This window comes from Cylas formicarius, unplaced genomic scaffold (genome assembly GCF_029955315.1).
Source record: "Cylas formicarius isolate icCylForm1 unplaced genomic scaffold, icCylForm1.1 PGA_scaffold_1__22_contigs__length_36826433, whole genome shotgun sequence".
Lineage (NCBI taxonomy): Eukaryota > Metazoa > Arthropoda > Insecta > Coleoptera > Brentidae > Cylas > Cylas formicarius.
Window position 1 is genome coordinate 6,582,295 of NW_026844264.1, and position 144,179 is coordinate 6,726,473.

Sequence of the window (144,179 nt, forward strand, 5' to 3'; positions counted from 1 at the left end):
GTCGCCAAGGCGTTTTCCAAAATTCTCAAGGACGGACGGCACCCTCAAAACTTGCAAACGGATCTCGGTAAAGAATTTTACAACGACACGTTTCTGAAACTTGTGGATAAGCATAAAATTAACCACTATAGTACGTATAGCATAAAAAAGGCCTCAATTGTCGAACGGGTGATACGTACCCTCAAAGAGAAATTGTTTCGACATTTTTCTTTACGCGGGACGTACAAATGGATCGATGTGCTCGCCTCTATCGTTGATGAATACAATAACACAAAACATAGAACGACGGGTACGAAACCCATCGATGTGAGTAAGAGCAACGAAAAGAGAATTTTGAAAACCGCGTATAGTAGCATAAAAATATTCGGTCCTCGTAAACTTAAAGTCGGCGACATCGTTAGAATCAGCAAAGTCAAGCACGTTTTCAACAAAGGTTATACACCGAATTGGACCACGGAATTGTTTAAAATTGTTAAAGTACGGGTTACTAACCCCGTAACGTATTTGCTTCAAGATATGCAGGGTAAACCCATAATGGGCGGATTTTATGAAGAAGAATTGCAGAAGACAGTTAACCCGGACTTATATCTCGTCGAAAAGGTGTTGCGCAGACGAGGCAATATGGTTCTCGTGCGCTGGTTGGGATTGGATAAGTCGCACGATTCGTGGGTAGACAACGTAGACGTTTTGAAATAAATTTAGTCTCGATTTAGAAGTTCTGACATAAATACGTGTATATGATGGCTCAAGAGAAAATTGTGACATCCAACGAATTGTATAATTTATTGGAAAATTTCGAGTTGCAATTTCCTTCATCAGAAGTGCTCCCGTCCAGCTTCGTTCCTGTAGAGCAACAAACCAAAAAATCTGCGACCAAACGAAAACAAAGTGCGTCGGTCGTATCCCGCAAGAAGAAGAAGAAAACTACCACAAGTGAAGCGTTTGCAGCTCCAACGTCATCCGCTGATTGGCTCGAAGTGTTCACGGACGGTAGAGAAAAAAGTGTCATTTGTGAGGCATTCAATTTAAAAAGAAACTTGGCGTCTCAGTTGTCGGGATTAGAGTGCAATATCAACGAAATTGAAACACAAATTGCGCTTTTTAATACAGACTTGCAAGTGGCGCGGATGCAAGCTCAAGAGTGCAAAAGAAAACTAGAACAATTTAATAATTTAGCATTTAACGAAATTGTAAAATAGTAATAATGTATATAATAAATAAATTATACAATTACAAACTTCTGTGTAATTATTATGCGGTGTTGTGGTGGTGGTAAAAAAGAAAATAGCGTCTAAATATATACATGTTTATTCTTGTTGCAATACAATGGAATACAATCAATACATAAAAGTCTTATCTACAGTTACATATGTTATAATAAAACCACAGTATTAATAGTTCAATGGACTATCAGAAAAGCGTAACTTTTTTCCATATTTCCTCTCATCGTGAAGCATTAAATTACATTCATCTTCAGTTTCTACAGTGAACAAAACTTCTTCAAAGCAGCTTTGACACCAAAATTGTTTATCGTGATATACATCATTCAAATTATTTATATCCAGCTGTAAATGATAGTGATCCAATAAAAGTCTAAAATTTTTCTTTTTAAATTTTTTAACTAGTTGAAATATAAAGTGACAAGATTTACAAACTAAAATTTCCGAATATTTTATCCTGTAATAACTGACCCATAAACAGTAAGCGGATTCTCCGTCAAAATCAATGGTTGGAGTTGCCAAAATGCTATTTCTGTAAGACGATCCAAATCTCTTATTCAACAGAATGAATTCTAAATTTAATAAAGAATTGCCATCAGACTGGAGCGCTAATTGTTTAAGGTACTTCCATCTATATTTCGAATAATATTTAAATATTAGTATCGTTAGTTTCCAAGGCAAAGGTGACTCAAGCAAAAAATCAGCACTACACCTAATATTTTCGCAAATTGTTATAATACAAAGGCTTTCTAATGTAAGTTGTTTGACCATAATCTGTAACAAAAATATATTAAAAAATAATTACGGCACTTTATAATGTCCCCACGGAAGCGTTTCATATGAATTCGGCAAAAGATAACGTTTATCGTCTAAAGGACTCAAGGCAACTTTTGTTTGTTCGATGCTAAATACATTGTGAGTGTATGAACGAATGGTTCGTTGAGTGGCGTACTTTTCCCTAAAATTTGTTAAGCATTCTACGTAGTCATCAAATGAAATTTTATTTTTTACAATATTGTACTGAATACCCTTTGACTTTTTAACTACCGAACCCGTTAAAATTTTGAAAGTATACATTTTCGACCTTAACCCCGCATAATGACTAATGATGGTGCCATTAGTCTCATCCTTCATCAACCCCAAAACCTTTTTGTTGATTTGCGGTATATTATAGGGATTGTCATTAGGATAATCAGACGTGTCAAATTTTTGTTAAATCGGCCTTAATAACGCTTTCATATGCGTCATAACATTTGATATTATAAATGAAACTGTCCGTATCCATGTATTGAATTTTACATTTTTCGGGACCCAAATTTGGAAGCATGTAATTATAATGAAACTCGTACATGGTCGTTTTCGACAAATCCAATATGGACATTCCAATATAAAGTGGCTTATTAAAGCAAAGTTCCGATTTTTTTAATTCTATAAGCAACAAATTGTTATCAAGTATGGTTCTACTGTGAAATCTAGGACTAGAAATTAAATTTTTCGCACCGTAGCGACCATCCCACGCTTTAACAAATTTAACAATACGATGCTTGCGAATGTTTTCCATTGTTTTACCGTAAGCGGCATTATTAAACAATTTGTATAAATTTATACCAAATTTTGTCTTTGCTTGGGTTCTTAATTTATTATTATGATCGATATAACATTTCAACCAACGAGATTGGTTAAATTTTAATATTTTGTGAATTTTCTTTAGTACGAGACCGTTTTTGAGAGCCTGTTTTAAATTGCGATAGTGTATGACGTATTTTTCTTTATTATACAAAGTAGTCATTAGTTTTGGTAACTTTGAATTGGGGGGCACTCGATGTTCGGCACAAAATGGAAAATCTCTATGTGTGTCATGTAATTTCTGCGGGTATTCCAGGTCTACCTCTAGGATATATCCTTGGGAAGATTCATCTGGAATGTTCATGACAGTAAATGAATCAATCTCTTGATGAGACATCCAGTCGAATCCTCCGTAAGGAAGAGGCTCGCACATGGCCTTGCCATAGAGGTTATTGACGTCAAAGTACATGATATAGGAATCATCCCTGGATGAATCGTAGTTGGGCATATATTTATTGTTGGCCTCCGCATATCTACCAACACACACCGAAATTCCACCTCGTATAGCCCGCTCGATAATCATAATTTGGTCAATGTCGCACAACGAAGGATGATCCGTTACCCATTTCAAATTTATTAATGTTAATCTCTAAATAAATAATATTATTTAAAGCCCACCCGGAATCACGTTCCTGAAACTCTGACATTTGATTTAAAATTTTATCTTGCACATTTTCAACAAACCAATCATTCAATTCTGTTCCTAAATCAACTACAGCATTTCCGGTACTCAGATATTTAACATCAACTTCGCCTTGGACATCATTTTTTGCCTTAATAAATTCACCGCAAAATGTGGTATTTACTTTCAGCAATAAAAATTTCTTTAAAATTTGACTAATTTTTTGTTGAAATATTGGACGAGAATCGTTTAAAAATTGAATTAAATCTTTATGAAGTAAATTAATTATGACACCAGTCTGAACTCTTCCCTGGAAACACGACGCTACCGATTCCCATACAACCATTTCATTTGTGTTTGTCTCGCGGCTACTACTTTGTAATCCCAATCCAAAATGCTTATGTTGATAATTAAGAATAATTTTTCTAATAGCTTTCAGATGTTGAATTGTAGTTTGTAATTTTCTTTTTAACCCAATAGATAAATCCTTTTCGTTAGAAACGATTTGGTTGCAAGATTCAATATTTTTACTTAGTCTCCTAAGCCACACATCACTATCTCTAAGAGTGAACTTGTCGGAAATATGCTTTTTTAATTTTTGTAAGGTTAAAATTAAGATTTGCGCTCTATGAATGATCTGCTTTACGCGCATCGTGGTTTATTAAATATATAACAGTAAATAAGACTTACCCTGTATAATATGTTGATTAATTTTGAATTATTTTGAATTTCTTTAAAGAGTTGGGCTTTCCAATATCTTTGGATCCCTCGTAGACCAGTTTGTACTGCCCCGACGCAAAGTGTTCTAGTCTCGGACGGAAAGCTTCTGTCACGCGAGTAGGAAGAAATACTACGGAATTTTCTAATTGCAGCAACACGGAATTGCCAAATTTTGTATTAACAATTTTGGCTCTAGTAATTTTAAACGGAACGCCTATCGGCAATTCATGCAGTTTGACAATCGGCTGCTCAAAATCACCTTCTGCAAGACAGGTTTGATTCAGTTGACTTAAGTCCATCTATAAATTATTATTAATTATTTTATCTCAAAATAAAAAAAATAAAAAAAACTTACGCTTAAGATTGCTGCTATTCTATTTGCGGTTACGGGTTGAGAGTACTAAGATGATCTTTAAGACCTTTATAAAATAATAACAAATGTTAAAGAATTAAAATAAGACAATAAAAAAGGTACTTACTGCTTTTTTGTACGAACACCAAACCACTAAGTTAGCTTCCACGTTGCACGAATAATACCAAAAACAACTACTGACAAAACAGAGAAAAATGAGATGTATTTATACGGTGCGAGAATACTTTCTAAAAGTTAACAAACGAAGACACCTCCACATGCGTTGCAACAAATTTTTCCCATTACGTTAATCCCACGGAGCAAATATAAAGGGGGCAATTAATTATTATTCTCAACAAGCAAAACAACTCGACATTTAGACTCGGCGCGTTATGAAATTCCACATCCCATACGGAGATTGTAAAAAATGAAAGCAAGTTGGCCTTGATCTTTTGCGGCAACATACGTTCGTCCAACGTCCGAAGCGGTTGCGTTCCCGTGTGAAAGCGTGTTGACCTTGAGACTCCTACCTGCACGGTTGTCTGGCGACAACATCGCGTCTATTCAAATCGGCGTTGGTGCTTGTGGGTAGAAGACCTTTTCGACTTTTAATTCAACCATGGAAGGGAGTGCATGTGTATAAATACGTTGCATGTGTATTATAGACTATATTCAGTGCAATGAATACAGAAGTGCGATGTCCATTTCCCTACGACCCTACAACTGGTAAGTTTTATATTTTAATTACCTTTATACAGTGCGCGTCTTTTCTTGTGGGTTTCAGTTTGGGTTATCACTTTTTTGGTTAGTTTCTACCTGTTTTAAAATATGATACTCATCTTTTTTACGTTGCATAATAACCGATTTAAATTGAGTGTTTTTAATAGCTTTTAAATGACAGTGAATGGAAAAGGGAATTTTGGCTTTTAAAAAATAAACAATTTTTAAATTTGTTTCAAAAATGTTTTATTTTTTGTACTAAAAAATTGCAGTTTGCCTTTTTGACAATAATAATCGAATTAAATTGAGCGTTTTTAATATCTTTTAAATGACAGTGAATAGGGAATTTTGGCTTTTAAAAAATAAACAATTTTTAAAATTACTGAAAGTTTTGTTTCAAAAATGTGCGTTTTATGGGGAAAACGCGAAATATATACATATTTTTGTTTATTTTTTGTACTAAAAAATTGCAGTTTGCCCTTTTGACAATAATACACTTACATTTAAATGACAGTGAATTGAAACGTGAATTTTGGTATGCGCGTATAACTTAAAAAACAATTTTTAAAATTATTTGATAACCCCCCTTTTTGGAAGTTTTGTTTAAAAAAAAAAAATGTGTGTTTTATAGGAAACGCTACATATCATACTTTGTTTTGTTCTAGAAAAAATCGCGGTTTGTCCGTATGACAAGTCGCATATTATGTTGGCGCATCGCTTAGGGCGTCACATATTCAAATCACACAAAGAGTACCGGGGGTTAGAATTCCCGGTACGACATGAAACGACAAGGGAACATCACCAGCAGCAGGAGCAACCCGGTGGATCAAAAGAAACAAAGGAGCAGCAGGAGTACCCGGGTGGGTGGTCGACGGAGTGGGACGGCGAGGAGTGCACTTCGTATTTAGATTTCCTCCGGGAACGGGAAGAAGAACAACGCAAGGAACAGGAACAATGGGATGGTCGACTGAATCGACATAAAAAGAAGAAGAAACTCCTCGCCAGACCAATTTTATAAATAAAATAAAATAAAATGTATTAAAATTCAAGTTTATTTAATTATCCTCCCGATCCACCGCGTCACCGCGCCGCACCGTCACCGCCCTCTACCGGGGGGGCCTACGACGGTCGGAGCGCGCGACATCTAGCAGCGACGGGCGGAACCGGGGCAAAACAGGACGCTACACAAGCGCGCGACATCTAGCAGCGACGGGCGGAACCGGGGCAAAACAGGACGCTACACAAGCTGGGTGGGGGGCGGAGCGCACTCTGGTAGACAGGGGGGACACTAGGACGCCACGCGCGGGGGGCCCCCGCTGCGGGGGGGGGTTAGGAAATTGAGGTTATGTACGGTTTCTGTTGCTTATATCGGCACTATACATCTACTGGTTCAAATTTTGTACATTTGTACTTTACCTAATGTTTATGTACATCAGTGATTTGTATTCTTGATCGAGATCGAAAACGTCAATGTCGCTCTCAGAACTGTCGTCCGAATTTACGCTAATAAGAGAGCTCCAAAAGTGCACAGATATCCATATTTTTTTTCAAGAAACTGATAATTTACCTGTTACCACATCCCCAGATCTATTAAATGTTTACAATAGTAATATGGGAACAGACAAAGTATTATCTTGATCGTGAAAAGTAATCAAAGGCATTACTTCAAATGTGGTTGGAGAAGATGGAATCTCAATTCAAGATATAACAATCTGCTTGCCTTTTTCTTCTGGCGCATTAATAAACATCATCTATTCCTGCATTTTGGACGAAAAAGACAATCATTAAAACTATTTCCAAAGTCGCAGACCCTAAAGAGCTGCAAGATTTGCGACCTGTAAGCATACTGTCGGCAGTGTCTAAAATATTGGAAAAACATATAGGTAAGCAAATTACTGAGTTTTTAAAGAATAATATCTTATACCGGATTGCCAATCAGGATTTAAAAAACATTTTAGCACCACAAGAACACTAGTTGGCATAGTAAATAATGTCAGGTATAGTGAGGAACATGGAAATGGTACTTGTATAACTATACTGGATTTGACACTTTATTATTATTTGCAAAATTGAGATATTTTAGATTCTCAAGTAATTCCTTAAATCTTATGAAAGACATTCTAACAGGTAGATACGGTCGAGTTGTAATTACAAAAAGTACAACAACGAACTCTTTGGTACAAACTTCCGAATTTAAGTTGATTAAGCAAGGTCTTCCTCAAGGGTCAGTAATTTGACCAATTTTTTTTTCTTTATTCGCTCCGTGTATGATGCTTAGTAGCGCCGCCCACGGAAAAGGAATTACAGCACTCCAATTTTATCATTGTCTTTACGTGTTAATTTATAAATAAAACAATTAACAAAAAATTTTGAGATGGATAAGTAGTATAAAGTGATTTAAACGAAAGGTACGTGAAAATTATATATTAACAATTTTTTTCTGTAATTAAATCGTGTAACAAACAAATAATAATAGTTTTTTTATTGACGGCATAACCTGAAAATATGGCATCGGTAATATTGCAGACCGGGTTTGAAAATATCTTCATTCAATAATTTTCACTGCAGGTACGCTAGAAAAAGGAAAAAAATTGACTTTTTGTCATATTAAACACATTGAAGAATACGTTGGTGGCAATATTAACAATAAGTTAATTGCTAAATGCATTCGGCAAACGTCCGTCACTGAAACACCATATAATTTACAGATTACAGAAAAAAAATTGTCAAACTTTAAAAGTGGCTTTTTTACTTGATTTTTTAATTTTTTTAGCTGAATAGTAAAAGGGAGGTGGTACATGCTCAATGTACTTGCATTGCCAAAGAAACTGGCGAATGCAAACATATTGCGTCATTTATCCACCAATAAACAATGACCGGAGTGTGTCTAAAACGAGTGTTCAGCAAGAGGGCGGATTTCCATCAATTAATCATTTAACAAAAAAAAATATTCTCGAGGAGCTACGGTAAATGATCTTTTTCCTCAAAAAGTGCTTAAAAATCCTCCTCAGCCACTGCACTTGACTTTGGAAGACTTTGACGATATCGAATGCCCAATTAAAAAAAGGTTAAAAGTCGATCATATTAGTGAGGAAGAACAAATCTGTACGGTGGTCATGAATATATGTCTCGAAGAACGACAGGTACAACTAATATCAGAGTGTACGAAAAAGGTGATTGCTTGTCTTTTAAAGAGTGCTGGTCAGTGTATCACCATAGGAAAAGAAAAGTTGGCTCTGTCATCTGAGATAGCACAGTTTTACAGAGACCGGATACTATTAGACAGTGAAGAAGTTTTCACATTGTGTTTACAAACCACACAACAAAGCGAGACGGTAAAATGGTTTGAAGCAAGACGTGTACGCATAACGGCCAGCGCAAAAGCTCATAAGATAAAAACAATAACTCGCACTTCAGTTGAATCTTTACTACAGGATTTTCTGCATGCGAAAAGTTTAAATTATGGAATTCAAAATGAGGTAAAAGCTCGCGAAAATTACAAATTACTGCATGATGTTCACGTATTTCAAATTGGATTATTTGTGTCTCCCAAACAGGCCTGGTTAGGAGTCTCAGTAGATGGAATAGTAGTCAGTGACGGCATGATAACTAAAATAGTCGAAATAAAATGTCCAATATCATGCAAATCGAAACCAATATGGGATAAAGAAACGAAAAAAATTAATGTCGGCTATATTGAAACTGTAGCTACGGGAAAAGTCCAATTAAAAAAGAACCATATTTATTATGTTATATATTATATTATTTACGAAGGTTGAATTCATTTCTTCATGAAAATCAATCTGTACAGCAACATCTTTAAACCGCGGTTGCAGTGAGTCAATAATAACTTCACTACATTGCTGTATATCCATATGATCATTCAGGTTATCGGTATCCTTATTGTCGTTGAGGTCATCGTTACGTGTTCTTATATTAACAAGCTTAGTGTTGTCGATTTCGGAACCATTTGAATTTTGACTTCTCCGCATTGCTCTCGCTAATCTGTAATCGAGAAATCCTATATTTTTTAGTAAAATGAATATCTACGATTCAATTAATTTTTCATATCATCCTCTGTACAAACGTGGGTCTTTTACGTCCAGCCGTTTTGTATCTACTGATCTCGGTCCAAAAATTATGTACAAAATTACTGTTAACGTTACTAATTGTCAATCCGATATATCGATTATAATTTTACGAAACCAATAGAGAAACTTCTTGAAATGTACGTGGTTTTCTCAATAAATATTACATTAAGGACAAATGAAAAATTTTACAACCATCTAAACGGCAAATGTAAAGCAAAAAATATAGTTTTTTCTTGGAAAAAAAATTTTGTGATTTTTTTTTATGTTAATTACATGGCCGGGGCAAAACATACCCACGTTTATAAATCAAGGTTTAATAAATAGAAAAATTACCTGTTTGTGCATGTACTTGCTCTGATTTATTTATTTTTGGTTTTCCGTAATATTTTTCAGGAAATATTGTTGGGAGATATGCAGGGCTATTACGATTCTCCGACTTTTTACCTCCTACAAAATGTTGACTGCAAATACATGATTTTAAACTAGGTTCCCAAGAACTTCCGTCACAACTACAGAAAATTGAGTAATCATTTTTACAAATTTATAACCCACTTTACTCTCTTTTCGAGGTTATAGCCTTGCGTGGGGAATTTATAAAATTTTATGTTAAGTCTTCATTAACACAGCAGCCAGGAACACAACAAGTATTTCCTGATCGCCTCGTTCTAACCATTTTTTATTTATAATTAAAAACCGTTTAAAATTATTTATATTTTCACTTTAATCACACTACTCGTTAGCGTGGAGTGCAAAGATTCGACTGACGCTCACGAGGATCGCTGGCATCCAATTTTTCCTTGACCACGCCCCCCCACACAGACCCATATGTGTCAATGAATCAGAGCGTAACACATTCTAAACTTAAACAGTTTGCCGACGATTCTGGACTTCATTTGCCAATCAGTTCATTACAGAAGTTCATCAAAACGTATAACGCAGATCTTAACAACTTGAACTTATTTGCAACAAATCACAACCTAAAACTTAACCCTCAAAAATTTCATCATCATCAATAAGAACAAGGACATGCGAGAAAACATTAAATGAAGAATCTACATTGAGATTAAAAAGAATGTTCCAGTTGTAAATATAGCAAAAAATTCAGGTTTGACTTTTGTCAATTCTCTATCCTTTTCACATTAAAAAAAAGCCTGCTTTTTACAAAGCTTGTGGATTCGTCCTGCGTCGGTTTTTGCTGAGTAAAATGTGAGCCAGCTTCAGTCAAGCTCTGAAGAAGTCAACAGGATGATTGGCGAAACGTCTGCAATTTCGACTCAGCAAAAACCGACGCAGGAGGAATCCAGAAGCTTTGTAAAAAGTATTACAGTTGCCTGTGGAAGTTTTTTTGAAAAATTAAAGCCTGCTCTGCAACGCCTTAGTTCTTTCAATGTTTGATTACGCAGATGGGGCATATGGAGTTTGCCTGTCTGCAAACTAAAAGTTCAATACAAAAATTGCAAAACTCTTGTATGCGTTTTGCCTATAACATACCTTACCGTGGCCATATATCTCCTTTTTTGAATAATTTTAATATTTTAAACATGGGTAATAGACGGAAACTGCATAAGTTTATAAAATTACAAAATCCGGTAAACCGGCTTATTTAAATTCCATATTCCCAAAGAACAAGAAATCACCTAACTTACACTGTCCCTCGTGGCAGAGTGTCAGCATATCGGAGATCATTCAATTATGTGGCAATAAAGATATGAAATAATCTTACCAGTCTCACCAATCTAAATTACTTACAGATCAAAATTTACTTTCACAATAATTAATTAAATTTCAATAGCTATTTTTGTTTATCTTTGGTGTTATGTTTAAACTTCTATGACAACTTCACCGTCGATTTAGGTTTGGGTCTTCTCCGATTGTTTCCCTCCATTTGGGGCAAACTCCCGTTTAGCAGTTGCAAATTGAGCTTTAAAGGCAATATACTCACCACAACATCCTTTTTTTTCTCGTTATCTTAGAGATGAACCACATTTCGGTTTTTCCTGTGACAGGTATGAACATAATCACTCCAATTTTCTTCAGTTGAAATGCACAACAAATTGTGTATTGAAATCGGAGTTGTTCATTGCTACAAATCGCTTCAATTGAGTCCAAGTAAGTGTAAAACATCTGTTCTGTATTTCGCAGCTATTTCTTCAATTTTATATTTGTCATACTCATTTTTGTATGCGTGAACAACTTCCAGCAGCCCAAGTAGGAGTTGTCAAAGAAAAGGTTTTTTGCGAGCAACCAATCTTAATTTTGGGCCTTTTTTGAGAAGATGGGAAGCGTTATCTATAACAATTTTTTTTTGTCCAATATTAGGTAAATTAGGAGTTAGCGACTTTTTCGCATCTTGCATGAAGCAGAACGAAGACCTTTTGTTAAACCCTTTTAATGGTAAGAAATCGAACACCAAATAAAAGAACAATTTGATATTTTTGGTATTATAGGACATTTTAACAGACTTAATCATTTCAGTCATTAACATAATCCAATATGCATTACACACTAATAACTTTTCAAAGAAACTTCCTACTGAAACACTATATTTACAAAACTTCTGGATTCCTCTTGCGTCGGTTGTTGAATCGAACTTGTTTACTTTTCGTCAATCGTCTTGTTGGCTTGTTCAGAGCTTAACTTTAACTCAGTTTCAAACAAACAAATTCAAAACATTATTCTAATCTTTATATAAGTAGTTCATTTAATAAGTTTATTTTGTATGTATTTAAAATGATATTATCTACCTGCATGACACATCGATATCTTTGGACCGACTCTGGGACTGCTATGCGATTCGGGACAACGCTGTTTCGCTTTCTCCCCGCACTGTAGTCTGAGTGTCACTAGACGTCATACTTTGAAAAATCATAACCTAAATAGCACAAATTCTACATTTTAAGCCACCAAAAATCCAACTAAATCGACTGAACTCAACCAATCCAATCCAGACATACAAAACTTTTGGAATTTAATTATGGATTATTTGGAACATTCATATAAATTTATTATGAAATCCAAGGGTGACTTGTTCCATGTCTGTCCAACCAGCGTACAAAAACGTAATCGCCTTTTTTGCGCAATACCTTTTCTACCAAGTAATATTTGGACTGGACTAGTTTTCTGTAATTCTGCTTGGTAAAAACAAGCAATAACCGTTTTCCTTTGCATGTCTTCCAGTAAATAAGTTTCGGGGTCGGTTGCCTGCACTTTAACGATTTTAAATAACTCGGTTGCGCTGTCTCACTGCTCACTGCTTTGTCGATTGCCCGTCGAGTTAAACACCATTTTAAAGCGTTCATTATTTGTTGTCGCTCGCCCATTTATTTGGTCCAAACTCGTATTGTATTTGTTGGTCCATTGTGTATAATTGTTTTGTTGTGGCAAAAGTTTATTTCGCTCTTCTATTTTGGATAAATGTTTTTACAACTTATTAATTTATTAATAGTCATGACAGCGGCTATTGCTCAAATGATTTTCTAACTCCCAGTCGTGCATATTATATATTATTTGCCTCTCTTGTGCGCAGCACCAGTAGATGGCAATAAGTCTTAATCTATCGACAAGTTGGTTAACATTATCCCAATAGACATAATCTGTAGTTTTTTAGAAGCTTTCAAAATCAGCCCCGTTTGGCTTTTGTCACTCCTATAAGGCGGTGGCACAGACAAAAAATGCGTCGGCTAGTCGTGTCACCGGGTTTAATGTTTTTGTTATTTCTCGCACCTGTAAATAAGATGATCCAATTATAGTATATTTATATGATGCGTTTCCTTGCACTTGTTGCTTTCGAAAATCGAATTTTTCGAACGCATATGCGCTGGCAACGAAACTTATATCTCGGCAACGGTTGGTCCTGTAGGGGTCCTATATTGGTACAGATGGATTCAGCGTCGAAAAAAAAAGTTTTTTTTGTCTGTTCGTCCGTTGTCTGTTCGCTTCTCATTAATTTCTTATAATTTTCGAACGGTTTTGCACCCTGCCTTTAGTCGTGACAGACCGAGATGTTTATTTTCGACTGTTTTTTGGACATTGCTATGACACACGATAAATGTCCGAAATTTGAAGTTATCGACTTCAAATTTCCTTTTTAACTTGTTTATAAATGATATTGTTAGTGTAGTTTCGGACTCGCAGTGTCTTTTGTTTGCGGATGATTTGGAGAAATTATATTCAGGGTTGGACCGCGCGGGGATGCTCTGCTACTTCAGAGGAACGTGGATAGTGTTTGCGTAGGTTTTCTGTAAACACAATGACCCAATATTAGGTCTGATTTTATATTGATAAGAATATCTAAGAATTGTGATAGTTTTTTAAATTGGTCGGATTGTACTGTGGTGGTGATGTGCGTAGCGCCCTCTATTGCTAATTGTCAGAGACGAAGTCGGCGAAGGAGCGCGGAGTGGCAGATCCTTTTTAGGGGACGAACTGTGTTGACGTGCTATTGATTGTTTTGTTCGATTTCGATCTGCTGGACCAGAGTCGGTACGACCGGTCCATGCAATTTGCACTTCTCTCACGTATAGTAATACACTCCGTTAGTATAGTATAGTGTGTGTCTTGTTTTCGATGCTTCTGAATCCGGTGTGCTTCGGTAGAAACACATCCATCACAGAATGGACGGTTATTATTAGTTTCCAATTCAATGGTAAAAAGTATGTTAGGGTGTATAGAATTTAAATGTCTAAGAAAATCTACTAGGGTTTCTTGACCATGAGGTCAAATAACAAAAGTATCACCGACGTAGCGTTTCCATAATTTTGGGTTTAGATTAGAGGTGTCGAGAGCTTTCTTCTCAAAGGTTTCCATAAATATGTTCGCCATGGCTGGTGAAAGCTGTTCCAGACGTTTGTTCAAAAATTTGACCGTTATAAGAGAAATATGTTCCAGACAAGCATTTTTCGATTAAGGTGAGAAGGTTTGGTTCCAGATTCTTGGATTTTAAGATATCTGAAATGATGTTGAGAGTTTCAGGAATATGAACTTTGGTAAAGAGGGATTCTATGTCGAAACTAAGTAGAATATCTAATGTAATGCCTTTTAATTGTTCAATGAAGTGAAAGTGAAATAATAATAGTAATAAGGTGGAGGGGGCTAGGGGGCCGAGAAGTATTTTAAAACCCTATATATATATATATATATATATATATATATATATATATATATATATATATATATATATATATATATATATATATATATATATATTATAGACAAAAATTTAAAAGAAACTAAAAACTGTTCTTCTCGGGATTAAATTATTTTGCCGTAAATTAGAATACATGAAAAATATGGCTATTTTAATTTTTGTATTTACGGTTTTCGTCTATCGCACACGGTTCTCGAGATATTTGAAAATGTCCATGTGACAGTCGCTATATCTCACTCAATCTAGACGCGATAACGTCATTCTGTATTACGGCTTACTGCATAGTTTCAGAAAACAAGTATTTTCTCGAAAAATTCATAAACCAGGAAACGTGGAAGATCCAGGACTATAACTTACTTCGGGCATTTTTTGGATTATATATAGGGTGTGTCTATTATGGGCGAGGAAAAAATAAAAGATTCTGAAAATTTCCGTTTTCGTGCGTAAATTATTAGCCGTAAATAAAAAACTATAAAACATGGTATAATTTGGTTTCAACAGTATCGTAAATTGCGTCGGGAGCATTTCAGTTTTCAGTTATCATACAGAGATATTTGAAAAAGTATCATTTTAAATCGCTATTATCAGTACAAATTTTAATATTTATCAAAATTTGAGAACACACTTGAGAAAGTTCCATGGTGGTCCGCAGGAGCACGATAGAAAAACAATGCATCCCTCCAGGACAAGAAGACCCGAAGCGACTTCTTTAAAATAGGAAACTGCTACCGCGCACCGACGATTTTTCAAAAGCAAACTTGTTCATTAGGATCACTGTTATGGAGATAAAATTGTAACAAACTATGCTTAAATTGCTATTAGTTATATCTGCAAAACACCAAGTTTAACAAGTGACCAGTAATTGTGTGTTCTTTGATTAAATAAGTCTGCGAATTCTGCATCAAATTGCAAATTCTAGAAAAAAAAATATTGTAAAGGGTGACTGATAGAGCCACCTCGCTACCAAAATATAAACTTTTTAGGTGCTGACATCTCTCGTACACTAGTCAAACTAAAATCGTTTTTTTTTCTTTAATCCACCGACGAACGGCGGATATAGAGGTTTGGTATGGAAGAAATAAATACTCAAATATCTCTGACCCATACTAGTAATAACTTATGTGTACTATGTGTACTAGCTCTTAATAACAATACAATAAATTGACTCGGAGCATGACGCGAATTGTTTGATTAGGATTTACCCAAAGTAATATGAAATTTTGTTTTTGGTAAGTAACGATGGTGGTAGCGACCACAATGCCTGTTTTTGAAATTAATTATAAATAAAATATAAGACTATCAAATCCACTATAACGCAACATGTTGTGACTATATCGGTCTGAATTTAGTTTACAAATTGTTTAACCTTTGTTTCATCTTGTGGAATCCCCTTCAAATCCATCTGCTTTCCTTTGACTGACTTTTGTTTTCTTCCTATCCTGAACAAAAAAAATATCACCCCAAGTGGGTACCAGCAGAGCTGGAGAATTCCACCCCTCCTTGGACGGCCCCAGATTCTGGAGGGGAGAGATAATATTTCATTACCGCGAGGGACCAAGTCAAACGACGCACCAAAGAAAGATTCAAGTTCAAGTTCAAGTATGCGTTTCACAAAAAAATGTTGGGCTCGACTGCTAGGATCATTCGCCCATTGCCGACTTTCGTCGAGGAACTTCGCTTCTGGTCAACGACCACCACGTACAAAGAAAAATAACCAATAATTTGCTCAGCTAGCAAAAAAAGATTCTGACCGATACCAATAAAAAATCGGCTTCCCCCGCTTCCACCTCGGACCATCCGGGCCCATCCGGCCTCCATACCGGCGTGAACGGTTAAAACAACGGGGCCGGCGGAACTTTTACACTTAAAACAAACACCAAACACTGCCGAAACAGAGTCACATAAATTGAAGACCGATACCAAAGGTTTTTCGAACGAATTCAGCGGATTCTGCTAGGAGCGGACGGAGGTTAGACCGCCGCGTGCAATGCTCCACCACAGAATCCACCAAAGAAAGACTTAAACCCTCTCGAGAGTCGCTCTTCCTTATCAACGTCAAACCCAGAGCTCATAAGCGGTCCGAATTCCCCTGGCTAAGCGAAAACGTCTCAAGACCCCACCACAAAACACCAAACTACAGAATAAAGGTTCAAAGAGTTTTGCATTTGTTGGGACAGCAGGTGAAATTTTTAGTTAAGACAGCTTTGGAAAGTTCTAACACCAAGAAAGAAATAAGAGAAGCAGCTCCCAAAATTCAAAGACTAACTGAACAACTAATGTAGGAGGTAGTTCATAATCTGCTAGATAAGGCCAGCGAGCATATGCATGACTGCATTTCTGACGGACATAAACTGGACTTACCAAGAAAACAAACCAGCGAAATAGGCAACAAAACAGATGAGATAGAACGATACACATAATGAACGCAAACGGAAGAGCCGTCCTCCGGTACTAAACTAACCAAGTTGGACGTTGACAGAGTTGTGTCAATCGCGATTGATTCACGTCACGATTCACATTCAAGTTACGACCGAATTCCGCTTATTCGTAACGATTCGATCACCTTGTTCGATCTCGCTGCCGCCCTGACCGATCTGAAGGACGACCGATCGACTGACCGTACCAAAACAATACGAATACGATAATTTGTAGATTCAAATGCATTACTGAGACAGGCCACGGAAAAGGAATGGGAGTATTATTATAATTATAGAATTGAGTTGCGACATCGATCGGTAGATTTGCTGATGTGTTCAGATTGAATGAAATATATATTTCCACACAGGTATTTAATTTAGACAAATTAATGTGTTACTCGTACAACCCAATACTTAGCACATATTTTGATAAAATCATGATGCAATAAAAAGCACAACACAACAATAATTTAAATTTAAATGAATCTGAATCGGTCGTTCGGAGTGTTTGGATTCAGTGACTATTGCCGCTTATGTTGGCAACAATTGTAAGACGCATATTTTTTTTATATAATTTTTGTGCGTACTACGCAATAAGCAATCACTAAGAGAGCCAGATGTTTTCTTAAAACCGTATTTCTTGCCCCCCGCTCTGTCAAAATATCGATTAGTAGAAGGGCGTCATTTTAAAATAAACATGGTTTTGGGGTTCAGTAACACTTTAAGAAATAAATATATTGCCGTTATTTCTCGGTTAACCGTGCATTCGCATGATTCGGGCTATTGTTTGCATTATGTGAAATTGTGAAGACTTAAATTTGTGTGGTCTCACTACTACAGTGGTTGAATTTCATGATGGTTTTGTTTCATTGGCCAGAGTGCCAAAGTACCAAATAATAATTTATTGATCGCTTTCATTTGAAATTTTACAAATATACCCAAGGAATTTGGTTTTGAACTGTTTTAAGCGTTGTTGCTTTGTTGGTTTGCGTGGCTACTGTCGCCTGTCTCTTCCCTTCAGTATGTTATGACCTGTTGTGTATTTCACTGCCGCGTGTTGCTGCCCTTCAGTGCCGGTGTGGTTATTTGCGACAGGATACTTCGTGTGTCTCTGCCCTTAGTATCCATCGCACGATCGGAATAATCAGCACTAGTGACTGAAATAGGTACTATGTGTGTTCCGCCCTTAGTACCAACCCAAACTCATTTGCAGATTTTATGCCATGACAAAATATATCTGTTATTTGTGTTTTCTGGTGGTATTAAGTAATATTAAGTTTATTTTATTGATCTTAATAATCTTTTGTGCTCAGGATATTTTTTTAGTTTCAGATGCGAACCGTGTCACCTCGCTGATGGCCTGATCACCTTTCGTTTTGACCAAAATACTTAATGATTATTCATTAAAAATAAATAAATATCTATATTGTACATTTTCAAATTAAAATTTTATTGTCATGTTTACCCTCTCTCACACAATAAGTATTGTAATGAACGATTGATTGGGTTCTCGTGAAATGAACGATTGACATACACTACGTTGAGATCAGGCCTAAACAGCGAGGAACTAAACAATCTCTTGGCAGCTGGTTTTTAGTGATCCGAGCGAATCACAGAACTCTGCACTTGCTCCAAAATTGGTCGGTCGGTAGTACAGATTAGAGATCTGGCGGAAATGAACAAGCTAAAACCAGAAAATGTGATTTGCGCACAAGCAAGAAGCAAAATACTACAGAACGAAGAGGAGGACGGAGGAGACACATCTAGTAGGCATAGATCTAAAAAAAGACGAAGGCGAAGCGCTATTAGAGCTGTGCAGGGGAAAAAAGAAGGTCAAGGACGTGGCTATTAAAAAGGGGAGAACACAATTCTCATGCTTAATCTAGCGATGGGCCAAAGCATATGTCGCAGAATCGCAAAGTGTGCACTTAGAAACAGTGAGGTGTCATTACCCTTACCGAAGCTGTAGTCATCGAAAAAATCTGCAAAATCTTACGCAGAACTACTGAGGAGCGTAAAGAGTGAAATTAATAAAAAAAAACTGAGAAAATCACAAAAGACGGCAACCTAGTCCTAACGATAGGCTGCAGACATAGCGGACGCCCTAATAAAAACCATCAGTGAAAGCGAGGCGAATACCATTCTGCTCGTGAAGAACTTTGACGCTATTACTACCAGCGAGGAGACTGTTAATTAAATTGAGACGTACCTAACCGCCCATGCCAGAATCAGGTCCCTCAGACCATCATATAAAGAAACACAAGAAGCCACAGTGTTTCTCACGAAAGAAGTGGCAGAGTGGTAAAAGAGCTAAAATCGTATCGTGTTTCCGATGCTGGAATATGGGACACGTGGCGAAAAACTGTCGCGGCCCAGATAGATCGAAAACGTGCATCAAACTTCGGAAAGGAAAGCCCAGTATATAGGAAAGCAGCAACAAAAACTACAGCGTAAATTTCCCTCCCAAAATGCTAGAAGTAAACTTGGGCAGAAGATATGCCGCCCACGATATGCTTCATGTGATACGACAGAAGGAGGTGGACGAGGAAAACCTGTCCGACCACAACTACATCTTCTTCAATATTGATGAGATCAGTAAAGAGGTAAAAGCGTAGACCTCCGAATACAAAAGCACGCCGGCTGGAACATAGAGGAAGCAAAAATGGAAAACTTTTTGCGTGCTCTGGGAAAAAAATAGAAAGCTAACTTTACCAGGACATCATCGCGAACGCCAACAGCAACACCTTTAAAATCAGAAAGGACTCAGGCGAAAAAAGAAACCTTCGTACTGCTGGATACTGCACTAAGAAAAAAGTGACTGAACAAAAAACATATCATGACCAGAAAAAAAAATCACGTAACGCTAGTCAAGAGGGAAAAAACGATGCTATAAAGCGGTAGAAAGAAAAGGGAGCATCCGTTAAAAAGGCAATCCAGGAAGCCAGGAAAAAAGGGTTTGGGCTATAAGATAGCGACAAAAACATTTTGCCTGAGACGCCCCTGCTTTTTTTCCCCAGGAAGAAAAAATTAAGTGGTCCCCAATAGAGGTAAACCAAAACGATATTCCTCTCTTCAATTTTCACAATAGAGGAAATTAAAGAAGCATCCAACAAATTAAAAACAAGAAGAGCTCCTGGAGCAAATCGAATTCCAGCCGAGATTATAAGGAAGGTGCATTGGAGAATTTCCAAAAATATGGAAAAGAGCAAAGCTTGTGCTTTTGGAAAAACAACAGAAACAAGTAAGAAGTAAACCTTCATATCGAAGGATATTTTGAGTAATTAATTAAAGAAAGACTCGACAGTAGACACTTGACGTGAAAATGCGTTTAACTCTGTACCGCGGCAGGGAATAATAAAAGTACTTAGGAAAAAAGCATAGCTCTGTACCTGATGCGCATGGTGACATGTTACCTCAAAAACAGAGAGCATCGATTCTCAGTCCCTTTCTCTGGAATGCATGCTAATACGAGGTAGTAAAACTAGATATGCCACGAAATGTTAAAATTATCGGATATGCGGACCTCGCTATCACAGGAATGCTTGTAACGATAACAAATACAGATGTATTGTTAGTTGACAGAAGAGTTAGTCAAACCGAATCACTATCGACGTCATGGACATTTCAATAGAGACGGAACCGCGATAAAATACCTGGGCTGGGACGTCGGGCACAGCTGTAATGAAATTAAAGCCTAAACTTGATGAAATAACCTCAGCTAAACAAAGACTGCTAAGCAGCGTGATCCACTCAATTATGCTACTTACTGCAACTTCCTGGTCAGGTATATTCAGCAAAAAACATTAAAGACTGCTTGTTAGACTATCATCAGGACATGATCGACAAGTGAACTTTTTGATAATTGGCTAAAAAATTCTCCTTAAAATATCCCACTAGGCAGCCTAATAGTATATGATAATGCTAGTTAGCATAACACTTTAGCTAAAAAGTACCAACGATCTGCAGCAAAAAAGAAGTATTGCAAGAGTTTCAACATGACTTATTTTGAAGATATTTGTATAAAAAAATAACTAAGTTTTAAGAACAGTAATGTGCCCTTCAGATTACCACCTTATCACTGCAAATTTAATCGTATAGTAATAACCCAAAAGTCTCTGCCGATGTTGATGTAATTAAAACCCAGGGTGAATTAATACCAGACAGCAGTTGAAAGTTGGAGAGAATATGTTAATCAGGTACTTGAAGTGAAAAATGATTATACAATTTTACAATTAATTATATCCTTGCATGATAGGATAACACAAATTCAATACAGTGTCTTTTGTTTGCGGATGATTTGGAGAAATTATATTCAGGGTTGGACCGCGCGGGGATGCTCTGCTACTTCAGAGGAACGTGGATAGTGTTTGCGTAGGTTTTCTGTAAACACAATGACCCAATATTAGGTCTGATTTTATATTGATAAGAATATCTAAGAATTGTGATAGTTTTTTAAATTGGTCGGATTGTACTGTGGTGGTGATGTGCGTAGCGCCCTCTATTGCTAATTGTCAGAGACGAAGTCGGCGAAGGAGCGCGGAGTGGCAGATCCTTTTTAGGGGACGAACTGTGTTGACGTGCTATTGATTGTTTTGTTCGATTTCGATCTGCTGGACCAGAGTCGGTACGACCGGTCCATGCAATTTGCACTTCTCTCACGTATAGTAATACACTCCGTTAGTATAGTATAGTGTGTGTCTTGTTTTCGATGCTTCTGAATCCGGTGTGCTTCGGTAGAAACACATCCATCACAGAATGGACGGTTATTATTAGTTTCCAATTCAATGGTAAAAAGTATGTTAGGGTGTATAGAATTTAAATGTCTAAGAAAATCTACTAGGGTTTCTTGACCATGAGGTCAAATAACAAAAGTATCACCGACGTAGCGTTTCCATAATTTTGGGTTTAGATTAGAGGTGTCGAGAGCTTTCTTCTCAAAGGTTTCCATAAATATGTTCGCCATGGCTGGTGAAAGCTGTTCCAGACGTTTGTTCAAAAATTTGACCGTTATAAGAGAAATATGTTCCAGACAAGCATTTTTCGATTAAGGTGAGAAGGTTTGGTTCCAGATTCTTGGATTTTAAGATATCTGAAATGATGTTGAGAGTTTCAGGAATATGAACTTTGGTAAAGAGGGATTCTATGTCGAAACTAAGTAGAATATCTAATGTAATGCCTTTTAATTGTTCAATGAAGTGAAAGTGAAATAATAATAGTAATAAGGTGGAGGGGGCTAGGGGGCCGAGAAGTATTTTAAAACCCTATATATATATATATATATATATATATATATATATATATATATATATATATATATATATATATATATATATATATATATATATATATATATATATATATTTTATAGACAAAAATTTAAAAGAAACTAAAAACTGTTCTTCTCGGGATTAAATTATTTTGCCGTAAATTAGAATACATGAAAAATATGGCTATTTTAATTTTTGTATTTACGGTTTTCGTCTATCGCACACGGTTCTCGAGATATTTGAAAATGTCCATGTGACAGTCGCTATATCTCACTCAATCTAGACGCGATAACGTCATTCTGTATTACGGCTTACTGCATAGTTTCAGAAAACAAGTATTTTCTCGAAAAATTCATAAACCAGGAAACGTGGAAGATCCAGGACTATAACTTACTTCGGGCATTTTTTGGATTATATATAGGGTGTGTCTATTATGGGCGAGGAAAAAATAAAAGATTCTGAAAATTTCCGTTTTCGTGCGTAAATTATTAGCCGTAAATAAAAAACTATAAAACATGGTATAATTTGGTTTCAACAGTATCGTAAATTGCGTCGGGAGCATTTCAGTTTTCAGTTATCATACAGAGATATTTGAAAAAGTATCATTTTAAATCGCTATTATCAGTACAAATTTTAATATTTATCAAAATTTGAGAACACACTTGAGAAAGTTCCATGGTGGTCCGCAGGAGCACGATAGAAAAACAATGCATCCCTCCAGGACAAGAAGACCCGAAGCGACTTCTTTAAAATAGGAAACTGCTACCGCGCACCGACGATTTTTCAAAAGCAAACTTGTTCATTAGGATCACTGTTATGGAGATAAAATTGTAACAAACTATGCTTAAATTGCTATTAGTTATATCTGCAAAACACCAAGTTTAACAAGTGACCAGTAATTGTGTGTTCTTTGATTAAATAAGTCTGCGAATTCTGCATCAAATTGCAAATTCTAGAAAAAAAAATATTGTAAAGGGTGACTGATAGAGCCACCTCGCTACCAAAATATAAACTTTTTAGGTGCTGACATCTCTCGTACACTAGTCAAACTAAAATCGTTTTTTTTTCTTTAATCCACCGACGAACGGCGGATATAGAGGTTTGGTATGGAAGAAATAAATACTCAAATATCTCTGTGTGTACTAGCTCTTAATAACAATACAATAAATTGACTCGGAGCATGACGCGAATTGTTTGATTAGGATTTACCCAAAGTAATATGAAATTTTGTTTTTGGTAAGTAACGATGGTGGTAGCGACCACAATGCCTGTTTTTGAAATTAATTATAAATAAAATATAAGACTATCAAATCCACTATAACGCAACATGTTGTGACTATATCGGTCTGAATTTAGTTTACAAATTGTTTAACCTTTGTTTCATCTTGTGGAATCCCCTTCAAATCCATCTGCTTTCCTTTGACTGACTTTTGTTTTCTTCCTATCCTGAACAAAAAAAATATCACCCCAAGTGGGTACCAGCAGAGCTGGAGAATTCCACCCCTCCTTGGACGGCCCCAGATTCTGGAGGGGAGAGATAATATTTCATTACCGCGAGGGACCAAGTCAAACGACGCACCAAAGAAAGATTCAAGTTCAAGTTCAAGTATGCGTTTCACAAAAAAATGTTGGGCTCGACTGCTAGGATCATTCGCCCATTGCCGACTTTCGTCGAGGAACTTCGCTTCTGGTCAACGACCACCACGTACAAAGAAAAATAACCAATAATTTGCTCAGCTAGCAAAAAAAGATTCTGACCGATACCAATAAAAAATCGGCTTCCCCCGCTTCCACCTCGGACCATCCGGGCCCATCCGGCCTCCATACCGGCGTGAACGGTTAAAACAACGGGGCCGGCGGAACTTTTACACTTAAAACAAACACCAAACACTGCCGAAACAGAGTCACATAAATTGAAGACCGATACCAAAGGTTTTTCGAACGAATTCAGCGGATTCTGCTAGGAGCGGACGGAGGTTAGACCGCCGCGTGCAATGCTCCACCACAGAATCCACCAAAGAAAGACTTAAACCCTCTCGAGAGTCGCTCTTCCTTATCAACGTCAAACCCAGAGCTCATAAGCGGTCCGAATTCCCCTGGCTAAGCGAAAACGTCTCAAGACCCCACCACAAAACACCAAACTACAGAATAAAGGTTCAAAGAGTTTTGCATTTGTTGGGACAGCAGGTGAAATTTTTAGTTAAGACAGCTTTGGAAAGTTCTAACACCAAGAAAGAAATAAGAGAAGCAGCTCCCAAAATTCAAAGACTAACTGAACAACTAATGTAGGAGGTAGTTCATAATCTGCTAGATAAGGCCAGCGAGCATATGCATGACTGCATTTCTGACGGACATAAACTGGACTTACCAAGAAAACAAACCAGCGAAATAGGCAACAAAACAGATGAGATAGAACGATACACATAATGAACGCAAACGGAAGAGCCGTCCTCCGGTACTAAACTAACCAAGTTGGACGTTGACAGAGTTGTGTCAATCGCGATTGATTCACGTCACGATTCACATTCAAGTTACGACCGAATTCCGCTTATTCGTAACGATTCGATCACCTTGTTCGATCTCGCTGCCGCCCTGACCGATCTGAAGGACGACCGATCGACTGACCGTACCAAAACAATACGAATACGATAATTTGTAGATTCAAATGCATTACTGAGACAGGCCACGGAAAAGGAATGGGAGTATTATTATAATTATAGAATTGAGTTGCGACATCGATCGGTAGATTTGCTGATGTGTTCAGATTGAATGAAATATATATTTCCACACAGGTATTTAATTTAGACAAATTAATGTGTTACTCGTACAACCCAATACTTAGCACATATTTTGATAAAATCATGATGCAATAAAAAGCACAACACAACAATAATTTAAATTTAAATGAATCTGAATCGGTCGTTCGGAGTGTTTGGATTCAGTGACTATTGCCGCTTATGTTGGCAACAATTGTAAGACGCATATTTTTTTTATATAATTTTTGTGCGTACTACGCAATAAGCAATCACTAAGAGAGCCAGATGTTTTCTTAAAACCGTATTTCTTGCCCCCCGCTCTGTCAAAATATCGATTAGTAGAAGGGCGTCATTTTAAAATAAACATGGTTTTGGGGTTCAGTAACACTTTAAGAAATAAATATATTGCCGTTATTTCTCGGTTAACCGTGCATTCGCATGATTCGGGCTATTGTTTGCATTATGTGAAATTGTGAAGACTTAAATTTGTGTGGTCTCACTACTACAGTGGTTGAATTTCATGATGGTTTTGTTTCATTGGCCAGAGTGCCAAAGTACCAAATAATAATTTATTGATCGCTTTCATTTGAAATTTTACAAATATACCCAAGGAATTTGGTTTTGAACTGTTTTAAGCGTTGTTGCTTTGTTGGTTTGCGTGGCTACTGTCGCCTGTCTCTTCCCTTCAGTATGTTATGACCTGTTGTGTATTTCACTGCCGCGTGTTGCTGCCCTTCAGTGCCGGTGTGGTTATTTGCGACAGGATACTTCGTGTGTCTCTGCCCTTAGTATCCATCGCACGATCGGAATAATCAGCACTAGTGACTGAAATAGGTACTATGTGTGTTCCGCCCTTAGTACCAACCCAAACTCATTTGCAGATTTTATGCCATGACAAAATATATCTGTTATTTGTGTTTTCTGGTGGTATTAAGTAATATTAAGTTTATTTTATTGATCTTAATAATCTTTTGTGCTCAGGATATTTTTTTAGTTTCAGATGCGAACCGTGTCACCTCGCTGATGGCCTGATCACCTTTCGTTTTGACCAAAATACTTAATGATTATTCATTAAAAATAAATAAATATCTATATTGTACATTTTCAAATTAAAATTTTATTGTCATGTTTACCCTCTCTCACACAATAAGTATTGTAATGAACGATTGATTGGGTTCTCGTGAAATGAACGATTGACATACACTACGTTGAGATCAGGCCTAAACAGCGAGGAACTAAACAATCTCTTGGCAGCTGGTTTTTAGTGATCCGAGCGAATCACAGAACTCTGCACTTGCTCCAAAATTGGTCGGTCGGTAGTACAGATTAGAGATCTGGCGGAAATGAACAAGCTAAAACCAGAAAATGTGATTTGCGCACAAGCAAGAAGCAAAATACTACAGAACGAAGAGGAGGACGGAGGAGACACATCTAGTAGGCATAGATCTAAAAAAAGACGAAGGCGAAGCGCTATTAGAGCTGTGCAGGGGAAAAAAGAAGGTCAAGGACGTGGCTATTAAAAAGGGGAGAACACAATTCTCATGCTTAATCTAGCGATGGGCCAAAGCATATGTCGCAGAATCGCAAAGTGTGCACTTAGAAACAGTGAGGTGTCATTACCCTTACCGAAGCTGTAGTCATCGAAAAAATCTGCAAAATCTTACGCAGAACTACTGAGGAGCGTAAAGAGTGAAATTAATAAAAAAAAACTGAGAAAATCACAAAAGACGGCAACCTAGTCCTAACGATAGGCTGCAGACATAGCGGACGCCCTAATAAAAACCATCAGTGAAAGCGAGGCGAATACCATTCTGCTCGTGAAGAACTTTGACGCTATTACTACCAGCGAGGAGACTGTTAATTAAATTGAGACGTACCTAACCGCCCATGCCAGAATCAGGTCCCTCAGACCATCATATAAAGAAACACAAGAAGCCACAGTGTTTCTCACGAAAGAAGTGGCAGAGTGGTAAAAGAGCTAAAATCGTATCGTGTTTCCGATGCTGGAATATGGGACACGTGGCGAAAAACTGTCGCGGCCCAGATAGATCGAAAACGTGCATCAAACTTCGGAAAGGAAAGCCCAGTATATAGGAAAGCAGCAACAAAAACTACAGCGTAAATTTCCCTCCCAAAATGCTAGAAGTAAACTTGGGCAGAAGATATGCCGCCCACGATATGCTTCATGTGATACGACAGAAGGAGGTGGACGAGGAAAACCTGTCCGACCACAACTACATCTTCTTCAATATTGATGAGATCAGTAAAGAGGTAAAAGCGTAGACCTCCGAATACAAAAGCACGCCGGCTGGAACATAGAGGAAGCAAAAATGGAAAACTTTTTGCGTGCTCTGGGAAAAAAATAGAAAGCTAACTTTACCAGGACATCATCGCGAACGCCAACAGCAACACCTTTAAAATCAGAAAGGACTCAGGCGAAAAAAGAAACCTTCGTACTGCTGGATACTGCACTAAGAAAAAAGTGACTGAACAAAAAACATATCATGACCAGAAAAAAAAATCACGTAACGCTAGTCAAGAGGGAAAAAACGATGCTATAAAGCGGTAGAAAGAAAAGGGAGCATCCGTTAAAAAGGCAATCCAGGAAGCCAGGAAAAAAGGGTTTGGGCTATAAGATAGCGACAAAAACATTTTGCCTGAGACGCCCCTGCTTTTTTTCCCCAGGAAGAAAAAATTAAGTGGTCCCCAATAGAGGTAAACCAAAACGATATTCCTCTCTTCAATTTTCACAATAGAGGAAATTAAAGAAGCATCCAACAAATTAAAAACAAGAAGAGCTCCTGGAGCAAATCGAATTCCAGCCGAGATTATAAGGAAGGTGCATTGGAGAATTTCCAAAAATATGGAAAAGAGCAAAGCTTGTGCTTTTGGAAAAACAACAGAAACAAGTAAGAAGTAAACCTTCATATCGAAGGATATTTTGAGTAATTAATTAAAGAAAGACTCGACAGTAGACACTTGACGTGAAAATGCGTTTAACTCTGTACCGCGGCAGGGAATAATAAAAGTACTTAGGAAAAAAGCATAGCTCTGTACCTGATGCGCATGGTGACATGTTACCTCAAAAACAGAGAGCATCGATTCTCAGTCCCTTTCTCTGGAATGCATGCTAATACGAGGTAGTAAAACTAGATATGCCACGAAATGTTAAAATTATCGGATATGCGGACCTCGCTATCACAGGAATGCTTGTAACGATAACAAATACAGATGTATTGTTAGTTGACAGAAGAGTTAGTCAAACCGAATCACTATCGACGTCATGGACATTTCAATAGAGACGGAACCGCGATAAAATACCTGGGCTGGGACGTCGGGCACAGCTGTAATGAAATTAAAGCCTAAACTTGATGAAATAACCTCAGCTAAACAAAGACTGCTAAGCAGCGTGATCCACTCAATTATGCTACTTACTGCAACTTCCTGGTCAGGTATATTCAGCAAAAAACATTAAAGACTGCTTGTTAGACTATCATCAGGACATGATCGACAAGTGAACTTTTTGATAATTGGCTAAAAAATTCTCCTTAAAATATCCCACTAGGCAGCCTAATAGTATATGATAATGCTAGTTAGCATAACACTTTAGCTAAAAAGTACCAACGATCTGCAGCAAAAAAGAAGTATTGCAAGAGTTTCAACATGACTTATTTTGAAGATATTTGTATAAAAAAATAACTAAGTTTTAAGAACAGTAATATGCCCTTCAGATTACCACCTTATCACTGCAAATTTAATCGTATAGTAATAACCCAAAAGTCTCTGCCGATGTTGATGTAATTAAAACCCAGGGTGAATTAATACCAGACAGCAGTTGAAAGTTGGAGAGAATATGTTAATCAGGTACTTGAAGTGAAAAATGATTATACAATTTTACAATTAATTATATCCTTGCATGATAGGATAACACAAATTCAATACAATAGAATGTATTAATATATTTTGTGTTTTCAAATATAGATCAAGTAAATAAAAGATTACATCGAAGTGAGGATTATATGAATCTAAATTGCAACAAATGTAATTGTAAAATTATAAAAAAATGTACTGTTTACAATACAACTTTATTTCCGATTACTCAGATGAACTACAGTCGGTTGAGTCCACAGAAGTAATACACCCTTATTGCAGTATTTGTACCATGTTATCAACTTGTCGTTCTGTTGAGGTTCTGTGAGGTCGAAAAGTGCTTCCCCTCATATTAGGAGTAAGGGCTGAGGTTTGTAAATAAAACCATGGCATTCGAAATGCAGATCGTTTAAATTAAACAGATAGAAACAAAAAAACTAATAATAAAGTAATTATAATGAAAAACAAAACATATGCCAACTCCAGCATTAGTAACAAAAAACTAAGTATAATGACTAAATTACTTCGCGTTTCACATCAATTTGCATAAAGCACTGGATTGTTTCGAATGTCTGTTTGAGCAGCCGTTGTCGTGCTTCCGCCAGCGTGCTCCCGTAGGCTATGAGGACAAAAGTGGTGTCAATATTGATATCCAGTGAAACCATTGGCGGGTTCTCCTGAATTATCGATGTTTGGTATTCTAATTCCAGTTTTTCGAGAATCTGCCGAAGGTTTTCTTCCGAAACATCTTCGAAATACTGAAATTATACGTGGGTGAGAAATTGTAGCTATAGCGTCAGAGTTCTCGGTAATTTTGAAAGTTTACATCTTTCTGAAAGGTTTCAACCCCGCGGAGCGTTATATTAAAAAATAGCTAAAAAATTCGAACATTTTAAGTTATGGGTGTATAATTTAATAAATAAAGCTCATGGTTGAGGAATACAGGACACAAATGCTCGTAGCTGTTGCTGTCTGGTATTCCGCAAACATTGATCCGCTATTTTCGTGTAAAATACTGGAACTAAATTTACATTACATTAAGATTATCTATTTTGCATTTAATAATGCTTTGCCTTCTACAAAACTCCGGCTTCCACGTTACATTTTAAATATGATAATAGTACATTTGAATAACGAGTGCTTATTAAACGAATGACTTAAAAAGGTTATGAAATGGCATATTTTGAGAAAGTACTGAAATAAGAATGCCGACAATCCAAACTTCCTGATAATCTATCAGCGGCCATGTCAGTCGGTAGGGATTTCAAATCTCGCGGATGCGCACATTAAATGGTCCTTAAAATTTTCTTTATAATTACTCCATAAGTTCCTGTATTATCGGCATATCTTCAGTATTTTATATGGGTCAAGCGCTTACAGATAACAATGCATTGGTTACATTGGTATTTGGCAATTATCTAGAAAATATAAAACTAAGCCGAAATGATTGTTTCAAAGATTAGGGAGTTTTATTTCGTTTGCTGAACATACCAATCAAGCTGGTAACGGTGCTTTGAAAATGTTGTCGCGCTAAAATAATGTTACCGTCGCTGATTTGAGCAAGTTTTGGTTAGTTTGAGCAAGTTTTTATTATTATTATTACTAAGAATAAAATGCAGAGGAAAACCTATTATGCACATTGATAGTTAGTAACACAACACATATAATAAACATTTAGTTATTGCTGTGAAACAATGCACTGTCCAAGTGACGTTTAAATACAGACAAGTTCGACGCACAAACAACACCTGGGGGTAAACTGTTCCAATAATCGAAAGTCCTGTTACTTATAAAATACAGGCGATGTGAAGTCCTGAATTGTTCCTTCCTTATTTTAAATGGATGACCACGTAGGCGTTCATCATTGCTTAAGACTACAAGGGGCATGTCAGATGGAAATTGGTTATGCGCAAATCTATACATTTGAATGTATAGGTATACGCAGCCGACGCTGACTTAATGTTGGCAGATTAAGTATTTTGAGACGGTCATCGTAAGGTGTATGTCTAAGCTGAAGTGGCTAGCGCGTAGCGACTCGTTGCACTTTTTCCAGAACATCACAGTCACGCAATAGCCATGGGTTCCAGACTGGGGAAGCAAATTCCAGGATGGGGCGAATGTAAGTGGTGAAAAGCCTGCAAGCGATGCGAGGACTAGGATTTTTAGAAGTCTTTTTTGACAAAAATAACGCGCAGTTTGCTTTCTTTGCAATATTTGATACATGTGCAGACCACGCAAAATCGTTAGTTACTGTCACACATAGGTCCATCTGAGAAACGACACTTGACACAAAGTTTCCATCGATATAATAATTCAAACCGGGATTGTTCTTGCCAACATGCATCACAGAGTACTTTTGAGCATTCAGCGGCAATAGTCAAGTTGAACACCACTTGGAAATAGTATTCTAGTCTCTCTGCAATACGTCCGTATGTGTTGAAGGATTTCAAAATAATTTAGTGTCATCAGCATAAGGGCTCACATGCTGGAGAGCAAATTCACGGTGTACAGTAAGAATAGCACTGGTCCCAGCACCGATCCCTGGGGAACACCACTAGGCACGTTTTGTGTCAGTGAAAAAGCGTTACCAATGCGAACTCTGAACGACCGGTGGCTTAAGAACGCCGCTATCCACTCTAACAGTTTACCCCCTACTCCGACCTTTTCAAGTTTGAATAACAAGCGTCGATGTGGCACTTTGTCGAAGGCTTTGCTGAAATCGAGGTAAATAATATCCACCGGATCACCTGAGTCAAGAGATGATGTCCAGTGATTCAAGCATGTCAATGTATTTGATATGACAGACCTGCCGGGAACAAAGCCATGCTGCAATGTAGGTATAATATGGCAGTCGATCAAAAACGGTAGCAGCTGATTTACTATAAGGCGTTCAAGATCCTTACATATAATTCACACTAGGCTGATAGGGCGGTAATTTGAAACATCGAGCTTATCACCCTTTTTATAAATCGGTGTTACATTTGCGGATAACCAGTGGGTTGGGAGTGTGGCGCAGAGTCCAAAGATTTTCTCAAAATAATATAAATAGGCTCTGCAAGCACAGGGGCACTCGCTTTTAAGATTTTACTGGAAATTCCATCAGGTCCGGGAGCAGAATATTCTTTTAACTCAGAAAGAGTTTTCTTCACGTCCTCTTGGTCAAAGTGAATGTCTTCTAATAAATCTGAATTTATGGGACCCTCATAGTGAGATGGTAGATTAGCTGGTTCATCAGCAAAGACACTAGCAAAATATGAAGCAAATTCATTTGAAATGAAGTCCTGGTTATAGGAGACCTCTCCCGAGACAGAAAGGGATACCTTAGACGATACGTGTTGTCTGACATAAGAATAAAACGCTTTGGGCCGATTTGAGGAGGTCATTTTCGAATGCTGACTTTGTCTCTCTAATCTCCAAGGATAAACTATTAGAAACTCTTCTGTGCAAAGCATAATCGGAAGCAGAGCCAGAGGCCTTAAATCTACGCCACAGAGCTCTCTTATGTTTTATTTGTTTGAATAGATGTCCAGTTAACCAAGGTTTCTCAGAATTGAACTTAATAAAATGAGTTTTGGAGCTTGTGCCTATGTAATTATAATTAACGTCGTTATCAGGAATGTTTCATGTGTGGTGGAAAAGGTCTGCAGCTAATCTTGCATAATTTGTCCTGCATAACATTTTGCGATTATTGACCCGCTTGGGATAACATAATGCTTGAATACAAAACTCAATAACGACATGATCAGATTTTCCAATTGGGGAATCAAGCTCCAATTTGTCAAGTAAATTGGGATCCGGAGTAATTACAAGATCAAGAGTTGACGGAGCGTCGTTCTCTCGGAAGCGCGTGTGTTCTTCAACAAGTTGACTAAGATTACTGACAAAAAAATCTAGGAACATGTATTCCATGGAAGTGGGGGCAAAGTCGTTTAAAGTAACAGGCCAGGATATTCTTGGGAAATTAAAGTCGCCAGCAATAACAGGGTTGACGGAATTTGTGACAAAATTGTTCATGGATTGTAAGAGCTGAAGATTAGAATCATTATCAGTATCGCTCGGCCTGTATACACAGGTGAGTGAAAAACGAAAATCAGAACTGGTAAATGACAGACAAACAGCGTCCACCATCTGACCCATCATTAAATCTAAGAGCTTGATCCTGTAAGTACCGACAATATGATCAGCAACGTAAACACAAGCGCCGCCACCCCGCCTGCTAGGTCGATCGGAACGATAAATTGTATATCCTGGAATAGATATGGTGCAATCGGAAATGGAAGGCTTTAACCAGGTTTCGGTTATTAGACTACAGACAGGTTTAACGGAACTCATAAGCAACAAGAAGATCAAATTTGGCAGGCAATGAGCAAATATTGGTGTAAGCAATAGGCAAGGAAACGACGCTTACTTGTTTGGAGCCGAGATGTTGACGATTGAAGGCACACCTTTAATATATTTGATTGTTAACTGCTTTTCACCTCTTTCGTGTCTGTCCTTCAGTTCCTTCCTTTTCTGCTCCAACAAGTTGCGCTGAGAGGGCGTTTGGTCGTCAAATATCTTAACATTCCTAAACGGTCCAGTAAGAAGCTTGTTTTGCTGTTTTAGGATTTTTCTAACCACTTCAGGATTTCCAACTACGACCTTTAGCGGTCGGATTCTAGAGCTTTCCCCATCAGGATGAAGGGCTCCCAACCGAAACACTGAGACATTTAGAACTTCATTTGTTATCTGATGTATAATCTCCGTTGCCGATTGCTTATCTTGATCTGGATCAGACTGGGGAAGTTTTGATATGATAATATATTACCAGAGCATTTAAGGCGCTCATACGCTTCAGATAAGATCCCCTCCTGTAAGTCAGGGGTGGGAGGAGAACTAGTTGAGTTAGCGATCGCAGCCTCAAGAGCCACTATGCGACTGTTGAAGGTTGTTTCCATTCTCTCCAACCTCTTATTCAGCTCATCCAACTGTCTACCTCTTGCCTCAAGTTTTTTAACTAGTTGATCAAGCTTATCCTCCTGCTTGCTGCATTTATCGCAGAATATTCTAAATTTTTTTAGTTTGCTGCGCGTCATACAAGAAGCTGCCTCCTTCGACAGCCCCACACAGTTGGCATGCAAGTCCCAGTCACAACCACTGCACTTAACACTGGGCCTTTCAGAAGACAGCAATGTATTGCACTCCTTACAGGACATCGCGTTTTATATTGATCGGTCCTGGTAGCGGCGAAAGTGAACGGGAGCCAGAAAAAGTTATATCTTTTTTGAACGCCACAAAAAGTCGAACCGGGCTGGCGGTAATCAAATGTGTTTAATCTAAACAGCTAACTAAGAGTAGTTTCACGCAATACACAAAAGTCGTAAGCGCGCAGCTGACGTAGATATATAAGCGAGTATGAAACAGATCACTTAACTAAGTTTTAGCAATAAGAATCAACCACGGGTATTAGTTGCACGCAAAAACTAATCAGAGCAACAGCACAGACATCCGCACGCGTCGTGGATTGCTTTGTTTTTGTGAGTTTTTGAAAGTGAAAACCTGTCTTAGGACAATATTGTAAACACAGACAGAGAAAATGCTGTAACGGTGTGAAGTTTGTAATAAACTTGGTGGTTACGATTTCAATGTGTCATTTAATGGGTATGCAGGCGTGTAATGTTCGTGCATAGTATTATTTATAGTTGTAGATTTCGAAGAAACGCTTATGTCAGATGCGGTATGCATTACTAGGATTTGCAGAAAATAAAATCGTTAAGACCAAAAGCTGGAATTTGTAGCAATCACTTCGATATAGTGAAATTATTATAACAAATGTTTTTTCAAAAATACTTAATGCTTCGGTTTTTAGACCACAGAAATCAAGGTACTACACTTATCTTAATTTGAATATGGAATATTAAGTGTTTTATTTGTATATAATTCATTTAACATTCTTCCTTGAACAGATACAAATTGTTCCTCCTTAAATTAAAATAGATATTCAAAATGTGGTTTTATTGGATTTCTAGTTTGTCGAAAAATTCACTTTTTCAAGAAACAGAGTTGACCGGGTTGGGTATTTCTGAAATAGATATTCAGAATTAAAATTGATGAGAAAACTTGGAGAACCGTAGTTTTTGATGGTTGCTAATTTAGTAATATTATCAATTCTCCACTTTCGATAAAAATCAAGGAAGCAATGAAATTGTTAAAGAAACTAGTAAATACTATCAAGACAATAACAATAATTCAGATATTGAAAATAAAAGAATTGTTGTCTGCACTTATGTATTTGAAAATCATCTAAAATATGCACAGAATCAAGAATGCAAATAGAAAAAAATGTGAAAATTAGGCTTCAAGTACTATTTGTTCCGAGTAACGAAAATTTTATTGAATATGAAAAGTCTCAACAGCAACTAGATATTAATAAAAGAAAGTAATGGACAAGGAAATTGAAGTTAAATAAGTTAAGGAAAAAGAAAAGAGAAGGTGACAAAGCAATTCCTAATAAAAATGTAAAATTCGACTAGTGACAGAACAAGATGGAAACAAGAATTGAATAGCATTCCTTACTTAAATCAATATAAGTGCAATCAAAATTAAAAAAAAAAAAATGCTAAAGAATTTTTGCCTATATTCGTAATAAAGTTGTTTTGTGTTCCGATTTTCGTTTTGTATGACCTGCGTTTCTCTACCTAACCAGTGTTTCATTTTTGGTAGTAAAAATTTATTACACATGAAAGTTAAAAGTGTAGTTAACTAGTCATTTGACAGCATTGGGTTGTTTGATAGGCAGCACGATTGTCAACCTGATAGTCAGATACTCTGTTGCAGTCATAGTGGTCATAAGGTTAGTAGAAAATAGCCTTTTTTAATCCGATTTGGACTAAAGGCAATTTGATGTTAATAAAATAATACTCCGTATATATTTCTAAGTTTGACCTTTCCAGGTCGCTAAGAACTGTCAGTCTTCACTCACCCTTTCAAAATCATCCTTGTAGGTGAGGTTTCTTTGTATCATCAATTTTTTTAAAGTGTGAGACATGCAGCTGACTTTTACAGTTTTATCGGGAATGACAGCACGAATCTCATTGTATTTAATAATCGCTTTAGAGTCTTGCTCAGTGAGGGCGTTGCGGATATCTTCTACTTGTGTTGTCAGTTCTGGTAGAACGCTTGTCACCCTATTCAGAAACAAATTTAGGACGAACCTTTGTTCAACGATTCCCCTCCACTTACATCTCCAGCATTTCTTTGGCCACCAACTGTTTGGCCATTTTTTTACTGTTGCCTTTAGCTTGTGCGGTCAAGGACGCGATTCTACATTCGTAGGTAAATTCCCTCGCATGGGGAGGACCGACACAAGAAATTTCGGTGAATACGGGAGGAGGCGCCTTGTTTTCAACACAAAGGTTTTGCAAATTTACTGGAAGAGACAAATTTAATGTTAATAGTTAAAATTTGTGACAAAAATGAAGTATCGGGGGATTTTAGTGCTTACCTATTGGTTGTTTTTCTGGGATACTCATAAAACGTATTTTTTTCATTTCTGGTTCCCCAGTATTATTTACACCAACAATTTCTAGAATAAGTAAAAGCAATAGAATCTCCCTTTTTGTTGAAAAAAAAAAAGATTTGCCAGTTTTAAAAAAATTAGAATTCAAATTTTAAGAAACTTTTCTTAATTAAATCTTTGTTTTTAGCAAAAACACCAACATTTAGGAACATAATATGAATTACCGCGCAATACGTACCAATACAATTAATAGTAGACTTGAAAGAGCTATCTGTGTTCTCTAAAGCAGCCTTAAATGTGGTTACCGGATTATTAGCGGGATTGTATACACCCATTTCTTTCAATTGCATCAAAGCGTTGTGGGCAGCTTCGTGCTTACCGATTTGTTTCGAAGATCCGCTTCCTTCAGCCTCTATACCCCCTACAGACACTACAAAATCGAACCGGTTCAAGTGGGTTCCAGATATACTTCTCACGATTTTATAATCAGGCGGTGCAAAGCCTTTCTTTGTTGCTAACTCTTGTAGTACCATAACGGGGGTTTTAGTGTTCTGCATATTTTAAAGTAATGTTTTTCAAGTATATATTTACAACAGTAAGGTTAGGAGCATAGATCATTTTTTAACAAGTTTACCGGTTTCTTTCTTTTTCTTTACTTCTAGTGGGCACGACTGCATAAGGTCATTCGGCCAGCTTACACAATTTTCCACAATATTCAGATATGCTAAAGAATGCCTTCTTAAGAGAAGGGTCTGGACCAATCCATCATCCTCCAGGTTATTTAACGTATACAAAAACGGAAACACCTTCTAAATAAATTGTCATAAAATGACGACCGATTCTTCAAACGGCTCCCGCAATTATCTTATACGGGACATCCGATCCCATCCGGCCTGGTTACCAGCGTGAATACAAGACATCGGAAACCGTGTTAACATTCACCTCATGGAATTACACATCACAAATCCGTGTACATCCGCGTAAGATGAACACTACTTCCCAAACTTTTAGGCACTACATCTCTAACACTTCGGATAACAAATATACGTAACAATATTGTCTTTAAGGAACATTAATTTCCACCGATTTCTACAAACTTTTGGAACCGGGCAGGAGCAACGTCCGCCATGTGCAATGGTTCGCTCGAAAGTCGGTTTACCGGTTTACAATACAATTATGCGTTTCACAAACACTGTTGGGCGCGACTGCTAAGATCATTTGCCGGCCGACTTCCGTCGAAGATTTTCGTTTTTGGTCAAGACCAACACGTACGAAGAAGAAATATAATCAAAATTTGCTCAGCTAGCAAAAAAAAAAAACGATTTTGACCGATACCAAAAAAATCGGCTTCCCCCGCGGACCACCCGGCCCATTCGGCCTCCATACCGGCGTGAACAGGGAAGTTGATATCAAAATTTTGGGGACGAATGCAAGGGATGTCGGGACCGAACGGAGGTTAAACCGTCGACTGCAATGCTCCACCACAGAATCAACCGATTTACCCAAAAATGCGCGGAACACATTATAAAATATTTGTATTGTCTGTGGCTTTAGGTTTTCTAACCCCTCTAACCTTAAATTGCTAGCGATTCCAGCTGTTTTCCTTAAAGATATTGTAATTTCAATAATTCTCTAAAATATTTTGGGTAAGAAATGTTTTAATACAGCCTAAAAAATAATTGTTACTTAATATAATTGCAGGAAGATATGGACAGTTGTGAACGAAGACTCACTCCATATGAAAAATACCATTACATTTCGAGAAACCTCCAAGAGGTTTTGGGCGAAGACAAAATTAAGGAAGTTCTGGCACAGCGAGATCTAAAGATATACTGGGGTACTGCTACTACAGGAAAACCACACGTAGCCTATTTTGTTCCAATGTCAAAAATAGCTGACTTTCTGAGAGCGGGCGCTGAAGTGACGATTCTTTTTGCAGACCTACACGCATATTTAGATAACATGAAAGCTCCATGGGAATTATTGGAACTGCGGACAAAATATTATGAACATTGTATTAAAGCCATGCTTGAAAGCATAGGTGTGCCTCTGGAAAAGCTTAAGTTCATTAAAGGCACCGATTACCAGCTCTCCAAGGAATATACTTTAGATGTTTATCGGTTGACTTCAGTTGTTACAGAGCATGATGCAAAGAAGGCAGGTGCTGAAGTGGTTAAGCAAGTGGAACATCCCTTGTTAAGCGGTTTGTTATATCCAGGTGCTTAGAAAATTTATGTTTTCATTTCAAGTGAATTTTTTTGAAATATTGTAAAAGGAAATTAGTGGCATCAATTTCTTATAATAAAGTCATGTTTGCAGGTCTTCAGGCACTAGATGAGGAGTATCTCAAGGTGGATGCACAGTTTGGAGGAGTTGATCAAAGGAAAATATTTACATTTTCTGAGAAATACTTACCTCAACTAGGATACAAAAAACGGGCACATCTGATGAATCCAATGGGTAAGTTTACTACCATTGATAGACCAATGGACTCATATTTTGATTGTATTTTCACTTTCACATTAAAAATTTAAAACCTTGTCAACAGTATTGTTTAAGGGCATTAGTTAATATTATAAATGTATCTTTACAATCTAATTAATTTTCTCCCTTGTTTAAATGTCCTCAGACTTAAGTGGACTGACACCAATAAGCAATCTCCCTGCAGTTTCAAAAATACTTGAAAATTGGTAAAATTGCAAATTTCACTGACATTTCCTCTGCTTTTGACCAGTTATATTGTTGTCTTTTTGTTTCAAGTAAACTTGGATCTTCATTTCTCCAAATATTGTATGTAGATAGCCAATTTGTTAGTTATCTATGTGAGAGGCAGCAGGCAGTCAAAAAGGTTGAGAGAGTGGCTATGAGGTCTGATTGGAGAGCTGTGACGAGTGCCACTTCTTTTCACAATTTTTACATCTGATCTTGTTCACATAACTAAATGTAACTATTATGTCTAGACAAGTATACTGCAAAATTCTCATCCAACTTCTTCACCATTAATTGTATAAATGTAGACCCGCAAAATATATTAGCCTGCGCTTTCCAATATTCTCTTGTCTAAATGCAGGCTATTTTATTTTCAAAAATTAATATTGACTTGGTTCTCAATGTGTGTGTTTTTTTTTTTAAATTAGGCTTTATTTGGCCACCGCTTCACAAGGCAATTCGGCCAGCTTACAATCAAGTTTCAACTTATAAACAAATTTTTAAGAATTACAAGGCACCCGGCGGGAATCGCACCCACAACCTCTAGCAACTCGAGTTGGCAGGTCTAACGCCTTACCGACCGAGCCATCCTCGGGTTATCCTGGGGTTATACGTGGACAGAAAGAAGTCTTCCTTTTTATTCAAATTTGATTACAATTGAATAAAAGTATTTTTCCAAGTACAATTAACAACTTTCAAATTTTGATAAGCATAAAATACAGAAATGGTAAATATAATATTTGCTCTGGTAAGATTCTGATCTAAGAAATAAGGTCCAATAATTTTGTTATTCAAAATCCGTGTAAAACCTTATTTTTTTGTATAGATATTTTGAATAATTTTCTCTTATTCATTGGGGATTATTAGTACTTCAATGGGTATAATTTTGTTTATTTACCGTAACATTTAAACAAAACGTGGCTGGATCACTAAAGGGTACGTTATAATGAAAAAATGGATTTAAGTTTTAAATTTCCATCATAGTTTCACGCAACTCCTGTAGTAATCTTGTACAAATAATATTTTTCTTTTAATAGCGGTGGTAAATTTGTAAAATAAAAGAAAAATTATATTACTATTGATCGGGGTATTCCCGAGAGTCTGGAAATAGTTGGAATACTCCTTGTCGGGTCATTTTCAATTAAATTAAGTGCGTCTTCTAAATTATAGTTTCCCTGCGGTCTCCCCTGCCCACGATAAAGTTCAAATGATCCACGCTCAATTAAATGCCTATACCTATTAATAAGGACTCGACGATCAAGTACTCCACGATTAGGAAACCTATGATACTCTTGTACCGCCTTCCCAGCTCTGCCATTGCAATAGCCGTTTCTCTATTTGAAAACAAGTCCATCAGATTTAAGTAGCTTATTTTTCGTCAACAATCAACCTTCTTTAAAATGTAAAGTTTATAATTTTTATTAGAATAATTAGGTTTACAGTTGATAGTTTGATTTGTCGTTCGTTAATGAAAGGCTTTATAAGAACAATCCAAGTAAAAATTATTTTTTACTGTTTAAAAAAAAAGTAAAAAAAAAAAACAAAACTAACACCTTATATGTTAAAAACTAAGACATTTTTGGACTCTAATTTTTATCCTTATATTGACGTATAATTTCGGGACACCCTGTGTACCGGGTAATGTATTGCCGAACGGAACAGGAAATCCCATGTAAATTTTTAGGTGCCCAAATATAGACTCCCCTGAATATTTTATAGCAAAGTTGTAATATAACTTTTAACGGTATCAACTCATGTGCTGGGTTGGAATAAATTTTAATAAGTCAGTCTTCAGTTATTGAAATAAATACGGTGGCAAAATTGTAAAAGGTCTATACAAAAAACAGCAGCGAATATTTTTCATGACGCTCTTTCCAAAACTTGACGTCAAGCTGGACAATGACACATTCAAAATAAACTAAGTATGTAGGTATATCCTTATGATTTCCTTATTATCAAACTCATACTCGGTTCATAAGACCTCCAAATCCCTTAAATCGTTTTTGCAATGAACTTCACTTAAATGACAGTTTACGCAACAAGGAAGCTTTCAAATCTTTGATTAAAAGTCATTAATTATTATAAAAATACAAAACATTGCTAACAAGAAACATTATTTAAAATAAACATTATTTTTTACGTAATTGTTTGAACATCCCTCCGTTAACAATATCCTAAACGATCATAAAATTTATTTCTAACATTGCTTAGTTGATATTGTGAAATCCTGTTACATTCTAAGGAAATAGCGTTTTGTAACTGGTTAAGATTTTCAAATTTAACATTTTTATAAATAACACTTTTCAAGTTATGTGACCTTGGATCAATAATATTCCGGTTAAAATACTAATACTAATACTCCCTAACCATACGGGAATTATGGGCGGGCCACCCATCCATCTGGTACCGGCTCTTTCTAAACTTCGCGGGCATCTTCTTCTAGTGCGGGTTCAATTTGATTTTGTAATAAGTCCAAATAGGTTTCTGCCGTAAGGTTATAGTCCATAAAAAATAACTTTTATTTTGAACAACGGATAACAATCACAAATAAAATTATTGTTACAGTCACGAATTTTCGTGTTGTCATTGTGAAAATGTATTTAACTGGTGTTTGATTTATTACCTAAACAATAAAAATTCTCGAATTTTGCCGCCATATTGAATTCATAATGAATTATTAAAATTTATTCTCGGCACATGAGTTAACCATACCCTTCAAAAAGTTATATTACACCTTTGCTATAAAATTTACAAGGGATTTCCTCAGTTCCATTTGGCAACGGGTATGGTATAGTGTTCCATTAAAAAAAATGGAACTTAGTATCGACAGGTACTTTTTGACTTATCTTTATATTTTCTGTTTACCGATGGATGTGTGCAAGTATTTTGCTTGAAATCCAATGCCTGATTTTTAAATGAATTTGTTCCATATTTTAGCTGTTATAGGTTGGATTTCATGCAATAAAGATTATTTTTTTAATTTTCATTTTCTCAGTGCCGGGCTTAACGGGGGCAAAAATGTCATCGTCGGAGGACGAGAGCAAGATCGATCTTTTGGATTCGCCCGCGAACGTTAAGAAAAAACTAAAAAAGGCGTTTTGCGAGCCCGGCAATATCGAAAACAACGGAGTGTTGTCGTTTGTCAAGCACGTCATATTTCCCCTTTTTGAAGCGGGTAGCGAGTTCGTCGTGCCTAGAAAACCGGAAAATGGAGGCGACATTCCTTTCGACAGCTTCGTCAAACTCGAGGAGGCGTTCTCGAAGCAGGAAGTGCATCCGGGCGATTTAAAAGCCGCCGTAGAAGGCCACATTAACAAACTGCTCGCTCCCATTATAAAAGTCTTCTCGAATGCCGAACTCAAAAAATTGTCCGAAAGGGCGTACCCGCAACTCGCAAAACACAGTAACGCTCAATCGTTAAGGCTCCCGTCTACCTAATATATTTAACAAAATATATTTCAGAAAGTGGGACTGCGGTTTCTGCTGTCTCGGATGAGGTTAGTCCGAGCAGGTTGGACATTAGGATAGGCAAGATCGTCGATGTGTCGAAACATCCCGACGCGGACGCCCTCTATGTGGAAAAGATCGATTTAGGTGAGGAGAAACCGAGAACTATTGTTAGCGGGTTGGTGAATTTCATCCCGATCGAGGAGATGCGCGACCGTATGGTGGTGGTGTTGTGCAACCTTAAGCCGGCAAAAATGAGGGGCGTCGAGTCGCAGGGAATGGTACTTTGCGCTTCCGTGTAAGTCAATTTGAATTTAATTTATCACCATCGTTTAAATCGCATTAAGTAATTTAAGACTCGTCACGCATCTAAATACCTAAAAAGAGAAAATATAGAATAATAAAAAAAATTGCAAAGAAAGCTAAAAACTAGAGAAATAACCATTGTTAAAACACTGGCAAAAAAAGGAGGTGACTGACTATGACCCAGTATAGAATATGGCAAGTGAATATTATTGCAATGAATTTTCATTGCTATATAAAAAAAAAACAAAAGTCATCTCGCTGCAAATATGGCGCAAAAAAGACGTTTTAATTTTTTATCTTAAAAACGTGGTAGAATCATGCAGCAATAAAGTGACAAATTCTAAGTTCCCAAAACGAAATAAGCGGAATCAAATACAAACTTCAAAGACAATTGAAATTCTGGAAAAGGCATCTAGTATTCTTGAAAGTGCTAGCCGGCCAGCCGGAAGACCCTGTTTGCAAGTGTTTTTTGTAAATTTTAAAGTACTTACAACATAACAGTTTGTAATTTGTATAACCGTGAATGCCGAATTAAGGAAAATAACAAATAATGCAAATAAGCCCAGCAACAGAAATTGGAGATAGATACAGACCTATGCAAATGTAATGTAATATAAATAAAGAACTGGAAAGTTGACTATCTATATCTGTGTAATTTTATACAAAAAAAAAGCATCTCCTCTTCATTTTGAAATTCAACTATAAATAAAAACGCAAGGATTAAAAACTATTAAATTTGGAGTTCTTTTAAATAATAGGAACTGCTATATATTAATGCAAATACAAGGTATTTTCTAAATTTATTAGGCGAGATCAACTATCAGTCAACAATAATCTTTATGGTCTAACAGATTAACATCCATTTAGAAGACAATTTCATCTTAAGACCTATAACTTATAAAGTTGCGAAAGCTTTCTTTTGACATCTTAAAAAATTGTTTAAACTGTTCAGGGTCCTTTTTAAAGTCTTGTTTAACCATTTTTAAGCCCCCTTTATTTTTATCTTCTAGCCAAGGCCTGACCCACCACCTTCTTTTGATGTAAGGTGGCAAAAAATTATTAGCAGCCTGGATAGGGGCTATGACAGCATTTCGTTTTCTTTAAGTTCTTATATGACTGGGGCTTAAACATTCTAATTAAATAATTAAATACTAATCCAAAATAAAAATGGATAAACATAATCTCAAAATACTATATATTGGTTGAACTGTTAAATGACATTTTGAGACATCAAATAAATTGACGAAGCTCTTTCCCAGTGTAAAGCCAGTATGCTCGGTCAACAACTTTATGAAGAAATACACCAATTACTTCATGAATTTATTGTCAGTGTAAAACTAGTATTAGAAACGAGATTTTAAAATCTCGCGCATGTGCGTGTTGGATGGACTCAACATTTTATCCATACTCGCTCATAGTTTCTGCATTATAGGTATAGGCCCATTTTTTTAATCTCATTTTTATAATTTAAATAAAAACTTGCAAGATAATATGGAAAAAAATAAATTTCGATAGACGTATTTAGTTACCCCAGGTCCAATCATCGCTTCAAATGTGCTGGAGCGTCATTATGCACGTCTCTTCTAGCAAACGACATAATTTTATCAGTTAATCTTCAATCATGCGGTAACTCCTAACCAAACGTTAATGATATTAATGTGTACATTCTGTTATTGAATGCGAATTTTCTTGAGCTTCGTCGGAAAAGAGAAAAGCATTGGGAAATTAATCATCCTCGGTTTGAAAAGTCTTGATAAAAGAGCTCGTTTCAGATTTAATTTTTTTTATTTGGAAACATACTATAAAAAAGTATGTTTTATGTCATTTCATATGTTCTTTCTTAAATTTATAGTATTATAAATTAAAATGCAGAAAGTGTGTTTTACAGTATCAATTTTCCGCAATATTTGATTGTTCTCTGTCTATTTTCGTTTTTAAGATAAAAAATAAAAACATCATTTTACTCCCATATTTATAGCTCGAACTTGAGTATAACTTTTTTCTGTATGATAAATGATTTCAATGGAATTAAATGGGCAGATAGATGGGACAAGTTTATAAGTTAGAGAATACCTTCAGAAACAATTAGTTTTAATCTCTTTATTAAAAAATACAAAAAATAGCTTTATCACATAAACAGTCACTATACTTCTCCCAAGTAATTTTACAATGAATGTTCAACCCAATAAATTTAATTAAATTATACTCTTTATGGAGTGCGAAAAAATTGCATACATATCGTCTTATTTGAAGTAAGAAAAAGTAATAGTATTTATTAAAATTTTGGGAGATGTAATTACATTCCCTGGCAAAAATTTTTATATTTTGATGGCTCAACAATATATTGATACCATCAACGTAAAAACAGTACTCCAATAAAAAAGAATGGACCCAAAATCGATCCCTGTGGCACCCCAATGATTTTCTTTAGTGTCATTCATACCAACTGTTTGTTTACTGAGATAGGATGCTAAAGTAAATAAAATAAATCTACAGAATGTTCGTTCCCATTGAGAGTACCATAAATAGATTAAAGACAATCAATTAAAGACAATAAATATTTTTATAATAAGTGAAATATCAACGTGGTAACAAAAAAATAAAATTTGAATTGGACAATTTCCCGCTAAAAACGTAACGTGGATTTTTCAGCTATTTGTGACGTCACGAGGTAGGTTTTCGTGTTGATAGTTATCAACTTGAGCCTTTGAGTTGAGTTTTCCGCTATTTTTGAGTTGAAAATGGTTTTTGCATGGTGCCAGGTTGTAAAACTACAACCCTTTCTGCTTCGTTTATTAATATTTATTAAATTCCATATTCAAGAAAAACAACGAAAAATTTGGCTAAAAGTCATTATATTGTCCTTGTTCTGTTAAAGTAGAATATTCCAATGTTCTGTAGGCGTACAAATAAACTTGCGGAATTAGTGTTGAAGCAAATCAATTCAGTACAATATTTACTCGACAACGAAGTGTTCGGATGTACAAGTGTAAAAAAATTGGTTTACAGTTACTTGAAATCAACTGTTTCGTATTTTTAAAAAAATACAGCTTCTCGTAGACTCGTAATTCAAGAGGTACTGAATTGAAAGAAGTTTTACAGAAAGAAAATACACAGACGTAGATAATTCGTTGTTGGCGACCATCAAGGAGTCCACCAAAGGCAGATTATTAGTTTAATCCATCGATCATTATGGAAATATTACACATAACAATCAAACAAAGGCACGAATTAACTTTAAACCCCGAAGAATAAAATCAAACACAACAATATTAAATGCGTTGATTGTCTCCACATATCTCGTAACGTCATCATCAAAATTAAAGGGAGGAACGAGCTTTCTAGGATTAATAAAAGAGTAAATATATTTTTGTTTTAATATTTATATATTTTGTATTTTAGAAGAAAATTAAAAAGTTTTCATGTGAATCAAAAAATGTGTGCATGAGGCCTATTGTTGTATTTGTAAACTTGCACGGCCATTTTGACTCTTAGTTGTTTTTTATGTTCTAGAAATGTCAATAAACTTATTGCATAACAAATCTCAAAAATCTTTGAGCGTTGACTCTGAACCTAACCAAACCTATATATAGTTCTCTTGGACTCCTTATTTTTGAATCCGCTACACTGTTGAAAGCTTCACCGTCAATTTCATGGACACCCCGCTCTAGTTTTTGCGTTATTTTACGCCCTGACTTCACCATATGTGACAAAATTGAGAAAGACAATCCAAAATTATTATGGGAAATATTGAACTTGGGCAATATCTGAAATGCGGTTAGAAAGAAATCATTCAATTTATGGAATGAACATCTCCTCCCTTTCTTTCATTTGAGGGTATTCCAACATTTTTCCTATTTCTGCTTTCATTAATAATATTTCAGCTCTGTTGGGATAAACTTTATGCTCTCTTCAGTTGTCTTTTCTAAATTGCGACTGAATTTTGTATACAATTTTAACAGATCTTTGTATTTCCGAGCATATATTGGAGACTTAAGCCTTCTTTTAATAGACTTCAAAGACGACGCAAATTTCTTAACCTTTACCAAAAAAAAAAATGTTCTCACACGCAACACTCTCAACAGCGACGATCCCAAACAAGTCGAGACGCTGATCCCGCCAGAGGGCGCGGTACCGGGCGAGAAAGTGTTTGTGGAAAACTTCGAGAGCGGACAAGCGGACGACGTCCTGAATCCGAAAAAGAAAATTTGGGAGAAGCTCCAGGTGGACTTGAAAACCAGCTCCGAGTGTCTGGCACAGTGGCAGGGAAATAACTTGCTAACCAAGTCGGGCGGTAAAATAAAGAGCAAATCGATGGCTGGCGCACCGATTAAATGAATATTTAGTTGATTGTTTACACTTTTTATTTTTGTTATACTAATCGCTTATTAAAATTACTGCAAAACGGGAGAGGAGTTTATTTTGAAGAAAACAGGGGCGCTATATTAAAACAACTTGTATATTTTCTTATAAATAATAACAAATACTTTAAATAATACATATAAACAATATACAAAAGTAACCTAAGTCGAGGGAGCTGCGTGAATGGAACGTCTCCTTAAAAATATCCTGCTACTCGTCGGAAATTGTCGCGCTATTAGTATTAGGGACGACCCCAATGCCAGTTTCACTGGCAGATTCTGACCTCCGGGTAAGCTCACGAATACTGTGGCTACCGCCGCTACACCGTCGCCTGGAAAATAAAACAAGTGTGGTAAACGGCATAAGTCGGATGGTTTCGGATTGAATTTTAACCTTGACCTATTCTGACGGCCACGTCGCACGTCACATGACTGTATTAGTGGTGTTTTGTAAAAGTGTACCCAAAAACTTATGGTCATAGAAAAAGTATAGTATGCAACATGTTAAACTAAACTTGTCGATAAATTTCTTGAGTCACTCGTTTATTAGGCACTTACTCTATTCATACCAAAACAAAACTCGTGACTCAAATGCCGTTCATCCAACTTGTTGCATAATATACTAGTTTAAACACTATTGTAAATATGACACTAATAAATAGGCTTTGTTGTTATTTATATATTGCCCCTCTATTCCTTTGTGTCAGCAGACAGGTAAACAGAGACCCTGTAGGACAAAATGTCACAATGGGAGAATACAATTTCGGAAGAGTGACTAGTTTCAAGTATTTAGGAGTGACGATAACAGAGGACAACAGCATAACAGAAAAGCCGAAAAAGCCGAATCCAGAGCGTAAACCGATGTGGTATCGCGAAAGTCCAAAATTAAAATCTATAAAACTAAGACCGATACTAATGTATGGGTGCGAAAGCTGGACAATGACGAAGCAAAACGAGAGAACACTGAGGTGTTTTGAAAGAAAAATCCTAAGAATAATCTTTGGCCCTTTAAAAGATACTGAAATGGGAAACTACAGATGAAGAAACAACAATGAACTGAGAGACATATCAGGAAGCGGACATTGTCCAGGAGACTAAATCCAGACGACTAAGATGGCTTGGACACATAGAACGTAGTCCAGAAAATAGAATTACAAAGCTAGTCTGAAGTGACAATCCAGCTGGGAGAAGACCTCTAGGCAGACCTCGTTTAAGATGGCGAGATAATGTAATATCAGATCTCAGGACAATGGGATACACGTACCAACCCCAAATGATTCCTTTGTGAAGTAAAATATTAATAGCAAAGCGATTATGACATACTTGGGGTGGCCTCATATATTTGTTTAGTTGTTTCGCATCAATATTTGCTGACAAGTCGTAGTATTCACAGTATTATAAGATTAATAAAATGACAACATTCACGCCATCTAAAAAACGTTCCAATAATTCTCCATTACCAGGGAGCGAAAAAGTTATAAATATGTAAAATACCCAAAGTTTACTATACAAAAAACTTTCGACCAATGTTCCCCAATGATTCGAGTTGTAAAATTCATTGTTTTAAAATTATGTTTTAGAAAACTATTTTGGTGAAATGACAAAATATCTTCCCGATTGATTTTGTAATTATGGTTAACCCAGATTATTATTCAGGATGCATAGTTAAAAATAAAAAATTATCAACCAGGTCAATCTGACAACTAATATAAGTATGGCAACACAAACCTTTCCAAGCACATCACAAATTTGGTGCGAGAATCTGACAGAATAGCAATAAACCCAGCACTTACAGCTCACAAAAGAAAGGAAGAAATTGAAGTTTTTTTTTTGAACTAGCTTTAAAAAAGTACCAAACTTTGCGATTAACATCATTATAGATGATTGGAACACCAAGATAGGCCAAAGATCACATTGCCGTTAGGTGATGGCAACAAAAGAATAAATCACATTTTTTTAAATTATAAACCCACGGGCTATAAAAGACTGACTGATAACAGGCAAACTATTGCATACAGCCAATGTATACAAACATCGTTTTATGAAATACGTCGGCAGAGCAACAGTCCTGCGCACACCATCATAACACTGCGGGCTAAATCATATACAGCTTATCAAGTCATTGTGAAAGTTACACCAGAGAACTAGTAAATAACCGTTCAGCGAACGATCAGAACGTCGACCAGATAATTATAACGTCAAGAGTAGATAGTTGCTGAATGGATAACAATATGCAAACCCCAAACCCCATAACCCGGGTGGTAGTACCTCCACTCTTTAAAAAGAAGGGATTTTGCAATGTAATCAATGCCAAATAATGAAACAGACCTAAGTATTGGTTGGGTCCCTCCATAGTCCATTTTTACATACCAAATAAGGTTTTACTAATCCACACCTTTCAGAAATGGACGTAAATTGTAATCCCATCCGTCGCTGGTCAAGCTGACTTTGTAATTAATGTACTTGGGCTACTTCTACGATCTCCAGCCTCCAGAGGAGCTTGTCAAATAACAACATCGCTGATCCTAACTAACCACAGAAACTACACCAATCATTAAAGCATGCGACAGAAATTCTTTTCAATTCAACTAAAAATGCACGTTAGTTCCATAGGGCAAAAAGAATTATTAAAAAACATTCTAAATTAAATTTTTGCACGAACTCTGTACCTTTAAAATAAATTTCTCTATGCCCCAAGCTGTAATTTCCCATCAATCGAACGAAATACACTGCAGGGTGGCGTGTTAATTATTATCTCTCAGAATTTGTTAAAAATATCAGAACAACCTAAAGACAAAAATTGTGTGGACTGATTTATATTATAATATATACAGGGTGTTTGTATTTTGTTTGTTGGATTGTATTTTATTTTAAAGCTGCCGAAGGTGGAACGATACAATTCAATAGCTGGGAGTTTTGATCATACAGAAACCAAAAATGCCAATAGCAGTATTGTGTAAATAAAAAAATTCTAAACATTTCAGAATTTTGGAGGTTTTTTGAACAGAGTGAAAGGTTAGCATTTTTGAATTCTGCATGGTCAAAAACCCCCCTGTACTGAATTTTATCGTTCCAGCTTAGGCAGTTTTGGATATATTTAAGGGTTGCGGTACTTTTTGGTACTTGGTATTTCTATTGAACCATGACCATAACAATATACAAACAGAATGGATCTGATTGTTTATTCGAAGATAAGGTATCACCCCACTATTTACAAATCTTCTGGATTCCACCTGCGTCGGTTGTTGTTGAGTCGAACTTGCTAACGTTTCGCCAATCATCTTGTGGGCTTCTTCAGAGCTTAATTTCGACTCAACAACAACCGACGCAGGAGAAATCCAGAAGTTTTATAAATAGTATTTTGGTAGCCTGTGGAAGTTTCTTTGGAAAAAAAAATTAAGGTATCATCCCGTAATAAATGGACATTCGAACTACCTACAAACCACATTACACCACCATAAACATGGGGCGTGGTTACTTACTTGTCGGTTCGATGGCGACCGGCCGAACGTCGTAATGAGCCGGCTTTTTCGGCTTCGGCTTGGCCGACAGATTTAATGTGACGCTGGCGAATGGCCGTTTCGCCATGTGCAGCATCTCGACGACGTGTCTTCTGCGCGCGCGCCTCACGTCCGCCGCCTGCTTCGCTTTCCAAGCCACCACGCACGCGGCGAGGAACAGAAAGAAACAACTGAAGAACACGGAAAAGAAGACGAAGAGGTCGATGTGGAGCTGATCCTGGCGGGAAAACACGATACCGTACGACACTTTTTTATCGGTGTTCGGCGGGTCCAACGCTTGGAGTACCAAAAAGAATCGAGTCGTTTCCAGCTTGTGGTTCTCCTCCGGCAAAGTGATGACCAGCCGATCCTCCAAGTTTTTGACCAGGAGAATGGTTTTCGCTTGGGTAATCGTGATGTACGTTCTCAGACCGACGGCTTCCTTCTCGACGTAGACGTCGTTCAAGGTGCCGTTGTCCACGGACTTGTATCTGGTGTCCAGATCGATGTCGTTTAGTCCGGTCGTTCCGTTCGGGTAAGCGATGTACGTGTCGTCGTGGGTGCTCATGAAGACATTCAAACGACCTTGGGTGACGTCTATGATTATGCGGATGTCGACGTTCATGAACCTCGGCTGGATAACGAAGAAGACTATTTCGCCCGGGTGAAGGGGTTTCGGTTTGATCTTGCATTCGTCTGTAATTTTCAATTTTGGACACTTCAGAATGCACTTATTATAATTGTCATGAAATTATTTTTTCAAAAGGTTCACACACATAAAAACTGTAACAAGGTTATATTGTTATCTCTTTGATGATGCTGGTTCCTACTACTAGATGGTGCGATGGTATTCGTTATTTCCAATCCTTTAACCCAAGGTATGGGTAACCTTTGAGATGTTGTGGGACAATTTTTCATGCGCAAATACGTTCATAGGCCTCGTTGGCACATTATTAATAAACATCTTGTATATACGGTGATTTGGATGTGTAAATAAAAATCCTGGCAAATTGGAAAAGGAAAACTTTTGTCAATAGTAGTGTATATACTTAAGTTAGAGGTCCCACAGCTCAAGACCTCGCCCATAGATGGCAGTACAGTTCATATTTTATGCTAACGTCATATACAAGTTGTTGTATCTTAAAAAAATTAATATAGCACCCAAAATATATGAGAAATTTGAACGTTTGCAGGGTACATTACGTTTTTAAACAACCAGATAATAAGACTGGATTTTATTTGGACACTTACGACGAGGCGGCATTCCATGTAGTTTTAATGAACTGCATCATTTGGAATTTAGTCACATTATTCGTGTGATTCAAATAATGTTGCGCTTAGTCATTTGTATTTTTCGTTTTGCTTTGTGCTGTGTGTATTATTTGTTGTTAAACCATAATGGAGGCTTTTATCGAGAATATTATAGAAAGTGTGTCATTCCTAGTTGTAATGATATATTCCAGGAGAAACATAGGTTTAACTTTTACAGAACAGTTAGGCATTGTAAGAGTGTCACTGGAAAATAAATTATACATCCATAACACAAAGAATGATGAAGTACTTTGACAAACTTTAAATATGTATGAGCTAAATTTGTTTACAGACTATGTTAAATTATAAACAAAAAATATTTCACAACTACTTAAATGTTTGACGAAGTCATTCTGTTGTCGACACCTGTTATAAACAGTCATCAAGTATTTCCCTAAGTTCGTCATATCCAGAAAATATCCGGACATATGTTAATAGGAGATTTCAGTTGAATTTTTATCAGAAGAGAACGCCCCCAGAAAATTTACGCTCACTTTTGAAGAGCTTTGTATTTTTTTTTATTGAAAAATATACTCTAATATATATGCATATAATATAATAATATATAGGTATAATTTAATAATATATAGGTATCAAATAGTTGATGAAAATATCCTTTATGTATTTTTTCAATAACACGTTGAAGGAGGTTTATCTACACCATACTTGTCAAATTTTAAAGAATTTCGAGTATAGATTGTAAATTTAGAAACAGGTTTTAAGTTTTCAATATGGTATTACTTTTGTGTGAATTATACCATGGAAATTATATTAATAGTAGTGGAAGTGGGGACTTTATTCAATCTCAAATTGTAAAGCTTTAAAGCTATGGGGTCTGTTCTCAATACCAAACTTTTAGAGAATATTTAAAATAAGGACACAAAGGTGTTCAGATTTTCACGAGAATATGACAGCTATGATAGCTGTTTCGACAACACCGGGTTTTTATTTAACCCTGCCTTTTGCTATATATAATAGCCTTGTCTATCAACCCGTAATGTTATTCCAGGTATTTAACTTAAGAGGTTTTTAATTTTTTTTAAGAGGCGCATAGGGGTAATTTGAACCGTCATGTATGCCTGTGCCTATGTGTGACCGTTTATTGCAAAAAGAAGCGAGACGGAGAAAGGGGGGGGAAGTCGGGAAGATCAAAGCGAGCCGTCACGGAATTTTGTTATTAAGTTTTCTTCGTTTCTAAGTGTTTCTTAAAAAATAAAAAGTAATTACAATCCACACGAATTGTTGTCAATCTCGTCCCTGGAAACAGGGTGGTCCTTCGTCAGCAACCCTAACAAAACTCAAAACAGCTTTTGTCTAAACAAGCTATCAAAATTATCTATTAAATCTTGTGTGAACTACATTGACTGGTTTTTGAGTGAGAACTTTGTCTATCATGTCTATTACGTGGATCGGTGGGAAACTTCGAAATAAGTTTTGCACATTAAAAGAGACTAATGTTGCGTTTGTGTAATTTAATTAAAGAATAAAATTTTGGAGGTTCTAGATTCACTATGGTTAATTGCTGTCTGCCTCTATCATTAAAAAGGTGAACTTGTAATTCCTTCTTTGACAGCAAGTGGTAAGCAGCAAGCAAGTAGCAAGTACAATAATTTCCATAGATTAAATAAACATATTCTAGTGAAAATATGTAGAACTTTGTGTTCTCATTTAACAAGTTTTCATCAAAGCCATCTGATTTTATTTTACTTTCTGTAGCAAACCGTTTTAGGTAATTAACCACCTCTTCTATATAGTACAGCGTCACTGCAGCTTACCAATTGGTTTGGCGTCGAAACACATCTTCGAATCGACGGACATGTGTTTGTAACACTGATGGCCCTGGGTGGGGGTACCGAGGTAACCCTCCTTGCATTTCGAACACTGCACCATCCAACACGGATGGGCGGAGTTTTTGCCGGATCCCACGCAGTCGTCGCTAATCGTGTTGTTTTTGCAATCGCATTTGTCGCCGGTGATAGGGTGACAGGTGTCGCCGTGGCCGTGACAGTCGCAAGGTCGACACGAATCTTTAAGCTCTTCCGATCCCCTGAAGTTGCCTATGGGATTTTTTAAAAATGTTTTTCGTGCAAAGTCGTTAACCGTTTCTAGGCGCAAAAGTGAAAAAGCAAAGCGGTCCCAGAATTATAATAGTGATAATTGAATTCATGGCTTTTGAGCTTAGGTTTATTGAAAATCAATTTCTAATGTACCCGACATTTCAACAATGTTTTGTCTTTAGAACTCGAGACCGTGTCCTTAAATGAAGTAATGTAAAAATCGGCCAATATATAAAATAAAAAAGGTTAACACAAAAAAAAAATCAAATGTATATGAAACAATACAGATTACAGATTACCTTTACTGTTTGTTTGGGATTTTGGTTGATTATACAGGGTGCTTTCTAATTGAATGTCAATAATTAAGGGGACGATTTTTGGGTCCATTTTAAAAAGAAAACTTCATATGAACCTATATCCTAAACGTCTTAACTTTTGAGATACATGGTGGTAGTTTAAAAAAAAAAAAAAAAAAAAAAATATATATATATATATATATATATATATATATATATATATATATATATATATATATATATATATATATATATATATATATATATATATATATATATATATATATATATATATATATTTTTTTTTTTTAATACCACTTTAGATATTTTAATGAAATTTGGCACACATGTACTATGTATCAAGAGACATTATTTAGTTTATAACTTTTTTTTTAATTAAATAACTGTTCTTTTTACTTTTACAGCTTTAATTAAATAACATAACATCCTAACTACAAGATTAATAAGCGATTCTTTAAAAAAAACACTACCTACTATTTATAATCTCTAACAAAATCGTTTGTTAATAAATTAATAACAAATTTTTTGAAAAAAAGTAGAACATAGAAACTAGATAACTTGTTGAAAGTGTCCTCCACCTTGAGGCTTGAGATATACCTCCAGTGTATTCTTATTAAATCACAGGAAGCCTTTATAGGGTCCTTCAGCTCTTCTGCAGTGTTAACCAAGATGCGATAAATCAGACCCTCATAAAAAAAAGTCCAAACTATTTAAATCTGGAGACCTAGAGGGTCATGGTTGAGGTCCGCCGCGACCTACATATCGGCTTTTAAATGTGCGATTAAAATATTCTATTACTGCAACACTAAAGTGAGCAGGTGCGCCATCATTCATAAATCACTCTGTTCCTAATTAACTATGGTACGTCTTTTGCGAAAACCGTATATCGAATTGAAAAAATTCAAGAAATTAAATTTCATTAGAAGTAATTGGAAAATAATTTTAGTTTAAGAGAAATCAGTGTGGGGACCGAGGATGGCTCGGTTGGTAAGGTGTTGCCAACTCGAAGTTGCCGGAGGTTGTGAGTTCGATTCCCACCGGGAGCCTTAGGTGTTGTGTGCGTAAAAAAATTGTTATCGGTCAATTTTCCTCGGCGGATTAATTAATAAGCGTAATTTTAAAAAAATCAGTGACGTACCATCAATGCCTGCTAAATTGATAGGTGAAATGTGGTACGCCAGCTACTGATGTATTTAAAAAAAGGGGCAGACTAAATAATGCCTCTTAATATATAGTACATATGTGTCAAATTTCATTAAAATATCTAAAGTGGTTTTACAAATATTAAAAAATAAATATTATATCTTTGAAAACTTTGCCAAAAGTTATATGTCAAATAATAAAAGAATAATACAAGTGACAAAAACCAAGAGTTAAATACAGCCGAAAACAAACGATATTCAAATGATTTTCCGTGTTAAAGGCGAAGAACATTTTTTAATTTGCTATTCTGACCGCAACATATCGTTTGGGTTAGGGTTAGTTTTGGTTAGTGGATCCAACTGGAACCAATGGTGATGGCTAAGCTACCAAAATTTCTAATTTTAAAAAAGGTGTTCTCTAAAAATTCTAAATACAATCGAACTTCGATAACTCGAATTTTTGATAAGTCGAATCAAATTGGTTGGCAATAGCGTCAAAAGTAGGAAATGCGTCTTAGTTTGTCTTGATTACTCGAACTTCGATTACTTGAATATCTTGATAACTCGAACGAAACATTTAGTGCCAACTTCGATAAGTCGAATTTTCTCGGGGAACCCCCTAATTACGACCGATCTTAACCTGTCTTTTTAACGTACCTATGCAAGCAGTTCAGTTTCTGTGCTTGCTAAGTTCACTTGTATGACTTACTAGTTATTACTAAGTGAAAAATACTGTCCCTATTCAATTTAAACATTATATTAAAGACATTTTTGGATTTTTGCATTTGTTGATATGTCATCAAAACGTACTTTAAAAGCTTTGTCTGTTGATCAACAATTCAAGGTTATAAAAGAAGTGGAAAGTGGCTCAAAAAATAAAGATGTAGCTGTGAAGTATGGGATTTCGGCAAGTACAGCGCCTACAATTTTGAAAAATAAACATTCAGTCATCACCACAATGGAACGTTTCGAAGAAAACAAAAACAATAACATTACACTAATGGATTGTGTTGACGACGTAACTACCGCATGGAATATCGACGTTAAGCCTGACACAATTTCCAATTGTTTTAAAAAAGCCGGTTTTGGTCAGTATTCTGAATGGGAAAAAGAAGATGAGATTCCCTTGATTTTCCTAAGTGAACGCCTGAAAGAAAAAAAGTGAAGACGAAATCCAAATAGAAATCGAGTTTAAAGCTTGGACAACCATTAGAGGTTACTTCAGTTTCCTACTGATGAAGATATTATCGAGTCCTGCAGATCCGAACCGGTACAGTCAAACATCGAAGTTGACTGCGAAAGTGACACGATGGAGGAGGAATTGGAAGATGATTCCCAGCAACCACCTTAAAATGAATTGGTTGAAAATTCGTTGATTGTCTTGCGTTGCTATTTGAAAGCCCATGAATACACAACCGATTCCCTCTATGATTGTTTAAATAAAATTGAAGCTTTTGTTGTAAACCAAAATAACAAATCCGGTCGTCAGTCACAAATAACTGACTTTTTTCCAGTGAAAAAGTAAACTTTAATATGTACATACGTATGTATGTATATGTGCATACATACTATGTTTATATGTACTGGGTACATACTCAATACATTTGTATGTACATATATTAGGTAAATACATACATACATACATATGTACTACTATTTCATAATTTTCGTTTTTTGTTCAAAAATCATGGATATTACTGCATTTATGTAACGTACAACCCATTTTTAAAAATGAATGAATAAATTTTCATTCACAAAAAAGTACATGCATTGGTAGTTTTTATTGATAACTCGAAGTCTTGATAACTCAAAATTTTCATGTGTCAAATCGCAGTTCGACTTATCGAAGTTCGACTGTACTTTTAATGTAACAATGCCAATACCCAAATTCAACAAATTCAACCGTTTGTCAGGAAAGACAAAAACCCAAATAATTAATGATTTAATAAATAAACCAACATTTAACTTAAGAGCGACACAATTATTATATTAACGAATTGGTAAACTCAAATGACAAAAAAAAACAAAGAAAAATGGTACTTATTTCAATAAATGTACTAATTATGTACTAATCGGTCTGTAAATTCCTATACGGTGTTTTGGAAAACATTCTATGTCATTAGAGAGAATTAAAAGTGGTTCACAATAGAATCCCTACAACGATTTACAAAAAACATCACAAAGAAATCTTCCACAAAGGGAAAAAAATTGTTGCTATATTTATCAGAATAAAGTCACTGGAAACACAACGAGTCATTTGTCTCCTACTAGAACAATAAGAATAATAAGTGCAGGTACCTAGAAACGATTTTAATAAAAATAATTTTAAATATTTTTATATGTTACATCTTAAAGAAAGTAACACAAATACAATAAGTAGATTTAAGGACGAAAGTCGTGAACTTAGGTATAAAAATCGACAACTTCATTATGCTTTGTTTTGAATCACAGTTTGTTCGTCTTCTTAATGAAACACGCAACAGGCTTGTTACGAGCTTTTCAAAAATAAGAGATGTTTTTTTATGAGTAGGTCCCATTTTCCTAATATAATTGTCAAACAATCAAACAATATTCCGTAATTTTAATTTGTGCGTCCTCTTCCTTCTGTTATGTGTTAAATCAGCACGTGAACATTATGAGAAATTGGGTACGATTATCAATACGCATTTATTATTACAGACGTAGGTTTATAGTAAACTATGTTATTTATGTAAAAAAAACTATTTTACATATATTTCCAAGCTTTGTATGCGTTATATATCATAAAGTTAATAACAAGCCTAATAAAATTATTAAAAGACAAGGCGTCCCAATAAAGAATCGAAATTTATTAATTTCAGAAGTAAGTTGACTAGACTACTGCACACATAAAAAACTCCATTCGGATAAGTTTTCACCTTTTCTTTAAATTTAAGTATAACTGAGCTAAAAATGCAAAATTTCCAAAATCACCCTATATTTTTAATTCCAAGATTTCTGTTTGAGGTAGCTTTCATTTCATGAAAAAAAGCAGCCTTGAGTCATACTAATTTTTAATTTAAGTTTAACAATTATCGCGCCATCTATCGGGCTTACGGGTAGAGCTCAATCACAGTGCATGCATATAACAAACGGCGGAATGTCAGAAGAAGAAGAGGCGTGTAGGAGAAAAAAAAAAGTAAAGCGGTGTTTTTTCTAATTTTATTGTTTTTTTTTCGAAAAATCTTCCAATATTACATTAGAAGGAGGGAAAAATGGGACGCACACAAATTTTAGATATACGTAATCCGTAGTAGAGTGCTAAAGAAGGCAATAAAACTGGCGAAATGTTGACCACATAAGAATTAATTTTAAATTAATTGAATTGAATTATTGTGCTCTTCCTATATTCCAAAACCACCTGAAGTACCGGAAAAAACTTACCCGGAATGCATTCGTCACACCTATCTCCCGCCGTGCGGTTATCGCACCTCAAACATTTAGCGTTCGCTTTCGGTCCGACTGTCAACGTCGCCATTAGATCATCGTACGAGATGTAATCGTTGGGATCTAAATCGGTACTGTTCTCGACGCAAATGGAACTGTGACCGTGACAGTATTCGGTGCAGGGCACGCACTGGGTGTTATTGGCCGGATCTCCCACGTACAGTGGCTTACAAGATTCGCACCTCGTTCCCTGAAACACGCACGATCGAAACTAAAAACGAACCGAACTAAGGGGGCGGACCGCACCATCGTGTTGTTGTGACAAGTCAGGCACTTGTCCAACTTATCGGGACCCTCGCAATTGGCATGACCGTGGCACAGACACTGAATGCTGCAGTTGGCACCGACGTATCCGAAATCGCAGAGGCATTTGTTAGGTTGCACGCATTGACCTCGGACGCAACCTACACCGCCACAACAACAGGTTAGGTATGGTAACTTTGCAAAAAAATCACAATTATGCAGGATTATTCACGAATACAAAGTTTTCAAAATGTTATACTCCTGGGATGTGTACCACCAAAACAAGCGTATGTTTCGATCACGTTTATCATACCCAAACCTTAAATAATTTAACATTTAGCAAAATGTAACCTAATTTTAATTTCTCAAGAACATACATAAGAAGTATTTAAGGTATGCAACAAAATTTTTCCTTTATCATTACCAAAAATTATAAGTTGCATCTTATTTTCATTAAGTATCAGACCATGCTTACTAGAAATATCATTGAGAGCACGTAGGTCACTGTTTATATTATTAACGGCGGTATTAATTTGAGAATAATTAAAAAAGAGATATACTTGAGTGTCGCCTGCGTACTGATGGGAGGAACAATGCTTAACAAATTTACAGAAGTCGGAGGTATAAATGGAAAACAGCATCGGACCTAAAATACTATCCTATCGAATATTTACATATCTGGAATAGCTGTTATTGAAGAATTCTCTTTGACGTCGATCAGAAAAATAACTTTTGAAAAACTGCAACACACCAGCCCCCACACCAAAATATTTGAATTTAGCAAAGAGCAGGCGGTGGTCCAGGGTGTCAAATGCCTTGCTAGAATCAAGCAATATTAAGCAGGTATTCAGGCCTACATCATTTGTCCGGTATTTGTACCATAATGTGCCCTAAAGCCCAATTGCGTTGGGGATAGAATATTTTGCCGAGCTATAAAATCTCCAAGCTCCTTCTTAACAACTTTTTCTAGCACTTTAGATATAGTGGGGAGAATGCGAATAGGTCGGAATTGAGAAATATCATGTGGTTGAGAAGTTTTAGGGACAGGAATAAGGTTAGCGTATTTGCAGGGTTTAGGGAATTTGTTAGTAGACAAGCATTTATTAATAATATACGTAATAAGCGGCAAAAGTTGGGGGATAACGTATAATACCATTTTTCTATCAATCCTATCAGACCCCACTGCATCACTTCTAATTTGATGTATTACTAATCCTACTTTGTTAGGGTTAACACTTGAAAATGAAGGTTTTTCTGGATTTAAAGAGGTATTGTTGTTGTAGAACTGGTTAATGAAATCATTATTTAAGTCTGTTTGAGGGGTATTATTATAAAAGTATTGATAAAGTTCATTAGCATCCGCACAATTTGTATTTAGTGAAGATCCGGAGTAGACATTAAGATATCTAAGTACACGCCAGAAGATTTTTGGATCCGTAAGAAACTTGAGTTATAAAAAAGCCTTTTTCTCCGACTTAACAGCCATAGTTACAAGATTCCTTGTATTCAATAGAGGATTGTTCGGTTTTCTGTTTCTTATATTTAGACAGTGCTTTATGCACGTAAGGTTTTTATTCTCCAGAAGGATTCTACAGGGGGGTGTCAGTAGTGCGTGGTCATCACGCTTCCCTGGGTGTAGCTGTTTGAGACCCCTCATAGAAATACATAAAGGCTTAAGTAAATACCATACGCGTTCATAGGTTGATACTAGGTATGAAGACTATGAATGTAGAGAAATTTAAATGTTTTGTTAAAAATTACATGACTAAAAATGTAATGTAAAATTTGCTATTTAGGTGTAATGTTTACCAATATATAAGTAGCAAAATTTATCTATATGTATATAATTATATTCACTTAAAAAAATATATTAATGTACTTTTTATTTCTGAAATTTGGACAGCATGTTATGACCTTAAATGTACTGACGTAACAACAACAACTTTAATTGGCTATTGACTTATCTAATTAAAATGTACATACAGACTACATAAAATTCTGGTTTTGTGTGTTATTTAAATAAACGTTTCATTGCATCTAGCACTATTCAAGCAGTGTGGCGTGTGAATTTAGATATTTTATTAACATTGGTGCAAATTGAAATATTTGTGGTACTTGTTTTAAGAAGCAATGAGTGCAATAACTATAAACATTACAAGACGCAAATTCCAGTCAGAGAACATAATCTGGTAGACAGATGGCTTAGACACTTAAGCAGGACTAGGAGCTTGAATATATGAAGTCAGAACAAAAAACATAATTTCTGTTCTAACGGGTGAGTTAGCGAGTGTGATATTATCGCTCTAGAACATTGTACAAGAGAAATAAAGATGAACCGGCTGTCAATTGGCAATTAAAGCTATGCAATGCATCAAAATAACGTCCAAGATCTGTTGCAAAATCAGCCATCAGAAAGTGGGCGGAAAGAGAATCCCGGCAATGGTTGAGAGACATTTCATGACGAAGGCAGGCCAAGGAATTCTTTAGGGGTCCATTCATCAAATTTACAGCAGACCTGCTAAATTGCAAAAGAACTATCGTAAGAATAATGGTAGGTCTACTGACGGGTCACTGCCGGCTTAAGCGACATCTGAGCCCAATGGACATGCAAGTAACACTAAATGCAAATTCTGTCAAGAAAAGAAGGAAACGGCCACACACATACTATGAAAATATGACAGCCTGTGGAGAGTACTTTCCCATCTGCTGGGTGTAACCAAACCAGAGACAATAAACTACACCAAGGCTCAAATAAAAAATAAAAATGGCTTTAAGAAATTCTCACTCATTTGTACTGTACTCGATCAGCTGACTTAATTGTTTCTCGCGGAAACAAGTTGACTACCTCTGTTAAAAATTCAAACCAAGCCAGAAACAAAAAGCCGAAATCAAATTGAAAAACTTGTCAAGAAAACTGTTTCTACACAGTTGCAAAATACATGAAGAGACCTAGATTTCAAAAATCAAATCAAATTCAAAAAAATCAAAAAATATAAAAGCGTTCCGTTTAAAAAATACGAGTTTAATACTTTTAACAGTTTTTTAAATACCTATACAGGATGCAAATTATTTTAACAAGTAACCACAATAGAACTTTACATATCCATGAAGTAAAACATGTTGAAAATCTTGTAATTTGGGCAAAATATTCCGTGCCAGATAGCGTTAACAACCCTGTCTACTCACCGAGAGGACACACGGGTTCGCAACCGTTAAGGCCCGACTTGTACCCTTTGCCGCACTGACACTCGAAGCCCTCATCCAAATCGACACAAATTTCCGACTCTTCCGCGCAGCTGTGGTGGCCATTGGCGCATTCGTTCTCCTTAGGACATTTTACGTAATGCCACGTGTACGTCACGTTAAGATCGTCGCTTTCACCTTCCTTTAAAATAATAGATTAACTAAGGCGGGAAAATCGTGATACAACTGACACCTACACAATTAGTTACTGTATATAGGGTGTTATTGAAATGACGTCTTAGAATCGCATGGCCGAGCGACAAATGTATAAAGTTAGGCGATGAGGGTTTCCATGGTTGTCAAATCGTGCAACCTCGTCGGCATTGCTTATATTATCATTAACCAGATGTCGGCATCAATAGTTCAAAGAAAATATAGCCATAACTTATTAAACGCTCTTATTTTGTCTATAAACACCACAATATTGGGGAACACAAAATCAACCCCTAGAAAAAAATTAGTTTCATTGTTAGTGTTAATAAATTTAGCCATTACATATAGGACTAGCGAAATAGAGGCCCTATTTAGGTCGACAAGACAGGGATTTATGAAGCAACCATGAACAAAAAATGGAGAAGATCCATCAAACATCCAACAAAGTCGTATGGGAGCCAGTTTTAGTTAAGCTCTGAAGAAGGCAACAGGACCATTGGCGAAACGTCAGCAAGTTCAATACATCAACAACTTACACAGGAGGAATCCAGAAGATTTTTAACTAGTTTTACAGTTTCCTGCGGAAATTTCTTTGAAAAAAAAAATGGACTAAAATTGGTTTTGCAGCGTATTGTTTCATATTTCAATCATATGGAAACATTGTGTTATTTGATTGACAGAGATTAAAGAAATATTGTTCGGAGCTTCCGGATCCGAACTATAACTTCAATGAGAGTTTCGTCGCGCCTTGGGTTACCCGTGATTATGACTGATTTCAGTATTTTAGTTAGTTTTGGCGTCACAATTATATATTGCCACAACTCCGATCATGCCGTTTATACTTATTTATATGTATAATATAAATTAAGTACATCTTAATTGAGTTGGTTCAGTTATTAAGTAGCTCACGAATTAAATAAATAAAAATCTACATTATGATGATCTTTAAAGTTGCATTCAGTTACCCTTTTTTTAGTTAGTTTAGTTAGCTAGTTTTTTGCCCATCATATTGTTGGTTCGCATAATTTCTGAATAATAGCTTAATATTGTTTATAAAAAACAAAGATTCTTATTATTATTGTCAGTAAAATAACACCGTTTTTTGGTAGAAACTCAAAAGATATTTATTGCATGTCTTATCTGACTTACCAATAGATTATTTTCATCCTCGTACACTCGATTACAAGTACCCATCATCGGCCTCTCGTTCGATCCCTCAGTGCATACTCCAGCGCCGGATTCGTCGGGGGCGGAGCACCAGCCGCAGTACGCGTGCCTCAAACAATTCGAGCATTGCTTAAACGAACTGCAAGGCTCGGGGCAATGCTGCTTGTTTTCGGCTTCGAGGACGAGACCGCAGACGCCGCCCGCGCAGTAGATCGGTTGGTACGAGGCTGACACACATTCGTCGAGTTGGGTGGACCAACGACAATCGACTGTTTCCAAACAACTGCTGCAGGTTGTGTAATTTACACATGACGGCGGACACAACGACACCACGTTTGTTTCTTGCGCACCTGAAACTAAAAAAAAATTGAAGCCCGCGCCTCCTTCGCCCGCTCTCTTTACGGGTTGATGGCAACTAAGGAGTTGGCAATTTCCAACATAATATATGTCAGATGATTTTAAATTTTAAAAGTGACAAAATAGTCCTCACAACTCCAATAAATCTACTGGATTTGCAAACACTTCTAAGAACTGGATCCCAATTTTTTACTGCTATCCTTTCTAGGTTATCCATCGAAGAGTAGTCTGAATGTTACCGAAAAGCCCTGATCCCACTTCTGATGTCAGAGATCCCCTAATAAATAATAACAAATAGAAACCCCGGGGGCGGCGGTGGCTGATGGCCAGCGAGGCGACATAAGGTAATACTTTTCTGACTTATTAACAGAATGCACAACACAGTGCTTAAACCAAATGAATAATCTAATCACATAATTGATTATGAAAGGGAATCTTGCGATTCGCTACCCGCTAAATCAACCATAAACTAGCTAATAAAAAATCAATTATCGGCGATATTCAAAAAACCAGTGCATCCTTAAAACCAGACTATCTTCGCTGGGTCGCGTTTTGTAACACTTTAGAATCGTTATTATTATGAAATACGATCCGGTACTTCCACGTTTATATTTTAAATTCTAAGCAATTTCTTCTTTTCCTGTCTCACTGGCAAACACCTGATTTGCTCTGACGTCTACCACAGTACTGCGAGGCTAAGAAAAGTCGTCATTCAATTCGCTTTATTTAGTTATTATTACTAACGTTTCAAATACTCACTTCATAAAAATATACCATTTTATCAATAAGGAATTAATTCAATCCGACAGCGGAATAAATACGTACATATTTTCGTTAAGTAAATAATTCGTTCGCCAAATAAATTTGTACCGCTAGGATAATTGTTTTTTATGCACCAAGTTCAGTGATTTCTCTCCGCTCCGGCATCTCCTTGAATATCTGAGGAAGCACTCTATTTATTTTTCTCACTCCTGGCTCCGAGCGACATGCGTAGTATCGTATCGTTTTCCCATTACTTTTTTTTTAGTACACGTAGATATGTGGTCAGCATTTTGGTGATTCCGTTGCTGTTCGAATTTTTGGTTCTTTTGGAGAACTCAAGCACATCCAAAGAGGTAAAGTCTGTAATTATATGGCTTTTGTTACCTTTATCATTCCATTAATTCCTTAAAGTGTCAATAAATTTCTCGGCACGTATTCGGAATTTTGCCGCTGTCTGCTTATGCGCGGAAACTCCACCCGCACTCTCCTTGGAGCACCCGTACTCCTCTCCACACTCTCTTATGAGCATCCGTACATCTCTTTGGAGCACACATACTCTCCTTGGAGCACTGTACTATCCTTGGAACACCCGTACCCGTTTAAGAGGGTCCGTGTGTTGGAAGCACACGTATTCTGGGAGGATCAAACTTCGAAGTTCCTGCGTTATCAGGATATTGGAGCACATTTTAATCATTGCCTCACCACCGGCTCACTTGATAGATCTGCACGAAGCCAGACTTCTTGTAAGCTGTACTGCTCGTGAATAAACGATTTCACGTCCAATTTGATGTAACCGCTTCGCGACATATTATTAGGCATATCTTTTTTTCTTTTCCGTTTCGATAGTTTTACTCTCGGAAAATTTGTGAACGAATGCTTTGAAAATTTATGTATAATTATTTGCGGGAAGTTGTCGTACTTGTAATACTGTAACACCTAAGGGAATTATTTCATGATTGTTTTCTGGCAACTTCGGATGATTTGTCGTAGTAGTAGAAACCGGACATACACGGTAAAACTAAAATTCTAGCATATAATCAATTCATCCGTCAAATAAAAATCCGAGAATTCATAGAAATCAATAAGCAACTAAATAATCTTAACCGCGACTCAGGCCTTTACCTTTCACCAATACAGGAATCAGTCATACGAGACAATGTTCACGCCTCCCTCAAACAATATATAAGCACGTGCAGACACAGCAAATTTGATTTATAAACAACCGACGCAAGATGAATCCAGAAGATGTGTGTGGAAGTGTCAATTAACAAGAATTATCTTTTTGAAAATTGATTTACCGCTTACAGGGTGTAAAAAATTGCCTGGTATCTATTTTCAATAAAACAAACAAACAAAATTCTTTTTCAGTGTCTGCCAAGAATCACATTAAATTTAAAAATATAGAATAACAAAAAAACCCTTGAAAATATATTTCATCACACACCCAGATTGGAATAAATCTTTGCCATGAGAGTTTATCAAGAGTTACAAATGGTGAAAGTGCATTTGGAAATAATGTTGCCAAATTCAAAATTTAGGCTTCACAGATTCCTTTCAATGCTAATTAGAAGGGGAGTTTTGGTTGACTTTTTTTGAAAATATCACACAGAGTGTTATATTTGGAAAGAAGTGTGTTTTCGAAAATTATAAATTGGCTGGTAAATTTTGGTAAGTGATTCTTCTATATCTCGGAAATAGTTTATTTCAGCGAGAGGTAGGACGACGTGAACAGAATTCAAAGGATTCAGAAAACGTGCCCTAGATATGCCTTACATACATTTTTTCTTCTTAATCTGATTCTTGCATAGTTGTTGTTCATGCTTTGTTGTTTTCAATTTTTATTGGTCTGATGATGCAATTTTTGGCGAGACGTGTCATCTGGCTTCTAAATGTCTTGAAGAATGATATAGAAAATGATGATATTACCTATATTTCATTTAAATCATGTACATGGGTCCCGCAGATGCAAGACGCCTATTTTTTCATAGATAACCACTTAGTATCTTTAAGTTTATGAGTTACTGGGTCAAATTTTCTAATGTCATGAACTCTTTGGATTCTATTCGCATCCGCCTCCTTTTTGATAAAATACACTATAAAAACTAGTCCTTCATAAAACAACTTACCGGCCTCGCACTGTCTCCTCGAGTAACTCCATTCGCATCCCGGCATCTGCAGGCACTGGATGCAATCCGTCGCCACGCATCTGTTGTACGGACAAATGGCCGCGGGACAGTCGTTATCCGCCGAGTTGACGCACGTGTTGCTGTTATTGCAGTAAACGCAGTACGGTGTTAGACTGCAGGTGGCGCAGTCCGAAATAGACGTGCAGTTGTTGCCATACTGCAGACTCTCGTTACATACGCGTCCGAGATTGGACACCCTCGAAGCTACAACCGAATCGCAAATTCCGATTTCAAGAAAAAAAAAACCGTGTCTTCCTCCACACCTTTCTTATATAAAGGCGTCAATACATCCGTACTTGTTTCGAGCACCAAGGTTCTTTAAGAACTAAAATAACATATTTGAAGAGTCAAGGGAGGAACTAAGTTTTTATGGTTTAAACTGTCCTGGATTGGCAGTTTCATCAACATCATTGTCAGGTGAATAAACTATCTGCATCTGTATCTATAGCGAATTGCTTCAGGCCTCGGTTCTTGGTTTGCTGCTGTTCCTGGGCTAATCAACGATATAATGACTGATATAAATAGCCTAACCTGTTTATTTGCTGCACTTCACTGCTAAGTACACAATACTGCACATTTGTTCCAACACACCAAAAACCTGATACACACTTTGGGAAAAAACCCTCAATCAATTTGACCACCAGAAAGACCTTGAAGTAATTATAGCAAAGGATCTGGAATGGTAGAGTCACATCGCAGGAATAATAAAAAGAGCAAACAAACACCTTCATATATTTAGTTATACGTCATTCCTGTTCAACAATTATGAAGATCTATAAACCATACATAAGACCGATGCTGGAATCTGCTGTAAGCATGTGGTACTCATAATACGTCAAGGATATAAAACTGCTGCAGCGGGTAAAACGTCGTATGACTCCAATTCCAATTGAACCTTCCACCAACATAAAATTGTGAGCTATGGCATCCATCTAGATATATCTCTAGCAAGCGGCAAAATGAACACTCAAAGATCACACCAAAAAACTGTCAAGAGAGATGCCCAAAACTTGGCAGACGAAACTTCATTACCAACCGAGTAGTAAATGTTTGGAACGCACTTGCTTCGGCGGTGAATGCTTTTAAGAGTAGACTGGACAAGGACCTTATACGTCCAAATCGCCAACTCGTACAATGACAGTTTCATCGGACTTCGGCCTACTCTCAAATTCATAATAATAATAACAATAATTAAAGTGTTCTTTCCCTAACCCATTTAAGGTGTTGCTTTATTCCCGTATCATGTCATAATCTGGTGGTAACTGAATAAAGGAAAACTTGGTATTTCTTCTTTTAGGGCATTTTCGCCAATCAAACCATTACGAAAATTAGCCTAATTTAATATAATTAATTTAAAGCAATTAAAATTTAAATTAACATGATACATGACTCCAAGTATTTGTTTTCAACCCCTGATTTCTATCTCAAGATGGCGTAAGCCTCTTACGCATTTCTAACCCATTCATATTACTTTACGGTTTCTGATTGGGGTGGGGGGTCGTGGCTGTATTTATTTTCTATATCATAAGTAAGGTGAACTTATAGGACCCTGCTTTACCGGTTGGGTAGTTGTGCTGAAGATGAGCACTGGAATGCTTGAAACATGTACTTATTGACGTATTTTTATTAATAAAAGGATTTTATGTTAAAGTAGTGTGGAGGTAGGACAATTTTCATTCTCATTTTAATGGTATCTTACTGTTGGTCTGCGAGCCCAGTGGGCAGTCGTCCGTGTTCCTGTGACATATTTCCACCACCGTTTCGTCGTTAACCTTGTTGGCGCAATAAGCGCAACCAGGCACCCGAAGACAATTCGACCGGGTCGAAAATAAATTGCAAATGTCCATCGGAAGCTCGATTTTCAGGACGGTCGATTGCGAATCGATTCCCCAGCCGCCGATGACGTAAGCGGCGTCGCCGTCCGGCTCGATCGTCATCGCTTGGGCGTAGGTTTGTCTCGGGTAGGGACCGATCTTTTCGACGGCTAAAATAAAAGTTAAAAGTTACCACATATTTCACTGACCCCGTGACTGGCCAGACCTGCTTCTGAGAGAAAAACATGAAATCAATTAAATCAATGTTTCTAGAAATATTTGCACTTGCACATTTTGTCAGATAAAACACAGTACAGTGTGACTCATTTTTGACTTTTGTACGGCATATTTCCCTTATTAATAAAGCTAGCATGAACCAGCTTTTGTGATTTTTGAATTTTTGCATTTTTAGGCACACTTATGCGTTAAGTTCAGTAGGATTCAATGAAATAATCATTGTTCTTCGGCATCAGCGTGGTATCCAGATTCACCCCTCATATTGTGTGTCATTACAAAGTCATGTCAGGTCAAATTTTAACAAATCTTTTAAAATTAGAAATAATCGAAATCTTGAAAAAAAACTAGCATTTCATTAATTATTTAAAAATCTGAAATGTTGTTTACATCAGATAGAAAAAATAGTACGAATTGAGATGCTACTACTTTACCTTCGGTCATCAAATTGATCCACTGATTGCAGCTGTAGGAGAAAACGTACAAAGTGTCGGTGATATTCCACGGATATATGCGCCCGCCCAACACCAGCATGTAATGATCAGTGGTCACCGCAGTATGAAAGAACCTCGGCTTGGGCTGAAAAATTGCCAAGTTTAGGTTTTCCCCATTCCCTTATCTCACCGTCCTAAATAGAGGAATGCGGACGAAACATAGGCCAAAAATTCAGTGCCAATAATTCGAATAGCAAAAAGTGGTAATGTAGACCGCGAAAAAATGGTTACATTTTTCAAAGAAATTTCCACAGGCTACTGTAATACCATTTAAAAATCTTCTGGAGTTCAAAGTTGCTGACGTTTCGCCAATCATTCTATTCGTTGTAGGGTGGCTGTGTGTCATTATAAAATGGGGTTCACTGTTAGCACAATAGTGAAAGTTATGCCTATTAGCACAACCGTTTTTATGGAGCGTGGATTCATCCGTAAATAACACCTTTTTAGAAAAAATCGTCTTGTTCAAAAATTCTTTCTTGTACCCGTTCACCAAATGCTTATCTAATTTGATAATCATTTTCATTGAGTCCTTGATGAAGTTGTACATGATAAGGATGCATCTTATTTCGCAAAATATTATTCGCAGAACTCTTGGATATTATTAAGTCTTGGAACATTTGTCGCGTGGGTTTTCTGTGGCACTAGAAGGTAATACTTTAAATTATTTTCCTCGTTCACTACAGTCTTGACTCTTTCGTTCTTTTCATAAGCAACATTTACAGTTGGAGTAAAGCGATTCATAAAATTCTCAAGAGTTTTTTTAGACGGCTGCCTTCTATCGGGATACTGTCTCTTGTAAATTCACATTCAGCTAGTAATGCGTTTTTCTCGCTAGATCCCAGTACGAAAATCATATCGACTATTTCTTCCATTGAAAATTCATGGTTCACTTGCAGGTTAAGCAACTAACAATAAAGTCATTCAGAAAATTAATATACAGTTAATTTTAAGATAGGTAGAATTTATATTTTTTTACAAAATTAAAAATTGACGCGAATTATTGCGATATTTTCTCATAATTTCACAAATTTTCGGAGTTATATTATATATATAAGGAAAATGGAAGTAAAAAATACATAGTGAGTGACAAAGATAAATGATTGTACTAGTTAAAAAATCTTACATAATAAAATTACAGGTGTCGGAAATGGCATCAAAATATAGTGTTAAACACAGGGGATTTTTGACGAAAAAATGACCATAATTCCGAAAACACTCAGTATAGACCATAAGAACTCTACATTGGGCGATTGAGTATAAACGGGACTATCTACTATTCAATAATATACAGGATGTTTCATTTAAAAATAGATATATATTTGGTTTCCTACACATTGATTAATCGGAATAATTTTAAATTGATTTTGTCTTATTTATTACTTCTGTATTTAACATTTTTTTTCTAAAACAAATAATAAATGAGATCCATTACTTTGTCACTTTATTTATACACCCTGTATACTGTTTAAGAGAAGCGGAGCTCAAGGACATGAACATTGTGTCATCATGTCTCTCTGCCTGCCTCGCCAAATAATATATGAAGAGGTTGAGAGGAGAATGTCAAGCCAATGCCAGTTAGGTTATGAAGATGATAACAGGAGGATTGGGAAAGGTCAGCAGTTGGAGAAATAAGTAAATAGTATTACAGCAGCCATTAGAAGTTTCTTTGAAAAATTAAATAACACCACGCACAAGAAATGCCAACTTTGACATGACATATTTCTGAAATATTCAGAATAAACCAATAACTATGGTAGGGTATAAGAACCAGATAATCAAGTAGTGAACCGCTAGCAGAGTGTGACTGAAATTCTCAGAGTGGCACTTTTGACTTTTTCCCGGGATTTCTTTCGCGCGCCCTTACCAAATTTAAATATATTACTTTGACACTTTATTGATACACCCTGTATACTGTTTGAGAGAGGCGGAGCTCAAGGACATGAACATTGTGTCATCATGTCTCTCTTTAGCTCTGCTTGGCCAAATAATATATGAAGAAGTTGAGAGGAGAATGCCAAGCCAATGTCAACTTTGAAATGACATATTTCTGAAATATTCAGAATAAACCAGTACATACGGTAGGGTATAAGAACCAGATAACCAGGTAGTTAACCGCTAGTGGAGTGTGATTGAAATTCTCAAGAGTGGCACTTCTGACTTTTTGCAGGGATTTCCTTCGCGCGTCCTTACCAAATTGCGATTGTTGCCGCTGCCCGACAACTCAATCCAGGTTTTCGTGTCGTACTTCAACTGATACAGGCTGTTGGATAGTACCGACAGTTGCCTGTCGTACACGTAACCCCCGAACACGTACAGGCTGTTCGTTTGTGAATGGAACACCGTACTGTGTCCTATAAGCCCTGGCGGACCCTTGCCTTTGGTATTCACCGGCTGCCAAACATCCTTGTCCAGTTTATACTCCCAAATGGTGTTGACGAAACCGTACTGAGGCGAATCGCCACCGATTAGTATCAGACTCTCCTCCCTGTCCGCGTTCCTATAGTAAGTGAGGGTGTGGCCGTACACCGCGGGCGGCCAATTGCTGCTCCAGTATCCCACCAGTTTGTGGTAACCGTGGGGCGAGGTGATTTCGCTCCACCGCTGATTCTGGATGTCGAATTGCCAGAAATCGTTCAAAGTGCGATTGTTAAAACTCTTTTGGTGTTTCGTCAGGCCGCCGAATACGAATATCGCCTGTTTCGAATGGACGATGTCGGCTCCGTGGAAATATCTACCCTGAGGCATCTTGGCGTCCGGTGTGGACTCGACGGTCACTTGCATCCAAGTGATGTTGCGCGTGTCGAAAAGTCTAATGTCGTTCAGAGGACCGTGAGACAGAGAATACCCGCCGAACATCCACAACGATCCGCGTCGATCGGACACTAGCGAGTGTCCGAAACGAGGTAGGGTTTTTTTGAGGTGATCGAAGTTGGAGGCGAGACGGTCGGTATTGAACAGCTCGATGAATATGAGCTGAAGTTTCGTTTCTCTGGTGAAAATAGAAATCGGTAATAAAAGGCGAAAGCTAATTAGCGACGATTTCATGCAGATATATCAGGAAATGTGAGAAACTACGTTTTAGTTCATTAGCGACTTACAGAAACTCAAAGCTGCTCCACAAAGTAAATCTGTTTAAACAAGCGCGTATTAGGATATGTAATTATAAAATAAAGCATTTCTGTGTCGGTTGAAGAGTATAGAGAACTCCAGAAAGTTATGTCGGCGTTCATTAAGCAACTCAGTGTTTTTCATTTTGATTTGTATCGCGGCAATGACTTTAGAATCTTTAGAATATGACTTATATGGACATATTCCAATCAAGTACGGTAATGTGAGTTTCACTTGTTATAATATATTTCCAAATCACCTAAGGTGTGAGGTGATCATTGCAATATAGAAAGAAATATTCATTAAATATATATTGCAAAAATCCAATATAAATTTTAACGATTTTTACAGCATCTTAATGTAAAAATAAAAACTTGCTTTATCATTACATTATGTAACTTTCTTTGTAGAGTACTAAAATTAAAAAATGATGGTATTTACCTCAATTCAGAAATTTGCACGGTCTTTTATGAGAGGTGGACTCCAGCAGTGAAATAGGGAACTATAGGTTTGTTTGTGTTCAGAATTAACTGTCAAAGATTTTTGAGATTTGTTATTCAATACGTTTTTTAAGATTTCTAAAATAGGGAAAATGGAGTCAAAATTGAGCAAATCTGTAAATACAGCACCTCTGGGCTGTCTTGAATAAGTCTATTTTATGATTTAAGTAGAGCATTAGACACTATAAACCAAAAAATAGACAGTTTAAGCGTGGTGAAAGGAGGAGGGGTTGCTTGGAACTGGGTACCAACCTAACGTAGTGGTAGGAAACAAACGGTTGTGATAGATGGTACCAAGTCTGACAACAGAGAGAATAGCTTTGGGTTGTTGTTTTTTTTTTTATATTTGTTATATTTGGAAAAATAGTAGCAGACGAGTGTTGTCCTAGTCTTGCTAGTACTGTTCTATATGCTGATAATACCAGCATATTCTTCACCTATAAAAATATCGAAAATTTTAAATGTTCAAATGGTCGAAAATCCCGAACGTCGTTCGTGTTCGGGCGGGGGGGTGGTTTGTAACAGCCGATCCGCCTACAACTGAGACGTGACGTACACGTGATCAAGTGACAGAATGTTTAGGTTAGAACCAGCGATTTTTATAGGGATATCAAGTTTGAAACTTATTTAGGGTAATGCAGAACAGGAACAGAACCCCTTAACAAATAATTTTTCAAGACGACTTTATGTATTACTAGTGATGCAGAGAACCGCACTCACGTGCGTGCCATTTAGAGCCAGAATGTATCTTGGATATCTGCTTATGTAGAAAAATCTTTGTCAATATTTGATAATTAAATATAATTAAATACAAGTTTCATGGATACCTGCAATTGCTTGGGAAACTTTATTAATGACTCTATTAGTTGTTGATTGGTCTATATCAGAAAAACTTCCAACTCCTGGTAGAATACTTTCAGTTGCGAGAAATGACAATGATTTCTAACAAAAAAAAAAGTTACTCAAAATACATTAATACAATAGTAATGGCTTAAGATTTCTGCAGAAAGAATTGTAATAATGAATCATGCATTTTCTGTTTAATGGTTCCTTTAGAATTATTTATTTTTAATTTCTTATTACATCTTTAAGTGTGTATTCTGATTTAAATAATGAATAAGCAAAAATGCATTTTAATAACTCAAATAATAAAAACCATACGAGAGCCGAACTTACTCGATATCACAAGCGGGACCGGTCCAGCCCTCGTTGCACAGACATCTACCGTACGATTTGTCACAGGTGCCCCGCCCCAAAGCGCTGCTGCAATTCCCCGGGCAAATACTTTCTTCGCAGCCGAATCCGACAAACCCCTCTTGACAGACGCACTGCCCGTTGCGACACTCGCGAGGTGCCTCGCAATTGTCGCAACTGATCACTTTGTACATGGCGCTAAAGTGCTCGTTTGGCAGGCCTTGTTTGTAGTGTACCGTCAGGTAACCTAAGATTGAAACACCGCCCGTATTCAAACTTCGGTTTGTTTTGTTACAGATGAAGTGTGGGTGAGCTTAGATAATGGCTGTTTATTAAACATGGTTACGTCCTGAACTCAGCGGAGTAGATTGTATATTAATGAAAAAAGTTAAAAACGAAAAATTTAAAAAATCAATTTGGCTACCCAACTAACAGTAACTAGTAGTTAAAAATTTATTATAAGGTGACCTATATTTATAACCTTAGCTTTTGTAACAGTTTTTATAGTTTTATAAAAAACCCATTGGTATTACCATTTTTGTAAGAAGTCTAATAACTTTTTTTTAAATATTGTTCAGGTTAGAAAACTTTTATTTTAGGGGGTTTATAGCTTATTCTGTAATAATCCTTATATATTTTAAAGCACCTAATAAATATTCGACAGCTAGCTATGAATCGTAAGGAATGTGTTATGTATTTATATATTAAGAACAATTGGCAAAAAATTAGATATAGTAGCATTTTTTATAAAAAGTGATAATTAACCAAAATTAGAGAAAATCCAAAAGACATAAACCAATATTTAGTTTTTTATTAGAACAATATCATATTGGCAAATACTTCTAGTATAAAACACGATGAAGACAGGAAGAAATTAGATTTAGAAAAATGTGTTGACAAAAGGGGAAATTGGCTAAATGACTTATTTGATAACCAAAGTTGTAATGAGGTAACTGAGGATAACAATTAAGAATTGCCAATTAATTAACGCTCTATTTCCTCGAAAGTAAGCCAAAATTAATTAAAGCACCTTTTTTTAATTTTCAATAAATATTGCCAAATCAGGTTTCGGCACTGAATTTGGGTCCCGAATCAACTTGTTTCCATTTTTCATTCTTTTTTAGATTCAAAACTTTTTTGGTTTGAACAATTTTAAAAGGCATATTTGGCAATAAATAAACTGAAAAGTGAGGTTATAATTGCCATTTGACATTTTCGCAGTTTTCAATGATTTTCCAGTCAGTTTTAATTTTATATCGGTTATGAAGGTTTTTATAAATACATTTTTGTTAACTCAGAAAACCGTAAGTGTTTCAAAATAAATTTAGCTTTTGTTGCAAGAACAATATTGCTAGAAAACACCTAGGTAAGTTTTATAGAAGTTTCCAACGTGTTTAATTTTATTTGGAAAAAATATAAGTTTTAAAAAATCGCAGCTCACAATGGTTATGGTTATTTTTTCCGGATTCACATAAATACCTTCACTTATTTTTTGAAAAATTTATTATTTTAATATTTTAATTGCAAAAAAAATCATGAGACGATTTTATTTTTTAGGTTCTTAACAAAGTTAGTTTTAAAAAGGGCAAAATAGAAAATTATTTTATACATTTTGAGTGCTCAAAAAAAGTTATGTGGCTCAAGCAAAAGTTCAGTTTTTGGGTTGTTGTAACATTTGCTAAGACATTTTCATAAAAATTTCAAAGTAATAATCAATTACAATCAACTATAGAGTAAAAGCAAAATACAATGACTCGAACATGAAATAAAATAGAGAAACAGTTGTTTTTTGATTGGTTTTATAAATACTGTTAGTAGCCAAGTTTATAATAGTTTTTATAATATATTTTGGTAAGTTTGTTGCCGTTATAAAACTTATTTATAGTTAATAAACTTAACGATAACGTCTCAGAAATTGAAACGTCGTTGTTGTCAGGTGATAATAAGGGCGGAGCTAAATGTGATGACGCAGCAATGTTAAACTCACGGTGTATACAAAATATTGTCTAATTATAGGATGATGAATTTTAATTACCCGTTTTCGATTCAACTATGGTGGTCGACAAGGCTTCTTCGGTGCAAAACACGGCTGACAACGCACTCTGGCTACCCATATCCACCAACTCCGGCAACCCGTCGTATACATAGACCGCGTTTTCTCCGCAAGTGACATTCAATTGAGACGCATTCATCTGAAACGTTTGTGAAAACCAATTGCCTCATTTAGAGACGCGATAAGATATGCAGTAAATACCAAACGCCAAAATAGTCATTAGATACAATATTTTACTTTAAGATATGAACAAACGTTGTATGGTGTTACATTTATCCCCACCACAAAATATAAAACACATTCTATTGGGCAGTCTCTAGGAGTTAAAAATTAGAAATGGAGGAAGTAACGCAGCAACCAACCCACCTGCAACTGAATAATCGGAGTTCCGAATTCTACGTCGGGTTTGATGATCCACAAACATTCCCTAATAGGAGGCCCGCCCCACGGCGGGACGTAGTACTGCATGGAACTGATTCCTTGGCCTTTGGGTTCGCTCAGGAAGCCTCGCGCTTCGCACTGGTAGTAGCACTGTTTACCGTCTCTGGGGTCACCTGAATAGTTCGGCCGGCATTTTTCGCAATGGTCACCTTCCGTGTTGTCTTCGCAGAAGCAAACTCCCGTTTCCCGATCGCACTCGCCCTGGTCTATGTTCCCGTGACCGTTGCAATCGCATTTCTGGCATCCTGTCCACAAGAAAAGACAACCACGTAAAGTTCTATTAAGAAAAAAGTGCACTTTCGGCTTCTGCTAATTGAATCGAGAATAGACACACACATGCTTCTGTCCAGACTGTCTCCGGAGCAAAAACATTTTTGCTAATTGGTCATAGGCTGAGTTAATCGCAAGCGTTGTCAGACTACTAAGTCAGATAGTAAATTGTTGTCAACAGCTTAGCGGATCGACTTGCGCTGGGTCTGATGTATCACTTGGCGTTTAGGTGCTGTCTAACAGTTCTAGCAGTGCTTTGTCCTTCGGATGTTCGGGTATGGAAGGAAGGATAAAACCGGTATTTGCAGAGAAATTTAAAATTAAATGCCAAAAAACGGAATCGATAGTTTATCTAAAACTCCTAATAACACTTTACTGGTTCGACTAATCTAAGCTAGAATTTAGTATTCAGTATTCAGTAATTATCAGTAACAGGATTTTGATTTTGCCTAGCAAACATATTTTGCAAAACCTTTTTGAAGAAAAGAAGAAGTAAAGTTAACTTAAGACCTAATTTCATGCAGAAAACTGTCTTAATAAAAAAAAGGTAAAAGACTTATTAGTAAAAAATAAGCCTTCTAGTCAGTGGTGTGGTCAAACAATAACATTCAATCGTTTCATTTTCTCATCACTATTTTTTCTCTATCTTTTTATTTATCTATTTTTATATACTCCTTATGCCTGCCCTTTATACATTTTTTTTCTACTCCCTTCTCTAAAATACGCAATTTTGGAAGTGATCGGATGCTTTCGGAGATATTTTCCACGGCTTGAATTTTGACGTTTGTCAATTCTGACGGTCATGTCAGTGAATGTACTCGTTACTTAAATAATAAATAAATAAATAAAAGTTATTATTATTATATTTTTCCGAAGGGCGGAGTTAAGTCATTGTTTAGCTGCCGAATTTTAACCACTCTATCACCCAGCTCTTATATTAGTGACAGAAAAGGAAAAATGTCAGTTGACAGATACAAATCAGAGTTTTTTGACATCACATATGATGTAACACGGGGCCAGTACCTGACAGCTGGAAAATTTTTAAATAAATATTATGTTTATTCCCTTTTTGGTGAAACTCATTGTGGATCATATCCCACAAGTGTTTTTCTTGACAGTTTGATCCAAAGTTGACATTTCACTCATAACTATTATGTTTATTATTTTAAACCAATTATTTTTAAAACCTATCAAAATTTACATATCTTGGCCCTCTGTTTTTTATAATATAATATAATACAATACAAAAATGTTTCCAACAATGTAAAATACTACTCGTCAACGATGACTTGAAACTATACACCAAAATTGAGACCCGATGACTGTCTAAATCTTGAAGACCTTCTGCGCTTGAAACAATATGGTTACAATAAACTCCACATACAATAACACCAACCTAGAGCAAAGGGCGGAGATTCGAGATTTGGGAATAATGCTGGACGAAAAGTGGACTTTTAAGACTCATAATAAGTGAATGGAATAAAATAGTCGGCTTCATAGAAAAAAATTCAATGATTTAAGAAACCCCAAATCTGTTTATACTTTTTAATAAATAAAGTTAACAGTTTTTATCACTTTTTTTTAACTAAAGTGAGCAAAAAACTAACCTTGGTCCGCGGTTGCGTTGCCGTAACTTCCTGGACGACAGTCCTGACAAAACTCGCCCATGGTGTAATCCTGACACTCGTCGCAGATCTGGTAGCCTCTAGGACAGGCCGAGTGATTGTTGCATCCGCAGTTTTTCGAGCAGTCCTCACCGTACCAACCGACGTCGCACTTGCACGCGTAGTCCGGCTCTCCCTGACATTTGCCGTGCTCGCACACATTGTAACAAGTGCGCACGCAAGATGTGCGACCGTCACCGATGTAACCCTTCTTGCAGTGACAATTAAACGAACCGTCGGTGTTGGTACAGATGGCGTGGGTGTGGCAATCGTGGAGACCCAATCCGCACTCGTCGACGTCAGGACACTGGGCGTACGCCCACTTGGCCTGTTGCCCGTCTAATATTTCGGTGCAATTGACGTGGGGGTTGTTAAAGTCGCCTTGGACGCACGCCCCGGTCATCGGGTTCGACGAGCTGTAGCACCAGCCGCAGCTCAACGAACCGAGACACGTCGAGCAATTCGAGTGCATCGAGCATGACTTGCATTGCTCTTGGATTTTAGGAGTGATTGAGCTGTTCTCGTGGGTGGTTATTAGCGGGAAAGCTTGGTCGAGCCATTCGCGACATAAACCGAACTGATACTCGCTGGTGTAGACTGAAAAACTGAAACACTGCTGCGTGGCCTGACACCAGACGCAGCGCCCTTTCCTGTTGAGGCAGGACTCGCAGCCTGAGCGTTGGTAGCAGGGAGTCGGGCACTGGTCCAAGGTCGTAGCGGCTTTGGACTTTTGCCCAATCCTCGTGCACTTGGCTTCCTCCACCCACCACTCGCACAGGTTAGTGACGATACACGACTCGCATGATATGTAGTTTGAGCAATTGGAACAGGAACTGGGCTGCAGCGTTAAAAATTTCCAGTCGCCGTCGTGCGAGCAGGTCTCCTTTTCGTCCTTTAACCGCGACTGACACGAATTGGTCAACTCGCACCACCCGCAGTGGGAATCCGTCAGACAATGGAGGCAGTTTTGGTACTGGTCGCAGGTACCGTTTGAATACGGTTCGAGATACTCGAACGTGAACACTTTCGGAGTCTCGTCTATCTCTTTGTAATGTTGCAATTCCATTTTGCTCTGCTGGTGCGTACTGTATATCAAGTTGATCGTTTTGGTGGACCGGAAATCGACGGATATCTTATCGGAAGAGTTACCAGGCCACTTGAATGACTTGCAGTGCGTTTGCTCCGCGGAAACGTTCGCGATCATGTTATCGGCCAAGGTCAACGTCGCCGAGCAGTAGCTTATGCAGACGTTGAGCATTTCCTGCCACATTTGGGGCAGCCTCAGGAAACCGAGCAGGCGAGCGATCATCTCGCCGCCCGTGACGTAGTCCGCCCTCAATTGAGGACTGGAGGCGCTGTTGAAATCAACGGTCGTCGCGTTAATGATCGCGACGTGGTCAGGCTGGGTGAGGTTCACGGGATAATTGTACTTGACGAAGGTGAGGCCGGGTCTCATGTCGAACTCCCTGCACTGTTCCGGTTTGATGACCTCGGTTCCCTTGGAGCCCCACCAACCGGGTATCTGACTGGGACTGTCTTCCTGAAGACCGCAGACTCCGTAATTGTCGTCCTTGTGGTGACATCTGGCGTTCTGCACGCACCACGTGCACTCTTCCAATCCTAATTTGTGTGCGGCAGACACCAGGTGGGTCTTGTTGGGGTACACGTGGCCGTGTATGAGGCAGGAGTGGCAATCTCCCAGGGTGGGACAGACGCCCGGGCATCTGGTAGTTTGAAGGTTTGTGGTACAATTGGCGCCGATGGTTCTGCCGTAACACTGTTCGTCAGCGGAACACCAACCACACTCGGGATCGGCCGAGCATTCCGCATAGTTGCGATGTCTTACGCAGGTGGTTTCCGGATCGTAGGACTCACCCCAGCGAGACGCGATCATCGGTGGTACAACGTAGGCTAAGAGATCGCCGTTTACGTTTCCGTGATAACCGCCCACCAGTAATAAGGTATTCCCTGAAAAGTATCGGTCGTATTAAAAACGCGGTTGGTTAAAGTAACGGCGATGTTTACCGTTCCTGACGCTCGAGGCGTGTGCAAAGACTCCCTGGTGCTTGGGGTAGCGCGATTCGTTGTGTTTGCCCAATATGTCCGGGTTTACCCATGTATGACAGCCCAAATGGTAAAGGTACATTTGATTGTCGTAACATATTTCCTCTTTGTTGTGGCGGTGCGAGTAACCTCCGAATACCACAAGGTAATTACCGAAAATGTTAGCGGTGTGGAAGGCCCTCTCCCTTGGCACAAACTTCTCCCTTAGATGCTCTCGAGTGTAGTGGATCTCCGACCAATGGCGATTATCTAATTGAAAGGCGAACATCCTGTCCGACAACTTCGAAAATCTGAAAATATTTTTGATTCGATATATGTAAACAACAAAATATGCTTATTTGATATTTTTGGTTAGCTTGTTAGGATTTTGTTAGATATTAAAGAATATTGAATTTACGCTTTATTGTTCACTAAAATGATTTTTACTTTATTACTCTTTAAAAAAGCATTTTCCGATTTATACTTACAGGCGATATTTTTAATAATAATAATAATAATAATAACAGCACTTTGTTTCCAACATGTAACATGACCCAATTACAGGAAATACTAAATATAAATCATCCAACATATATACCAGGGGATGTAGAAACTAATCTTAAATCTACTAATCTTATAACTAAAAAAAAAGAAGGAAAGAATCAGAAAGAAAAGGAAAAAAAAAGAAAGAAAGAATCAGAAAGGAAAGGATAAGACCCGACGCCAATCGAAGTTGCTGGGTGTTCGAAGTGTTTTCGGAGCACGAGCATTGAAGATCCCAAGTGAGATCTTGGCGAACCATCTGCAGGATTTCAGTCGGAGTTCAACAAACGAACGGATGATATCCCGGAGTATAGTGTCATCACATTTTTCCATCCGTGAATCAATACGAGAATATATATATATATATATATATATATATATATATATATATATATATATATATATATATATATATATATATATATATACAGTGTGTCCAAGATAAGGATGCACAGCATGGGGATCTCGGAAACTATAAGAGATACAGTGTCGGTTAAATTAGACAAAAGTTGCGCATTTTGATACCGAACAAGATCCCGTTTTACAAATTTGAAAATTCCAAGCCGTTCCGGAAATATCCGAGAAAAACCGAAATATTGCGATTTCGTTTTTATTATTTTTTAAAGCTATTTGAAAAGATATGAAAAAACGGAAAACACTTTTCCATTGGCACTTTTTAATCTCTCCAAATTGACGTTAACAAATTTTCATTACAGCGTTTCGATTCCATGGAACCACCATCAACTTTGATTTTTCTTATGGGACGGAAAAAAAGTACACACAGTATTAGGTTGTGCTTTTCATTGCGAATTCAATGATGTACGATACAATATGGTTACTTATGTTTCTATCCAGAAAAATGGATTTTTAATACATTTCAGCATTTAAATGGAGTAGGCCATGACAAAATGACATCCAGTCAATTTCAATGACATATTAATGTTATTTGTCTTTATTATCAGTCGATCATAAGTTTATTCCTTTAGTTATTGTTTTGTATTTTTATTGTTGTTGTCTTTTTCTAATTTATTTTGTTCTACAATGGAGGGAGGTAATTTTACAAACGAAGAAAAATGTGATATGCTGTCTTGCTACATCTGATGCCAAAGAAATTGTGTGGAAGCCGAGCGTATGTATTCTAACAAATACCCAGAGCGGAGACAACCTGACAAGAGTATTTTTCGGCGTTTGTTATTTAATCTGAAAGAATATGGATCATTTAAGAAGCCTGCATTATCCCGACAAAAACCTTCCAATGAAGAAAACCAATACATTGTTCTACAATCTGTTATGGAAAATCCACAAACTTCTACCAGAGAAATTGAAGACCAGAATGGGGTAGCTAAATCTACAGCTCAGTTTATTTTAAGGAAAAATGAATTTAAGCCTTACAAATTCAGAATATGTCAAGGATTAAAACCGGGTGACGACGAACGACGTAGACATTTTTGTGAGTGGTATACCAGGATGTGTGATGAGAGTTTTAATTTTCCATATAAAGTGATTTGGTCTGATGAAAGTATGGTGACCAATAACGGTATTTATAACAGGCGCAATACACACTATTGGTCGCAACAAAATCCACGTGTTAATAGACTATCCAGACATCAAGTTCGCTTTGGGTTTAATATTTGGTGTGGGATTTTTGGTAGCAAGATTATAGGCCCTATTTTCTATAATAATTCCTTAACTTCCGAGCGGTACCTTGACATCTTGAGGCACGATTTAGAAGATGCCTTAGATGATTTACCGCTAGGCGCTGTGCAAGGCTGCTGGTTCCAACAAGATGGTGCCCCAGCCCATAACTCCAGAGAAGTTCGCCAATATTTAACTGAACGGCTTGATGGAAAATACATTGGGACTTACAGTGAAACACCTTGGCCTCCAAGGTCCCCGGACTTAACTCCCTTGGACTTTTTCTTATGGGGTTACATAAAAAATGAGGTATTCAAAGAATGTTTTGACAACGAGGAACAATTACGTCAATCAGTACGAGCAGCGTTTAATAAAATTACTCCTGAAATGTTAAGTCGTGTTTTGGAGTCTACCGTGAGACGGGCGTACTTATGCCTAGAAAATGGAGGTCATTTATTCGAACATTTGTTATAGAATTTGTTTTTCATTAACTTGTTGGATTTAGTTGTTATGTTAAATGAACAGTTAGAGTTAGTAAATAAATAAACACATTAACTCGAACACTTGTCAACCATTTTCTTTTGCCTTTCATCGTTCGGATCTCATGGCCTACTACAATAAAATACTGGAAATGTATTAAAAAGCCATTTTTCTGGATAAAAACATAAGTAACCGTATTGTATCGTACATCGTTGAATTCGCAATGAAAAGCACAACCTAATACTGTGTGTACTTTTTTTCCGTCCCATAAGAAAAATCAAAGTTGATGGTGGTTCCATGGAATCGAAACGCTGTAATGAAAATTTGTTAACGTCAATTTGGAGAGATTAAAAAGTGCCAATGGAAAAGTGTTTTCCGTTTTTTCATATCTTTTCAAATAGCTTTAAAAAATAATAAAAACGAAATCGCAATATTTCGGTTTTTCTCGGATATTTCCGGAACGGCTTGGAATTTTCAAATTTGTAAAACGGGATCTTGTTCGGTATCAAAAGGCGCAACTTTTGTCTAATTTAACCGACACTGTATCTCTTATAGTTTCCGAGATCCCCATGCTGTGCATCCTTATCTTGGACACACTGTATATATATATATATATATATATATATATATATATATATATATATATATTCTCACGTATTGATTCACGGATGGAAAAATGTGATGACACTATATTCCGGGATATCATCCGTTCGCTCGTTGAACTCCGACTAGAATCCTGCATCCGACTGGAATCCTGCATCCGACTGGAATCCTGCAGACGTTTCGCCAAAATCTCACTTGGCATCTTCAATGCTCGCGCTCCGAAAACACTTCGAACACACACACACACACATATATATATATATATATATATATATATATATATATATATATATATATATATATATATATATATATATATATATATATATATATATATATATATATATATATATATATATATATATATATATATATATATATATATATATATATATATTTCTAAAGATGGCTTAAAAATATTCGTAGCAAAGAAAATAACATGAAAATAGGTCTATATACTGGTTTTCTACAAAAAGGTTACATCCAATTTGCGACTTCCGAAGTCATGTCTTAATAGTTACAAAACAGCTTTAATTACCAAATGCAATAAACAAATTTACTAAAATAGGTAAGATTATATTCTTAAAGTAATACGTTTTTGTTTCGCATCACTAGATGTTTAATCAACCATAATGATGAAACTAGGGCTAATATTCACAGAAATGTTATCGTCCTTAAAAGTAATCGAGTAATCAGCAGAGAATAATTTATTTAGGGCCAAAATTTAATAATCTACTTTCGTATGTGTAAGGAAAATTAAAAAAAAAAATTTAAAAGAAAAAAGATATTTTCTGGAGGGGTCCAAAACTATATTCTAGAAAACTCTTCCACGTTTGGCTAGTATGCTTAATCTTAATAGTTTAGTTAGTTTAGCTTTTCTGATTTTAATTAGAATTGAATTATTGTAGGTTTGTAATTTCATAAATTAGTTAATTTTGGGTTTTAACACACATAAATTGAAAAATAAATTTAAATTGAAAACTTAAAAAAAAAGTTTAAATAAATTGAAATTAAAAAGAAAAGTTGGGGGTAGTAGATAACAAAAATTTGGAGCACTTGTCAATTTTGGATTAGTTGGAAAACTCCTGTGGACACCACATTTTCTGATATCTTTGTATTTTGAATAAACTCTAATAGTGTTTTCAAAATGACATCCATTTTCTTGAAATTACAATAGTGACATACTTTTTTTCAATTTTCAAATTAAAAAAACTAACAAGAAATGGGCAAGTTTTCCAACTTTTTGTTATTTAAATTACTCGTAAAAATAATGTTCGGTCTATGGCTCATAAGTTCGGGAAGATATTTTTCTTATTGCTCATTAAAATAATTTTCAATTCGCGATTTTATTGCATTACTCACTAAAAAAATCAATTTGCGATTGTCGAATAATTTTCAGTTTATAATTTGTAACTAGAGGACGATATTTTATTATTTATCAAAATAATTTTCAATTCGCGATTTATAAGTATGTAACAATAATTTTATTATTTATTACTCATTAAAATCATTTTATAAACACAAAATGTCATTTTTTTATTGATTATTAAAATAATTGTCAATTAGCATTCTGAAAGTATATAAAATGTTTTCTGTATTACTCTATTATTTATTTATGTACTGTATTTAAGGTTTATATTACACTACTGATATAGGTTGGAGTGTGTTGCTGGGGTGATTTCAAGTTAAAAATATCAAATGAACATATCCCGGAACTCTGTTCTAACTGAGGTACAAGCATTTGAAATTTTAAAGACCAATTAAAAGAAACCCCTTTATTTTATATTTTATTATTTCTTATTTATTTATATTTACTGTATAGTGTAGCTTTTCTAAGAATTGAAGTGGTAGCTCTGCTAACAGTCTCAGGGTCAGCATGAATAGTTTCTGCGGCATCCATAATTCTAGCTATCAGTTGTTCTCTGTTTTCAATACTTTCTTTATAAACTAAAGTTTTCAGTCTTCCCCATAAAAAGTAATTGAAAAGATTAATGTCAGGTGACCTTGCTGACCAAAGAATTGTGAACTTGTTCCAATCCACCGGCTTGTATAATTTTGATTAAGAAAGTCTGTTACTTATCGACCAAAATGAGGTGTGCCATCGTGCTAAGACCACATTCGTTATCTTCTATTAAGAGGAACATTATCCAGTTTTAAAGCTTGTACAGGTAAGATGTGGTACGGACACAAACCGAAAATGTGTAACGTTCTTCACACTCTCATCCGGCCTATGATAGGTACCTGTTCTTCAAACCCTAGTACTAGTGCGATCAATCGTAGCAAATTGCTGTCGAACGGAACATTCAGGAGTAGCTGTAAGAAACTTGCCTGTTTCTCTGAAACATCGATGTACATTGCAAAACAGTTCTACAGGGCACACTACGAGTGGTAAATCGTCGAAGAAATGCATTAACTGCCGCTCGTCAGTTTGCAATACACAATCCATAAACAAAATGAATGATGGCACATTGTATTTCAATATAATACACGAAAATAAATATGCAAAATTAATTCAATTGAAGTTTAATAATATAATATTAATACAAATAATATTAACTGCCAAACGTAATACTGGAGCAATTCATTGGATAAAGCCGATTCTTTTTAAATGACCTTTATGTTCATTTCACATTTTTAACGTGAAATCACCCCAGCAACACATTCCCAAGCTAAGGCAGTCATGTTGTGGGATACCCTATATAAATACGTGCCGATATTTTTTTATTGCTTATTAAAATAATTTCCTGTTTGAAATTTATAAATACGATATTTTTTATTACTCTTTAATATAATTTTCATTTCGCGACTAATAAGTACCCCTTCTATTTATTTATTACTCATTAAAATATTATTTAAGGAAGCAGCGATTGAGTGCATTATCATGTGGATTCCTGTACTTTTACAATATTATTTTTTATTATATGATAGATGTAATAAATGATGAATTAAATACTTATGAAATAATTATCTTCATGATTTTTAGATCTTCACTATGAATCCTGGTAAATTTGTACTCATAACTTTAATTACTAATCAAAGACACTTATCAGTCTTTTAATGTCTTTTCTCCTGACTCACTAAAGATTTATGTATTTTATTTCTCTTTCTTTACACGTAACACAAGTGGATGGCCATTGGTGTACCTATGGACAGTATTTGTATTAAAGAAAACGTTGTAAAATTGTGGAATGTGGAAACTGTATAAATTGCAGGTGAGTCATCCTGTAGTCCAATCCAAGCCTAAATAAGGTTTTATCTCTACACTTCAATTAAACTAACTTCAAAAAACCTAGAAGAATAAAGAATAAAAATGAGCATTTGTCGCTTCTCTATTTGTTGTGATTACACCGGGGAACAAGCTGCTGAAAAAACTTCTCCCACCCTAATAAACCCTTCAATGCCAAAGACAATAAAATTATTTTTGTTCAATGAAAATATTACTGTGTGTGTCAACGAAAAAGGAGATAAGTCGCAATCGAGCTTTTCAAAATTACCGCTGATTGAATTATCAATTAATTTATGGTGAGTCAGACATTTTTTAGTGCATTTCCACATGGATTTAATGATATATCTCCTTTTTAATGCCAATATCTTTCTTACCTAGCAACTCCAGCCACTATGCCACCATAAACTATAAGCGAGTTTGTCGGCGAGTGATATACGGTGGAGTGAGCCACTACTCTGACGTCCAACTGCTTCCCTCCCCTCAGTTTCACTTCCTCCCACTCCTCAGTTTCATCCGGTGATAATTTTATACTGAACAATTTCGAGGAAAATTCACCATCCGACGTACTACCGCCAAATAAGTAGATGATCCCATTGGCACATGTGAGGGTGTGACGAGTGAGATGGGGTGGTGTTATATTCGAATATTTCGCACGCAAGCGCCACTTGCGAGTTTGTACATCATAATACCACAGATCATTGGCCAAACTCCCATCTTTCATCTTCCCACCGAATATGACAAAGCCATTTGCTATGGAGCATGATGCATGGCCATACCTTGCTTCTGGCTTGTGTTCATCATTTATCCGGCTATGTCTCTGTCGTCTTCTATAATGTGTAGAATTTTCACTGACAGCATAAAGCAAATTTCTGAGAAACGACGTTTTACTATTTATACCCCATTTTTGTTCCCAATCAGGCCCGGCATGTTCTATAAGCTTAGCTATTGAGCTAGGTTCTATATTTAGGAGATTTTTATCAGATATAACATTGCCGTTTTCATCACGCCAAGTACTAGTTTGGAAATTGTACACCTCTAAGCTACCCATAATATTATTAAGATTATATCCTCCAAAAACATAGAGAGAGTCAGTCATTTCTATATATACAGCGGAATGGGCTGCACGAGGTTGCAGCCCTCCTTCGGAATGTGAGAGCCAATGCCATTTATTGCCTACAGCCTCATTTTCATATAAATCACAGGCGTGTCCCGAGTATCCAGAACGGCACACGCATCTACCCTGTTCACAGTGTCCATGACCAAGCTGGCGTCCACAATTGCCAGGGCACAACCTTCGAGAACAATCCACTCCACCCCATTCGTTACTATCACAAATACATTGATGGTTATAGCAGACACCTTGATAAGAGCAATTATTCGGACAATCAGTTATTGAAAATTCCGCCCGAAAACCATCTAGAACATAATTTGTGTCACTATAAAGCAACACAAGCATGTACCCTGACGAGGCAACAACTTGTTGAGGTTCAGTTTTGCCACTAAAACTTCCCAGTAAAGGGGAAGAGAACGAATCTCCATCATAAACGAATACATAATCATAGGAGCATTCGGTACCCATACTTCGGAAACTTAGGGAAATAAACTTATCAGATTCATTTGCTTTGATCAACCATTCACAATGACTATCTTGCGTGTAATTCGAGCCAACGGGGCCATCACTGATGACGCCCCACGAAGAGGTAAACACCCTTCGACTTCTATCACATGGTACCAAGTCCACCGCTGCGTATCCAACTACAATAAAACCAATAAAAATTTCCCATAATGAGTAATTGATGATTTGCCCTCGCATATTGTAAATAAAACTGAGCAACTAACAAACGTTAGGAGATTTCTTGAGCATTAAACTAGCCATTATTGCTGTTAATAATACTACATCACATCGCGTTTGGTTTCAATTTTTACGAACTTTGACAAAAACTGGTTTACCAAAACAATCGATGACATTTGGTAAACTTGGCACTTCACCACATGACAGGCGTCATATTGGCGATAACATTGGGGTAACCGAATTATTAATTTAGTATTCTATTAAAAAGTAATTTTTCTTCTAGACCACAAACCAAGATTAGAGATTTGTATAAAAGATTGCTGGTAATGTAACTAAGAGCAAATAGCACGAGTCAAACTGGAAAAAATATTCGGGATTTGTGTCAAGAACGTATAAGATCCTAACAAATAATGGATTAAAAAACTGTGTTTTTAAAAATAGGGTACTTTGATCAACTTTGACTACGTTCTCTTTTTGATATCGAGATCCCTCAAGATTTTTTGAATAAATGCTCCAAGACTCCAATTCAATAAACGAAAAAAAAAAGCAAACTTCAGTAAAAAGTCAATCGAAGTGTCCACGTCATTTGAAAGAGAGGTTATGTCAAAAACATAGAAATGGTGATGTGTTTATAAGTCCGTGTCATTAAATTGAGCCTGGTAATAAGCTTCCTAAATACCTCTGAATAAAGACGACTGACCATGGTATTTTAGAAGTTTGTATTGAAAATATGTATCTAATAAATTTCGCTTTCCAGCCTCTCCGACTAGATATAAAAAGAAAACTGACTGCTCGGTCGGACAGGGTAAAATGCGTAGACTTACACCCTACAGAACCCTGGATGTTATGTTCCCTATACAGTGGAGTAATAAATGTTTTTAATCATGAAAACCAACAGCTTCTGAAAACTTTCGAAGTGTGTGATTTGCCAGTTAGAGCGGCAAAATTTGTTCAGAGAAAGAACTGGGTTATAAGCGGATCAGATGATATGCAAATACGAGTATTTAATTATAATACCTTGGAGAGAGTCCACAAGTTTGAAGCACATTCTGATTATGTTAGGTCTATTGTTGTGCATCCAACACAACCTTACATTTTAACCAGTAGCGGTAAGATACATGTCCCATTGTGCAAGTCCCAATAATTTTGAATTCTTTGTTGATTTTAAAATATTTCAGACATTTAGACTTGCAGGGAATCACGGTTTATATTTTAGATGACATGTTCATAAAACTTTGGAATTGGGAAAAATCTTGGGCTTGCCAACAGGTGTTTGAGGGTCATTCTCATTATATTATGCAAATAGCAATTAATCCAAAGGATAATAACACATTTGCTAGCGCTTCCTTGGATCGCACCATAAAAGTGTGGCAACTGGGATCGCAGACAGCAAATTTCACACTGGAAGGGCATGAAAAAGGTGAGTATTTTAATTTGTACGTATCTATCAAATCAAATTTCTTTTGAGAAAAATAAAAAATACAAATGAAAAAAAAATCAAAAAGTAATGCAGTAAATCATTAATTTTTTTTCTGGTTACCCTTCTATATGTAGACTCATGCAATATAGAAAGGCTACTACAAACTACTAACAAATAGAGCGGCTCTTGTCTTCGTTTAAAGTCTACTTCAAGGTTAAAAATGGCTAAATGTTTTGGGTTTTAGTGATCAGGAATAAGGAAACTGTTGCCAAATAATTTTCTCAAAAAAATACATTTATTGATTTTATTTATATATTGAATATTTGTGCTTTATATTTAAATGTTTACATTCATTGTATTTGTTACATAAATATGTAGATGAAAAGTTTTAGTTATTATCTATTAAAAATTGTTAGGTGCTTTCAGAATTATTTATTCTTTTGTTAGATTTTTAATTTTTCATCGTAACCTAAGTTCATCTTGTGAATCTTATGAACATTTTTTTTAGGGGTTAATTGTGTTGATTATTATCATGGAGGGGATAAGCCTTATTTAATATCCGGTGCGGATGATAGATTAGTAAAAATATGGGATTACCAGAACAAAACTTGCGTCCAGACTTTGGAGGGCCACGCCCAAAATGTTACAGCTGTGTGTTTCCATCCAGAACTGCCAGTGGTTCTAACAGGTAAATGATTTGTGTAGGTAGCGAAATGTTAATTAAAATAAAATATCCCTCAGGTAGCGAAGATGGCACCGTAAGGGTGTGGCATGCAAACACACACCGTCTGGAGAGTAGTCTAAATTATGGTTTTGAAAGAGTGTGGACGATAAGTTGTCTCAAAGGTTCAAATAATGTAGCGATTGGGTATGACGAAGGCAGCATTTTGGTGAAAGTGGGTAGGGAAGAGCCGGCTGTTAGTATGGACGCCAGCGGCGGTAAAATCATCTGGGCCCGCCATTGTGAATTGCAACAGGCCAACCTCAAGGCTTTGCCTGAAGGTATTTGCATGTCTTGTTTGTCGGTTTTCACACTATATTAAAATTTATTTTTTAACCGACAAAAATCGCCATCTCAGTTATTGATGGATTTTATAGTCTATTTATTGGTATGTGGAGTAGTGAAGTCTCATTTAGGTATACAAAGCACTACATTTATCTAGTTTTGTCATTTATACTAAAGAAATAGAATTGTAGACTGACGTCTTGTTAGCTTTAATTACTTTGCTAATAATAAAAAATACATTGATATTATAATTTAATTTAATATAAAGCAGTTGCTTTTTTTTTTCAAAATTATTTTATCTTTATTATATATAATGTAGTCCTTAACTGGGTTAAGGGCAGTGTTTCTGTTAGGCCTATGGATGATCCCTAAATCGACCCGAAGCTGGCATAGTTTCTCTTGCACTTATCATATCTTGAAAAAGAATATACAGGGTGTTTTCGAAATAAGTTAACAAACCTCAGGAGTTGATTTTTTAAGTGATATTAATGCAAAAACAGAGCCAAGAAAGCTTTTTATTGGGATGAGTGGAGAAGAATCAATAGTTTCAATATACATTTGTACTGGGCGTCCCAATAAGGAAGACAAGGTACTGTATTAGGGAAACAGATAGTACTAGAAATAAAAAAAAAATTGTTAAGTGAATTGGCCCAAAGAAGTGCTGGGTATTTTAATAAACTTGAAGTCCTTAAAAAGGGCTTTCCCTAGTGCTAAGACTGCTGCGATTATGGTTGCTTGCTTTGCCACCAGGATATAATTATAAAAATATTAATTTTCTGAATTAGGAATAAATAGAATGATATGAGTTTTTGAGGTCATTAGATAGTCAAACAATGGCCCAACAACCATGTGAAAATCGCATCTATCCCAACCTAACATAAATATTTCCATTTTACAGATTGTTACTAATGTTTTATTATCTCAAATTTACAAAATTAAACAAATTTTTAAAATCAAAAAATTAATTACTTAAAAAATTATAAAAATTAGTTAGTCTCCAACAATTAATTAGTGACCTTGTTCTGTTAGTGATTTTATATGAAAAAATAATGGTTAACACTAAATATTTGAGAACTGCTAAGCATATCACAACATAAAAATGTCAGGTAATTTGGTGCCCTTTGAAGGAATTGTAAAAAAAGTAATGAAGATAAATGATAACATTTTATTTTGATTTGAAACAATATAAATTAGCATAACATAATAAATTAGCTCTTTATTTGGTACATTAGAGATAATTAGACATTAATTATTGGTTATTAATTAGAAATTAACCTGTAAAACTGAAAAAATTCCCAAAATCCAACTTTTTTTTGAGAATTCCGATTTTAGAATAAAGATATTTAGATGTGGTTTACACTGGGTTTTGCGCACATCTCAGAAAACTCCACCTAGTGGTGAGGTAAGTAATCACAATCGCGTTTCTTATAGCACGATCTATAGCCGACCCCAAGAAATAGAACAAAGAGCATTAAACAAAAATGGTTTCAACTTTTCTCAGCTTTAATCGAGTTTTAAAATAAAAAAAAAATGTTTTATTTTTAGGGCCGCGGGTTTCTCCAATATCGCAATTCGATGCCCTTACTGGCACACTGATCAATTCATAACTTTGTTTGACATATTCCGATTTGCTTTTTCTATGTTTCTCAATTTGTTCTATCTATTTTATCTCTCTCATGGTTTCACGGTCTGTCTGGTCTCCTTAGCCCTTTTGGTGGCCGAGCCAGTGTTTTTTTTTGGGAGTGTTTCTAGAGACATCCTATGTACATATTCCTAAGTGGTTCATTAGTTATTGTTTTCTTTGTACCTTTTTTAATTGGCCATGCCTCTGATCCATATGTTATGACAGCTCTTAACTATTGCCTTAAATTTTACTTTTTTGTTCCCTTTTGATATGTGTTTGTACCACGTGAAAACTAATTTCTCGTCATAGGTGCTGAAATCAGGGACGGCGAGCGGTTGCCGGTGGCCACTAAAGACATGGGCGCTTGCGAAATTTACCCCCAAACGATCCAGCACAATCCCAACGGGCGTTTCGTGGTGGTCTGCGGCGACGGCGAGTACATAATCTACACCGCAATGGCGCTGAGGAACAAAGCGTTCGGCAGTGCGCAAGAGTTCGTGTGGGCGCAAGACTCGAGCGAGTACGCCATCCGCGAGTCAGTGTCCACCATTCGGATATTTAAAAATTTCAAAGAGAAAAAAACGTTCAAACCGGACGCGAGCGCCGACGGAATATTTGGCGGTTATCTCTTGGGTGTGAAATCGGTCACGGGACTCAGTTTCTATGACTGGGAAACGCTGGAGCTGATCAGGAGAATCGAAATTCAACCGCGCGCCATCTACTGGGCGGACAGCGGCAAACTGGTGTGTCTGGCCACCGAGGACAGTTACTTTATCTTGTCGTACGACGCGGAGCAGGTCCAGAAAGCTAGAGATAACAACGAAGTGGCGGAAGATGGCGTAGATTCCGCTTTCGACGTCCTTGGCGAGATAAGCGAGAGCGTGCGCACGGGATTATGGGTGGGCGACTGTTTCATATACACCAACGCGGTGAACCGGATCAATTACTTCGTCGGCGGAGAATTGGTCACCATCGCTCACTTGGACAGGCCACTTTATGTCTTGGGTTACGTGCCGAAAGACGACCGTCTCTATTTGGCAGACAAGGAGTTGAACGTGGTCAGCTACCAGTTGCTGCTGTCCGTGTTGGAGTATCAAACGGCCGTGATGCGTAGGGACTTTGGTACCGCCGATAGGGTGCTGCCGTCGATCCCGAAGGAGCACAGAACGCGGGTGGCGCACTTTTTGGAGAAACAGGGATTCAAGCAACAGGCGTTGGCGGTGAGCACGGATCCCGAACACCGCTTCGAGTTAGCCATCGCGCTCGAGGACCTCAATATGGCTCGGGCGTTGGCCCAGGAGGCCAACAATCCCCAAAAGTGGAGCCAGTTGGGTGAATTGGCAGCATCCACGAATAATCTTCAATTAGGTAATGGTCTTTTTGTTGGGCTGCGTTCCTAATTTTGTCGAGGTGACTTAGAATTGGGTGTCATTTTAGACAATATTTCAAAACTGTTCCACTAAACGTGAATGCCAATGTGGTTTTGTGAGAAGGTTGGCTGAAATATATCACAACAGTTGCAAGTAACCAACAACACTCATGTCTCGCAGTTGAGTCGCACATCAACGACTGACATGCGTATTCAATTGTCACACGCGATTATACAGGGTGTTATTTTACTGACATCATATAATTGGGTGAAATTGGGCCCCCCCCCCCCCCCCAAATCTGTTTAGGCAATTTATTCCGTACATGATTATGGCGAATTTTTTGTTTAGAAAATGTATCCCAAAACGCATCCCAAATATCGCTTAAATACTTCGGCAGTTTCTTGCCCTACATTTATAATTTCCAAGATAAACAATGTAACAGATGAACAATGATAATGATAAGTTATTCAGTAACAACAAAATTATCAAATAAAAGTATAGGACACAAAACTATGAGTACATAAGTAGAAAGCATTTTTTTTACATTAATCCACACTTAATCTAATTCTATGATTTTGGTTAGTTTAAATTTGTCTAACGGATAAAATTCATCATTTTTTTTTACATTATTTAAAAATATACAGTTTAATTACATTACATCTTAGGTAATAACAGCAGACCATTAAGGTGTCACTGGATTTTACGGTTCGATAATTGCCGCGCCAGCTATGTTGTAAAGGACGAATCATCATCGAATAATGTTAAAACAGAAACAATTCGCACAACACTTAAGCGTATGCCTAATCACCGATTGAGAAATATTTGTTTAGATCCTATTGTAGCTATTTTTGGGTACAACTAAAAGTTTCTGAGGAAATTTGTGGAACGCATCAAATAAAAGTGTTTGCGAATAAATTGCAGTTCATTGATTTGATTTTGATGAAAATTGCATTCAATTGTCATCAATGTAGCTAAATGAACTGGAATTTTTCTAAATCCTTTAATATTGTGTTCTACTTTTCAACTTTCATTGCCTTAATGAATGGTGGATGCGCAGGGAAAATAAAAAATTGTTTAAATGGTCTTTGTCAATTTCGTCATATTGTTTAATTAAAGAAAGCGACTATAGCTTGCTTCCTTTTTGTAATTGTTGTTATCTTTTACATTTTGAGGGTAGCTCGAGGAGCGTCTTACAACGCACGGGGAGAAGGTCTGATCTGTATGGGATCTTCTTTCAGGCTTTCGCTTAGAGATTCCGCTATATCTTGCTAACACTAACATTGTAAACAATTAATTGAAGTTGGCGATTTTGGGCCTGTAGTTTTTGATATCCTGGTCGATTGACCTCCACAACTATTTTAGAATAATCAATAACATTACAGGGCGTTTAATCAGAAAAGTGCGTTCCTCTATACATCAACAGCTGCACTTACCCGATACTTTTTTAAATCCTGTTTCCTCTTGTCATTTAAAAGCCAGCAAGGGTTGCAAGAGCCAATAAACCCCACAGTATATATACCAGCCCGTCTTCCTGTATTGTCTCGAATTTTTTTTCAATCGAATTTATTCTTCTCCGATGTGACTGGGACTCGTATGGTCGTGGATTTGTTGATCGACGAGATTGTGCCTGTGATATCTCCCTCATGTTGTTAGGGAAAATGGAAAGGTCATCATAGCGGTTGTTCTCGTGACTGATGGTTCTGGAGATAAACTTTTGCTGTCGAAGGATCTAGTCTTCGCATCATAACCAAATATTGTGGGTGTTTAATGCTGTGCCTGGAGCAGTAAAACCATTGGGCCGCTTCTTTTCTTCTGATCCTCGTTCATGAGACTAGTGAAGACACAAGCACCGTCATTTCGTCATCGGCGATTCACCGCCTGGTATAGTTCCCTCGAAGTAATTTTTCGATATTTTTTTGACATATGTTGAGCCCTTATCTGCCGTTTAATCCCCGAGTCACGCTCTGGTCCGTGACCTTTGAGAACGACGAGTTCGATTGGAGGACGCTTTCTGGTTTGTCACCCGTTATCCAGATAAGTTGTGTTTGTGGGTGTCCCTATGGCACCCGCCTGATATAGTTTATAAAAAAAAAACTAAATATGAACCGTTATCAATTGATGCCTATCGTTGGTATGTTTAATTATTTGTAAGCTTTCGTGCGCACGGAGAGTCGAATTTCTGATATTGATGTTGAGAAACAAAAACTGTCTTTTTTTTCGGGGACCGTAACAGACTAGCATCTCAAAAATAACACGTTAAAGTTCTGTCTAATTCTAAATTCTCCTTAAGATTATTTTTTCCTTGTAAAAATATATACATTTTCCTGTTCCCATTTTTTCTCCTTCCTACAGATTCCCCTGGTGGAGCACACGTCTCTAGTCGAGCATAGGCAATTTCCCGTGAATAACTTTTTGTTTATTAGTGGCGACCCTGACCCGATTAGTGATTTTCGAGGTGTTTTTTTTTTAAGCAGTGGGTCAACTTTTTTTGTAATTTGGGTGGATTTAACTATTGGACAAACGGATGTTGTTTAAAGTTGTTGCTTAGTAGTGGACTATAATACTTTTAGCGATTAGATTGTTAACAGTGATAATGAAACCAACTAACTAGTATTTTTGCCATTGGCCCCTCGACCATGGGATTCATCCATTAAATTATATAATGTCATTTCAAAATCACCCTGTACAAAGGCAGCTCGACCGGTGTATCGAGGTTAGGTTTTTTTTGCAGCCAAAGAATGTATGCAAAAGGCACAGGATTACGGCGGACTACTCCTTTTGGCGACGAGTTCCGGCGACGAATCACTCATAAGGACGCTAGGCGAAAGTACATTGTTCGAAGAAAAATATAACCTCTCATTTCTTTCGTACTTACTCGTGGGCGACTTGCAAAAGTGTCTCGACATCTTAATCGCTACCGAACGTCTCCCGGAAGCCGCGTTTTTCGCGCGGTCATACTTGCCGGACAAAATTAGTGAAATCATCGAGCTTTGGAAGGCGAAGCTGTCGATCACCAACGAGAAGGCGGGACAGAGTTTGGCGAACCCCAAGGATTACGAAAATTTGTTCCCGGGACTGTCGGAAGCAGTCGCCGCGCAGAAAGTGCTGGAAAGTCAAAATATAAAACTTGCGCCCGCGTCTCAAGCCTTGAGGGTCACTCCTAACCACGAGAGGAACGTTATTGCCGAATGTCAAAGTTTAATGGGCGGGGCAGGACCATCTGCCCTCCCAGCGTCCCAAGATAGGTGAGAAATATTTTTTGTGGTATGTTAACGGCAGTTTGGAAGTGTTTTTTACTCGTAGTAAGCAAACAGTCGGTTCATCATTGGACCAAGACGATGATGATATTGACTTAGATCTTGATGGAGTTAATCTTGATGATAATATAGATACAACCGTAAGTATTATGGTGGAAGGTTATGTGATTTGATTTTTAGAAACAAATTTTTCAGGATATCAACTTGGACGATGACTTGTTGAGCGATTAAAATGTGGAAAATCTTATAGTACTAAATATATTTCCATTCCCGTGTAATTATAAACAATATCGTTCAGGCTATTTTAAGTAGTTGTACGTCGCTCCTTGTTGTATAAAGTATTTTAAATAACACAATAAACTTATTTGCTTTTGTAAGATTTATTTTTTTATTTCCCAAATCTGTGCGGGAGGATAGTACAACAAGTAAGTCCATCAAGATTTTCTATAGCTGCGACTTTTTACTAAAATTATTTAGTTTTTGTGGGTCATTTTTGCTAGTTTCATCCTTTCTGAATTTGATGGTTTTACTTCCATTATTTCTAGGTATTCATTCTCTTGTTTCAATATAACGTGAATAATTAGGATTGGTTGTTACCTTACTAAAAACGGTAACTTGCACTTGGAAAGTATGATCAGCTAGCACAGAGGTTGTTAAAGATTCATGGAGGAGACCTGACAAGCCATTCACAAAATACGAAGTACTCGTTATTTTGTCATTAAAACATATCCCAATGCGAGATTCTTATCACAGCTTTCAAGGTGACAGGTAGAACTTCGATTCCTCGAAGCCTCAGCACTTTTGGACTCTTGAGCAACCAAGTGTTCAGTGATTATCCGGTTTAGCGGTCCTGTTTCTAATACCCACTAGTGGCGGTAAATCGATAGTGTCACCCTTGTATGGAAACCCGGCATATAAACCCTTTAACAGAAGAGGTACCGACGTGGCGTATCTCTTAACATTATTGAGATGTGTGTTAACCGCCGGAACAAATTTCTCTGGATCCTTCTGCATGTGCTGAATGATTTGGTTGCAGTAAGATATCCATTTGTTTTTGGTCGACTCTAGATCGCGTTTGATGTCCAATTCCTCACTGAAATTATCATAATCAGGACTACAGATGGTGTAATCGTCAGCGTTATCCGTTTCTGGCACTGGAAGAAACAGGTTTTTGTTCTTCACTACTCCCACCGCGACGTAATAGTACGCACACTTCTGTTCAAGAGTTAACATCGGCGAGAGAATATTAAATTTCGATATGACTACAGATTGGTGCTCGCAATGTTTACCAGTACTGCCGATAGGGCACGTGCAAATGTTGGTAACCATGTCGACTTTGTAATACTGCTCGGGTACCGTCTTGGTGCTCTTGAAGACATACTGGTGGTTGCCGATATCTTCGCAGTCCAAATCAGTGCTCTGATTGGACATGTAACGTTCATCGATGATGCGACTTCGTTTATTGGTGACAATTTCGAGAAGCCTGTTTGAGTAATACGCCTCGAAACTCGAACACATAAAGTCGGCCAGTTGGGTAACGTTAAACAGCTTGGTCCGCTCCAACACGACGTCCTTGATGAGTCTGAACGTCCGAAACATCGCTTCCGCTTCGTTGTAGTTCAGCGAGTGCGAGTCTTGGAGCATAAAGTACTGCCGGTAAAGTAAGCACCATGTGTCAATGTTGGCGACCATTTTCTCCACGTATTGGATAAACTTGGGCTGGTCCTGGCATCCGACGGACAGCGCTTGCTTAGCGTGACTCAGTGATGCTTCATTATCAGCATAGACCAAGTCTCTGAACAATTGGTAGTAGTGCTGTTTCTGACTCTTCGGGATTTCGTGTTTGGTCCAGTGCAAGAACCTCCAGCAGGATCGCAGGACGTGGTACGAACTCAGCAACATTTTCGAATACGGGAAGTAACGTTGCAGTACGTTTTGTTCAAGGATGTCTTCGTCGGTCAGCACGATAGTGGGCCTTAAGTGTAAAAAGTTGAGTAAACTTTTCACTCCTTCATTGAACACGTCTAATTTCGAACTGCTGCAAATGACGCAGGCGATCGGCAGGCATCCTACTGACGCGAGCGTCAGGAAAAAGTAAATTTTATGGTCTTTGACGTCGCAGCATCCCGACGCGTCCACGAACAGAACCTCCGACATTTGTTTCAGCGCTCTGATCATGAGAGGAGTTTGCAGTACTACCGCGTACTGATCGCCCGCAGTAACTATTTTATAATTAGCTGAGTCATATCCTCGCAATATGGATTCGAGGTTCGTCAATGTGTTCGCGAACGACGCGAAACATTCGTCGAACTTGTTTTTCATGTCGTTCATCTTCCAAATGGTACCAACGTCGTTTTTCGTGGGGAAAAAATGGCGGTCTCGCATCTTACTCGCGTGCTCGTCTCCGAATTCTTCGACTTTGATCGTGTAGTACGTGTGGTACGCGGACGCCACCGAGTGGCCTTTTTTCAGCAACGCTATTATGTCTTGTTTCACATCTCCGCCCACCGGTCTCTGACGTAACGCGTTCTCGTCGTCTATCTCATGGTTGTGTTCGTTGCGGAACTCCATAACGCACGGGTACTTGTCTTGAGCCGGTTTTTTCGATTTGGAGTGCTCGAAAAATTTCTTGACCGTGACGAAGAGCTGCGCAGGACAGTCGAGGTTCCGCGATTTTTTCTGTTTCAATTTCTGCGTCGTTTTTCTCCTGCGCGTCGATAAGTGGCACGAGTAGATCCGTTTGAACGACGTCCTCGACTTTTCCGAATAGAATTTTCGCGTGCAACGCACCGACCACGTCACCTTGGTCGTTTCTTGGATGCTGCTCACTACTTTCTGGAAAGGAGATCCAACGTTAGCGATTTTGATAAAACCTGTTTTATAATATCCATCAGGCTGACCATATACTTTTACGAAATATTAGAAAACTCTTTGCTTTTGGTTAATATCATAGAGAAAACTAATATCAGCTTCACAGTGAGCTACAGGACAAAATAATAAAATAATAAGTACAGTGCTCCTTAATTAATATCCTAGATTAGCCTAGTCGATTTTGTTGCTTTAATTATTTCCACAATACTACTTACTACTACTACAATACTACCTTTTTCCCACGATTATTGTTATTGTTAATCTATTGTTGTTGTTACCTCATTTACTTATTCAATTATGTAATTTGTTGTAAAATTTGTCTTATTTTAAGTTGATTTATGGATTTTTTGACATGCTGGGTTAAATTAACAACTCAGTCGCCCTTCGCCGTGTGAAAAATAAAAGCGTTTTTGTTTATTTATTGTTTTGTTTATTATTTCAAAAATAAAAAGTATAAACTAAAATTAAAAAAAAAAAAAGTAACATCACCAAATCGAACAGTTGAACTTCTATGATGGGTTAAGCTGAATTATAACAACAAAGCTTCCCATATTGTTTTTTTTTTTTCAATGTAAAAAAAACTATATTATATGTATTTGTATTTCATTTATAATACTCTACACACAGAATGAAGTAAAAAGGTTATTGCATATTTGCCTTTTTGTAGCAGTTGCAAAAGTTTAAGACTTACTCTAGATTCTCTAGATAATATAGAGAAGTATCGTATTCAAAAAGTTCAAAACTGCTGTCTTATATGGAGTTGGACGTAGAATTCACGTTTCACCATATCTAATTAGGTTGGGCTGGTTGATATAAACTTCACGCCCTGTTATTCTATTGTAAAATCATACATTGTGCGACACCGCCCTATCTGTACAACAAACCTCTCTCATACCAAATTGCAAGTACGATTAATCAATATGTCTCCTTAATAGACTTTTCTCTGTCGCCATTGGTCCTGACAACTAATTTAAAAATACTAAGCAGGTCACACACATACATACATACATAAAAACACCCAGTATAAAACATAACAATTATAAATAAAACGAGCATTTTGTTTTAAAATAGGGTAGCTTTCTGATTTTTCTGTATCAATCCCCAATACCAAATACCCAATGTTACAGGACGTTAAAAATTCACTATGAAAAAAACGTTGAAAACGTCTATTTAACATGCGCATGTGTAATATTTAAAATCTCGTTTTTTACCAATGACGTTGCTTCATTCGATAACGAACACGGTTGGACAGATCGTGAATAAGTTTGGATGTGGATGTGGCATTTGTACGTATCTCATTAAATGTAAATATATCAATGCTGCCTGCGGCGCATCAATTTTTTTACCGTAATACGCCACTATATTATCTAATAGCTACATGGGCGCAGCTAATTTTGTTTTTTTACGTTGGTGGCAGTTTAACCGTCTACCACGATTTTGAGGTTATATGCCGCGGAAAATTGTAGTCAAACATTTTTAAAGAATTTGGTAATGATTTTATTGATCAAAAACTTTTTGTTTACGTCATGTAACTATATCATATTTGCAACAGTTCACAGACAGCTCTGATGGCTTCTTCCAAGAGATTTGTATGCAATGGGCAACAAATCTAGTGACTTCCATTAGATGTCAATGTTTTTATGAAAAATGAAGTTTGTCTTGTGGAGTTGAGAGTATATTTGAGGTTAACAATTCAGGTTGACATTAATGGTCATGTTTTATTTGCAAGATATTGCACCATGTCAAGCAATGTGATAGATTTATTGCATTTTCTCGACTTTAATACTGTTTATTTCTTCCAATACTTGACAAGTCCTAATTTGGTAACGTCCGTTATCCGTAAATAAATGCATGAAAAACTTCACAGTTATACTTCAATGTTTTTACATTCACTCAAAGTTGACCTTAGAGCGAAGAATGGCAAAAAATATTTTATTAGTAAAAGCAGGCTTATGTATTATGGATTGCTTTAAAATGTAAAAGAAATTAACAATCTTACGTTCACCTTAGAATGTAAAATCTCGTTTTAGTAATACTTCTAGTAGTTTTACTAAGTTAAGCACATTTATGTTGGCTACCAACTTTAACATTAAGAAATCTCCAGATCTTCACCTCTACGTAGAATTCGTATGAGTAAATTCTCAAAATACGCTTTTAGATTTAGCGTAAATCCTTACAAAAAGCATAAAATATCTTTGAAGTGTTCAAAAAAGTACCTCAATGTCTTCTTTGGTTGACACTCCCAGTAGAAAACAATTTGTTTTGAATTTCTTAACGGGATATCCAACTTTTTCCATTACTTCGTCCATTTTTGCCGCCACTTTTGCCAATATGTAACAACGAAACCATAAACCGAAGTCAGGTATAAGCGTAAACGAATGGCCGGGCTCTATCGATCTCGTATGTAGCAAACGAGCCACGAAATACGGGATCTGCCGGTGCCACGTTGCCAAGTCATTCCGCATCTATCTACGCAGATATAAATTTAGCTTTAATTGCTTTGAAACTTCGATTTTTGTCTTGTTGTTTTACAAGTTGTTTGAATGGGTTATGTTAACCATCAGAAACACAAGAATTTTAGTATTTAGGTTTTTTAAATTTAACTTCAAGCATCCTTTTCTAAAAATTGGTGGACGCGCCGGTACAAAATGTTCAATAACCAAATAGTCAGGACCGGCTTTGTAATTAATACAAACCGTAACGCTGCCTATAACACTTGATATTGTCAAACAATCTTAAGCACGGTTTTGTTGGTTAATTAAATAAATTAGTTGCAAATTAATTAAAAAAAAAACAATTTCTAGGTTCACTTTTCAACATTAATGTGTTAATGCGTCACATGATTTGGTGCCATATAACTAAATACACAATTTTGATTACTTTGATTAAAATTTTGAAACCATGCGTAACTTTTAAATACCGTCACATTTTGACCAATACTAAAATGCTGCATTTACGAATTGCTAGGCAAAGTTGACAAATAACTCACCGCACTCTATCCAATTTCGACCAATAGCGAAACGGAATCGGCTGATAAGAAGAATAACATATCGGGCACAGAATCCTTCAACTCCACAGAAGCGAAACAATGAGTCGCTACCTTAGGTCACAAGACCAATTTCTCAAAGTGGGAACTGACACTATTTAATGTTATTACACTGAGAGAAAGTTGTAATAAGTTACGCTGCACATACACTAAAAAATATTCGTTCGATTTTATATAATAAATCAATCTTGCACACTCCTTACAAACCTGTCCTAGTGCTGAAAAGCTGCAGTAAGTAATATTTCAATTTACCATAATTATATATACCTTCTCGGGCTATTGACAATTCTCACAAGTAATTGTTTATTAAGTTCTTTCTTGAAATATCACCGACGACCAATGACATAAATTAAAAATCTTTCGATGAAAGATCAAAAGTACAGCAATTTACAATACAAGTTAAAAAAAATAATACCTCAGCATACAACACATTAATGGAAAGCAGGTATAATAATAAATAAAACTAAAAATTCACACAAGATACACACATAGTTTTTTTTTGTTTTTTTTAAGCATTTTTTAAATTTTCGTTTTAATGACTATTTGTCTATTTTATACAATAAAAAATTCCTACACTAATAAATAATTTTATATATGAAAAAATGTGTTTTCCTACTATTGTATGTTTTCATAATGTGATAGCGGTGTTAATACAGAAAGTTTATTAAAATAATGAATATAATACTTATACAGGGTTGTAATTATAGAGATGGACAGATAATAAAAAATAATAATAAAATAAATGAATAAACAATGATATACAGCAGAGGAACAATATGAATATTGTAACAAATATTATTATTTACAAGAGATATATTATTTACAGCACAACCCAATTTTTGAATTTTGTCGTCATGAAGCCGAAGTGCTGTGATACTTCGTTTTCAAGTTTATTGAAATTTGCACTCTCCACTCACTCCTCTTTCAGCATATTTTTCTGAAATTGCTTCTTAATTAAATGAATGATTTCATTTTTTTTCAAGAGGGTATTTTTTTGTATTTTCTTGAGCTCGCAAAAGATTCAGGAGGATTAAGGATTAAGCAAAGGAAAAGTAACTATAATTCTAATTTTAAAAACTAAGGTACAATGATCATAGGTATATTCCGACACACGATAAATGATCTGATGACTGTAAAAATGGTATTACCGTTTTTATCTGCTCGTGGGCATTTTTGGATCAATCATTCAGACTGCTCCAAAGTAATAGTAAGGAAAGTGAAAAACAAGATACATTCACATTCTGTTGTATAATAAATACGTATTAAATAAAAGGTCATGTTGACGAAGGAACTCTACGCCTATGGAATACGGCTAAGACGACTAAGTTTTACCGTTCAATAATGATTTATAACTCTCTCGGATTAAATAACACAGCATAAGAATGAGTTTTCTTATAACACAAAAGTGTGTATTTTTCTAATTTTAATTTATTTCACTGTTATGAAATGAAATTTTTAGATGTTTCGGGTGACGTGTAAAACCCAAAATTGATTCCAAAACAGAAGGTCGTGCTTGTGCCGTAGAGGGCGTTGTTTAACGTGCATTCTTTTGTGGTACACAAAGGCCGACGTTTATTATTATAAACCATTCGTCATCTTGATAACATTAATATCGTGTAACGTGTGGGTTTTACATGTGCCGCGTGTTTTTTATCGATTGGCAAAAACAATATTTTTACAACCCTTTTACACGCGAACTTAATTAATATAACACTCGTTTTATCGGACCATCGGCGCTTTTTTAATTACGGGTTCGCCACCGGTATACGGAGGAGAGTACGGGTGATCATTCGCGTTCAAAATTCGTGAACCCCTCGTGAAGATTGAAAAATGGTCAGTGGAATTGAAAATTAATTACGTCAGGGATAAACGGGCTGTCGGGTAGGTGTTGGAGTTTTAATTGTCGGTAAAATGCGTTTGATAAAATATATGTATGGAGTTTTATTCAAGACTTTCTCTCCAGGAGGCATTTAGATAATAATTGCACACTGCAAATTGTTTAAAATGTTTATTAAATGTTGAAACACATATAATAAAGATCTTTATCATTATTCTATTTTTATTATTATTATTATTATTATTATTATTATTATTATTATTATTATTATTATTATTATATTTACACTAATGCAAATAACTGATAATTTCCAGTGAGCAGTCGATATCTATCTGTTTATTTTTAATTTAACAGTCTGTAGTATAGGTATGCAACCAAACTGGCGTCTGAAGTTTGGCAGTATGTTTTTGACACTGCACAGAACAGCTCTTATCAAAACTAATTTCTGTGAGAAGGCTAGAATCAGTTATTATAGTGGAGATTAGCAATAGAGAAAAACGTAATGAAAAGAGCGTGACGGATAAAACGTGAAAAATGAGTGTACAAACTGCTGCAATAGTTGCGTATCTGTTTAGTGTGTGTCATATTGAATATAATAAAAGTAATTTTCATGTTCAAATTTGATTAGTTTTTTGGGATGTTTGGAGTGTGTGCAGCTTGGACTGGACCGTTTACACTTGAGTTTCAAACTGGTTTGTTGTTCCCATTCCTAACAGGTTGGCAATTGTCGGGGTAGAATGCGGATAATTTACTAGCAAATAGTTGGCACTTCCGTGTAATACAACTTCTGTACGGTTTAAGGTAATATTGCTATATTTTCGTTGCAAAAGTAAAAAATTAAAGCACATTTTTCAAGTATATCAAAAATGGATCCCTCAGGTGAATATGAATATTTCTATTTCATCTCAAACTAACGAGGCCTATTTGAAAATTCTTTTGGAAGACGGAATAAGACCACAGAGTCAGAGATTTCTGAGAGAAATTGTGCCCCAAATTAATGAAAGAAATAGAATAAATGGGTGAATTCTTCTTAAACCATAGAAATAAATATTTATGAATACTTTTATTAAAATTCAACATAATGAAATGTGTATACCTCTAACCTAAACTAAAAAGTCTTTTAGCTTTCATTCTTTCTTTATTCTTCAAGATTAAGTTAATCGCTACATCTTCGTCCGGATTGTGGAAAGTTTCTTAAATGAAATAAAATATAGTTTATTTCGAATTATTTTTTAGTGATAGGACCAAATAAATTAGCTGAATCTAGTTGTATTTACATGGGCACAAGAACTGTTGTATGATTGTAAGAAACAAGTCCATAATTTTATGTTGAAACACAAATATGTTCAAGACAAGCATTTTTCAATTAAGATGTTGAGAGGTTCAGTAAGTAGTAAGTTTACTAAAGAGGGATTCAGGGATTTAATAAAGAAGCTTGATATTCTGCTAGGAGAATCAATGCTATCATTGATTGCAGTGCTATCAGTAGATCGAAAGGGTAATCCCGGTTTGTAAATCTTAGGAAGTCCATAGCAACGAGGAATTTTAGAGTGAGGGGTGACAGTTTTTTTCACGGATTCTAATAGAGAAGAAGCTTTAATAGCAGACTGCATGATATTATTTCTTTTATATGCTTTTAAAATTACTTTAATTAGATTTACTAGATTTTTGTGGCCTCATATCGAATTTCATTAGTTGTTTAAGATGGAACTTTGTTTAGGATAGATTTGATATTTGAAGTGATTTCTTCCTTTGGGATATTCCACGGGAGAAGGACAAAGTTGGAACCTTTGTCAAGAACTGATTTTCAGTCTCAGAAAGTATGTACGAGGATACATTTACCGCAGTGTTTGGTGGTTGAGAGTTTGATAGTTTCACTTGAGTTGAAGTTAGTTGTTAAAATTTTCAAATGTCATTCTATATTCTATAGGAGATAAACGCCCAAAAATGTATGTGTATATAGTGAGTGGTTTGTTGGTAAACTTGATTTCATTATATTAACAAAATTTTCGATCTCGCAATTCTACTCGGGTTTCTTTTGAATTCCAGAAATGTATACACCCGAATATTAGCGTGCAGCTCCGGCGAAAACAAAAATAAACACTTCATCCGAATTAAGGCGTGCATGATCCTCATTGCGTCAGTAATCGCAGTAAATTAAACAGCACTTTTATGTGCTTCGGTATCGTGTATCTACGCACAAAAGAGACGGTAAGAGAACAACGGCAGTAATATCTTTGGACGGGCAAAAGTGGTTCGAATCACGAAGATCCACGCCGCAATCCGAAATAAAACAACAAATATTTATGATGGATCGGAATAAAACAATCGTCAATAAGGTTGTTGTCTTTCCACCGATTTAAATCTGCGTGGGTTGTTTAGATCGGTTGGTTTATATATTATACTTGGTTTATATATTATATATTATACTTATTATAATTATACTGTGCACTTATAAATTATGGAACAAATTCTTGGACTTCAAGAAAAATATTCACATACTTCCATCTTTATTTTTTCTCGCGCATTTTTTGCTGTAAATTCAAAAACAGTAGATTTTGATTCTCAGCTCCTTCTCTTAAATGGAACTCTATTTTTTTTTAAGTTCACGCATAATTTATGTAGCTACCCCATAGTTTTCATGAGCCCAAGAATAAAAAACAGAAGTTGAATTTTAAAACGAACGCTTAAGTAGCTAGAAGTTTTTAAATTGTTACAATTACATCAGTATGGAAAGTTAATATGGCGCATCTAAATGAAACCAATAGTAGTATTTTGATTTACCGGTGGTCTGTACTAGTGAGAATGAAGTAGAGAAAATGGTCCGGATATGAGACCTTCTTCTATTTTTTTTTACTAAATTTTGGTATTTTGTGAATAAATATCCAATAAACGAAACACTCCAAGCTGAAGAGATACGTAAAATTTAATTTAATTTAATTAATTAATTAATTCACTGTCTTTTGCTTGATTCCTTTTTTTTGTTAGTTGACTCTTCGCTTTTGCAAAGACTTGTCCTTTGATGCCTGCTTTCTTAGGAGGATCACTTGAGATTTTGGTTGATTTTCTTCCCTTAGTGTTTTTTTGTGACGGAAGATATGGGTAAAATGTGAAATGGTGAGACAAATTTAACGGGCTTTCCTGGCACAGATGGATCTGGGGTACTATGCTAGAATTCTGTTGAGACACTTTGCGCTTGATGCATAATGTTGCAGTTTTTCTCAGCCTAAATTTGTTCAAATATAAAATCTACATAGTAGAAAATGTGACTACTGAATGGATAAATATGCTTTACCTAAAAGTGCAAAAAAAGTCACGAAGCCAATTTCTATTTTTTTTACTGCAATAGGCCTTAAAACTTCCCATGAACCTTTCATCAATGGGATACAATTTATGCATCTAGTGAGAAGACAAAGAAATAATTGAAATATGATTTTCATGAACTAGACTAGTTTCGCGCTTGACTATAATGGCCGTCTAACACTAGACATTTTTTTGTTGGTTTAACAGAATGGATGAAATGCCTTATTCAGTCAGAAACCGGGGAAGCCCATCGCATCAGCTGTTCGTTGCGATTTTTTCTTAGGAAAATTAAAATGGGCGGTAGAAGTTGACCTCCAGCGCTCATTGCAGCTATAAACGTTACTAGTGAACCCGGATCGGCTAAGGTAATTGAAGCTGTTTGCCGATTACCTTTTGTTCGCACCACTAATACCGCCTTACTCTAAACAACATTGACCAACAATTTGGTGAGGCAAATAGTTATTTTTTAAGTAATCCTATCCAATTGATCAAAGAATTGCCTCACATTTTCTTTATTGAAGCCTAATGTTCTGACGAAGGAAGTTCTTGTTGCTCTTCGAACGGAAACTACCAGTGTACACATCGACAAACAAAACAGTCCCTTTGTTTTTCTTCCTCTTCCTCGTTGAGTTTTAAGAGATATTGCTTTAATCTTATTTTAAAACTTGTCAAAGAGTCACATTTTATCTAATTCGGAAGGCGATTAAAGACCTGCAGCGCCAGTATACAATAAGTCAATGATAGAACAAAGCTTATTATCCCTTTGGTTGAGAAAAATTATGAGAAAATTGTAAATACAACAATTGTTAGAACGCACATAAAACTATGCAGGGTGACTCAAAAAAGCGAGACAAATAGAAGATAAATTTACTAATAAAATACTAGTTTCTACATTTGAAAAAAAAAATTACGAAATTATTTTTACTAGTATTTCTAATATATAAATATTCTATCATGTTAAATTGAAAAATCTCGATTTTCTTAAATGTCGCACCATATGTATTACTATTTTTGTGAAAAATCTTACAAAAACATACAACTTGGGACGGAAAAAATAGTTTGTTGGCAGAAGACGAAGTACCCGCATAGACTTATACCTCAACTTCTTCAAGAAGTTGATAATATTGAAATCCAACAAATGTGGTTCCACCAAGACACCACTAGATTGCTTTTTGTCGGCATATGTTCAGGATTATTTTTTATATTTGCGTACCCACCGACAGGGATTAACGGAAGTCACCGAGAAAAACTTTTAATACAAAAGTTGTATCATTTTTGCGGTATTATCTTTTTGACTTGTAAAGTAAAAAAATGCGTATCGCAAAGTTGAGAAACAGTAGCATGTCTTTTATTTTTGAACGGAATACCCTACATATTTTGTGTTATGACAAAAGATCTTCCCGTGATTTCAAACATATATAAACTGTTGATATTTCGATAAGCCTTTCTTGAATTATTTAAGTTTAAATTTTTCATTAATTAAACAGATGTTGATCGGGTTGGCCAGGCGTTTATAAATGTCACCCCTACAAATTTATTTCAGTTCAAGGCTTATCTTATAAAAGAGAATCTGGATTTTTTGGGAACATTATTTTTACTACTTTTTATAAAATTATCAAACGTTTCGTCAATCATTCTTTTGGCTCACATTTTACTCTGTACCTGGTTTTATACTGTTTGAGGGAGACGGAGCTGAATGAGGGACATAAACACCAGCTCGGATGACTGATTCTCATTTTGATGACAGGTAAAGACCTGAGTCACTGTTAAGATTGTTAGGTTGCTTATAGATTTCTATAGACTTTCGGATTTTTCGTTGGTAGAAGAATTGATTACATGCAAGGTCAGTGAGGTTTTGAATGTAAGGAACGACAACACTGCCAAGTGTGGGCTGCTTTCGGCTTCATAGCTATTGGAAGGTTAGGGTGAAGTATACAGACCGATACCTTAATGCATTGTTACATCACCATCGGACGGATTTAAACCCTCTTGGTATTTTCCTATGGGGATTTTTAAAAAACCGAGTATACATTGATAGAACTCGAAATATGTTGAGCCAAAGAATTTAACAAGAAATATTTATGCTTAATAGAGATTATCCAAACTTTATTTTGAACGCGATTTATCATAACATGAGAGATATAATAGATACAGACAATTCTGAGTAACCCATTTTCCAATTGAAGGTTTCAAGTTGAGAGACGCATGGCATAGTTAATCGTAGTTAGGCATGGCATAGTTAATCAAAAATTTAAACTTTAATGATTCAAGAACGGCTTATTTAATTGTCGCCAATCTATAGATTTCTGAAATCAGGAAAAGATCTTTTGTCATAACATAAAATATATAGCAATACTGCTAAGAATATACACGCTTTGAATTAAAAGTTTTTCTTGGTGACTTTCGTTAACCTCTGTAGGTCGGTACGCAAATATAAAAAATAACCCTGTCCGTGGTTATGGGAATGCGAATTCCCCTACGACACCAGAAGATATGGAAAATAGAATTCGGGACGCGTGCAGGAAAAAGAAGACCGTTTATGCTAAGAAAAGTCTAAGAAAATATAGGAAAAAGACTAAATATGTGCATTCAAGTAGAAGGCCATATTTTTGGACCGTAATAATAATGAAAAATAAGAAAATTTAATTTGTAAAATTGTTCAAATTAAAAATATAAAAATTAAAATTGATTCGAGATTCCAGAAGAGGTCCAAAAGTGCACAGATATCCATATTTTTTTCAAGATACTGATAATTTACCTGATGCCACATCCCCTGGTCTATTAAATTTTTATAGCAGTAATATGGGTGGGAACAGACACAGTATGAAAATTTCATCTAATTAATCAAACTGATCAAAAATAAGCACAGGCATTACTTCAAATGCGGTTGGAGAAGGGGGAATCTCAATTCAAGATATAAAAATCTGTTAAACTTTTTGTTTTGGTGCAGTAATAAACAAAATAAATTCCTGAATTTTGTACGAGAAATGCCCATCTCTTTGGAAAAAAAACAATCATTAAACTTATTACAGGCCCTAAAGAACTGAAAGATTTGTTTGTCTGTAAGCATACTTCCAGCAGTTCCTAAAATATTGGGAAAACATGTATGTGAGTTTTTAGAAAACAATACCGTATTGTCAATTGGGATAAATTGGAGTACTCTGAACTTCTGAATTTAAGTAGATTAAGCAAGGTTTTCCACAGGGGTCAGTAATGTCACCAATTTGTGTTTGTGTGTGTGTGTGTGTGTTTTTTCTTTTTTTTTTAGAGGGGGGAATCCTTTTTACGGATTCCAGGCATACATTTTTCCCTGGATATGTGAGACTCGACACACGACACTGAGTTATAATAAAAACTCGGCTCTAGTGCCCCTACTCACTAAACCCTAAAACCTCTTATCTTCTATCCTCTCATCCCCCGCGGACCCGCCTTTTAGGCATTACATCGGAGAGGGAAGAATTAGCTGCTGCTCTTCCTTCTGGTACCTAAGATTTTATATCTTCTTCTTTCTTCTAGTGGACATTTGTTCTTCTCCTTTCAATGGGACGCAGTTCCGTAAGGACTTCCGTGACAAACGAATTAATTGCGTTCCAGGCAGCTTCTGATGACAGCATTGCTTCTACTATTGTCTCTGGTTGAATGTTCTTCTTCAAGTTCATCTCCAACTCGTCTCGTTGTGGATCAAATCGTGGGCATTTAAAGAAGACGTGTTCCGCGTCTTCACTGATTCCTGGGCAGGACGGGCACTCCGGTCAATCATCATGCTTGAAGCGATGAAGATACGTCCGAAAGCATCCATGTCCTGACAACATCTGCTTCAGATAATAGTTGGCCTCGCCATGACTCCGCTTCAGCCAAACGTCGATCTTTGGTATGAGCTGGTATGTCCATCTTCCGTCTGTTGCGGCATCCCATTGCAATTGCCATCGTGTGATGCTGTTCTGCCGTTCTTCAGCTCTAAGTTTGTCGGCACTTAGTAAGGTTGACTTCTTTCGTTGGTAAAGATTCCGTCTTTCCTCAGCTAGAATTCTGTTCCGGAAATGACACACACTGCTTCTTCCGATATAGTGCGGAAGGCGCTGGCTACTCTTACAGCACTTAGACGATATACTGGTCCAGCCTTTCTCCATGACTCTTGCAGCTCCAACGCATCTGCCCAAATGGATATTCCATAAGTAAGCACCGATGTGACAACTGATGATAGTAGTAGTCTTCTGCTCTGCTTTGGGTCGCCGACGTTAGGCATCAGTCGTGCGACACTAGCTCTTATTACTGATGCTTTGGCACTGACGTGTTCCACCTGTTGTTTGAAATTGAGTCGAGCATCAAGCATCACTCCCAAATATCGGATATACGGTTGTGATGTTATTTCATGTGTACCGACTTTCAGCTTGATGGTCTCTACTGTTTTTCTGCTGGTAATAAGCACTACCTCAGTCTTGTGCTTCGCCAGTTGGAGATTCATTTCGTTGGTTGACTTTGTCAAAGGTTATGTCGAGCATATGGTTTATTTCGTCAAGATGTTTTGCGACGATCACTAAGGCTACATCATCTGCATACGCTACTAGTTTAACATTTCTTGGCAGTTTCAGTCTTACCAGTCCATCGTACATGATGTTCCATAGAAGTGGACCAAGAACAGAACCCTGTGGAACACCCCCGGTAATGTCGTACTCTTTTGGACCATTCTTCGTGTCGTATTTGAGAACTCTATCGGTGAAGTAGCTGTCCAGTATCCTACATAAATACTCTGGAACGCTTTTCTCTTGAAGAGCTTGCATGATGCAGTTCCAATTTGCGGAATTGAAGGCGTTTTTGATGTCTAATGCCGCCACCAGGCAATACTTCTTTGTGCCGCCCTTCCATCTGGTTCCTGCGATTGCTTCCTTAGCCATACCAACAACCAGGTTGATCGCGTCCAGGGTTGATCGTCCTTTCCGGAATCCATACTGGTTGTCTGCTAGGAGTTGGTCAACTACTGCTTCTATTCGTTGGTGAATTATACGCTCTAAAATCTTACCTACCGTATCTAACATGCAGAGTGGACGGTAGGATGACGATTCATCTGGTGGCTTTTTTCCTTTCGGAAGCAGTACTAGTCGTTGCTGTTTCCACTTCTTTGGGAAAGTCCCTTCTTTCAGGCAGGTATTGTACGCGTCTAAGAATAATTTCGGTGCTGCCTTTATAATGGTTTTCAGTGCAATATTAGGAATTCCGGAGCTTTATTATTTCCTACACGGTTACAGGCCTCCATCAGTTCCTCTTCCGTGACAGATGGTATATCGTCTAGTTCACCTGGAGCCAATTGGTAATCGATATTTTGTTGCTGTGGAAACAACGCAGGGACGATTTTTTGAAGGAGGTGAGGACACGTAGGTGATGGCATTTGTTGCGTTTTCAGATGGGTCATGACCACCTTATAAGGTCTACCCCACACGTCTTTGTCTACCTCGTATATAAGTTCTTTTCAACATCTTCTTTTGCTCTCTTTGATGGCTTTAGTCAGTTCACGACGCGCTTTTTTGTACTCTGCGATTAACTCTGCTGAGTTGGGCCGTTGATAGCCGTTGACACTCCTTACGAAGGCTGTTGATGTGGTCGTTCCACCAATGCACCGAAGATCTTGAATTTATGTCACGTTTACGAGGCATACTGGCATCACAAGCATGTGTCACTCTGCTCATCAGGTTATTCGTCTGTTCTTTCGCACATCCAGTGTTGATCGGATCACTATCGAAGGCTATTAGCAATGCTTCTGGGTCAAAAGATTTTACCTTCCAACCAATGCTGTTAGATTTCTTGATTTGTCTCCTGAGGTTCTGGTCGCTTGATATTTCCCAGAATATTGCATGATGGTAGATGGCAGTGTAGATGTCCAACACTTTCCATTTGTTGTTACCTTTAGCAAGGCTACTACTGACAAACGTGAGATCTACAGTCGAGCTTGCGTCGCCTTTGGTGTAGGTCGGCGTGTTACCACTATTGAGTAGAACTACAGGGTAGTAAAGGCCTCTAGTAGTGCTTTACCTCGAGCGTTAGTCTGCTTGCTACCCCAGTCGACTGCCCATGAGGTAAAGTCTCCGGCTATCGCTACTGGATGGTACTTTTTCGCATCTTCGGTTAATCGATCTAGAAAATCAGTGAAGTCAACAATGGAGAGGTTAGGTGGTGCATAGCAGCTATATAAGCGGACGCCTTCTACTGATGCTGCTATAAAGCCTGCATTGTTGTTGTCGACTGCGTTCTGGAAAGGGAGATTGTCACATGACCAAACGACAGCTTTAGATGTGCTGTCAGATTCCCACGGTTGATTACTGAGATGTTTGTACAGCTCAGTTATTAGTGCTATGTCTAGCTCTAATTCTCGTACAGATTGCATGAGCAGGTCATGCGCCGCCTCATAATGGTTGAGATTAAGCTGTTCAACTGTCGTCATAAAGCTCGTGGCTGCTTTAAGATATTTATATCTTTATTCACTAATACCAAACTCGTATCGTCAGCATAGTTTGTTATTTTACAATTTTCTACTACACTAAGTGATTCTGTTATGTTATTTATGTAAAGTACAAATAAAATAGGACCAACGACACTTTCCTGTGGAATTCCCAATGAGACCGGAGCAGGGCTAGATACAATTCTATCCAACAACAGCATATGATCCACTTTAGCGTCACCTCTCGGATACCGTATTGAAACAGTTTCTTGACTAAAATATCATTGTCTAGGGTATCATATGCTTTTGTCAGGTCAAGAAAGAGGCCTGTGGAAAGGTTTCCATTCTCCTGCTCACTTAGAACACAAGGTACAAAATTAAACAGAGCAGTCTTTGTGGAGTTTTCCTGTAGATATCCATGCTGACATTCATTGAATAAATTGTTTTCATTCATAAATTCGACAATACGCTTACACATAACATGTTCAAATATTTTTGAGAAAGTTGAAAGTAACCTGATAGGCCGGTAGTTTTCTAATTTACTTGCATCCCCTTTTTTTATAACTGATATGGCTACAGCAAGCTTTAGTTGTTCTGGAAAGAACCCATGCCTTAACGAATTATTAATTATGTAAATCAGTGGTTGAGCAATCGCAACAATTACAAATTTTAAATTTTAATATTTTCGTTGCAATGCCTTAGTTGTCTTATTGTTTTATTACTCAGATGCGCCATATGGAGCTTGTCCTTCTTGGCAAACTAAAAGGTCAATAGAGAAATTGAAAAATGAAATATTTCTATTTTAAATATGGGTAATTGACGGAAACTGCATGTTTTAATGAGATGTTCCAACTTCTTCCACTTCTGTGGCAAGAAAGATATGGAATAGTTAAATGAAGGAATTAGGGTACACAAAATTAATATAATCTAAATTACTTACAGAAGAAAATCTACTTTTACAATAATTAATCTAAATATTTAATAGCTATTTTTATTTATCTTTAGTGTTGTTTAAACTCCAATGGCAACTCCACCGTCGATTTGGGTTTGGGTCACTCACCTTTTTCTCCGATTGTTGCCCATGGGACAAACTCGCCCTCAGTCGTGTTTCAAGCAGTTACAAATTGAGTTTTAGTGGCAATATAGTCACCACAATATCCTTTTTTAAAAAATTCTTTTTCCTTTTCAATTAATAATCATGCGATTTATTAGCGCGCTTTAGGTTCAATGCTGTTATAGACTCTAGGGCCTTCTCGCTAACATTTTTCTTTTAGAAAGGTGTTGGTGAACGGATATGACATTATAATGTCTTTTTTTGACAAATTAAGGATATATTATTATTATTATTATTATTATTATTATTATTATTATTAGTATTAGCAATACGCGTTAAATATTATTTTTACGTTTACGTTATCTTCGAGTAATGCTAATTCAAAAGTAATGCTGTTATTGCAATATTTTTGCAAAGCGTGACTAGTATTTTTTTTAGAAAAAAAATAGTAGGTGTAGGTACGTATTATTATTAATAAAGAAAATTTCAATACGAATACGAAAATTTTAAAATATATATGATTTATTCGTCGCGCTTTTTTGAGCCACCCTATATACTTATTTTTATTCATTCTTTGCAAGATGGTGTCGTTAGTTACATGGTGTGTCCATGAGAGCTGCTTACGATATCCTCATAAATGTAGTTGACTCACACCATACAGAGTGATGTAGATTTTTTTTATTTTTGGCAAAATGTGTAGTGATTGAATGTCGATAACGGATTTTTTTGCGGGGATTAATGTATAATAACGAATATTTGTACAAAACTTGAAATTTTTGTTTGAAACGTAAATGGACCGTTTTAAATTTGATTAAGCATTGTTGCTGCGGGGTATTTTCGAATAAGTAGAAGCGTACATTTTAAAATCAGGTGATATGTATCGTTTTTAACGGTTTAATCTAAATTGCAATATGTTCATATATATTACGGAGGTTTTGACTGCGATCCTTCCTTTAAGTATCTATTTATGTACCTGATTCTCGAGCTTTGACGCTGCGACGCTGTTTTTAAATGGAGGCTAGTTCCAAGGGTAACGGTAACTACCTGTCGCTATTTATCTTACAGGTAAGTTTGGAAATAATCATTTTTGTCTTGTGTGCCTGTCGCCTGCCATATAAAACATTTTAATAAAGACTACAAAATCGATCCGATAGCAGAACAAAACCGACATGAAATCTTGAGATTACCCCCGTATCATTGTATATTTAGCCCGATTAAGATGATTTGGTCTGAGTTGAAAGCGCATATAAGAAGAAAGAATGCTGCGCCAAAATTTAGTGATAGTAAAATAAACGTAATTCGGCAAGAGGTTACGATTTTTTAAGTGACTGACACTTGATTATTTTTAAATTTGATACTTTGCATATTAATAATGATACTATGTACAAATGTAATGAAATAGAACGTAATAAATAGTTTCTTTGTACTAATTTTTTTATATACATGTTTCAAGAATTGCTTTGCGAAAAAGATTGAAAACATACTTATATCGCGCTTGTTAGTCTAGGTAGATAAATTCGTAGGACGGTCCTGGAATGGTTACGGGTAATGGTCTGCTCGGCAGGGTGTTGGTTAGTTTTGGGGTAATAAACAGTAGGCAAAGTTAAACACGGGGTCTATTGTAAAAGCACTATATTTCTGGTCAAATCATAACTGCCTGCATTATCAGCAAACGCGAAGGCATCTATATACTCAATTTCAATTCAATGGTCGTTGAAGCGCGCAGAGCTGAAAATGTTCCCGGGTTATACGAGCGTTCGATTGTTTCGCGAATATTATTTGGCGGCAATAAAAACGCATTCTTTTTAAATGTAATCTTTTGATAAGACCGACCCCTGTAATTGGGCACGACCGGACCGAACGAACGGTGATCACACCTGTGCATCGCTTCGGGTAATTTGACCGTCGGCACGCCCCACCCTGACGCAAATTGGAATATACCTCGCGATTACAAGATGCGGACGACTTGTTCGGTTATTTTATTCCGATCAAATGTATTATCCAAAGACAAGCTCTTAATATTTACTTGCCGACGTGCACAGCGCTGTTTAATAAGTGTTCAATAGTTCACAGGCTGATGATTTGTCAAATATTTCTAAGATTGTTAATGTAACCTAACCCTTAATTGGTATACTAGAAGTCACTTTGGAGCATACTAAGCAAAGATTACAGAATTGAATGCCAAATATCACAGTAAAAATATTACGTACGTTAATCATCTCAGTATGTCCGAACTCAAGGCATTTTTGGGTTAGAATATATTAGCCGGTGTTCTTAAATCTGGGAGAGCAGACGCAGAGTCTCTCTGGGTTGCGGATGGAACAGGTAGAGACATCTTTCGAGCTACCATGACTCTAAAGCGTTTTTTGTTTTTATTATCCGCGATACGATTTGACAATGCTGATACCAGAGCAGACCGAATTACATTTGGTGACACTGCAGCTGCAATTTCTGAAGTGTTTACAAATTTTATAAAAAATTGCAATACCAACTACACATGTTCAGAATTTGCAAGCGGTGACGAAATGCTGGTGCCGTTTAGGGGAAAATCCATATTTAGGATGTATATAAAGAGTAAACCTGCGAAATATGGGTTAAAGATTATGTGCCTATGTGATGCTAAAACTCATTAACTGCGGTTATAAATACTGGCGAGAATGTTCTAAGAAGAAATCCAAAAAAATATCAATTCCAACTTTAGACGTGTTAGATCTTGTTTCACCGATGGAAAACACAAATACAAATATTGCGGGAGATAATTGGTTTACTTCTAATGAATTAGTGTCTGAACTTAAGTCGAGAGGTCTAACGTGCGTCGATACTATGAGAAAAAATAAATGAGACATTCCGGCACAGTTCCTGCCCAACCAAAATCGCACTACACAAAGTTCAATATTTGGTTAGTGATGACCATAGTGATGACGTCAAAAGGGGATCCAATAAACCAGAAATAAATGAATTTTATAACTCTATAAAATAAGGGGTGGCCAGTTTGGATAAAATGTGCAAGTTATTATTGTAGCAGAAGGAGTCGAAGATGCCCTCTACCAATTTTTTTTGCTATGGTAAACATCTCGACAGTAAACTCTCGTACACTATATACAGCTGTGAAATTAGAAAATAATATCACCAGAAAAAAGTATAAAATGTATTACTTGGAAAAGCCCTGATACAACAACATTTACAAGAACGGATCTCACTAAATTTGCCTGGGGAAATAAAAAACACAATAAGAAAAGTACTCGGAATAGCAGAACAAAGTCAACCCGATACCACGCATTTGCAACATCCTCCTCAAAAAAGAATGAGATGCTCTCTAAAGATAGAAATTCTCCAATGATGTGTTCAAAATGTGGAAAACCCGTTTGCAAGCAACATTCTGAACAGAGATTTGTCTGTAACGCCTGCACTATAGCATTGGAAATGTAAGAGAGAATGTCACTGTCATTTTTTTATTAACATTTTAATAACGTTTTTCTGTATTGCAGCTGGCCCGATGAAGACCAAAGAACCGATATTACGTCGATTTGGAATAATCAAAATATTAGTTTGGGTTTTAGTGCCAATTTTACGGAAGCCTGTAAACATTTTGTTTGTTTTCTTGTATTTCAATAATGTTTTTTATTTTTTTGGTAAATAAATTCTTTATAATTTTGTACGGTATTATAACAGTTTTTTCAATATTATGTTACCTTAATTCTTAAAAAAACATATTTCGCCTTTTAATTTTTTGGAAATCAATTTTAAATTAGGGTCACCAGCGACCCTGTAATACGTTTGTAGTTGAGGGTCTGTAATATTGGCGAGAGGAATTACAGTAACATTCGAATTTAAAAGGGGTCGAAAATATACAATTGCCTGCACCTACCTTGGTCAGGTTCTTGTCGCCAGACCCTAATTGGAGCTCACTCTTGCACACGATAAAAGAAGAGGGGCGGTACCGAATCTACAGAAAATAGTCGGCTCCTCGCGGTTGGTACCGCAATCGCATCGACGCACCCAGTATCCCGTGATACGACAATTTCTACCTAAATATAACACATCCAAACAACAATACTTGCACTAATTAAGAATGTTTCTATCTTAGTTCTGTTTTTCTATCTATGTCTATCTTATCCGCCATCGCAAAGATTTTTGAGACCTACCTATATGAGTGTATCTATAGGCACGTAAAACACAGTATTACTCCTAAGAAACGTGGGTTATTTAGCAGTCGAAGTACTACCAGGCATCTTGATCCTTTTTTGTTAACTATTTATACTTCTCTGTTTCACATGTCGATAAATTACCTTAATTATCATCTTTATGCTGAAGACACCCAACTGTACACAGCTTTCAATGAAAGTGACATTCGGCAAAGTAATGAACTTGTAAATTCTACTATCTACTCAAAATTAATCCTACTAAATCAGGTGCTTTAATTTTCAGAAACGATGTTCAAGTTTAAAATTCAAAAAATCAGCTCTTCAATCTTGTGATTCCAGTAAAAGCCTGGGTTTATTCTTGGATTCTAGACTTCGTTTTGCGTCAGCATTTAACTGAACAATTAAAACAAGCTTATTGTACTTTAAAACTGCTCATTTATTCTTATAGATACTACTTACCATAAGAGACCAAGATACTGCGACTCTGTGGTGTTGTCTCAGCTGATAAAAGACAAAATCAAAAACTTCAAAACTCATGGTCGAGGTTGATTTATCCTTATTAGATTCATGTTGCATATGGTATCTTTATATTTCAAGATCATTAAAAATAAGTCATCTCGCTATCTGTTTAATAAAATTTCTTTTAGAGCAAACGTCCATGAGCTTAATTTCCGTATTAGGGAATTGTTGCCTGTACCCCAACACAAGAGGCATTTAAAAGGTCATATTCTTACTTAGTTTTCTAGTTATCTCTCTGGACTGGTCTGGTCTCGGTGGTGCCTACCGTGCATTTACAGCTAAGTTTAAATGTAGTCTTCTTCAACGTCAACAGTAGTGTTCATTTTTGTTCACCTCTTCATTTTGTTCTCCTTTTATTCTTACATTTTCCCTTTCCCTTTCTCTTGGATATTTATTGTTTATTTACCTACTATATATGCTATTTAGATCAATTATTTATTTCAAACCTTTTGATGCGTGTATTCCTAATTTACTTACACTTATGTATATATATTGTAATTTTTCATGCTGTTAGCAATATATTTTTTTATTTTTTTATTATTAGTAGTTTGGCCTAATTTACTCAGGATATGGATAAGCGAGGACAAGCCGATATACTTTGTACTGACTTCTTAAACGCAATTGGTAGAGTGAACCATGGTATCTTCGTTAGGAAAATTGGGGTTTTGGCATTTAGCGACACACTAACAAAATTTTCAAATCGTATTTGTCTGCTAGATATCAGTAAATTGAAATTCGTCGGCATCGCTTCTCAAATTTTGTGGCTGGAAGCGAAGCCGGGTAGTAACCTTGCACTCCTTATATTCCTATTGTTTCTGAACCACATAGTTGAAAACATATCCATCTCAATTCTGTTTGCTAACGATCTAAAGCTGTTTGGAGTAGAGGGCCCTATTGAGCTCCAAAAAGACGTGAGATTAGCCTGTGACTGATGTTGTGGTTAACAACCTTCCTTCGAATCGAGGTAAATGGTTTGTCATGACTTACTCGAACAAAGCACACACACAAGGACCTTCGCATCCTGTACGACTCTAAACTTTCTTCGGCGACCCACATAGAGAAGGTATGTAAGGAGGCTACCAAAACAATCGCAATATCAAACAGTTTGCTAATATTGATGTCCTTATAAAACTATTTAATATTTAGATCCAAGTTCGAGTACGTTTTCGGTTAAATATATATAGACGGTATAGAGACAAAAGTTGTTAAGTTTTTTGGTTTTGAAATCGATTGTGTGTATAATGAACGTAACGTTTCCATAGGTATCGAGAGCTTACTTCTAAAAGCCTTTCATTAATATATTCGCGATGACTGGTGACAGTGGAGAGTCTATATCTGTTGTCACGATTGACCAGAGTTTGATCGTTATAAGAAAAATATGCCTGGGTCCAGATTCTCGGATTTCAACTATATCTGAAATAATGTTGAAAGCTTCAGGGATAGGGACTTTAGTCGAAACTAAGCAGAATATCTTGTGGATCTAATCTAACGGTTTTTAGTTGTTCAATGAAATATGCACGAAATGATCAGTTTTCGCTGTAAAGGGTTTTAATGTAGAAGCTACATATATATTTTGCCTGAGAATATATCGGTGAACCTGGGAGAACCAAAGTACTGACACTCTGGCGAAGGGGTAATTTTCGTTTGTAAATCTTGGGGAGCCATAAACACCAGGAATTTTAAAGTCATGAGGGGTGACAGAATTTTTCACAGATTCTGATAGAGAAGAAGCCTTCATAACAGATTTAAGGTTGCGTTCCATAGATGACGTAGGATCTTCTTTAAGTTGACAATAGAATCCGTCTTTAAGATATATTAATTTTTTTCCTTCATGATCGCCGTAGCATTTCTTTTATCTGCTTTTGCAATTTCGATGTCGGGACTTTTGCAGTTTCAAATCGAATTTCATTAGCTGTTTGATGTGGCAATTTGTTGAGGATAGACTCGACATTTGAAATTATTTCATCTTTTGGCATAATTCCTAAATAAAAAACCTAGCGTACAATTAAATTTTGTATGATGTTCAGGTTACGTGGAAAAAAGAGCTATTTCGGTTGGGTAGTCAAGTAGAGATTGAAGTTATGTGATCCAGAGGCATCTAGACTGAAGTTATGTGAAATAGGAACGCTAATGCGGCGGGACAACTCCCAACACTGTTACTTAGGAATCCGTATTTAAAAAAAAAGGTTATTTATTAGGTGATATAACATAATTCTTAATCAACGTGTAAAGCTTGCGGATGAGAATTCTTTCACGTAACAACGAAACATAATTTCCTCCTGTGTTCTCATCTTAAAATTTATTTATTATTAATTAAGTAATTAACCACCTGCTTGAAGTTGACTCCTGGAGAAGTTTAAATTCAAAACATCACTGTCCACATACCAAAAGTTCTTAAGAAATATAACTTTAAAACAAGACTTTGAAACAAGAAATTTACCAACTCATTGAATGAAGACTCTGGTGACATCGACCAACCTGTGTCGATATCAGAGGTTGCATCTACTACATGTTTAACTCTATATGCTCTTAAGGAAGGTAAGAATCGAAAAAAAAAAGAATCGTGTTTCCAGATGAAAAAAGACACAAGACAAAAGAGAAAGAAAGATTGCTTCAAATGTGGAATTTGCCTCATTCCCTAGACAGCTTGCAAGAGTCCGATAGATTGCATCACGACAGCAAAGATCCCTCCGTAGGGATTTGGAAAGTGATGAATATGGAGTGTTTGATGACTCTGATGCAGATAAAGACTATCCCAGGTTCAGAAATTATAATGCAGTGAAGGCTGTTAGGGTTGGCATGATTCAGAAATTGGGCGCTGAACTCTACAACGAAAACTTCTCGGAAGAAATTTGAACGCAGTGGGTTACCCAAGAGTTCTGTCGGACTAGCAAAAGGCCATTATTACGGATACTCTTGGAATTGTTGACAATTCCCATTAAGTAGATACGGTCTAAGAAAAACTGTTAGATTATTTTAAAATAACATCCCAGAATAGTTTTATTGCCAGGAACAATATGTTAATTCTACATTTTTAAAAAATATTCAAGAATCGCTTGCTGATGTAGACGATTATACCATATATAACTACGGCGAAATGAATATGACGGAATATGAATATGACAGATATTGTTTTCGTTCTTTTAGAATTTTTTTTACCACTATAAACGAACATCTATTTCAAAAATACGAATATTTTTTTGTCTGTACCGGATCTAATTTTATTAATTTTATTTATCTGAGGGGTAACATTATCATAACACTTATTTAAATGGAATTTATAAGTTACCTTATAAACCTGCCCAGGAAGCCCTAAAATATATATATTTTTTAACTATTTACATTTTAATTTGCTTTTTTTGTGTCAGACGATGCCCATTTATCATGTCGGTGTAACAATTTTTTTTCAGGATATTCTGCGAATCAGTTTTTTAAGTTAGTGTCGATTTAAAATATTTTTAATGCTGCGACGTTGTCGCTTCTTCGAATAAGTAGCATCAACGTTGACGGCTAATATTTCATGATTGTTTTTAATTAATTATTTTCTTTATTATTCGACTAAAACATAGCTTCAAAAAAATATTACTACGACACTAGAGCCAGCAGCAAATTTCGGGCGTTGCTTAGAGTGGTACTGTACATTATTTTGTAATATTGAAATTAGTTATGTATCATACAGGGTTGGCCAAAACTGATTATTTGTATACAAGATACAAAATTGTGAAAATACATTTTTTATATGTATATCGTGTATATTACAACATATTCTAAGAGCAAATTAAATTCCTTTTTGAATAATGTATTACGGACAAATATCTAACGTTTTGTTTCTGAAATAAAAGCAAGTTTCCCTGAAAACGGGATTACTTTGGCATAATTAAACGAATCTGAGCCACTTCGGACATTTCCGGGATTTCCGGCAGCAATCGGATGTTTTCGGAGATATTTCTCACGCTTTGAATTTTGACGTTTGTCAATTCTGACGGTCATGTCAGTTAATGTATTCGTGTTGCTTTGCGTAAATGTACCCAAAAACTAAGGGTCGTAGAAAAAGTATAGTATGCAACACGTTCGGTAAACTTTTTAACTCCCTTTTGAAAATTTGTATGCCAAAGTTTCCAGTTTTCAGAGAAACGTGAATTTATTGCAGAAATCAAACAAAAGGGACATGATACATCATTAGAAAGGGAACTTGATTTTCTTTTAGAATGTATGATAATAAAATATGCACTTTTTACCATTTTTTTATCTGATCGGCAAATCATGATTTTTTGTCAACCATGTATAATGTAGAATTAATTTCATTATTAAGAAATTCTGTTCGATACCTCGCTAAACTATGTCCAAAATTTAAACTTTCGACTGGCTCCAGTGTCGAAGTAATAGAAAGTTAATTGAAGCTATGGGTTTCTCGGAAAAATGAAGACAATTCATTTCACTAAAACCGCTAAAGATGTTCAAAAACAACCATAAAGTATTATGTCCTATTTAAAATTTCAATGTTTCAATTTCCAGAATAATTCCACGTAGTTTATAGTAGTATAGTAGTAGTATAGTTATAGTAGTTTAAGTATTTAATTAAACTAAGCATTAAGTTATGAAGAGATCAGTGTTAGTTTTGGCTAGTTACAATCAATCAAAATAAAAACAAATCATTAAAGTATTGAATTAAACTAACTATAAAACTACGAAGAAATCTGTATTAGTTTATTACTTTATCTTTAAATTCAACGATAAGGTAGAAACAGCGAAGTAGTAGGTTTAACTCTCTTTTCAAAAGACTCAGAAGATTATACAAGTGAAAATGAAGACAATCGTCGATAAACACCTTAAACCTTTGACAAGGTTTGAATAAATTGTGGATAAACCTGCTATGATAATTATGATTATCGGAATTGTTTGGTATACGTGAACGACTTTTATAAATATGAAGTAGCTATTGATACAATGAAACATATGGCAATGACATAATGCGTAGTCTTATAAAAAATTGCTGACAATGATCACGATAGGCAATTCTAGCAATAGTTCTTATTGCTTGTTTTTTTCCAATTTAAAAATAACACACGAAGACAAATAATTACCCCACAGCGTCGCTCATAACTTAAACGAGAATGTAATAGAGCATGATATACTATAATTAGGTACATATCATCAATCAATCTTTTAAGTCGTGTCAGAATGAACAGTTCACTGCAAAGTTGTGTTTTTAATTGGTTTTACTTTTCGTCTATCATAATCAGTTTAACTGAACTACTATTCGCAATAGCTTTATTAGTTCAAATCGTCAAATGTTGGGTCTTGTCAAGGTTCAGTTTGAAATATTCAAGAGTAGCCGATTGACACTTATTTTTTGAAAGTTTGAAAGAATAATATGCATTTAAATGGACGCAGTAAACGTACCGTGAAATACCCCGTATTAGTATGCGGTACAATTACGAAGTGAATTGTCTTACTTGCCATGTTATTATAGTAATAAAAAAAGTACCCTTCCCCTAACCAACTTCTAAAAAATGATACATTTTGGCAAAATTTATAGCGCCGATCAGGATAATGTGCGGCAGACAATAAAAGTCTTAGCGGTTTAACTTTAAGTGTACGTAAGGGTGGCCAATGAGCCGTTTTGATTTGCTTTATTGTCGGTTATATCTGCTTTCGTTGCCGTTTCGTTGTTGCCTTTTTGGGGTGGTATAAACTTTTGGCGATGGCAAAGTACATCCAATGTTTCCTCGCTATTATACCGTCGTTTCGACGAGCGCCTAATTATTTCGGAAATATGACTTTTTTCGTTATTTGAGCTGGATCTAACCTAAGCGGTAATGCGGTCAATATCGATTTTGTCAGGCAAATTTTATTTTGGAATAGGACGAATAGTAATGGGGATTCTTCAATTCTTCAATTTTTAAAGGTGATACACGAAAACTGCTGTTGTATCTGCGGTTCAATTTTCACAAGAAACATAATGGTAAAAGTGGCACGTAATTTTTTGCTATGGAAGATTTTTTGAAGGACAACCTATTCTCTAGCAAGCGAAATTGATAGCTTCGTGCTTTATTCCTTCATTAAACAATTAAAAACCTAATAAAGTCTCTATTCTATGAACTGCTTGTAGTAACGCAAACACATTCCTTTTATTCGCCAAACTCGTCCTTCTGTTGTATGCAAATTAGTGTGACCCTAATTTGGCAAAAATTCAGGGTAGGTATTCAAACCAGAAGTATATACAACCTTTCAGTCGCCTGCTCTATTGAATGATCCCCGTCATTGGAAATTTAGAATTTACTACTCTTTCACATTAAGAAACATGGTATATCATTTCTTAGCCTCTTTGATTTTTATAAAATAAGCCATCACGTCCCATTTGTTTGAAAAAATAAATTGAAAGTCAATATTAACAATTTCAAAATTTGACCACTATCAGCAGACCCATTCTTGAAACTAGTAAAGAAAAAGACGTTGACTTTAAGGAAATGTGGATAAGGCCATATATACCTACCTAATAAATCGATCTTACTGTTGATAATTGTTAAATTATTTGTTTAAACTATTAAATTGTACGGATATGTTTTCATTAGAACACTAAATTTTTCCTAGCAAAAAAACTACACCGATTTTTTAAAAATATTTTTAACGAAAATTGAGCCTCTGGCACCATTAATAGTAGTAGTTATAGTAGATATTTCTGCATAAATACTCCTTACAATATAACTGGCAGTGTTATTAAAATCCAGCAGAATATCCAACCCAGGCGAATACCCCTGCATCCTGAGGATAAGGATATACTTTGGGCAAATTGAGCAAATCCACACCCGAGTCTTTCAGATTTATCATCTCAGCTAAATATTAGTAAGGATAAAATCAAGATGTTTTATCCGTCAGAAAATCAAGCACTATAAACCAAAGTTCTAAAAGTATTAAAGGAAGGTGGGGGAGGTAGTTTTTTAGATGGCAGGCATTTTCTGAAGGATATTATGTTTATCGTCATGAAGTTAGCATCTCTGAACTTAGACGAGTACCTATCAAGACAGAATCTTAAAATAATTGAAAAATGTATTCAAATGAATGGAGAACTAGTCGAGCGAGATGACAATTACCTACTAAAAACACAACAATTTTTAAACTCTTGAAAGTTGATTTCGATCGAAACAATTGTCATGTCATAATATATAATTTCGTGAAAATCTGAACTTTTAGTTCTTATTTATTTTAATAGTTAAGACCATTTATTTTTCGAAGATCTCTCCCCTTTGGCCGAAAGACTTCATTTAGTGTTTTTTTAATGAATATCTGCGCTCCATTTCTTTTATATCTTGTTGGAAACTCTCACCTTGCTCTACACTCATGGCACCAAGATTTTCGTTAAAGTAGTCCAGATGTAAGTGTAAAAAGTGTAGTTTTATACTCATATTGCATCACATTTGGTTAAATGCAACCTTCTGATTCGATCATGGTATTCACAAAATATTGATCTTCCTTATTTGAGAACCTACAAAAATTCCTTGTTTTAATTTTGTATTTTTTATTTTAGTTCCTAATTTACGGTGGTAAGAGTATTTTTTGTGGATCAATAAGACTATGAAGGATATTTTTTGATCCTGGAGTTAAACTAGCCGTTTTTGACCAGTTCTTGCTGTCCTTTTCTACTGTCTCACTCATACAAAAAACAGGGGTAGTTCTTATATCCGGACTGCTGACCTAGTAAAAGTTTCACAATTTGTCACACAAGTCACCACAAATGATCTATATCAATTAACTATATAGTCCTTGTATTTGATTTTCTCAAGCAGTAGATTTTCGTGGCAAAAAAACAGCTTTAAGGTTTGTCTTGGATGAGTCAATAAAAAACCTCCAGTCCTCAGAATTCTAGTCTGTGCCAAGTTTCTTGAAATTTCTCAAAATTCTCGTGCCACCAAATTTTTATTTCGAAGTCTAGGTGCTAAAATTTCGGAAACATCCTTAGGTAAACCTAAGACTCTTACTAAGCCATTAAGTTCTAATTGTGAAAATATCTGTGGTTGCTGAGAAACACCCCATATATAACCAACAACATCTATTTCAGATTCATAAAAACTGATGATATTTTCTTCTAAATTGGCTGGATTCTCGGGTATTGGGGCATCTGAGGTTCGGATAAACAATATTTTTCAAATGTTTTGTATTATACCGATGAACATTTGCACATCATGCTGATTCGGCTTTCTCCATATTATGGGTATTCCAAAAGGTAGGGATCGTCTGGTTTTATTATTCGAATGTCTTAAAGCCTTCTTTACATACCTTGGAAACAATATGTGGCACCCAAGGTTTGTCTTGAAAATGTCGCGTGATTGAAACCAAAAATACATTGTTTTTCTATTAGTTTAGTCCCTATAACTAATAAAAATATGAAAACTAACAAATCACTGGAACGTAAAATTATTGTTTTCTTAAAATAAAATACTTATTTCTTTGTATCAGTGTTATTTATTTTACAAATTACATGGATTACACTATTAAATTGGCAATTTTTTTTATTTCCATGGCAACTAAAAAATTAACTTAATAATTTTGTGTATTGACTAAAATAATAAAAAAAAAATAAAAACCCGAATTTTGTTATGAAATTTGGAATGTGGGATTGAAATAATATTCGAAACAACTTTTTCATATAATTTTTTTCAATATCTCTAACACGAAGCAAAAAAAACGAAAATTGACACCCCGGATTTGCGTTTAAAATTTCCATTTCAACCTGTATGACTGTGCAAAACTTCCAATCCGTGTTTATTTAGATCGGCAAAATATAGGGGAATCTTCGTCATAAAGGTGGCAGGCACTGTATAATTTGTATCCGCTTTTTTCGGAGGTTTTTTAAGTAGTAGTCACAACCCATTGTCCTATTTATTTAAATGAGTGTTATGCGGGTGGACTATGCAAACAAAATTTTTGGAACAAATGATTATTAACGTTTTTTTAATAACGGCACGTGGCACACATTATTCATAATATAGAACAGAGAGAATGATATTGTTTAATTTTACAGCTGATTTATTTCATTTTCCGTGCTCCTCTTCTTTTTAAAGGGCTGGCTCGCAGTCAAACCGACCTGGCCATAACATCCTCATTACCAGCAGTCTTTGCCTTTGCAAAATTTGGTGACGTCATATCTTTGATATCTTTCAATAAAAGCAAATGACGGGTGGCAAAATCTTTCTATCGAAATTTCAAAGTGTATTAAATAAATTAGGTTTTTGAATAATTAATAGAAATTTTATAAAACTTTTGACAAGACGAATTAAAAGTAAAATAATGTTATTTCAAATTGAACAAACGCGATTAACTTCGAACCAATTTAAAGTGGTCAACAAAAACACATAAATCAGCCAGTGCTAAGTTTCCGTTAGTTACGAGAGCAAACGGTTGCAATTTTTTTGTTTAAACGAACGCGATGTAACCCGAAGCTCTTAATTTATGCGAGCAGCAAATGAAATTAAGGAAACATCGACAAGTTGGGCCTTTTCACTCTCACGGCCACTTTCCGGCACTAGCGTGTAATTATATTCTTGTTGGTTATGGTTACTAAATCACCACAGATGCAAACACCACCTTATTTATGGCGCATACATGCGCCTGGAAACAGCTTTCGTCCGTAAATCGAAGCTATATGTTATTCCATGGTACGAGTGTACTTGTTATCTACGGTTGTCGTAAATGTTCGAACGAATTAAAAAAAAAGCGCCATTTGAAAGCGAATAGAAATAAGGTCTACAGGGTGTCCCCATGTTCGAACATATTAAAATTGTAAATTATCCTAGTATAACCAAAACTATACAATGTTTTTCAGCGTCAAATTAATTTGCATAGAAAAATTGTATATTACTGATGGTTTTTGCTGTGGAAAATTTGTTTTGAATCGCCAGTTTAATCCACCTAATTTTGCGGACTTTATTATGTTGTTGCACCTGATACTGACCAAATACTACTGCTGTGATTTGAACTGACAAAAATCACCGTAAATAAAATATCGCAAAAACAAATGTAGAACTTAAAACACACATGAAATCAGAATAAAACTTGTAGATATGTACATAAAATATTTATTCAAAGAACTTTACTACACAAAAAACAGTATAGTGCCGTTTCGTATCGAAAACCTTGTTTTCGCCTAAAGTTCTAGCTTTCATAGCTTGATCTATTTGAACCCGCCAGCTCCTTCTTCTAGACCATCTGTCAACATCCATTCGCTTTACATCTTCAATTCGATTCTACCGTTCCAGCAAGGAAATTATGTGAGCTGAGTATATTCATTGAATTTATATGAGGACAACTTTGGTCTCACGCGTTGTTTTTTGGTTTGTTTGATTCTTTCTTCATTATGTATCTGGAAATTTGGAATTCCTGTGCCAGTGTTTAGTGTTAGATCATTTATCTCTTCATGGCCTACAATGAGGACCTGCAGCCTCATATTCTTCTTTGAATTTCGTAATCATATAGTTAAGATCGTCTTCGTCTTGAACGTCTGTGAAGGACAAGAATAGATGTTTTTAAATTAGAGAATTATTTCAAAGAATTCTGCATGTTCTTTTTTTTAATTTATTAACAATTATTAATTTTTGGATCAAAAAAGTTGTCAGATAAGAAACCTATGGCTTTGTTTTAAAAACACCATATTACTAATCTGATAATACTTATCGTTGAATGAAAATTAATATTTTCTATGCATCCGCTATTACAAGGGTGGGGATGAACTGTTCCAGGCGCGGGTGATAAACTAGTGTCCTATATTTGGAGAGTTTTCGGGTTGATGTTTTTTGTGGACAAAATATACGAATTTTTAAGTGCTTGGCATCTGGAATGTTGTACAATGTAAGTACAAGTAAGTAAATTGTAAATTAAGTATTTTTTTGTAATTTTTTTAGCAATAAATAAAAAATACAAAACATTGATTTTTTTAGTAATTCCTTTGAATATTATTATTACAACAGTAACCTTAAATTGGGTAAAATAGAAATTTATAGAATTAATACTAATATAATTAAAGGCTTTATTTCAACAAATTTTAAAAATATAGTCAAATATATGATATATTATGTATTTAATAATTTGCTAAGCTTATTTTTAACAAAAGTCCTATTCAGTAAACTATATCATTACCTAAATTTTGTTTTCTGTGTAGAGGATAATTTTTTAGTTGTTTTCAAAAACATTTTAGTTCCACAACATTCCTCAGCTGTGGATCAATATGATTATAAATTACAAACAGACCGAAAAGGCCAAATAATATCTGATGTGAAACTCAACAAAGTTAAGTATAGATGTCATGTAATCTTTCTTCCTAATTCTTGAAATTTAGCACGCACACAGAAGTAAGAGCCAGAATCTATTTTTTGTTTAATTTATCAATATCAAAATTTAAAACCTTGTCGAAAGACAAATTTAAAATATACTATATGCAAGAGAGATAACCTTGACAATACAGTTAAATCCACTGAGGTAAGTTTTTGTTATTATTATGACTTTAAGGTTTTTTGTATATGTAAATTATTATGTTAAATATTCCCTACAAAGCAATGTAAGCTATTACAAAAAAAATGTGCTTATAATTTTACACCAACTTTCCGTGTGGTGTTAGCTTTAGATGGGAATCTCGTCGAACGCGAACGATATATTGGAGTTCGCATCTAGATTACGATAAGCACGTATAGTAACGGACAATCAAGACCGATCTGCCGGCCAAACAAATTATTTTTGGTAGCCCCCGTATTAAATGAATTTGACCACCGGTAACGAAAACGCGCAACTTCAAAGTTTATCTCGTCGATCAGGCCAAACTAAAACTGCATAGGAAAAGAATCGAAATCCCAAGCCGAAATGGAGGTTATACACTTCACTACTATATATAGGTAATAATTCATAGGGTGGTTAATTTAAAACATCAACGTTATGTTTGTGAGAGGCTTATGATGCTTATGACGCTTTTGAATTTAAAATTTTCCCACAAAACGAACTTTTGTGGAATCCTGTAGTAATGAACTGTCCTGTTTAGTTTGCAGGCTTTCAACGACTTTTTTTTTTTCGAAATTCAGCTGGAAAACTATATTGAGTGAGTTTTTCTGGAATTTTAAAAATGAAATGCCCAAGTAGAAACAGAACAAGAGAGTGAAGAAGACCAAGTATATGAAGTAGAAGAAGGATAATGAAGGGGACAAAATTATCTATCAAGAAGGAGCTAAGGAAAGCAACAAACGAACTAAAGAGTGGAAAAGCGCGAGGCAGCGACAGAATTGATTAAACACATGAACAAAAGAGGAACACAATTATGTCTAATACTCAATTTAGTGAGACAACAAAAACTGCAGCAATTATAGAGTTATAAGCTTGGTACTCGGTACACTAACTAAGGTACTTGACAAAATCATGGAAAAAAAGTGTTTACTATCAAGGACATTACATGATAGATAGAAAAAAGACAGCATATTTAACATTTATATGGGCAAGGTTTTGAACAACAAACTGCTTAATTAGTAAGAATTGAAAGTCAGAGGTTGAGTGTTTTGTCATTCTTCATTTTAGCTAAAACTAAGGTTAGAATAGTGGCAGCAGAGAAAATAAACACGAACACTACTGCTAGTTGAACACTACTGCTACTGGAGAGCTAGTTGAACAGCTTAGTAGTTTTCAATACGTAGGAGTAACACTTGAAGAAAAAGGTAATCAAGAAACTATATACAAGATTGGACAAAGCTAATAAAGTTTACCACATATTGAATATAGGACTAATCAATCACACTTGTAACGTTTCCGGTTAGTTTTTTTCTCAGAATTTCCTTTTTGACGTGCATCAAAGATGGCTTGAATTATTTCCTGGAACATTTGTTAAACTCCATTTTCATTTATAGTTTGGTATACATTTTTGAATATCAAGGTATCACTGAATCTCGGCTTTCAGGAACTTCGGACCTCTTGGGACAAACTAGATAGTGCACAAGAATTATAAGAATTATTTAATACCTATTGGTTTCGACGTTTGGGCCGTGGGATTGGGGCAAGATGAGTCAGGCGTTTATTTGACACCGGTGCCGAGCCAGAAAGATTTTCGTCATCGGATTGTACGATGCTATGATCATATAGAAGGCTACTAACAAGAGTCCAGTTAAACGGATTTTAAAGTTTTTAGAATACAATGGTAAACACTTAGAATACCTAATGTAAAATTTGGATTTATATAAATGTTTTCAATTTTTATTTTAAGTACCTAATATTTTGTTAGTGTAATTTAATTTTTATGTCTTGTAAATAAGGATCCACGTCAGTAAATTTTCTGCTTTTGGCTATAATGTGGTTGCATTTTTCACTCATAATAAACAAATTCATTAAAACAACATTAGAACTCTTGTTTGTTCCTCTTTTGAACCGATTTTGTTGACAGCAGTTAAACCAAAATCGAAAACGAGTAAATCTTTATTGAACTCTCATAAGACGGTTATTTCATGACCAACTAAAAGATTAATTATGCCAAAGTAATCCAGTTTTCAGAGAAACTTGTTTTTATTTCAGAAATCAAAGGAAAAGAATTTAATTTTCTCTTAGAGTATGTGATCATCTACAGGGTGTCCCATTAAGAAAAATGCGTTTTTCACCATTTTGTATCTCCTAGGCAAATCGTGAGTTTTGACTAACGCTGTATGATATAGAACCAATTTCTAGAACTAATTTACCTCCAACATTTTAATTTTCTACTGGCTCCAGTCTCGTAGTAATAAAAAATTAATTAAAGCGAAGCTGAAAACAATTAAAGATTGGCATAGAAACGTATTATTTAAAAACAATCATTCGCGGATCGGAAAATGTAACATGGTGTCCCATTGAAAATTTCAATATTGATGCTACTTTTTCGAAGAAGCGGCAACGTCCCGGAGTTAAAAATATTTTAGATAAATAGACCGTCGTCGCTTATGGTACTAACTAAATGTTGAAAGCATTATTATTATTTTGTATTATTGTACATATAACATGTACATGTACATGTACTAAATAAGAGAAATCAGTGGTGTAGGTGTGGTACGCCGCCACTGGTGTATTGTAAAAAAAATATTAAAATATTTAAAGCGGTATTACAGATATTAAAAAAATGTATTTTATTTTATTGACATTCAATTAGAAAACACCATGTATAATAATAAGAGATTGGAGGAATTTTGTCATTGATAATATATGGATGTCAAAAAGCAATAAGTCTGTTTCGCCAAGTTTTCCAATAATATCCGAACCGTGGTTATGTTCATGCAGTTTTCTTTTGTTATGGAGTCTTAGCCAAACTTTTCCAGCGTTGTCAGACCCCATTCCAACCTTCTCGGAAGAACAGCTGAGAATACAACAGGCAATTTGAAGATACCTTGTGTAAAAAATATTCGATAGACTTTATCTTTCCACTAAAATCCCCGAAAAAAATTGGTCACTTTGCCGACCGTATAATCACAGAGCCGTGTTGATTTCTATTCCGCGCGATGGACAAAGAAGGAGAGCGTTTGAGCGAAAAGCATCTCTAGCATGCGGAACGACGTCGGTATAATGTGGGCTCGCGAACAATCGTGGGCAATTTATAATCGAAAAAACGTCCGCTTATACGTTTATTAATTGTATAAATATTTTTGCCGGCCCGTTCAAATATCCCCGAACCTTTGGCACTTCACTATGGTCGAACGTGAGTAAGTCTGCACGTCCTCGGGCCGAATCTAAGACATCTACAAAGGTGCCGCTGACAGCTGACTAAATGCCTATCTTTAAAGTGTCAGTTCAACACAAATGAGTTTCCTTTAATTACAGGGCCAACTTGTTTCTTGCCGTGCCGACTGACCGCCGACAACATCGCCACCATCTAAAGGTCGCCACACACGCGCGATCTCGTCTATTCCAAATCATTCCTCCGCCGAAGTTTTGGCGCATGCGCTGCATGGGTAATTTTTATACCGAGATTTACCGAGAATAGAGTAGAACTTCATTAACCATTCAGATAAAATATAGTTCTACATACTATAAATGGCTGTGTGATTGTAATACCTATTAACGTTTTTTTCTGCTCGTAGCCAGTTTTGGGCCAATAAATCAAACCGGGACAGGGTAGTAATAAGGAAACTGAAACACAAAATATATGAATAGATTCTATTGTATTGCGCAGTATATAACTTTAATTAAATAAATAATAAACACACATTAAATTTGTAGTCGGAATAGTTTGAATCTGCTTTGGCTTTAGTATGTAAATTTACCATACACTCGCGTGTGACTCGACCATTGCAACTGCCAAACTTCAAAATACCATCCGTGACGTTTTATAATGGGTAGGTGTATAGGGAAATTTTAAAAAAATACAACATAGTCACTGTAAAACCTATGTATTTCAAGTTTGGAGGTAATGGAGCTTTTCATAAATATATTAGAAGAAATACAAACAATTAATGTATTATCCTGATATTTTAAACAGTCATCAATTTGTTTTGGTTTTACGCCTCTATTCTTCTTTCAGGGAGCTAACTAACACATCTGTCTATTAAAAAGTTCAAAAAATAGCTAGACATTTTTTTCTAACAGCAACACATTTTATTCTGTGTAATAATATCTGCCTTTAAATAAAAATCATTTCCTTCGCCCACAAACAAAATAACATTTTTGTTACAATGAAATTTATGAAAACATTGTTTACTTTGTTTCTTTTTTATGACTTGTTTTTTTAATAAATAATAATATCTATCTCTTTATAATTGGTGAATAATTGATTACTTTGGAAAAATTAGTCAAAATTATTTAGTACGTAATCTTCCTATCAGTAGAAAAAAAAACAACTTGTAAACCAACTGACACTAAAAGAAATTTATTAAGGGATTTGAAAATTATGAATTAAGGAGTTTCTGGGGATGCTTATTCCAGAAAGATTAACTTGTTTTTACATTTTCCATTGTTTCACCATTTCCAACATTTGATGAAAATCGTATTAATGGAGATATTCGGGTGATTTAATGAAACTTTGTGATTGTAATACTGGATTCCTTTTTTTATTTATTATTTTGGTGCATAAATGTTTCGTTAATTTTCGGAGTAAATAAAGTATTAAAAAGTAATGCCAGTTCGGTTGATAAACATATCTCCGAAAGTATATCCTTTAGAAGATGCAGCTAAAATAACTTCCAAGTGAGTCATTTTTTTGACTTAAAACAAGAGTTTTTTTTTTTAATGGAAGGTTAGCTAAAAAACATTGTCTCAAAGTAATCTACGTTTCTCTACAAAATATTTTAATTTTGTCAGCACTTTGTCACACAAGCTCTATGAAGCAATCAATGATATTTGTGGCCTAAATTTTATGTAGGTAGCTTCTACCGAAAATATCTGATCGCTCCCAAACTAATGTATCCGACCGTGGTTAGCGAACCGTCTTAATGTGATACTTTAAACGTAAAACACGATTTTTTGAGAGTCATTTTATAGAGCCGCATTTCTTGAAAAAAAAAAACATCTTCGGATAAATGCTAATTAATCAGACCAACGTAATTTTTTAGTACAAACTCCCTATAAATTATCGGAACGTTGTTTGACACCCAGTATATACGATGTATTCCTTTTATTTTGTAAAGATGGTTGGCATAAAATAAAACGGCATTTTTTATGCTTCAATAACTGTTTCTAGAGCTGATGATCTTCTTAAATCGACGAAAATAGCATAGTTTCAGGCATCTAGACACATTTATGTTTGGTTAGATATATATACATGCAGAAAAAAAGCGAGAAGAAAAGTTATGGCACCGTTTGATAATAAATTTCGTACCATACGAGCACAACAAGATAATTTCGAGATAATAAATGCGCCTAGGTATCAATTTTGCCGTAAAATATTACACCCAAGGGGTCTTTATTCTATTTTATACGACGCCGCCATATAGTCGCTTATGGGGTGCTATGTTGTCGGGCTAACCAGCGCTCACTTATCAAGGTCGATTGAACTGGCTCGCTATGGGTCAAGCAATACTTCTGTTTAATAAACAGCATTTACTTGTTTCTTGGCAGTAAATAATACTCACCTTTGCAGTTTTAAGAAATGGACCTTCACAATATGATGTGACATACTGTGATTTATATTATGTATCGATGTGTCGAGGCATATGGCGGTTTTTTTCAGCCTATTTCTGAGATGTAAAATGGTAACCAACCTTAGTTCAAGTTTGTTTTTATTTAAGAATGTACGCGATACTGTTTCACACATTCTATTGCGAAATGTTCTTCATTCTGTATCTTGGGTATCGGTTAATATACTTTGCGTATGGGTGGATTTAAGGACACTCGACCTTATCTCAAAAAGCGGTTATTACCTTAAAGGCTGAGGCTGAAAAAAACTTACTACTAAACCGGCCAAGAGAAAATTCTGGAAATTATTGTTAAGTTTCTAGAATAGTCGCCACGTGGCGTAGTCGCATTCTTAAAGTTTCAATCCAGTTTTCAAGAAATAATCTGGAATTACAGATAACTAAAATGGGCATCGTTATAAACCTGGAATAAATCTTTTCCGTAAAATCTTTTTTGCACCTTCTCTTAGAGAAAAGTGGTTTAAAAGCTTCCCTATTTTTCGGATATAAATATCAGTACCTTCGGAATGGCTCAACGCACTTTGTCAAATTTGTAGTTACTGAAAAGGTCTGTCTTACGACTTTTATTGCGCTGCCTTGGGCAGTATTGCCGCCAGAGGTTTTTTTGCGACAAAATTACGTGTTTTTTCCGGTCCAACAAAATAACTGTAAACTTAAAACCTTAAAACCCGTCAAGCGAAATTAAAACTGTGACACCATTATTTATAGTGGCCCGCTCTTTTTCGTGAAGACAGAGTAATCCTCCAGAAATTATAAATCAACTGTGTAAGGTTTTATTATGGATTGAGACGGTTTGATTATGTCTCACCTTCATTTCAACTGTATTTATAATATATGCTTGTTTTTCAAATTACTCGTTCACAACAACTCTCGTATTGTAGGTTTGTCGGTTATCTTATTATTACAACCTAATGATATTTAAAATGTGAATATTAATGAATACTGAATGTTGCCCATCCGTCTACACAAAATTTGTAATTTTGAAAATCGAATCCATTCCAATCGCTAATTGGAAAACAAACATACTACAGGGCTAGAAACTACATTCCCTACATTAAACTGACTCACCCTTTATCCTCCTTATACTCATTTTCTAAAATATGTTTCAAATTGGCTTATTGGAACGAAACTGTTTTTGTTAGAATTTATGTGATGGAAGTGTTATTGTTTTCCAGTATTATAGAGTAAATCGAGGAGAGATGAACCAATAGGAGAGACAGACCACCGATGATTTTTTGCATACCGTGGCAAATATGCTTGCTTCGACGGGGTGGAATCATGAAAAAGGGCTAGTTGATGATTGGTTGTACAAGTGTTTATGAGTCTGTGCAGTTATCGTAAAATTCGTATTTAATAATTATCGAAATTTTGCGTAGTGTTACTCATTAAACAATTATTCTACTTGAGGTAAGTTTTGGGTATAAGTTTAGGCATGGTATAGGCAGATACGTATTCCGGGATGTACGTAACCTCAAACGCGTAGCGTTCATTCATTTAACCTTTGGGGCACTTACTGGTCCATCTATCCTCCGATTTTAGGAGAGACGGACCAGCGGGGTATAGGAGAGATGACCTATTTTTGTTGTTACAGAATAATGCCTAATCAGTCCACCCGCAAGCGCAATGTGGATAAGAGGGGCTGGTGGTCTGCAGACGATTTATCTTCTGCCATTAATGCAGTAATGTTTGGCGAAATGGATGTGAACGAACCAGCAAACTCATTCGGTATTTCAAAAACAACTTTTAAACGCAGACTTGCAACTAACAACCTAAATAAAACCGACTGTTTGGGCCCTGGCAGCATGCCAAAAAAGAGGCTTTGCACCGACTAGAGAGGAAGTACGCATAACGGCCTACAATTTAGCCAAACTTTTTGGAATTCAACATAAATTTAATCGCGAAGATGGTGAAATAAATAAACTGGTGGTTGTTAAAAATTGTATAAGAAATTATTGTTGGAATTTTTAGGTAAAGCTGGTATGGCTGTATTCTTTCTTAAGGCGGAATTCAGACAGGTCGAGCCCTGGGTATGTCTAAAAATATTGTAGCCAACAATTTCAAGGAGCTTGATAATGTACTCTCTGAGAATGGTAATGAGATAAATAAACTCTTGGTGGTTAAAATTTTTGTAGGAAATTATTGTTGCATTTTTTAGGTAAAGCTGGCTAGGTATGGCTGCATTCTTTTTTTAAGACGGAATTCAGACAGGTCGAACCCTGGGTATGTCTAAAGATATTGTAGCAAATATTTCAAGGACCTTCATAATACTCTCTGAGAATGGTTTGCTTAGCAAGCCTGCCAATATTTATAACACAGACGAGACAGATCTACAGCAAAACACCGGAGCTGGGCTAGTGCTGGCTGAGAGAGGATCTAAAAGTGTACTTCCAATTAGTCTTAGCGAAAAAGGCGAAACGATTACTCTAGTTGCTTGCTGTAACGCAGAAGGGGTTTATTTGCCTCCTTACTGCGTGTCTAAAGGAAAATATTATGAAGCGGAATGGTCTGTCGCAATGAAACCCGGCTCACGTGTACGTATGTCAGAAAAGTCAGCATGTATGACATCAGATATTTTCTTGGATTGGCTACAAAATCACTTCTACCCCAGAAAAGCACCCGGAAAGGTTTTACTCATCGTAGACGGACACACTTCTTAACCGACTAACCTCGAGACATTACATTACAAGTCGCAGAGGAAAATAACATTATTTTATTTTGCTTCCCCAGTCACACTGCGCATTATTTCCAACCGCTCGATCGGTCCTTCATCAAGAGCCTTAAAGGGCATTATTACGATTCATGCAGTAGAGTGATCAAATGTAATCCCAATAGGAGGTTAAATCGGTTGCAGTTCGGCAAACTTTGGGGCAAATCGGCTACAGTAACTAATGCTTTATAGACCAAGAGGAGTCAGTAACTTCTGAAGAAACCTGCTCTCGCTTGCTTGATACGTGACAGAATTTCTTGTTCGTGATCTTTTCGTTTATGATGGTGACTAATATTTGTACGCGTTTAACCGATTAATATGGTTGTTAATAATTTTATTTTTGAAAATACCCAACAGTTTTGCTTTTTTCAAAACTTCTGGATTCTTCCTGCGTCGGTTTTGGCTTAGTCGAAATTGCTGACGTTTCGCCAATCATCCTGTTGGCTTCTTTAGGACTTGAGTGAAAGAAGTTTTGTAAAAAGCATTACAGTAGCCTGTGGAAGTTTCTTTGAAAAATTACCCAACAGTTTTGTTTTATTTATGTTACTGTTAAGGTCTTATTGTTCGCTAATATTTTAATTGTCATTTTGGTAGTTTAACCGTAAATTTATCTCGAAAATATTCTTAAAGATTAAGACATTTTTGTTTTTTATGTTTTATTGATATTATAGGTTAGGAAAATCGCTTTTCACCAGTTAATTCTATTTCTAGTGATGTCGTGAAAGGCCCTCTAGCGGCAACAAAAGCAATCTAAATCAATCCGCTTAGGACAACGTTGATGGTCTAAAAAGAGCCCTTTTCAACGACTCTATGCTTAACAAAATGCGTCAGGTAATTCTAAAGTTATTGACATTTATTTGGCATTTAAAATAATTCGAAAATGCGATTTTGGCCCCTGTCGGAAATTCTAGAAATTAAAAAATAATTTCCCGCATTGTCTCTCGGTGGCTCCAGGGATGATTATTCACTCCAACCTCTAGGACATTACCACGAGGCAATGATTTATGTAAGGTGCTACGTAGATGGTTTCGTACATAATAAAGTAATATGTGTAAAAAGGCATCCGATTTATTAAGAAAATACAACACGTTCGTAAGTTACAAGTCCCGTTTTTGAATTTTATACTTTTTGAGAGAACGTGATTAACAAACTAAATATATTAACTGATAAATTCGAAAGATATTAATTTAAATATAACCTTTGCATAAATTATGATGGTGTTGTGGCGACGTTATAATTGTTATTAAGTTAATAATAAATATTATTACCATTATTATTATCATAAAGGAGTAGATTCCTATATTCCGATCTCGAACCAAAAGTAAACTGGACAATGTGTTTTTTGAAAAAGGCTTTAAGAACGCTTCCACCAGGACATCAACATTTTGTAAATGCTCCATTTTAAATATATTAATTAAAGCAAGCAATAGGCTGGTTTGCTAATGGTCTCAATTAAATTTTGTTCGTGAAGAATATTTAAATATGATATCTAGGTATTATAATTTAATTTTTGTAGGTACAATAACATGCAACAAAGAAATAATACTGCTTCATACTTAATTATTATTATATCCCTACTTATAATAAATAAACAAAAAAAATATAATTAGAAATTCTTATTTAAATTATATTATTATATTTAAATTATATTATAGGTACAATAACACACAACAAATACTTAATACTGTTTTGTACATATGGAGTGAGTAATTATAATAAAAAATTAATTTCATGACTTAGTTATTATGTTTATTTTTGAATAATAATAAATAAAAACCCATAAAGGACGACCTTGCTATTTCGCACACAAATTTGTCGCCACCCTCTCTAAATTTTTTGATATTTCAAATTAGTCAGATAATATTTTATACTTTCTCAATTGTGACGGTCACGTCATACGTCACTAAGTGAATGAATGTGTGCTGTCTCAGATATTCGCCCATTAAACATTCGCTCAGCTAGTGCCAAATTAAAATCGTGAATAAAGTAACGTTTATCAAACTTGTAGCATAATACTATTCCTGCGCTGAATTGCGTGGTACAGTCAGCTTTCTTCTAATTATTATCAAATTTAAGCGGTATTAGATCGTTTTTTTTCTGCGGAACAGTTTGTATATATTATTCCTTCACATTCACATTTTAGAGGCTGTCGACCATGTTTTTCTGCTATACCTTATGTATATATGTACTAATTCCTTTTGTTTTCTCGGAAATGAAGTTGGAGTCTTCTCTAGGCTTCGTGAATGATGACTAGCCGTCACTGAAGGCGCTGGATAATATCTTATCATTTCACCAAAATAGTCTTCAAAAGCATCCGACTTCATGTAGTCGTAGTATAGTTCCGGCTGAAACTTTTATTTGAAAATTACAATCTTCTCTTTTCCTGAAGGCACCATAGCTTGTCCTTAAATTACACTTTTAGTGTATTCAAGGACTTTTACTAGCTTGAATGGATTGTTCTAAGGAGGTTCCACTTGAACTGATATTTTATTCTTCCGAAATAATTTAAAAACGGTGGATCTTCCAACTCCACTCCTTCAAGAACATGGGACAATTTTTTGTACAGTAAGTCAAAAACGGCTAATCGTCTTTTACGAAATTATGTACAGCGAAACTTCTATTTCGCAATTATATTACTTTACACGCTTCTAATATAGCCTAAAACCAAAACCAATCTCAGTCCGTCCCTGTCCTCCTTGCCCGCTTTGCACATAGCGAATTCCCGACAAAACACAATCCTATTGAACATTATTTACTGCGGTTTGCGTACGGTGTTCAAATTCGCGCCCTGTAAAACCGGCGCCGGCGATAGAGGCGTCGGGACGCATCTCAAAAACTTGCTGACGCCGACCGCGCCCACTGACAGGAGGCAGAACCCTCGCCTCGCATCGTCTCTCTCTTCTTCGTTCTTTGAGTTAGGTCTTTGGTCTCAGACCACGCCTCCATCGTAAGCAGATAGTTTTGTTCCTCTTTGCCGACAAGTTGGAATTTACTCGCCATACGGGTTTGCTTTAGGCACGTACGGATCCGAATAAGGTGGTGGGGAACGACGCAGGAAATCGGGTCTTTTTCTGCTATAATAAAGCTCGAAAATTCGTAAAATTTTATATACTTTACTTTACTTTTTACTTTGTACTGGTAATTGCAATTTAAAATTATATTTTTTCAAATATCTCGCGTCCCCTGTATTATAGACGAAACCTTAAACTCTCTCTCGCGACAGTTTAGGATACCGTTCATATGAAATTATCACATCTATCGCCAATAATTTACCCACAAAAGGGGAAATTTCTAGGATCTATTAGAAATTTTTGCCCACAAACGACGTACCCTGTATATAATTCCCAC

General features: G+C 36.1%; 6 protein-coding genes and 1 long non-coding RNA gene across 11 annotated transcripts; 3 read left to right on the top strand and 4 right to left on the bottom strand.

Annotated features, from left to right (window-relative positions):
• Positions 1 to 1,317: 1,317 nt before the first annotated feature.
• Positions 1,318 to 4,804, bottom strand: LOC132697248 (uncharacterized). Its single transcript, XR_009618128.1, has 4 exons — positions 4,668 to 4,804; positions 4,544 to 4,607; positions 4,159 to 4,487; positions 1,318 to 1,994 (listed from the first exon to the last, which is right to left on the bottom strand). It is a non-coding gene; the product is annotated as an uncharacterized LOC132697248 (long non-coding RNA).
• Positions 4,805 to 5,127: 323 nt separating this feature from the next.
• On the top strand, positions 5,128 to 6,278 carry LOC132697247 (uncharacterized). Its single transcript, XM_060662588.1, has 2 exons — positions 5,128 to 5,266; positions 5,926 to 6,278. Exons 1-2 carry the CDS (start codon positions 5,221 to 5,223, stop codon positions 6,276 to 6,278), a joined length of 399 nt encoding a protein of 132 aa, XP_060518571.1. The 5' UTR covers positions 5,128 to 5,220.
• Positions 6,279 to 29,245: 22,967 nt separating this feature from the next.
• On the bottom strand, positions 29,246 to 37,165 carry LOC132697030 (RISC-loading complex subunit TARBP2-like). Of its 3 annotated transcripts, none has more exons than XM_060662280.1 (5): positions 36,544 to 37,160; positions 36,291 to 36,371; positions 36,029 to 36,215; positions 35,769 to 35,973; positions 29,246 to 29,565 (listed from the first exon to the last, which is right to left on the bottom strand). In XM_060662280.1, exons 1-5 carry the CDS (start codon positions 36,860 to 36,862, stop codon positions 29,323 to 29,325), a joined length of 1,035 nt encoding a protein of 344 aa, XP_060518263.1. In that variant the 5' UTR covers positions 36,863 to 37,160; the 3' UTR covers positions 29,246 to 29,322. The 3 variants fall into 3 exon arrangements, with proteins under 3 accessions (XP_060518263.1, XP_060518264.1, XP_060518265.1); XM_060662282.1 differs by lacking the exon at positions 29,246 to 29,565 and adding an exon at positions 34,770 to 34,868 and having other exon boundaries at positions 36,544 to 37,165; XM_060662281.1 differs by lacking the exon at positions 36,291 to 36,371 and having other exon boundaries at positions 36,544 to 37,146.
• A 684-nt stretch (positions 37,166 to 37,849) lies between these two features.
• LOC132696884 (tyrosine--tRNA ligase, cytoplasmic) lies at positions 37,850 to 47,207 on the top strand. 2 transcript variants are annotated; one of them, XM_060661981.1, is made up of 6 exons: positions 37,850 to 37,951; positions 38,007 to 38,523; positions 38,625 to 38,765; positions 42,010 to 42,417; positions 42,477 to 42,759; positions 46,853 to 47,207. In XM_060661981.1, exons 2-6 carry the CDS (start codon positions 38,013 to 38,015, stop codon positions 47,103 to 47,105), a joined length of 1,596 nt encoding a protein of 531 aa, XP_060517964.1. In that variant the 5' UTR covers positions 37,850 to 37,951; positions 38,007 to 38,012; the 3' UTR covers positions 47,106 to 47,207. The 2 variants fall into 2 exon arrangements, with proteins under 2 accessions (XP_060517964.1, XP_060517965.1); XM_060661982.1 differs by having other exon boundaries at positions 37,854 to 37,951; positions 38,011 to 38,523; positions 46,853 to 47,206.
• A 2-nt stretch (positions 47,208 to 47,209) lies between these two features.
• On the bottom strand, positions 47,210 to 89,403 carry LOC132696881 (multiple epidermal growth factor-like domains protein 8). Of its 2 annotated transcripts, XM_060661976.1 has the most exons (18): positions 87,708 to 89,403; positions 80,829 to 81,157; positions 78,747 to 80,771; positions 76,795 to 77,114; positions 76,411 to 76,567; positions 74,358 to 74,622; positions 72,672 to 72,701; positions 71,764 to 72,562; positions 69,514 to 69,658; positions 68,731 to 69,015; positions 66,972 to 67,235; positions 63,709 to 64,082; positions 62,350 to 62,548; positions 59,167 to 59,324; positions 58,858 to 59,110; positions 53,715 to 53,996; positions 50,611 to 51,324; positions 47,210 to 47,460 (listed from the first exon to the last, which is right to left on the bottom strand). In XM_060661976.1, exons 1-18 carry the CDS (start codon positions 89,144 to 89,146, stop codon positions 47,291 to 47,293), a joined length of 8,208 nt encoding a protein of 2,735 aa, XP_060517959.1. In that variant the 5' UTR covers positions 89,147 to 89,403; the 3' UTR covers positions 47,210 to 47,290. The 2 variants fall into 2 exon arrangements, with proteins under 2 accessions (XP_060517959.1, XP_060517960.1); XM_060661977.1 differs by lacking the exon at positions 72,672 to 72,701.
• Positions 89,404 to 89,539: 136 nt separating this feature from the next.
• Positions 89,540 to 98,179, top strand: LOC132696882 (coatomer subunit beta'). The gene is made up of 9 exons (XM_060661978.1): positions 89,540 to 89,829; positions 89,883 to 90,234; positions 90,342 to 90,545; positions 91,054 to 91,233; positions 91,287 to 91,547; positions 93,485 to 94,543; positions 97,277 to 97,790; positions 97,849 to 97,942; positions 97,998 to 98,179. The coding sequence occupies exons 1-9, from the start codon at positions 89,827 to 89,829 to the stop codon at positions 98,031 to 98,033; spliced, it is 2,703 nt and encodes a 900-aa protein (XP_060517961.1). The 5' UTR covers positions 89,540 to 89,826; the 3' UTR covers positions 98,034 to 98,179.
• Positions 98,180 to 98,318: 139 nt separating this feature from the next.
• Positions 98,319 to 103,052, bottom strand: LOC132696883 (uncharacterized). The gene is made up of 2 exons (XM_060661980.1): positions 102,890 to 103,052; positions 98,319 to 100,637 (listed from the first exon to the last, which is right to left on the bottom strand). The coding sequence occupies exons 1-2, from the start codon at positions 102,980 to 102,982 to the stop codon at positions 98,628 to 98,630; spliced, it is 2,103 nt and encodes a 700-aa protein (XP_060517963.1). The 5' UTR covers positions 102,983 to 103,052; the 3' UTR covers positions 98,319 to 98,627.
• Between the last annotated feature and the right edge of the window lie 41,127 nt (positions 103,053 to 144,179).

What these genes read in the sequence shown, in the direction of transcription:
- LOC132696884 (XM_060661981.1), top strand. Translation starts at nt 38,013, where the DNA reads ATGGACAGTTGTGAACGAAGACTCACTCCATATGAAAAATACCATTAC. An exon ending in AAGCGGTTTGTTATATCCAG is followed by an intron (nt 38,524 to 38,624) that starts GTGCTTAGAAAA and finishes TCATGTTTGCAG; the next exon opens with GTCTTCAGGCACTAGATGAG. An exon ending in ATGGTACTTTGCGCTTCCGT is followed by an intron (nt 42,760 to 46,852) that starts GTAAGTCAATTT and finishes CACTCTCAACAG; the next exon opens with CGACGATCCCAAACAAGTCG.
- LOC132696881 (XM_060661976.1), bottom strand. Translation starts at nt 89,146, where the DNA reads ATGCGAGGGCAAATCATCAATTACTCATTATGGGAAATTTTTATTGGT. An exon ending in GCGGCAACAATCGCAATTTG is followed by an intron (nt 69,659 to 71,763) that starts GTAAGGACGCGC and finishes GCAATTTTTCAG; the next exon opens with CCCAAGCCGAGGTTCTTTCA. An exon ending in GTGTGACGAATGCATTCCGG is followed by an intron (nt 53,997 to 58,857) that starts GTAAGTTTTTTC and finishes AAAATCCCATAG; the next exon opens with GCAACTTCAGGGGATCGGAA.
- LOC132696883 (XM_060661980.1), bottom strand. Translation starts at nt 102,982, where the DNA reads ATGGACGAAGTAATGGAAAAAGTTGGATATCCCGTTAAGAAATTCAAA. An exon ending in CAACCAAAGAAGACATTGAG is followed by an intron (nt 100,638 to 102,889) that starts GTACTTTTTTGA and finishes TCTCCTTTCCAG; the next exon opens with AAAGTAGTGAGCAGCATCCA.
- LOC132697247 (XM_060662588.1), top strand. Translation starts at nt 5,221, where the DNA reads ATGAATACAGAAGTGCGATGTCCATTTCCCTACGACCCTACAACTG. An exon ending in TCCCTACGACCCTACAACTG is followed by an intron (nt 5,267 to 5,925) that starts GTAAGTTTTATA and finishes GTTTTGTTCTAG; the next exon opens with AAAAAATCGCGGTTTGTCCG.
- LOC132696882 (XM_060661978.1), top strand. An exon ending in CCTCAAGGCTTTGCCTGAAG is followed by an intron (nt 91,548 to 93,484) that starts GTATTTGCATGT and finishes TTCTCGTCATAG; the next exon opens with GTGCTGAAATCAGGGACGGC. An exon ending in ATGATAATATAGATACAACC is followed by an intron (nt 97,943 to 97,997) that starts GTAAGTATTATG and finishes CAAATTTTTCAG; the next exon opens with GATATCAACTTGGACGATGA.
- LOC132697030 (XM_060662280.1), bottom strand. Translation starts at nt 36,862, where the DNA reads ATGCAGAACACTAAAACCCCCGTTATGGTACTACAAGAGTTAGCAACA. An exon ending in CCCAGAAAAACAACCAATAG is followed by an intron (nt 36,216 to 36,290) that starts GTAAGCACTAAA and finishes TGTCTCTTCCAG; the next exon opens with TAAATTTGCAAAACCTTTGT. An exon ending in GCCAAAGAAATGCTGGAGAT is followed by an intron (nt 35,974 to 36,028) that starts GTAAGTGGAGGG and finishes GTTTCTGAATAG; the next exon opens with GGTGACAAGCGTTCTACCAG.